The sequence below is a fragment of the Solea solea genome, chromosome 16, assembly GCF_958295425.1.
Source record: "Solea solea chromosome 16, fSolSol10.1, whole genome shotgun sequence".
In the NCBI taxonomy this organism is placed as follows: domain Eukaryota; kingdom Metazoa; phylum Chordata; class Actinopteri; order Pleuronectiformes; family Soleidae; genus Solea; species Solea solea.
This window is the reverse complement of record NC_081149.1, coordinates 19,428,359-19,572,537: the sequence shown is the minus strand read 5'-3', so window position 1 is coordinate 19,572,537 and position 144,179 is coordinate 19,428,359. Positions and strand designations below refer to the sequence as shown.

At 40.6% G+C, this 144,179-nt stretch overlaps 3 protein-coding genes across 5 annotated transcripts in view; all 3 read right to left on the bottom strand.

Annotated features, from left to right (window-relative positions):
- Nucleotides 1-7,687, bottom strand: part of rbbp6 (retinoblastoma binding protein 6) — a 16,997-nt gene extending 9,310 nt beyond the window's left edge. For both annotated transcript variants that reach the window (XM_058653940.1, XM_058653941.1), the window contains exons 1-7: nucleotides 7,121-7,687; nucleotides 3,804-3,909; nucleotides 3,168-3,216; nucleotides 1,171-1,212; nucleotides 955-1,037; nucleotides 644-740; nucleotides 372-511 (exon numbers count right to left, since the gene is read on the bottom strand). In XM_058653940.1, coding sequence (XP_058509923.1) covers nucleotides 372-511; nucleotides 644-740; nucleotides 955-1,037; nucleotides 1,171-1,212; nucleotides 3,168-3,216; nucleotides 3,804-3,909; nucleotides 7,121-7,286 — 683 coding nt within the window. In that variant the 5' untranslated portion in view covers nucleotides 7,287-7,687. The remainder of the gene's footprint in view (nucleotides 1-371; nucleotides 512-643; nucleotides 741-954; nucleotides 1,038-1,170; nucleotides 1,213-3,167; nucleotides 3,217-3,803; nucleotides 3,910-7,120) is intronic.
- Nucleotides 7,688-22,461: 14,774 nt separating this feature from the next.
- cacng3b (calcium channel, voltage-dependent, gamma subunit 3b) lies at nucleotides 22,462-49,299 on the bottom strand. Its single transcript, XM_058653611.1, has 5 exons — nucleotides 48,585-49,299; nucleotides 47,667-48,487; nucleotides 30,168-30,251; nucleotides 27,161-27,301; nucleotides 22,462-23,815 (listed from the first exon to the last, which is right to left on the bottom strand). Exons 2-5 carry the CDS (start codon nucleotides 47,881-47,883, stop codon nucleotides 23,304-23,306), a joined length of 954 nt encoding a protein of 317 aa, XP_058509594.1. The 5' UTR covers nucleotides 47,884-48,487; nucleotides 48,585-49,299; the 3' UTR covers nucleotides 22,462-23,303.
- Nucleotides 49,300-58,136: 8,837 nt separating this feature from the next.
- On the bottom strand, nucleotides 58,137-143,517 carry LOC131475045 (protein kinase C beta type-like). 2 transcript variants are annotated; one of them, XM_058652857.1, is made up of 17 exons: nucleotides 143,047-143,517; nucleotides 140,784-140,815; nucleotides 117,275-117,357; nucleotides 106,268-106,379; nucleotides 105,757-105,885; nucleotides 98,851-99,007; nucleotides 97,516-97,650; nucleotides 95,740-95,836; nucleotides 91,443-91,586; nucleotides 85,452-85,625; nucleotides 83,708-83,799; nucleotides 82,224-82,286; nucleotides 81,391-81,529; nucleotides 80,787-80,867; nucleotides 80,240-80,347; nucleotides 76,573-76,713; nucleotides 58,137-60,608 (listed from the first exon to the last, which is right to left on the bottom strand). In XM_058652857.1, exons 1-17 carry the CDS (start codon nucleotides 143,223-143,225, stop codon nucleotides 60,453-60,455), a joined length of 2,022 nt encoding a protein of 673 aa, XP_058508840.1. In that variant the 5' UTR covers nucleotides 143,226-143,517; the 3' UTR covers nucleotides 58,137-60,452. The 2 variants fall into 2 exon arrangements, with proteins under 2 accessions (XP_058508840.1, XP_058508839.1); XM_058652856.1 differs by lacking the exon at nucleotides 58,137-60,608 and adding an exon at nucleotides 71,308-72,910 and having other exon boundaries at nucleotides 143,047-143,516.
- Between the last annotated feature and the right edge of the window lie 662 nt (nucleotides 143,518-144,179).

Below are 144,179 nucleotides of genomic sequence, written 5' to 3'. Positions count from 1 at the left end.
GTATTAACCATAAAAAAGTATATGTATGTACAGTATATGTATATATATTATTATTATTATTTATTTATTTTTGTCAATGCAGGGAATTCAGTTCATTTACAGTCTGAGCAAAACATTATCATTTACCTTATACATAGCCAGCTAATGCCAAATCATAATAATAACCTAACCACAAATTAAATCATAACCCTAAACATAACCAGCTCCTCAGAAATTAGATCCTGCCTCATTACGACCAGGTTTTGGCCTCCATGAGGACTACTGGTCCTGACAGGGTCAGTTTTTATGCCAGAGAAGGTCCCAAAGAGGGAACAAATACAAGTCTACACACACACACACACACACAGACACAGACACTTGTGCCAACTCACGCGTCTATGGCAGGAATGGCATATCGTCCACAGTTGGTCAGCATGGCTCCTTTCGTGTTGGGATCGTCCACCTCAACCATGAAGGAACGAGGGATGCCTGTGCTCTTCTTTATTTTCAGTGGGGCGTCGAAATTTTTATCCTGCCGTCAAGCATGCACATGTCTACATTTAACACGGTGGCAGTCAACACACATTAAGGCACAAACACTTCTGGTTTAGCACTAATCCCACTGCCTCAATTATGAGGAGATACCCACAGGCTCTGCTCTTACCCCACTGCTGGGACAATTTCTGATGTGGTGCCCAGTATTCCCACAGCGGTAACAAGTGTAGTTTGCAGGAAGAGCAGACCCAAACTTCTTGTTGTAGCTGGAGATGGAAAGAGAATGAGAATGAATAGACAGATGATGACAGAAGAGACGGAAACACATACATTTTAAAAGAAGAAGGAAATGGAGAAAGGGATTAAGATGGAACAAAGTCATGAAATCCAACAGAAAGATGGTGACACATCAGAAAAAAGAGGAGAAACACAGTGGGATAAGGACGCTGAGAAGAGAGAAAGCATTAGGGAGTGACTCACTTCATGGAATCGTAGATGGACTGATTTAGCATAACTTTGATCTTATCCTCCTCTGACGCATCTGCATCAGCCAGATTAGCCATCTACATGTAAACATGTGAATGAGTAAAAGATGGCAGGTCAAACAGGGGGTCAAATGTTTCAAACTGCTTCACATGTTACAGGATGGAGAAGTATAATCAGAAAAAAGGCAGACAAGAGAGGGAGAGAGTATACCTTGGAAAAAAAGTGCAAGGTACTGGGAGTGTGATCATCCATCTGTTAGAATTAAAGAACAAAGAACACAGAACTCTTTAGAGCAAAGGAAGCACTTCTTCTGACATGACAAAGACACCAACACTTTTACCATGTACCACTTTGAGAAAGGGAAGCAATTACTTTATTTCAAATTCCCATTGCATCCTTTTAAACTGACAATTCGTATTTTCATTTTTATTGGACAATAAATCTCCTCATACTGTAGTCATCCCAGGATTTGTGCCTCAGCACCTCCAGCCAACCTTCTTTTTGAGTATTTAAATTTGCTACTGAAACTCAACAATAAAAATTCCTCAGAAGGTTTAACCTGTTGAGCATTCATTCGGTTAGACTTTACTGCAGGTGGACTAAGTTTTGTCTGTTTTTTTTTTACACTTTTGTTCCTTGACTAAAGTGGAATAAACATATGAACCAAGAACACAGGGCTTCACTCAGTCAGTGTGATACCGTCATGTCATGGCTTTATGAATGAGACAGGTCCATCTGACCGAATATTTGGAAGGCTAATGACATTCTCATGACATTGTACACGCTTTTTGAAAGAATTATAATATATATATATATATATATATATATATATATATATATAAATAAACTACATATATATATAAATTCTAAAGACACAAAAAAAACCATATCTATATTGTTAATGTGCATTTAAAGTTGCATTATGAAAAAAACATTTTTGAGCTTGACCCAGACAAGAATGTAAAAGGGTCTAAATGCAATTATATCTCTTAGCTTGTTTTCCGTGTGGGGGAGAAATGTGCAACCAAGTTTTTAATTAGCAATCATAAATGTGAAATGATGACTTAAATCTCAGGGCGTGTTAGCCGAGGTAAAATATAGACTCATAAGGCAGCTTCATACAAACAACTTTATTGGTTTAAAAACAAAATCACACACAGAAAAAAGGTTTGTGTTTTCTAACAGCCTCAGTGCGCTAAAAAAGAAAGGCAGACACTTCTACTGAGAAACTAGAGGAAAAAAAAAAAATCAGGTCAGTTAACACAAATTCAGACTACAGCAAGTAAAAGATGTGTTTGAGTTCCTTTACAGGTTCGGAAACAGGTTTTTTATACCATTTAAACAAGATTGGTTTCCTTTTAAATCTAATAAAGATAAACTGCTGTTAAACTGCTGCCAAACTCTGTTGGGCTGATGTTAGTGATCATTTTGTGAAATCTGGTACACGACAGACTGGGACTGCAGTCATATCTTGGGGCCGAAATGAGATCTAATACACTCAATTCAAAATATAAATTATAAAAACAGACTTCAATGTCACTTCAGGGTTTATTATTGAAACGAATGCTAAAGGCACCAAAATTAAAAGTGGATAGTGTTTCAGCAGTGGTCGTGATAAATTGAAAACAAGCGCTAAATACGCTTCCGTTGATCATGATTTACGATGTCAGTGAGTGAAGTGAGTGAGTGAAGACCAGCAGCAGAGACACCATCACAAAACTGTGGTTGGTTTTTTTATCAGCTGTGAATAAGTGATAATGTTTGACCCACCCAAGCAGCTTCCACCACCCACATACACACACTGTACTGAATGCTGATGACAGATAAGCTTGTGAAATTAACAGCTGAGAGCACTTTATTAAAGAAAACATAAAACCTATAGTTTTTTTTCCCTTGAAGTGTATTGCAGATAACTGCAATGTACGCAGTTATCTGCTACATTTAAATAACTTTTTAGTTAATTTAGTGTCCTTATATAAATCTGATTTACTGTAGCAGCAGAGTGCTGTACATCAAATACTGAGAAACACCAACTTCTCTTTTGCAAGAGGAACTTAAATTATAATATATATATATATAGTATTTTGGAGGCTCAGGATAAAGGTCTCATTTGTCTATATTTACACAAAGTCTTTCTGTTATGTTAACAATATGTGTACTGATTGTGCCAATAATGAAGTGTAGTGAGATTTGCTTTGGTTACGTACTGCTTTGGCGACGTCAAACGAATGGTGCGACTGGGAAACTGAACGCTCACTGAAACAAAAGAAGAAAAGAATCATGTGAATGAAATCAATACTGTGAAAAAGACCCTGCACCAAGTTTAATACTAAAAAAAGGCAGAAAATAAAATACAAATTTGATGTAAATCTGATGTGAATAATACACATTTTACAACATTTTTAGATATATACAAACTTCTTTTTGCTATGACTCAATCGCCATTAAATATGAAAGGCTTCTTAAGTGACTCAGATTTTTTCAACAAGTTTATTGTCAATATTTCTGGTTAGGCAGTCTGTACATATTTCTCTTTAGAGCCAACTGACCAGGATCCATTGTGAGCTCATGTTTCCATTTTTACAGCTGAGCAGAAACTGATACTAGCAGTATTGTCATGTCACAATATTTGGACCAGTTTTTACTCTTAAATTCAAACTAAAAGGATCTACCATCTTGTACAGACTGTAAACCGTCAACTGTCTGAGTCATTGCTTCTAGGTGGAGTCTTCTATGAGTGCCATTGCAACAAAGTCTAGACTTGCAAACGTACAGTAACAGCAACACTAATAGCAGTGCAGGAATCCAGAGTCAATATGGGCTAAATCCCAGAAAACACTCACATCTTGGTGGTTTTGCTGCTTGAGCTGGATTTGCCACCGCGGGTGGGGATCCTACGCACGATGACTGAGGAGCCTTTGGGGATCGGACCTTCATCTTCTGTGTATTCTGAGTGGGAGATTAAATCATATTAGTTGGTATTTGTGACACCCTGATAAAGAAATCATTTTGTTGGATCACAAGTCTTCAGGGGCCACACGGTTGTGTAGTGGTTAGCACTCTCGCCTTGCAGCGAGAAGACCCGGGTTCGAGCCCCGGTTGGAACAAAGGTCTTTCTGCATGGAGTTTGCATGTTCTCCCCGTGTGTGCGTGGGTTCTCTCCGGGTTCTCCGGCTTCCTCCCACAGTCCAAAACCATGCAATGTGGGGATTAGGTAAATTGGACACTCTAAATTGACCATAGGAGTGAGTGTGAGAGTGAATGGTTGTTTGTCTCTATCTGTGTGTGGCCCTGCGATGGACTGGCGAACTGTCCAGGGTGTATCCCGCCTATCCCCCGATGTAGCTGAGATTGGCACAGCACCCCCCGTGACCTTCTGGTGGAGGATAAAGCTGTGCAGGGCATCGCAGGGCCACACACATTGAGACAAACAACCATTCACTCTCACGGTCAATTTAGGGTGTCCAATTGACCTAATCCCCATATTGAATGTTTTTGGACTGTGGGAGGAAGCCAGAGAACCCAGAGAAAACCCATGCACACACGGGGAGAACATGCAAACTCCATGCAGAAAGGCCCTTGTTCCAACCGGGGCTCGAACCTGGGTCTTCTTGCTGCAAAGGCAAGAGCGCTAACCACTACACCAACTGTGCAGCCAACTACTTAATCATTTACTATAAATGTAAATTTAATTTTAAAAGGCCAATATAACTGGCATTTCGGCTGACAAAATCAAATTTTTTTTTTTTGCTGTAGATTCATTGATCTTAAAGTGTGCAAACTAAAGTGCACAATGTAAATATTCAAAATTTACTACATTAATTTTACTACTGTTTATTTTTAATGATGCAAAAAAGATTCAGAATGTAATGATGTATACATCTTTAAAAAACAATAACATAAAACTTTATTTTATACAGTCTGGTGAGATTTGTTAATGCTGATGCTCACTATGAGTCACCAACTACTCAACTGTGAACCAGACCATACTAGAGGAGATAATGACACGCTCTGGAACCTACAGTGTGGTCTAACAAAGGGGGGAAAAAGCCATCGGCAGCATGACACATCACCATTATCTGATGAAAAGAATGGAAGAAACCTAGAGAGTGCGATGTCCCGTTTCTAATCGTAGCACTCTTTAGTCTCATTTGGTTTGGCATTTGTCTGCCAACATGAATTCTGAGCATTTTACTGTAAGCTAATATAGCAGGACTTTTAGGTACATCTGTGTGAACTCATACACTGTGGCTGTGTTGTGCACATCACAAAGAATACGACAGGTTGCAGAGCTTATCCGCAGGATAGAGACACACTCCCAAGTTTATACTCATCATTACTGGTTGTTTATCACATTTAAATCACCTCTTAAATCTTCCCCTCTGTTCATTTTGTGTGTTTAGCTGCCGGAGCGCAAATGTGTCCTGCACTTGCACTCATTCATTACTGGCTGTCTTTTTTTGTATACTTTTTCCTTTTTTCATCATGTTTATATGGTGTGTAGCATATGGTTAAAAACTTAAATATGATTTGTGTAACCAATATATACTGTACATATTGTATTGTTAACAGGCAATATAGACTATAGAATATAGACACAAAAAGGGGGGTTTAAGGGAGCATAACCATGTTCAGTCTGATAATTTGTCAGTGTTTGAGCTTAAAAAATGTACATAAAAATATTGATAACAACAAAATCATTAGCAAAGATTCCTGCGACAATAAGGCTGTGACGCCCAGAGATGTGGAAGCTACCCCTGCTGATTTTATCAGGAAATCATGTATCAATTTAGACAATATGTAGTGCCCAGCCAATGTGCCTTTTACACTAATTAATATATATTTGCCTTTAAATGAGTGGTCTAATGTTGCTAAGCAGGCCCAAAAACTGTTAATAAAAACTGACACGACACATTAAGTTCAGCCATGTCAACCAGGCTCCTATTGGACGATACAAGCTGTCAATGACACAGTGTCCACTTACATGTGCTGTGCTTTTTCATGTATTTCCCTCTAAATGGGAAGATCATTTGCAAAACTAACATCACGTGCTACTGAAGAAATGAAACTAGTGAATAAGACCATCAACTCCTCAGGAAAATGTTAATTGATGTTATAAATCTCTCCAGAGACCTGCTACTTCTGTCCTACTTCCTCGACAACATTTTTAATACATAATCTATGGTTCGGCCTTTGCAAATTAGTACGTTTTCACTTGGTGAAACACACACTCTGGCTGTTTGGGCTGCTGTAGGAGCATGACGGTGCGAAATAGTGGCCTCCATTTAAAAAGGCTCTTGCTCTGAGTACATATAAATGGCCAATGGTGCTTTTCAACTATAAAGTCCCGGCCCGGCACAGCTCGACTCTACACGGTTTAGTTGGTTTTTCCATTGCTTTCATTTAAGTCTTTTTAACTGACCTACTGTTCAGCTCATAACTCTTCCAGTGCCGACACTCTCTGTAAACCAAGTAGAGTCGAACCGTGCTGGAACTGTGTAGCGGAAAAGTCCCATTATTTTAAAGGCTATGAAACCAAAACGTTTTTATTTTAAAGTGATTACACACTTGCACAAACATACTTGTGGGTTGTAAGATCAATATCTGAAGTGTTACACAGTGGATCTTTAATTTTGTCATAGTCCCCCACCACTTCATCCTGGTGCCTAGCATTTTATGAAAAAAGTTTTAAAAAATGATATCATGCGCTCAAAAAATGTTTGAATGAAATGCATGTTAAAGGAAATATGTCACAATTAAGTATTAATACGTGTGTGTGTGTGTACTTTCATCTTATGGTCATGGCTCTGGTCCCACTCTCTACCTTTGCTATTTTTATCCCACGTCTCTCTCTACTGTGGGACTTTTTTAACAAGCATGGCACAGACAGAGAGACAGGGCTAATCCGCCACCATTAGGCAGTTTAACTAACTCATTAAATGCACACGGGGCGTGAACGCAGCAGGAATGTGGTCCATTCACTTTAACCTCTTTTTGTCCTGGCTTGACTTTTCTGGACCAGCGCAAAAGAGGTGACGCAGTCACTTATAACAGCTGTCAGATGTGTTTTCCTCCAAAGTTCAAATTGTCAGATTGGCCTTTATCTGTCAGTACAAACACATTATTACACTGTGCATGTGTGTGTGTGTTTGATGGTTACCTTCCTTGGTCTGTGCGTTAGTGATCTGCAGGTCACAGTCCCCTGCTCTTAGCTTCTCTCTGCACATGATCTGCCGCTTCAGCTCCCCCAGCGTGATGTGCGGGCCGTCCAACACCACCGTGTCGTAGCCGAGTTTGGAGGAGAATTTGTAGTGAACATGAGTCATGCTGAGACTGAGCGGAAGAAGAACTAAACTACACCGTCAGGAAAGCAACAGCTGACAGTGTTTTTTTTTTTCGTGGCAGGTGCTGTGGGAGAAGAAAGTTAAGCTAAAGCTAGTTAGCAGCAGCAGCGTCACTGCTCTGTCGCCTCTCGTTGCGACTGAACAAAAACTGGCAGATAAAGTCTCGCAGACAGCGTGACATGCCCCTGCGTGTGCTGAGGCAGCAGCCCACACTCAAGTCAAGGCGCAGTCAGTCAGTTTCCAGTCTGACGGGAACTTTTTTTCCCTGATAATAACGATACTTTCAGTCCCCAAGCGTTGGCCGTTGCTGCTACTGCCGCTGCTGCTGCTGCTGTACCAGAAACGACCAGCTGTTTCCACCACAAGCTATGGTTCGTCAGCACAGTGAACGCACCATCTGATGCTGCGTTCACGTGACGCCCGTTTACTCCGCCCTCCGTCGGGTTGTTGGATTGCAGCGTTCACTGACTCCGTTTGATGATGATGGAAATCCTTTATTAGCTATCATATCACCACTTTTTCGAGGGGTTTTTCACACAACTGGACTGGTTGATCGGACATAGTAAAAAAAAAAACCTGATAAATTGTGAGCAGTTGTAAAAATAGTAAATACAATAATAATAAACACAATATGGCACATTATACACAGAGTAGATAGTTTCATCACATATCACATTAAATAAAATGACAGTACATATATAAATATTACACATAATGTTTTCATATTTCCATTCAACAATCATAGTTGATAATACTAAGGCAATTTGAGAGGGGCAGAAAATACAACTGTCAACCAATTAAGCATAAATAGACTGAATAGAAAATAGTGGTGTAATATTACAGCAAATGCCACGAGACAACCACAAGCATGACTTGACACACAGTGACCAAAAAGAAAGAGAAACAAAACTGTATCTGATTTTGTCTGTCCACCCGTTGTTAATTTCCCCGAGGGAACCTCCCAAAGGGATTAATAAAGTCGTCTGTCTGTCTGTCTGTCTAAAAGCATAATTATTTAATTATATTTTTTAATGAGAAAGCTAAAGTCCAATTATTTTGCCTTACACTTGAAGGCAACATCCTGCGAGCCCACCTGTTTGGTCTCTGGGGACTGAAAACTCCCTGCTCTGGCTCCAAAGAAACCAGATTTACAGTTACACCAGGTGCAGATTAAATTATCGTTTCTGTTTATCCACTTCCTTGCCTGGAGATGTGACATTTTGAATTTTATTTATTCAGCTTTGTCTTCCCAGTGAAGTTGCTCCAAAATGTTGGATGTCAGTGAGACACAGGACCACAGCAGAAACATAACATAGGCTTGCATTGATTTGAATCCAAAAAATCTTTTTTTAAGCAGAAGAATGCATGCAATTTACACATTTTTAAGAACTTAATATTTGACTGGAGCACTGTTAGTGCATAGCCTAATTTATCCACTAGAGAGAGACACAGCACCATTTATTATGCTGCAGTCAGCCTCAATAGAAGTATCTAACCTGGTTCTTTCATACAGAATACTGTTTTCAGAACAAATTAATTCATTTCAAACTTGCAGGTTTCCTAGAGAATACTCCTCAGTATCAGTGTTGGTCCGATACTGGTCAGAATCACTGGAAAATAGGAAAAACTTTAAAGAAATCCAGTACTACCACTTTAAAACCTCTTAAAAAACCTTACAGTTCATATAAATGCTTTAGCAAGGCTGTCAAAATGTAAATAAAATTCAGCAACAACACAGTTTTTGAAATGGCTGGTTATGGTTTCGTGGTAAATGCATCAGCCCAATAGATTAGCAGTTTAAAAGATGTAAAATGGCTGTATTGGACCAGTATCAGTAAATACTCAAGGTTGTGATATCGGTATCAGGATGAGTATGAACATCCCCATCAGGGCTAGAGATGGTGAGGGGAGGATGGAAGGAGACAAGGTGTGAGGACACAAGACTATAGAGCAAGAGTAGAGCTTAGGAAGCAGGGCTCTTCGCTGACATCATCACCTCAGGATGGCGGGGGCGAGATGGGGCACACACACACATACACACACAGGTTTGTGCACCTATTCATCTTAGGACACTGCATTTAATTCCATTCATTTTGACAGCCTAAACAAAGCATTATCCCTAACCTTAACCAGTTAAAGCCTACACACACACACACATACACATGCAGGCATGACATCACAGTGCAAGCTGATTGGTTGGATTCAGATAAACAGAATAGAGAGATGAGAGAGAAATGTTTGAGGGTGTGTTTAGCGCTCAGTCTTCTCCCTCATCAGGCTCCTGCTCTCTTTCTTCCTTTCCTGCCTGGCCTATCTTCACTGGCTTAGCACATCATTGTGAAAGCAGTGGGAGGATGGAGAGATGCAGGAGGAGAGAGCGGCAGAGAGGATGAAAGGGAAACAGCTGCTTTAAACTGATGTTGTCCTTATCAGTATACGATGCTGGACACGTTTAGTGACTCACCAATCAAAGCGTTGCTCGGAAACAATTATATTCTCAAACCCTGGCATGTGATGTATTTAAATCATGAATATGTTATGGCGTTAGTGCAGAGGAAATTAAAGGATGAGTTCCCTCCTACACTCCACAGACATGCAGTCGAGTGTATGAGTGTGAATGATTGTGATGTGGCCTCTTTTCCAGGGTCCCAAAGTCAGCCTGGGTTGTTTCAAGCCCTGTTAACAATGGGACTTATTGAGCTGAATTTGTGGCATGATGACTAACTGAAAGTGGAGATAAGTGTGGGCAATTTTGATTTATAATTGCCTGGTCAAACAAACTGGTATCCTGTCTTAAAGGTCCAGTGCATAAGAATTAGTGTCATTAAATGGTAATGCTGACAGTAAAAGGGAATTCAACTTCTTTTTTCTTTCTTGAAATACTGTTGTCCTATCCACAATTGAAAGTTTCTCACAAGAAAGTAACACATTAGTAAGTTGTTTATTTGGTGAGTGAGTGAGTATGTTTACATGCACAGTTTAATCGAGCTAAGGCCGTAGTCAGACTACTGTAAGACAGGCAATCTGACAACTTCCTCACTGATTGATTGGCCGTGTACGTCTGACTCCGCCTCTGTAGGTGGCGCTGTATCTCTCCATATACTAGTGCATATTGAGTCAGTTTCCTGTTGACCTTAACGTCGCAGAAGAACAAACAGCGAACGTGGAGATGGATCGTGTTGTGTTTCTATATGTTTCGTACCTGCTGCACATCTTAATTGTGAAAAGTCCAAAAGTGTGTCTTCTACGAAGCTTTTGCTCTCGCTGACATTGTGTCGTTTGTTCTTTTGCGACAACAACACTGCAGTTTAAACGTCGGAGGAAATGTTGCTGTATGTGCAGAACGCCAAGTCTGACTCCAGTCCGACTAAGTAATCGGCAGTAGTAATCGGACTATGAATCACATTATCCAGGTATGTTAGTCCGACTAAGACTAGCGCGATTTAGTCAGACTATTATGTTTACATGACATTAAGAAAACTGAATTATTGTCTTAGTCTGACTAAAATCAGAATTTTAACATGCATGTAAACGCATTTATAATATGAAATTGTTGCCTTCTGGACTCAACTGTCCAATGGTCCCAGCAGCCACACTGACAGATCACAGTAGGGAAATCACAGGTGTACGTAATCAAAGTTCCATTCAGCTTCCTCAGTTTCAGGATGCATGCTGGTTCACTGTCACCTAAATTACATGAACTGATCAGAGCCATTGTTAAACACATGTGGAAAATGGCTGCTGTGCAAAGGAGCTGTACTTCAAAAATCTTCTTATTTTTCCTGGCTCTTGGTCTATTCCCCTTCTTCTCCTCCTCCTCCTCCTCCCCTCTCTTATCCCCTTCCCTTCATCCACCCTGACTCACCTTACCTCGCCGTGCAGTTACACCTTGTTGTTAAACAACCCGTGAGACAACCTCAGTTGTTTTAGCAAATTCGTCCAATTACAGGTGGGGTTGGAAGGAGGACAAAGGGTTGTCAGGTGACAAAGCCTAACCCTAAACACAACAAGGATGATTAGTTGGGTGGATAGGACAACAAATCATGCACTTTAAAAGTCTGATATGTAACATTAAGGAGGGTTTACGTGCATAAATTGAATACACTACCCATAAGTCATTTGCACACATGTATAATCACTTATAGCCTTAGAATAAGCCTTTTAAATGTGCTTTAGGCAAGGGGCCTGCTTTATGAAGACAGCCATCTTGTGCCACCATGTTCCCACAGCAGCAGGAATCAAAACAAACCAGACAGAACTTGCATTTCACCTTTTCAAGCAGAAAATCTAAAACAGTTATATCTCTATTAACCTTTTTTTTTTCCTACACGCCCTTTTATAAAACAGAAAGATACACCACCATATATAATGTTATCTGCATACTGGAGTTTTCAGTGTGACGATGAGGGAATGCCAACTCATCAATGGATGACTGATTCACTTCACTTTCATTCTTCATCTCTCCTTCACCACCCTCTGCTGTTTCTGGCATCTTTGGCTTTTCTCTTCTTCTTTTTTTTATTTATTTATTTTTTAATTCTGATATTGCATTTCCATAATCATCCCCTATTTCCCCTCCTCTTCTTTTTCCCCCTCACTACATCGTTCACTCTCTCTTTTCTCCTTCTTGTCTCCCTGCTTGAGCAGCATTCACAGCTCCAAGGCTTTTTTTTCCACACTGCAGATGGTCATAGTGTTACACACACACACACTCACACACACATAGTGATGACACTCATAGACATAAAGCATTCCCTAGCCCCTTACCCTAACCTTAACTATCACAACTAAGTGCCTAACCCTAACCTAAACCCAATTCTAACCTTAAAAAGCCCTTTAGAGGGGTGACAGAATGTGAGGACCAGCTAAAATGCCCCACTTCCTTAAGTAAATATGTTTGTCCTCACAATCACAACGATAAAATAACACACACGCATGCACACGCACAGTGACAGGGGTTCAGAGTGTGTTTGCCCTTCTCATGGAACTGAAATATCTCTTGTCCTTAGAACTGTCAGCCATGTTGCCACTGATCTGATTCTCTGTGCCTTAAATGTGTCACTAAAATCATGTGATTTAGGAGAACTGAGTGTGACTTTAAGACATGCTTGCAGACTCTGAATGGATGTCCATGTTAGGGTTTCTGTCAAAGTTCTGCTCTATTTCTTAGAGCCCATTGATATTATTGTCTAGTGCAGCGCTACGGAATAATCTGATGTGGAATTCCTACAGAGAAAGACTCTTTGTCTTTCATGGGCTGTTAGCATAAAGGACACTTTTCTGTTATTGGGCCAATAGAGCTGTAGAAAGCAATTACTACAGTACCATACTGCTCGACAGGAGGCTGGGGTCTCCAAACTGGAAAATGTGGCAGAGGGGAAGCGGCTAAGAGGATCACGCAGATGAAGGAACATGATGGGAGGTGCCAATGTGAAGGAGGAAATTAAAAAAAAGGAAGGACAACGTGGACAGTAGTCAGTCACAATGTCCCTGTGCAGTGGAGGAGATGAACAGCAAAATGGCACATTTAGAAGCAGTTAAGAGGAATAAAATGAGAGTGGCAGCCAATCCCAGAGTGTTGCAGAGACTCTCCCATAATCCAGTCATCCACTCTAATCTCTGTGACGACGACATGAAGCACCACTGGTGACGTCAGAGTGATGAATATTCATCGGGTGATTCAGAGCTCTGCACTGAATCATTCCTTCTCCCATTACGCACTCTTCTGCTCAGCTGTTCAAATTATAATATCATGTATAATATTAGAGGATGTATGCAATATTTAAACATAACGGACATTTCATATTCATTCATTCATAGTGCTTTGTCCTCCACATGAGGGCCGTGGGGAGCTGGTGCCAATCTCAGCTGACACAGGGCGAAAGGTGGGCCACATCCTGGACAGGTCAGCGGTCCATCACAGGGTCAACATTCAATCGCACGTTCATTCACCAGAGTACCTGGAGAAAATCCCCACACACACGGTGAGAACATGCAAACTCCACACAGAAAGGCCCTCGGTCGGAGCAGGCCACGAACCTGGACCTTTTTGCTGTGAGGCAACAGTGCTATCCACCGTTTGATTTTATTTAATTCAGACAAACTGAATATCAAAACGAGATGATGAGACTGTTTTGAGGTATATTCAGATGGTCCATCCTTGCTTTGGCCTGCAATTCAATTACCTCTGTAGATGAATTAATGTTCTAAATGTAAAAAAAGCTGCAGATCCTTGAATAAAATAATAAAAAAAAGAAATTAAAACAACTACTGTGCTTTAAATGAGTGGAAAGGCACTGGCAACCTGGAGGGTGTACCCCCGCCTTCCGCCCTATGTCAGCTGGGATTGGCAGCAGCGTCCCCCGTGACCCTCATGTGAAGGATAAAGCGGTAGAAGATAGATGAATGGATGAGGGAGAAGCCACAAGATCAGAATAATCCGACCACTCTGATGAGGTGAAGAGATTCATTTGTAACTGTTACTTACTGGTTTGTGTACTTAGTAGTTTTAAGGTATAGGAACAAGCAGCTTCCTTCACTTCCCTGCAAACCTGTAGACCAGGTTTCAAAGAGGAGGAGAATTCTGAACTGACAGCAGAGGTCTGATCACAAATGAGGGACCTTGTTGTTGGGTGTTGCCGTTGTCGACCAGTTGCTCGATGACCTTGTGCCAAATTGAGAATCCTGTAGAAGCGAATCTAGTACAACTGTTTTTTAAGGACATGGACAGACCTTGGTACAGGAAATGTGTCCCTTGGGAGAAATAAATGTAGTTGTTTGGAAGAAAAACAAAGCAATATCTCCTTGTGACTCTTTAAAACAAAGTGCACGTAACATAGATTACGTGACAGTGTGAGCGGCGGCCGCTTAATGCTGAACGCTTGATTGTTCAGACTGATCAAATTTCGTGGAAAAAGTTTGAAATGAATTAATTTTTATTTCTACCTGAATGATTAGGTTTGAGTCTTCTTCTTATTACACTTTCCTGGGGATCCCAGATTAGGAAGCACAGCACTAATCCTCTAAACCATTTGATAATTGCATCCTAGCGTCCCTCTCTACAAACACTTGGAGACCGCCCGGTTTGACGTATAGATGGTACATCTAATGTGACACTAATGACGAGTGCATGGACTCCGGCACACACACACACACACACACCATTTACATGTTTCCTGACTGTCATTTTACCTCACGCTTGCTTACACTCTCTCTGCTGTTCAGCTGTGGAGATAAGCAGTGATGTTGTCTCTCAGGGGGCCGATTCAGAACAGCTGACGCAGCACAGCTGACATACATCTCGAGTGTCTTGTTTGTGTGCATTTCCTCATCAATATTGTCCAGGTTTTATATGTGTGTGTGTGTGTGTGTGTGTGTCAGTGTCATTAGCTTTCTGATGATTCTTTTTTGTGTGTCAATTTGTGTCCGAGAAAGCAGAATGTAAGAGTTGCACAGATATACAGTACATCATACACTCACATACACATTCATGGACAAAATGAACTCGCCAGGCACTTTGAAAAGTGACTCTTTATTTTTCTAATTATTATCCCGTATATAATATTCTTTCTCTCTAGATATAGGTAATCATATTTATATCATGTAAGTAAAAGTGTGCTTTTTATTCACAGCCTGTGTCCATGTCAGACCGCTGTTCGTTGGAGGTTTACATTATAAAGTATACAGTGAAACTGGCTGGCAGCTATATGTGTGTGTGTGTGTGTGTGTGTGTGTGTGTACACTGCATGTGTGGGAGTTATACAGTCAGTATGCCTGTGTAAAGGAAGTCAAATGTGAGTGCCAGCATGTTTCTGCATGCATGTGTGTGTGTGTTTGTAGAGGACTAAGTATCTCGTGATCAGGGCTCAGAGGAATGGAGCAGAATAAAAAAAAAGCTGCCCACAAAAGAAGAAATCATCTCCCACCTTTGAATAATCACCTATCAAAATGCTCTCAGGTGATTCACAGTTACACAGTTACTCTCATTTTGTGGGGGCCAGGGTTCATTAACGCTACTTCAGGTTCCAGCAGCTGCACATTTTGACTCGTGACTTTCGTTTCTCACTCGCAGCCTTTGCTGGAAAGTGACGCCGATCATCGCCAGTCATTGTCAACCCTCACCATCACAGAGACGTTGCTAATGATCTGCCTCATCTCCGTCTGAACAGCCTCAAAGCAAACTGCTACAATGCGTGCACGATACACAGAAGGAAACACACACTTTGCCGTTTGCCACACGTACATAAAACCCCCCATAAAATTCATTTTGTGAGAATTAGATGCTTAATTTTTTTTATCAATAAATAAAAGCAAACATGAACGGAAAAACCAGCTAAGACAGAGCTTTGTCTCATACGTGTCTTCTCCTGAGTTTGTGCTCTGGCATTTGTCTCCCCAACAGTCCTCAGGTCAGTTCAAAATCAAGTAATTTACCAGTTAAACCAGTTTTTTTTGTATTCTATCCTCTCATGTCTCTGTTAGTCTGCTTGACAGCATATAGAGCTACATGCAAACATCCATGGGTCCGATAATCAGGCTACTGTGTCTCAAATCAAACACACCCAACATGATTTGTTATATTACTGGAAATGATAAATGTAACATTTGATTGCTATTGTCATCATTTACAACTTCTGCTGGGTGCTTTGACTTGAAAATTTACTTTTTCCATTTGTTTTGTGTGACCTGAGCATGATGCTGCTCTGGTGAAGTCATGACGTATTTCAACGGCCATTTTCACAAATCACATACTGCTAGAAAGAGCCATAGAGTCATAATCCAGCAGAAGTGTATCATATCTGCAATGTAAATTTGCTTTGGGGAATATCGACGGAAACATTACCGTTTATTTTCTCTCTGAGTCCGACTCATGACTTTCACTTAAATCAGAGACAGCGCTTAAATGCACCCTGTTGAATGCTCGTAGGCAATTTATACAAGAGGGAGCTTCGTTACACCTGATGCAAAGTGAAACCTCTCAAAGCTGCGTAAAACACCCTGCAGTTTTTGGGGCCTTTCATCCTTGGTCAGTCAACCACGCCGGCCTCGGATATGTTCTGCATGTAAACAGGGTTGTCCTGGATGTGGGACTTGAGGCGAAATCATAAAAAGCTGATTTTAATCACTCTCTGTCAAAGTGATTCAAGACAGGTATGAAATGAACTTTTAGCTAAAGGGTTAACGTTTGGCACAAACTGCACAGAATAGTTAGAGAAGAGCAGATGGGTCTGGAAAAAAAGGCTTAATAGGCTTCATGGCTAGAATATGTCTTCGGGAGTCTGTCCGCTTTGTAGTCGTTTTAATTCTAACTGGCAGTACAAGTGGGATGACCATTCTTGTTTTGTTATTTTTGATCTATTTTATAGTTGTTTTTTTTGTGTGTGTGTGTGTGTGAGATTTAGTTCGGTTTGAGGACACGAGGAACACCAGGCTACAGCAGACTGCACTGATTCAAGACCAGCTGTCATTAGAGACACGATAGATTATTATCTATCTGCGAGGCCCCATCTGCTAATCCTAAATCAGCCTCACATACAAGGTCGGAAAACAAGTCAGATCTTAACAGCTAGTGTGTCGAAAAAACAAAAACAAAAAAGACTCTACCCAAACACTCAGAATCCAAAACAGTCCTTGTAGCGTGTATGGCTGCGTCTGCTGAGGAATGGTCAGGGCCTTTAGCTCTAAAACTGATCCCAGCTCAACCGTTAAAGGTGGAGGGAATGCAGAGGAGGTTACGCCAGAAGCCCCATGGCTGATCTGTATCTGAAGGCAGGACAGGCAGGCACTGGGTGCATGGGTGAGGAGAGACTAACTGCACACACACACGCAAACAAACACACACATGTGAATATAAACACACACACACACAAACATGACTCCACCCACAATCCCTCCTCACACAATAACCTTGTATGTGTTGTGTGTGTGTGTGTGTGTGTGTTTATGTTGGTAGCAAGTGCAGAGTGTAGAGTATTTATAGCATGTATTTGTCACACAACTATTCCATTAAATTCACATTTCTCAACCAGTTTCTCGTGGTCCTCTCCTGGTGTTGGATTAGCAGGCTCAGTGTGCTTGAAGTCAAACATCAGCAACAGGATCAGTTTGTCGGGGGGAGATTTTTTTCCACCAAAAAGAAACACAGATTTTTTTTTTTTCCAAAACATGACACAGTGGTTTTTCCTGGACTTCTCTCCATATCACACAGGGAAACACTGGAGCTGTGTGTGTGTGCGTGTGCGTGTGTGTGTTTGACCATATGTGAGTGTGTGTATGCATGTGTATTATGTTCTCATGTTTCTATACTTATGAGGACCAATATCAACCAATATACAATATCCTCTCAAGTAAAAGCTATTATTTTTTCTCATGGGTCTTTTTTTTTCTGATTTTGGGCTGATGCCATCACTGATATAAATGCACAAAATGTAAATTGTGCCTCTATAAAAGACATAGATTGATGACTTTGGGAAGCAGCTTGGGATCATGGGAATTGTTGTCTTGTTTGTCCTGATCTATTCATTACCCGGGGAAAAACTTTCCTTCCACCCCAAACTTAAAGAACACTGATTGGTGGATCACATTTTGCAGCTGTTCAAGCCAGTGAGGCTGTGACTCGCCATATACAAGACTTTTAAAAGAAGACGAAGAACTTTGGAGCAAAAGAAAAGGACGTACGACAGGTGGACGGACAACGAGGTCTTTGCTGAGGAGGAGGTTCAGCGGGACGAAGCGACCGAACGTCGTTTTCTGCAACTTTGAGGTGTGGTGGACACGCAAACCACACAGATTACTGGGAATTCTTTACTCCAGGTAAATAAGTTCCTGGAAATGTTGGTGGAAAAGGGTCTAAATACACAAAATAAAATGAAAAAAAAACCAAAAGACAACAGAGGCTAAGTAGCAGCGGCAAATATTTCCTTCCTCACTTTGATAGCAGGGATTTGTATAGCGGGGTTTGCCCTGGAAGTTAAAGCAAAGACGATAAAGTGGCGATAAAGTCCGTTACCAGGATTACAAATACAGAATTCTATAGATTTTGGCAAAATGTACTGTAAGTACAGGACTCAAAAAAATATATAACATTAACCACATACTTTTTTTTTTCATTTTAATACAGAAAAGTTACATAATATATCTTTAATTTGCAAATGTATAACCTGTATTTTAAAAGTATGGGCACGAGTATTGATGGGCACGAGTGTGGCAGATGAAAGTAAAAAGACAACACAATAAATTTTCGTATCTACAAAAACATAAATAGAGTATAAATGTCACATATACGCTCCGTTTAATATTTGATATTTTGTCTAGATTTCTAATGATTAGTTCATTTGATTTTTTTAAGGCTAATTCTACACTGTTGAATGGTTCAAGTGTCTTGTCACAGAGAACCTGCAGCAGCCATCAGCACCTTGTGTTGAAGTTATGGGTCGATGAATATGGTTCTCAGTAGTATAGTAACATTACGTTGATGGTGTGTATAATATTTGCGTGTATCGTGTGTCTCGGTGACACCAGTGAGGTGAGGTCAATGTCTGTAAGAGATCGCCCGAGCACTCCACTGTTCTCCTCTGTCCGTCCCATCAGTGGCTTCATATGTCATCAAAACAACACAGTCTCAAAAACCACATCGAAATAGAAAATTAAAACTAGAATAATATAATATTACAAAGATTACCATCCCTGTTTCCCAACTCTGCTCCCTTCAGTCACCCCCACCACCCCCACCCGCCCTAGTTAATACAGTAATTACTATAATATGTGACAGAGTTTATCATCCTCTGCACAGTGGCACCTTTAGAATAGAATAATTTTTTTTTTTACTAATAGTACAATTATTTGTTTTTGATATCAGATTATCAAAGCTGTACGTATGGTAGTAATAAGAGATGGATGGCGGTCTATAGTCTCAAAAAGCACCTTCTGCTCTATATGGGAGTAAACATCGTTGAACACACACAGGCTCACGCCACGGCCCACGCACTCTTTTGTAAGGCGACTTAAATGTAGCAGTCGAGTTCCCCATCGCAGTGTCGAGATTATCGGGTGCCGTTTGAGACTTGATTGGAGATACGGCGAATGAAAGCACTGCAGGCGGATGAATATGGCATGCATGATTTGAGAGGTCAATGCTGACATGGCTCATGGATGGCAGTTCTGAACTTTGACCCCTGACAGACCCTCGGGATCCTAGATGTGCTGAGGTACATAACATAACTACTGCTGAGTCAGTGAACCGCTGCAAATCCTACGCCCCCGAAAAAGAGTGTTCCGAGCAGCAAACCTATGATCTACAGCTAACCTGGAGGCCACAATAACACAGCACACATTTTCACAATATTTGGCATAAACCATGGTTAGTAATATTTTTACCGATATATATACGTTTGATCCTTGAGTTAAAAAAATAACCATTGATTAAAAATGGTATTGTTATTCCGCTTAAGGCAATAACAATCTCTAATTATTCTGAAAGTTAATCCATAGACTGTGTGTAAAAAAAAAAAAAGGACCCAGTCTTCCAATTTGAAAAAAAAAAGTAAAGCCCAGGAAGTAGGACGGAAGTAGCAGTTAGCCACCAGGGGGCGCCTCAGCTGGAAGAACTACACTTGAATGGAAGTCTGTGGGAAAAATGATCCTTTAAAACATCAGCAAACACTTTCCGGAAGGAGTTTATAGTCTCAATTGTTAGTAACGTGATGTCAGTTTTGTAAATGATGTTAAGTTCAGCACATATGAGCGGACACCAGTGTGATTGACAGCTGGTATCGTCCAATAGGTGCCTGTCGGAAGGCGACTAAATCACGAACGGGAGTTCATTGTGCAACCGATAGACTACGTCCATTTTTACACACAGTCCATGTTCTAACCTTGAGTGAGTTACAACAAATCAACGGAAAGAGGCTAAACTGTCGCTAACATGGCATAAAAAGCAGAGGAGTACAGTTGTCGCTTTATTTCTACCCAGCTTCCCTTATGCATGAAGCATGTTATATCGTTAGTTAACTATTCAGCTGTTTGAAAAACACTTGTTCCTGTGCAAATGTACTTTGCCAGTCCTTCCCACACTCGCACATAACACCCTTAAAATGTCATGTCTGCAGAGCTGAGCGTAAGCCCTTGTGTGTGTGTGTGTGCGCGCGCGTGCCTGTCCTTTAAAAATTAAAAGCCCTTGCTTGGAGAAAAGCTTTTTTTTTTTTTTCCCCTTTCACAGCCCATGACAACTGCTGATGCTGTAGTTAAGCCTGCAAAATTAATATTTACACGTGGAGGACAGCAAGTGCAGGTTTGTCCCTCTCTGCCTTTGCGGCATAAAAGACAGGAACTAAAACAGCAGCGTCATAAATTAAACAGCATGACCGAGGCTGAAAGCATCTTTTGTCATCAGTCTAATAACTGTCGAGGTTGTGGCGTGATGTGTTGTCTCATGTTTAATTTGTACAAAATACAGTGCAATGGAGGCTTAAGGAGGTAACAAAGGAAATATAAAAGCTTTCCCCCCCCTGCCCCTCTTTGAGCTGCAAACAGAGGTTAGAGAGAAACACTTAACATGAACACTAGGTGACTGTGCTCTCCTCCTGCAGCATGTTTTCCTTCTCTATACCATCTAATTTCTTGTTTTATGGCTATTTTGCCTCCTTCTTTCTTTCTTCGTCTGGGTGAACATGTGAGATCAGGCTTTCAAAGATGAATTTAATCACCTGTGGTAGACAATACTATACAATCAGACAGATCTGTTGTAGGGCTCTTTTGTCTGTGTGTTGTTTTTATATGTATTCGTCATTTTGGAGAGAGAGAGAGAGAGGTAGCGATCGATAACCAGTGAAGGAGTGACAAATAATAGTGCAAATGATACAATGCTACATATACAGTTTGTTGTATAAACACAACGGAATATAAAAAAAGTGTGTAGTTCGTTTTTGTGTCTATTTTACATAACGTTCGATTCACTTTTCTCGAACACAAAATCGCACGAGAACTCCAGTACGCGACCTCGCCGCCATTTACTAGCACTTTTTATTTTTTTATTTTTAAATACATTAGTACAAAAGCGAAGGTCTATTGAAGCGTTTGCCTCTCGTCTCTCCTTTAACCTCTCACTTTGTTTTATTCATTAAGTGAACACATGGGATTCATATAGACTCTTTGTCTTTCAAGCAGGATTTGGATCGATATCACATTTACGTATGCGTGCTAAAATATCAGTGTGTGTGTGTGTGTGTTGATATTTGATGCCTTTCATCCCATCCGTGCGGAATGTTTATGCTCCAGAGAGATAAATGGAGAATGTGTGGACGCGTCTCTAGGATCCGTTTCAGTAAAAAAAAAAAAAAAACTGCACAGACATTTGAAATGTGAAAATGTGATAGGGGCCACGACAGTGTGTTCGTGTCATATTTAGGCTTATGTGTGTGTCTTTTGTGCAGCATATGCATGTGCACGTGAGGAAGATAAAGGCGGAGAGCCTGTGAGTGACAGCTGAATGAATCGGCATCAAATCCTTTTCATAATGTGGTTCCATCTATCGTTCTGTAAGCTGAAGCGCCTCACAATTTCATTTTCTACCAATCTTCCACTGGAGAAAAGAGGCGTCGCGTTTTTGGATGTCGAGTGAGAATTTTCTCAGTGTTTTATTTCGGCAGTTGGAATTCTAACAATTGATCTGGCAATTAAAGACAAGTTTATATTGAATTAATCTGATAGATGTTCACTAAGAGGTAGCGGGCAAACAAAAAGTCCATCTCTTGTTTGATAAATGTCTCTTTTCTTTCTTTTTTTTTTGGCTCTGCCTTACAGCATATTCACAGCTCGACGGTCTCCTCTCCACAGTCCCCTCGATCAACAAGCTGGAGAAAACTAGTCTACGAGTCACACCGACGGAAGACAGGACCTAAATCTGGTGTCCTTCAGAGGGAAGAGAGGGTGAGAGGGTGGCAGTGAGGTGAATCATGGAGCTACGGTGAGAGGTGGTAAGTGAAGGCGGACGGACAGATGGACAAATATTGGATCGTTTCTTTAAGATTAAGGTGAGAAAAATAAATCGGGAGAAGACTTGTGTGTGGCTGAAAACAGGAGGAAAAGGAAGCACCAATGTTCTAACATCACCATGTGGGAGAGTCATTAGTTCCATTAGTCACATGTTTCTTTTCTGTCATCGAATATTTTGTTTTCCCTTTGATGAAAAAACAAATCAGAATGCAGGTTTAACAGCTGACCTGGGATCAGAGCGTGACGGCGTACGTGTGACCAGGAAGGAGCTCAATTCACTTTCAGTTCAGTTAGAAATAAATATGAAAAAAAAGGTATATTTACAATATGTATAGAAATCAAGACGTAGTGTCACAAATGTGCCGCAACAAAATGGACAAACTGAATCTTTGAATTTCAAATTCTTTGCTGAACTGAAAATGAATTCATCCCTCTCCCGAGGTGTTAAATTCCTCTTTGTTTTAATGGTGCCATAATCAGAGAGGCAGCTCAGTGCTTTAAGCCTGTTAAAAGGTTAGGAGGAAGGAGGTCAGAAAGCAGAAGATCACACATGGTCTCTCACCTCCTCCCTCTTATCTTTAATTCACATTATTTTCATTTTTAGGAGAAGTTGCTCTAGACTGCAAAACCCCTTACAATATACTCTTCAATCTTTAGTAAATTTCAGTCCCTTCTGAAAAAGCCAGAGAGTCCATTTATGAACATAAACTGAATGTGCCTTCACATGTAAGGAGTTACAGGTACAACTACAGTGATATGTGGTAAAGTGGAGTTGGGAACAACTTCTCCTTGAAAAAAATCCTCCTGCTACACTCACTGAATCTCTCACAGGGCTCAGAATTCACAGTTCAAAGGCTAAAAGTTCACAGTTCACAGTCGAAGTTTATCAAACCCCTTCCCCACCCCGTAAACCCTGCGTGGCCCCTGCTTATGCTTGCGACCCCCTTTATTTTTCCTCATCACCATCCTTTGATACTCTGACTGGGTGATATCTGCAGCCAGCACCTCTCAGACAGGTGTGGTCCTGCGGTTGGGGTCCTTGCTGTAGTCTTTAGTGAGCGTGCTACTCTGGAGGAACTCCCTCTCTGAGTTGAGCAGCCCGCCCATGCCGCTGCCGGGTTTGGTGCCGGCGTTTCCCGCCTCACGTGGGTTCAGCGTGTACATGGGCATCTCAGAGGCGGCCGGCCCCGTGTAGCCACCCTTCCCCAGGGGTGAGGTGTCGCGGCTGGGGGCCTCGGAGGAGCGCACGCTGGAGCGGCGCCGGAAGCGGTAGCGGTAGGAGGGGATCCGGCTGAATGCGGATTTCTTGATGAGCTCGGTGCGGGACTTGGCTCGTTGCTTGCGGTGTTTCTCGATGAACATGTGCACGGCCAGCACGCCCACCATCTCCGCCATGATGAAGGAGAGGGCGCCAAAGTAGAAAGACCAGCCGTAAGAGTACGACTTCTTGCTGTCGCTCTGGCCCGGGTCGCCCGAGTTAGCCGAGATGTAAACAATAATTCCAATGATGTTACTCAAGCCTGGAGGAAAAGAAAAGAAGCATAAAACAATAAGGAGATTGGCGAGAATTAAGTGTGAGAGTGACTTAGAAAGCTTTCCTCTCTGTGAATTTATTTTATTTAATGTTTTATTGTTGCTTTTATAATTAGGTGAAGCACTTTTTAAGAAGTGCACACAAATTCAAAAAGCTTATTAGTATTATATATGTGAAGCTTTTAGGCACACTGCTGCTCGGAGCTACATTTTAACATCCATCCATTATCTATAGCACTTATCCTCTGAGTCGCCAATCCCATTTGATATTCTGAGAGAGGCCCGGCTCTACGAGCTGCACAGTTTATCACGAGGCTGACATACGGAGACAAACAACAGTTCAATCAAATAATCAACATAACCAAGTGTCTGGGCCGAGGGAGGAAGTTGGAGAAAATGAATGGTCTGGTGTAAAAGAATTAGTGACATTAGTCTAATGGTGAGATTGTAACGGAGCAAACAAACTACGGTGGCCCTCACACACCAGAAAGGATCTCAGCGTCCTCATTTACTCGGCATAGTAAATTTCCATTTGACAATGTGAAACGCACGCTTTCACCGGACTGTTGGGGCTGCTTTAGAAACAGGGCAGCCAAGTAAAAATAAGGCTTATTCATCAATACATGTTGCTGTCACACTTCTGTGTGGCCAAGGTCAAACCTGATTTGTGACCATTTTCAACCACATTTACACATTAATTAATCAAATCTAAGTCTAGCACCAGTCACTTTTACATGTTTTGTCCTTAAACCGCTTGTTTAGTTTTGTAAAAACTGTGCTGCTTTACCCTATTTGTTGATATTTCTATATTTTATATTATGTTTACCTTGTTCCATCACCCTGCCTAGGAACAAACAGATGTAAAATGAACCAACAGTTCTAATCTGGCATATCTACATGTTGATTAATGTGCAACACCCTACTTAACCATTAAGTAATAAACTTATACCATTAAGCATTTTTTATTTTATAGCAGTTATACACTTGTGTGGTATACTCAATTTCGCCAATAAACCCTCCTGAACGTTACACCCTGGAGCTTTAAATCCTAATGTTAACAGCAGACACAATGTGTATGGAGCCTATGAGCATGTTAACATTTGCTCAGAGAAGTAAAAAAACATGAAATGATTCATTCATCAGATAGATATTACAAAGTGAGACACATAAGCTGTTTCCAAACACGACACTCAAAATGTAAGATGATCTAAGACGAATGCATCAGGAGACTAAACAAATACAGGATGGAAATATGATGATGTACAGACTCCCATTGGCACTCGTTTTGTTGTAGGAGCATAATTTAATATGGACATACTGTAGATTGTGGGATGTACTGAGAATTCATATAAAACAAAATAGTTTATAATACAAACATAAATAAGTAAAGGAGGATAGGCCTCGAAACGTGGTTTTTTGTTCTGCCTGCTTGTTTTTCAGATCACATGAATTTAAATGAAATGTTAAATGACATTTTGATTATGTGTGATATCTATTACAATTCCCTTTGTTTTTCTTTCCCTCTTTTTTGCATGTTTTCTTTTTGTCTTCTTTTTACTGACGGAGTGTGACGAGTTTACGACAGCAGAAGAATGTTTGGAAAGATCCAGATTTTTTAGTAAAGATTTATGCGTATAGGTTTGAAATAACTTGTATACAATAACATTTCAATGAATTTTATTAGAAATGATTCTTCCACAGATTCAAAATGACCACGACTAAATGTTGTGATTTGAGTCACAATAGTTTGCCATCTTTAAAAAAAGTGGGTCCCCCATGTAGAAATGTTGGGAAACACGATCTCACAGGGGCTCACTCAGACATTAAGAGGTAAAATACTTGAACATAGGAAGCCTGAGACAATTTCAGGAACATGTGGGTTTAGAAAGAGACTAAAGAGTGTCAGAGTAATGACAGCAAACGTGACTGAAACGCAGAGAAAGGTTATCAGAGGAGTGACGACAAGACCGATGAATGAAATAAAGAAAAACACAGAGAGAGGGGGGGAGAGAGGGAGGGGGGAACCATCAGAGAGTGGGAGTGGAGTTTGATGGAAACACTGGAGAGAGCCTCTGCACACAGCTGGGCTCTCTTATTCCATATCATTAGTCCACAATACAGTGTTCATGCAGTGTGGTGGAACGCACAGAATGGGGACAATTAGCCAGCTGTAATTAACCAGAATCAGCTCCACACTATTGTGGTAAATAATTACCAATTTGGCTTCATAAATTTACGACAAAATCCTAATGGGACCCTACACATCCCACTGAACAGCAATTAAAGCCTTTTGTGTATCAGGGGCTATAGAGCATAAGTGTGTGTGTGTATGAGAGACTGTAAGTGTCAGCGTCCATGTGATGCATTATGTGTGTGTGCGTGGTATGTATGTGTGTGTGTGTGTGTGTGTGTGTGTGTGTGTGTGTGTTTGTACGCGCCGACAGGGAATCGCAGTGCATCGCGTTACTCTCGCTGATTGATTCATCAGTTGCTGTGTTCAGTTTCCACACTGCGGCTCCTCTGTGCGTTTCTGATGCTCTACAGCGTCCTTTAGCAAATATTTGAGTGCAGCTTCAAACACACTCTCACACACACACACACACACACACACACACACACACACAAACTTACACACAGTACAGACCTTGTTGCTATTTCAAATGTATTCCTCTGTATCATATTACGCACTCTATTATTCTACTTTCTGTTTTTAAACCTAATCATATTCCTCTATTTAATTTATGAAATAACTGATTTCAACCATTCAAATTTTTTAATAATTTGTGATTGATTGTTATTTTTGAATCTGCCTTTATTTGCTCTATTATCAATCTATTAAACTCCGGAGGTAGGGCTAAAACAATTACTAAAATAATCGACTAATAGTCGAATACTAAATGAATTGTCAACTATTTATTGCTTTGAGGGTTTTTTCATTATTAAAACAAGATTTCTGATCGTGTTAGCTTCTTAAATGTGAATATTTTCTGGTTCCTTTGCTCTATATATACAAATAAATTCATCCTGAATCATTTTCATTTGTGGACAAAACAAGACATTTGAGAACATCATCATGATTTCCATGTTTGACAAACACTGATGAACATTTTTCGACATTTTCTGACCTTTTATGGACCAAACGATTACTCGATTAATCGTGCAAATACTCGATAGATGAATCGATTATGAATATAATCGTTAGCTGCAGCTCTACTCTGGAGGTCTCCTCTTATCTCCTGAGTCTCTCTGACTTGATTGGGTCAACAACTGCATTTCTTTGAAAGAGACCCACATTTTGACACGAGCAGACAAACACGACGAGACACACTAACCTGCGGAGACGAAGAAGATTCCCGCACTGAGGATGACGTTGTGTCGACTCCGGTAAAACTCACTGGCGGCCACGCAGAGCCCGCCCAGGAACAGCAGACCCACACTCATGATGGGGAAGATACTGGAGGCACGCACAGCACCTGTGCATGCACACAGCAGAAAAACACAAACAACTCAAAATGACACACTGTTTGTGTTGAGGTTTGATTTTGACAGGTTCTTTTTCACGACTGATTTATGTTTTGGGCAAAGATCTTAATATTCTGTGTGAAAAAGTACAATGTCACTTGTCAGGTGTTGTGATGGGTGTACATATTGCCTCTAGCTGTGCTCTACATTAGATATAATTAAAGTGAAATGAGGAAAACAATTAGGGCAGCAATGATTTGATGACTAATTGTCACGGTAACACTTTAGATAAGGGAACACATATTCACCATTAACTAGGTGCTTACTAACATTCTTATAAGTAGCATACCAGACCTTTATTAGTAATTATTAAGCACGTATTAACACCATAATCAGGAAAAATCTTAATTCATAAGGCTATGTAGAATAAGGTGTTAATATGTGCTTAATCATTACTAATAAAGGACTAGTGTGCTATTTATGCATGTTAGTGAGCACATAGTTAATCGTGAATATGTGTTCCCTAATCTAAAGTGTTACCATTGTCACCTATTTTGATAATCCATGAATCAGTTCTACTTTGAGAAGTGCAGACATATCAAAAGAAAAGACCAAGAGAAACAACCTGTGTGCAGCTTCATCAGGACGTGGCCTAAAATATTGACATTATGTACGAGTCATCTTGCCCAGCCCGACCTTTAAGCGTGACATAATGCAATGCAAAGTTAAATAATATTAAATGTTTCAATCAAGGAAGCATTTAAAGGAATACGTCACCGATTTGCATTTAGCTTTGTATTACAAGAATAGAAAAAAAGTGTGTTTCCCCTGAGTTGAGAAATATCAGAAACACAGCCCTCCCAAAAATCCTCAACAAATATAAACAGTGTCCGCCATCTTTACTAACAGTTACGCAGTGTTTCTCAACTCAGGGGAAACTGAGGTTGGGAAGCACAATTTTTCAAAAAATACTACCCCTATTCTAGAAATACAAAGCTAAATGCAAATTGGTGAAGTATTCCTTTAAATAAGAATGTTCAAATTGTCATAAAACACTCAAAATAGAGCTTAATGTCCTCGCCTTGGCAATTTGCAAATTAACTCTAACCCTCCAAGTAAATATAAATATGAATCAGTGTTACATGTTATATTTGTTACAGAGCTGGAGGACAGAGATAAAACTGTGAAAAATGTGTCACACAACTACACACACACACACACACATGAGCCAGTGTGCTGCTACATGCTTGACTGAGTCTGAATCCAGAACATGTTAAAGCATTCAGAGGCTTTGTGAAAGTAAGGGAGAGAGAGGGAGGGAGGGAGAGAGAGAGGGGGAGAGAGAGAGGGAGGGAGGGAGGGAGAGATGTAGAGCAAGAATATGGACAAATACCAGGACAGATGGAGAGCAGCACTGACACATATTGAGGCAAAATAATAAGTATAACAGCAACTCAGTGAGTCTGCAGTTGGAGTGAAAGCTTTGCCAGCACCACATATGTGTGTGTGTGTGTGTGTGTGTGTGTGTGCATGATGTCACAGCATAAGGATGTTTGCAAACAGCTCGTCATCAAGAACAGAGCTGCGTTGTTCACATACGTCCATAAATATAGATTATATATATATGTACACAACATATAATGAGCTTATATTGGCAACTCTTTGTCTCACTACACTCCAAATTAAATCCAATATGACTGACAGTTGCTGTGACCAGTGGCATGACTCCGCCCCTATGGCCCAAACCCCTGGGCTGTGTGTAATGCTGGTCACTAGGTTCCTGCTGCAATTGGCTGAGCAGCTCTGAGGTCGGAGATCTCATTGGCCGCCTGTGGCTGTGGGGATGTTGTTCTGTGTTCAGTGGAGCAATGAAAAAAAGAGGCACAAGCTAAACCCTTTTTGCTTTTACCGTTTTCGCATTCTGTCATTCTTTACTCTTTATTTACACAGGAAACTCGATTTTAACTTTTAACCCTTCTTACTTCTGTCCTATTATTTTTTTGATGTATCTAGATGTACAAAGGCAATCCCTCCGTCCTTTTTTGTCTGTGTGTGACCGTCTTTCTCAGTTAGTTTAGGATTGTAACATATTTATCTTTTATTTTCTTACTTTCTATATTTTGTAAATGTTTGCACCTGCATTTTTAATGTTGTTGTGCAATGTCTCGCTGTCACGATGACAATAAAGATTCTGATCGGATCTGAATACGGCCTATTGCAATATTCAAATGGAAGGAGGCGCAATATTTCTTAGAGCCAAAATGTGCGTCAAATTACCATTTTAGATGAATTATTGTCCTGATCTATACACATCATATTCTACAGACTGAAGAAAACATCCTTGTTTGGCACAGATCTGCACAAATATCACACAGTCATTGTTTTAAATATGTCATTCAAATGAAAATGACAATAATGATGTAAAAAATCGTATCACTATCGCAATTTCAGTCAAAAATAATCACAATTTGAAATATATTCAATATTTTTCAGCCCTAATTCATCCCATTATTGCACCGTTCTCTCGTTTTCCGACATTGGCAGAGGATACTCGTGGACATGTTTCTAATTTATTCTCCCCATTAGGCCAGAGTCACACTCTCTGCATCCACGTATGTGGCAAAATCTGTGCACGTCTCGGCGACCACTTCACACGCTCCCTGCAGCACAACACTTCCCAGGCCAGTTGGTGGCGTGCAATAACCATGGAAACCTGCCAGTACCCACACACACGTACAACTCAGCTGTCAACGAACACAAGTATGCTACAATGAAGCCAAATTCCTGATGAGAAAAAAAGTATAACTACTGGAATGTGACATGAAGTGTGCACGCGTGTGCGTGGAAGGCTCGACCGTGTCCGCATCAAAAACTTACGGAGCAGATATTCAGCAGCATCCGCTTCATAGTCCGCGTCCTCCGGGAAGTGGTCAATCTTCTTACACACGCCTCTGAATGTTCCTGCAGAGAATCAGAGAATCACAGTTCAGACTGTTATTATCACACAAGCAATTACAGTATATCAGGCATGACCATTTCCTGTGTTATCAAGTTGTGTCCTGAAACAGAGTTCTGAATTGAATGCGTTATTGTCGTGCATGATGTCGACAAATTAAGATGAGCACAAGATAAATGTGCTCACTGTGATTTGGAAGCATCTTCTCTTGTGATGAAAACAGCAGCAGCAGCAGCAGCAGTCACTTGTTGTGCTAGCTCGTTAGTAACGATAATAGTTTGGGTTTGATTAATTAGTCGGTTACGTCTTTAAATTTGACAATCAATCACTGGATTGTTGGACACGAGCGCTTTGACGATCACTGGGGTGAGTTTGTTGTGAAACTTCTTTGAGGATTACCGCATCGCATCACATTTGGAGAGAGGATGACATTCGGCGCAGACATGAATTTACATTAGAGGCAGAGAAAATGGCACAAACAGAAACCCACAGAGGGGGTGGGTGGGGGGGGGGTTGACAGATGATGCAGGGCTGTAGCCTTCGGGCTATGTGTGAGAAACACTAATGAAAAGCCTTATCACACCCAGCACATACACACACACACACACGCACACACGCACACGCTTGAATACAAAATCACACAGCTACTAAAATACAGACATCAACAAGTATACACCGAGCTCATTAAACTGATACATGGACACTATCAATCATGAATGTAAGTAAAAGCCTTCAGCCCCCTGTATCTATATTGTTTATATCAGAGGACGTCAGTCGCTTTGTGTGTGTGTTTGTGTGTATTTGTGTAGTATTGACTCGGATGCAGTCTCCTACGAGCGCGCAGTGTGTCAGGCGGAGTGACTCATCCTCCTTTGTATGAGAACTCTCCATGCATGTGTGTGTGTGTGTGTGTGTGTGTGTGTGTGTGCATGTAGCTTCATTCCCACTCATCATTCAGTCCCATTCGCACATGGTCAACATCACAGGGGAATAGAGGTGGGGGGGGGGTGGGTGTTGTTCTAGGGGGAAAGAGGAGGGATGAGGAAGAGGATGGAGGAGGAAGAAAAGAAGAAATGCCAGTTGAGAGAGGTTTAGAGGTAAAATGGCATGGGGCGGTGGGGGGTTGGGGGGGGGGGGGTTTAGAGAGAAATGGACGGATAGAGACCGGTGATGAACAAATGAACGACTCCACCTAATTGCTTATTTGCATATGAAGAGGTTCTTTCCAGTATCCACACTCAGAAAATCATTCATGCATTGATCCAGCCACGGCTCACGCAGTCGGGGCTTTTGGTAAAGTAACTTCTCTGACTGAGACGCAGATTGACAAAAGAGGCGCTCGTGCGGCACAGTCTTTGATATCTCGATTTAAGTTACAGTATGTGTGGACGTGGGGAAACACTTTAAGTCGACAAATACACACAAGTATAGGAGGAGGAGCGTCAACCCTGCAGCACACTCTCAAAGACCTAAAACCACATCATGGCTGTCTCTCTCTCTCTCTCGCTCTACATATATATATATATATATATATATATATATATATACTGTATATATATATATGTATATAAGAGAGAGAGAGAGAGAAACACATGCATACACAGTGTCCTTGAAGGATAACATTTGTCGCGGAGTCACCTAAAGTAACCGAGAGCTGTTCCTCTTGGATGCATAAAGATGTAAAGCATCAGCAGTCAGAGCTCTACCTTGTGTTTGCTGGCCGGGAAATTTATTATCCATCCTGCCTTTGAAATGGACGGATTTGTATCGAACCTATCTGATTTATAGTACACCAAACAGTCTCACGCAATGACACAGAGAATAGCGGCGGGGAGATATATGGTTGCTTTTATTCCTCTCTTGGTGGCCTCAATCACAACAGAATAAACACAGTTTAAAGTGGACACACACACACACACACACACACAGAGCCTGTAAGGGCTGGGTATTTCCTACAACCTCAACATATGATACATATGTGTATTGCAATACACAGTTTGTTTTTGTTATTTTTTGAATAATGACCTTTAACAGCAAGGGCATTCAAAGAGCTAAGCTCTGTCTGGAAAAGTGCAGTTGAGCTCGCCGGTGTGCATATTGCATAACGTTACACCAGTGTATGACACTGTAGGTCATCATTAATGTAATACAAGGCAACATTTTTACTTTAACCCTTTAACACAGAGCGTACTACTACCGCAACTACGCGACAATTTCGACAATCGGAAAAAGTCCAACGGTTTCTGAAAGCTGAGAAGTTGCATGTCAAAACCAACATGTGGTTATTACGATAATTTGACTCGCTCCCTTGCAGGAAGCCAGAGAATCAGCATCTTTGTCACCAGAGAGGAGAGAGTTATTTTTTCTTTTTTTTTTTGGACATTGAGAAAAAGACTCAAACAAATGTTATTTTAAATATGTTTTATACTGTTCAAATGTCAAATGTAACATGCAAAAGCTGGTGTTCATGTTTTTTTTTAAAAATAAAACTTAGTAAGTAAATTCCGTACATTCCGCTTTACGGTATGCAGCATGTAAACCAAGCCATGAGAGAGCCAACAAAGCCGAAGTGGATACTTTCAGAAGAAGCCAGGGAGTGAAAAAGAGCAAGAGACAACACAAGAGTTAACTTTTTGTTTAGGTTTTCAGTGGATGACGACGTGTGCTTCAAGATGGTCGCCGAGTTTGGCTTCTTCCTTCTGGGACAGTAAGTACATGCAGACTTTATTCGCCGGTGTTGCATCAGAGCTGACCATCAGAAGTCTGCCTGGTTGATACGGTGCGTTGTGTTGGTTTAGGTAAGACAATTGAACTTGGTAAACACTGGCAGAGAGGTGAAAGCACTGTATTGTACGCAAGCATAGAAGTCAAGGAGGTAGCAGCTTATTTAGTCTACTGTTGTTAGTCATTAGTCATATCTTTGCCGATATCAGATAATACATTTTAAAGCCAATATCTGCTGATAATATCGTGCATCTCCAACCTTAGGTGATGTTTACGTCTCAAGATAATCCTCACATCATTTGCTGCTGTATCTATTTATCTATAATTATTTTATAATGAATTATCGATTGATCACAACTGGTACGCACATCACATCACTACCGTCTTGAAAATAATCACACGCACGTTGACCCTTTATGCCGCGCGAGCGTGGATTCTAACCCCTGGGCCAAACGGCACAGCAGACACGTTTCCCCGGCAATGTCATCGACATGTGTGACCCTCAGTAAGTGAGAGCGAGCTGATGAGGAGATCGACACGAGGAGTTTATTTCTGTGCCTCACACTGCAGAGAGGGAAGGGGGGGGGGGGGGGGGGGACTGATCATTACCTTCACATAAACCTGCCTGGTACCTCCGAGTGCAGAGGTTTCGGCTCGCTCTACTGATCTCCGGATTTAATGACGGCTGTGGATGGTTTAACACAGAGAAGCTGGCAGTGGTAGTGGTGGTGATGGCATGCACAGATGCAGCGGCTCTAGGCTTTCACCGCTCCACAGACGCTCATGGTGCTTCACCAGAGGCAGAACAATAATAAAACACCCTTCCTATCCTGGCTGTGATTGTTTTTTTCCCCCCACTGTTCTTTTCAGAAGCATCACAACCTGTAAAAAATAACAACTTCTTCACCTTAGTGATCAGAACTCTTAACTCATACAGAAATTCACAAATATAACCATTCATTTTTTTTTACCCCCATCTGATAAACTATAACAGATTAATAATTATACACAACATTGCTTAAATTGAATAAATGAATAACAATGACAGTCTGACATTCTTCTGAATCTGCTCAAGTGAAGATCCACCAAAGACCCGTCACAAATGTCATTGTGTTGCACAAAGACAATGAAGATATTCTATTCTATTCTGTTCTAAACGGCATGAGAACATTTTGTTACCGAGGCTGATCCTTTAATGAATGCTTCTCACACGCGTGTGTTTGACAAGCGAGATGAATGATTGGACGGATCGCTTTTCAAAATTAACGCAATGTGTCACGCGGAGGAACAAGAACAAGGCCCTCGAGAGGCAGAGAAACACACTCGTGTTTTTAAAATGTTGGTATTTTTAAACAAAAGCACTGGCCGTCAGCTCGTCCTCTACAACAACAACAACGACCGCCCGACTTTGTCATTTGCCCTAGAGTGGTGACCGTGTGGAAATTGTGCTGAGTCACTGTCATGCAAAGTCCAAATCTCAGTATTCTAACTTTAAAAAAAAAACAAAAAACAGAATTAGTTGTTTTTCAACGTTCCTGTTAATCTGTCTGCCCATATAAGTCATCTATGTAAACCCACGTTCATGTGACTTTGATAGGAATGTATAAGCCACAGCTGGAATAAATAAATAAATCAATAAATAAATAAATGTTTTTGTAGCTGGTGAAAAAGAATTATAGAGGATTATTTTTTCAGTAGTTAGGATTTTCAAAAGATTATTTCATGTATAATATATATAATAGACATGATTGTCTTCAGACATGTGGACGGAAGTATATCCCAGCATGCACTGGTTGAGTTGCACTCAAACAACTATATACTATAGTTTTTCACAAGTGGTCCAGAGAGACCAGGTACAGATTAATGTCATGTATGCCAGTGTGTGTGTGTGTGTGTGGGTGATGTGGACATGTAACACAAATTGCTCAGGTCTCTCAGGTTTTATTCACTTGCCTCCAAATGCTGTATCAATGATTGGGTGAGTAAATGTCACACAGACTTTTGTCAAGTGTCAAACAACAGCAAAAAAAAACCCCAAAAACAAACAAGGCCAGTTTAAACTTTAGCTTTGACAACATCTCTCCATCTCATTTTAAATGATGGTGAACATTCCGGCGTGAATAATGTGGTGACGCAGCGATCACCATTTCAAAACCCTCAAGAGAGAGAAAAAGGAAGAAAGAGAAAGAGGAAAAACAGACACGTCAGTGGAGCATGTGGCACCGACATTAAAATCCAATAAAATGCACTCGCGTGAATGGTAAAATGAAAGCCTTCAAAGTGCTTTACGCGTGGGCTTAGAATACTACATCATTAAAATAATTACCTACACATCCCATGAAAGAGAATCTGTCTCATTCCTTAAGTAAACAGATCACTAACAAGACCACATGTTAACATCACTCAGGTTTACTACCTCCACCGGGAACACGACGCTTTCGGCCACGTTTTCCCCCGTTGCTCTGTCCGACTGTGACTCCGAAAATTAAAGGACACATTTTAATTACATTTTCCGTTGATGTAAATTAAGGCGGCGCGAGAATGAGGTTATTAGATTTTTAGTGGTAATCCAGACCTGGGTATGGATTTGGGATTAAAAGAAAATTAAATAAAAGATTGTTAACCTTGTGAGTTACGGGAGTGTGTTGACACTGTGGGAAGCTGAGTGGCTTTGGCAGAGATTTGCACTTTCTGAGTGCTTTTCCCCAGTTTCTCATATTCCATTGCTCTAATAATCAATGCATTTAGCAATTATTTGCCCAAATCTCTCCATTACTCACACAGTCTATTCGTTGATATCCCTCATTAAGATGCAACAGAAACAGTAGATGTTCAAAATAACCACTGGAAATCACTGTTGGATTGATTAGAGATTAGATCAGTTCAATGTTAAGAGCAAAATTATAATAAAATAATATAATGTGTTGGGAGGATATTATCCTTATTGTCCCAATATTCCCTTGCCTGATCAGATGGAGTTTAAAAAATAACAAAACTACTTGTTTGGTGTGCCGGAAAGGTTCAGAAGAGAAGAACAATTACTAATTGTATGATAGTATGTAATATGTAAAATTTCTGCATCAAAATGTCTAAAAACAACAAAACTAATGTTAGTAATTCTCTTGAGCAGTGCACCTACATGAGCCAAAATGTTACCAGGACTCTTTAAATCCTGAAATGAAAACCTGTATTTCTATTCAAGGTAACGAACCATTTTATTTCAGTCGCCTTTTAATGACGCAGTCTGCTATAAGGTGCTGGAGATTTCCCATAATCCCATGATTCCCATAATTGTTTTGAATGAGAGACATTCACAGCATAAATTACAGACCGTGTATTTAATCTGACAGCCACACGCTAATAGTAAAGAGTGACTATGTAATTTTCTTTCAGTCTTTGAGCGAGTGTGGTTTTTGACCATTCATGTGTGTGTGTGTGTACATGTAGCTGGGAGAACATGTTAAAGTCTTTATTTCAGTCTAATTTCCTTCTAAATAACGAAAACACACGATTTCAGAGAACATTGCATTGATTTACATTGATTTGCTGGAGATTTACTCTAACCTTAACCATAACTACTCCTGGCCTAATCCTAACCCTGACCATAACCTAATCCTAAACCTTAACCTTAACCTTAACCTTAACCTAACCTAACCTAAATCTAACTTTAAAACATGTTTTTGCCTTAAAATCTAGTCATTTACATTATTGTGACTTGATTTTTGTCCCCACAACACAAGGAATACCAGGCACACCCACACACACACACACAAGGAAGCAAAGCCATAGCAAATATTTGTGCACACACACAACATGACCGTCTATGAACACACATTTGACTAACAAAGGTCAGGGTGGCCCAAGGGTAGCTGCAACCACAGCTGCAGAAAGGCATTATGGGACACGGCCAGTGGTGATGGGAGTCTAGTGCGTCTGTACATGAATGTCTGTTTGTGTTTGTGTGTGTGTGTGTGTGTGTGTGTGTGTGTGTGTGTGTGTGTGTGTGTGTGTGGCTGTATGTTTTATCTCATGTGTCAGGGGGTTTATTTCTTATTTCTCCCGCTGAGCAGAGCATGTTGCTGCGACTGTCACTTATGTACAATCATGACACACACACACACAGATTAACATGTGCACATTGCTTACACTACAAAAACAACAAAAACCTGTTGTTGTAAGCTCAGAAAATAATACTTATAATAATGAAAATAATAATAATAATAACAACAACAATAAAACAGTCATAAACAGGACTGTCATGCTCAAATATGGAGAATGACATTACTTCTACTCACTGACCCTCCTCACAATATACATATACAACTTCATCAGTCTGGTTCATTTGTGTTTTAACTAGACAAAAACAGTGCCCAAATCAAGGTTATAAAGTAGGCAAACAAACATGTCCCCATTTATGCAGTGAGCTGGTCATCAGATACTGGCTGTTTTTCCCTTGAAGACACACACACACACACACTCACACTATCCACAGCAGAGTAAACATGGACACATATTTGGCAGACTGGGGATCAAGAGGTCACATAACATGTGTGGCTTTGCATGTTTACCAGAATAATTTAACCTTGTTCTAAATTCTGAATACAAACTATTACTAGGACACTACCAAACCAGAGACACAGAGTCCCGTGATGTAAAAGGACCAGACTAGACAGGTGGGTCAAATAAATATTATTGCTATCCTGGGGTACCCTGTGATTCCCACCCCTGCACTAAAGCACACTGTGCACCAGTCCATCCTATATTTATATCCTATATACTAATACAAGTTTAAGTTAAACGCTTACATAACTGATTCACTTTTGTTCAATTCGGAAGGACTTCATAAATATCACATCATATTATATTATATCATATCATATCATAGCCAGTTTTCAATCCTTTGCTTCCGAGAAACTACAAACATCATTTTTTTGGGGGACAATGAGCAGTCCTTGTCAACAGAACATAAAAACACAGAGGTAATTTCAGGCTTTGCAACAAACGACCACTGCTGCAGTGTTTGTGGTGAAGCCAGCAGCCTTGTTCCCAGGTGAGCCGGGCCCAATCAGATGTGTGTGTGTGTGTGTGTGTGTGTGTGTGTGTGTGTGTGTGGTCCAACAACTGCATGAGCGAGGTGCGTCTCCACACAAACACATGCACATGCACTCAGAATATAGAGGGTTTTGTCAACTAGAAAACAGAAGGGGGAGTGAGCATGGGATCGGAGAGGAAGTTGAAAAGCAGAGCAAATTGGACTGCTTGTTTCCTCAGAGCGCCTCTGACAGCTCAGCGAGGGTGACTGTGCCTCTACTCTCTCTCTCTTATTACCTCGTTCCAGGCGATGGAAAGAGAAGACGAAAGAGAGGGGGGAAAAGGGAGAAAGCGAGAAAGGGAGGGAGAGAGGCTGGTTTCCACGGTGATGGCTGATGAAAGAAAACGAGACAGGTTTTGCTTGGTTGAACAACTGTCCTCTTTCTCTCTCTCTCTCCCCTTTCTCAGTCTGTTCTTCCTTAAAAACCACCCATGTTTTATTCTTTCTCTCTTCCTCCAAAACATCTGTCTGTTCCTGTTTTAAATCCTCTCCTCTTCTATGCTATGCATAGTTGTCTACACGACATGGGCCAAAGTAGGCGGACAAAACCATGTCCACGTCAGCCTTTACACGTCTGGATACCAAATGCATTTGCACCGAATAAAGAAAATGAGGAAAACCATCCTGGAGTGTCCTGAAATGATCAAATAGATGGTTTTCTGTTGTTCAAATGTATTCAGATTTTCATTGACATTGCTTGTTGCGTTTTTCATGTTTTACTTCTGTATTTCAATTTCCTGTTTCATTTTGTGATTTATTCCATCTGGGTTTACTTCCTGTGTTTGTCCTGTTTTTCCACCTTTGATATTCCTCCTTATTATTATTATTATTATTATTATTAGATCCTCAATATTAATACAACAAAAGTTCAATATATTTTGATCAACTGGAAAAACACTCTGATTTCCCAAGCAACAGTTTGCCTATCTCTACTCAAATCCCTTCCCTCTAAAATCCGGTGAAACATTCTTTCCCTTTTGTTTTATCTGGTTACATTTCATCTTGCTATGTCTCCTACGCTGCTTCCATTCATTTTTCTTTTTTAACTTGGCTGAGTGCTCCTCAGTACACCCTCCCTGTTACTGAAGCCTGGATTTCAGATTCTGCTCCAACCTGTGCACACCTCCTCCTCTTTTATCACTGTCGTGTCGTCCCAACACAGGCCCAGTAAAACACGGTTCATCCTTCGCTAATGCTTATTCTTTCAGTCTTTTCCTGTTACCTCCTTCTAAAGTTTCCATTCATCCCTTGCACATTATCCTCCCTTGTCTGTGTCTCCTTGTTAGCAGGGAACCGCTCACACCCCACACATGGTTACTATAAAGGAGGATTTTTCCTTCTTCCTTCCTTCCTTCATTCCCCGTCTTCATCCATAACCTCCTACACAGAACTATCAGGACTCTTCCCGCTGTAGAACATGAAAACATTGTAGGAACTCTTCAGTATTTTGTGAAAAAAACAAAACCCTTCACTTAGCTGCGTTCCTCAGTTTTACCGGAGGATGTTCGCCAGGCTATTATGGTTCATATGTTGTTTTTACACTTTGGATTTTGAACAGATTAAACACACAAGACGACATGTCTTAATTATCAAGCACGGTGCTTGACGATGGATGAGACTAGAGTCAAGCTTGCTCTTTCCTACCAGTCTTTGTGCTAAGCTACGCCAGCTGGTCATTAATGCCTTGCTGAACACAGAAAAAAAACATGAAAGAAAAAAGCTCTACAATAGATTCAGTAGAAAAAAAGTTCCTTACATTTTTTTTTAGCAGAAAACTATTATAATTTATCCGACTTATCTTGTGTCATTAGTCAAACCTTCACATGTGCCAGTGCGCTAAAAGTCTGTTTTTAGTCAGACTAAGACAATAATTCAGTTTTCTTAATGTCATGTAAACACATTAGTCCGACTAAAATCAAGGTAGTCTTAGTCAGACTAACATACTGGATAATACAATTCATAGTCTGATTACTCCTGCATGTATACACTTAGTCAGACTGGAGGTGATGCACCACTCCACCAGAGACAATGTATAAGCTGCACTACTGTCGCTGGAAAAGAACAAACAACACGATAGCTACAATGAAGACCCATGTTTGTAATTCGCACGATCGCATGTGTAAAGCAGGTACGAAACATACAGAACCACAGCGCGATCCATCTCACTGTCCATCTCGCCATTCGCGGTTTGGTTTTTTTGTGACGTAAAGGACAGCAGGAAACGGACTCAATACGCACTCGCTTACAGAGAGATACAGCGCCCCCTACGGAGACGGAGTCAGCTTTAGCTTGATTAAACTGTGCATGTAAACGTACTGAGTGTGTTACTCCTCCTCTCTCTCTTGCTCTATCTTTACCTCAGTGCTGATCTGTCAGCAGATTGTTTTTTTTTTTTTTTATCCCTGACACGGTCAAACACCCCACATCTTTAATTAATGTCTATCTCTCTATGCAGTGACCTCATTTTTCAAGCTGTCCTTCATACCCTACCCCGAGCCGCCGGTTTATTCAGTCTTTCTTTCCCTCTGCAGCCACCTGGGGAACATTTTGGTCCCCATCTGTGTTTAAAATGCTCTTCTCTCTATTACCAGGTGATCATTTAGATCCCCGGCATGGTCCCTCACTCCCTAGAGATTCAGCCGAAACCGAGGACACACACAGCTCATCCATCACTTTCCACCCGCTGCCGTTCGCTCTCCACCGCGCTCCTCTACTGTTCCATTCATGCACCTTCTTTCTGGTCCCTCCTCATTCATGCTCCGTTTCCATCCTCTTGCCGACTCCCTCCCTTCCATGCTTCTCTCCTCATTTCCTGGATTTCTCGTGCTCATTTATCACAGAGGGGCACTTAACCCTCCAGTACACCTGCAGAGACACAAACACTCACTGCAGGCAACAAATTTCAACCTGACCACACACAGACTGTCAGTAAGCAGAGGCTCACACTAACACCATGGTAGAAAAAAAACCAAACCCCTGCTACACTACACACACAGACCATAATTACACATACACGAAATAACAGGTTATTTTGCATCTACATCCATCACCTTGATTTGATCGCAGCGATTAGTAATATGCTTTCTAACTAATGTCAATAGCATATTTTACAAAATATGCCATGTTGTTTACTGATGTTATAAATCAAGTGAAAATAAATCGAGTTCCATTCAAATTGAGTTCTTTTTGCAACCAGCAAAATTAATAAATACATTTTAGGGCTATTCTGTATATTCTTACTTCTGCATTGGCGTCCTTGAGAAGTGGAAGACTACGTTCACTTTTAATATACAGTCTGAGGAACTTTATTCTATTTGTTTCAGTCTATCCTCTGCACCTCTGCATGTGCACTTCACTCGACTCTCAGTCATTTACTGTTTATACTGGATAAGATGTCTCTGTTTACAGCCTCACAGCGACATCTATAGTACATATGATATAAGGTTTTCACCAATCAGACCACCGTGTATTTCAGTGTACTTCCTATGATGCAAGAAATACACACACAAAAAGTCTAAAAGAGTTGAAGACAATGAAGACAATAAAACATGTCTTCATTATTTTGATTTAATTCATTATTTTAATAACCTACAGATGTATTTCATCAATCACCTTTTTTCATAATCAGCAATCCTGCCTACTGCAGCTTTAGATGACTGTAAAATTGAGATGTTTCTACATTTGGGTAGCGTTGAGATCAGAGTGTGTGATTTCTTTTTGCAGCTGCAGGTATCTGGATTTATGAGCCATAGCAATGTTTAAAGATTTTCTGGAATAATAAAGTCACTTTGTTAATTATTCATTCAAAAAGAATATATTTGTGCTTAAATTCAGTATTCTGATGTGGAGTTCATCTACGGCAACAAAGACTTTAATCTTACATTTTCATATAAAAAGGAAAGACCCAGTAATTGTTGGCGAGTTATTGTTTTGCAATAAAGTTGCTGAAAGACTGCACTGGATCTTTATATACATTTTAGGTAGTAAGAGTTATCCTAGGTGCAGGGAAAAAACACTGCTGTATGAGCAGGGCTGCTAATCTGTGTTTTTTGGAACAAGTTAAGATACTGTATATGGTAGAGGGCGACGGGTGCATGTTCACCTTCTTTTTTCTTTTTTAATTGTATTGTGTGTGTCAAAATGTACCCATGAAATAGCTGAGAATTTTTACAGCAAGCGAAAACTTCCAACAACAAATGTTCTCAGTCATCCAGCTTTTACTGGCTAAAATAAAGCTGAAAATATTTCACCTGTGGGAGGTGAGAGGTGAAACATCGTCCACTTAACTCAAGCTCAGCCTACAGCTGACTCCTGGATATCAACTTCATTATGTTAAATAATGGAATAAAACTCTAGCGCGGAACCTCTATCGCCCCCTGCGGACCTCTGAGTAATTACCAAAACACTGCAGTCTCTGACCTAGTTTTTCTCTCACACACACACAAACACATAATAGAACAAATTGCTGTTGTATGACGTTGTCTTGCTTTACTCGCACTGTGTGCTTCTTCTGACTCTGGAGCTGAACTCATTCGACAATGGCTTTAAAGGAACAGACGATGGTTTATGTTTAAAAGTTACGTCCGTCCTCCAGCTTTAAGCAAAAAGCATCTTCGTAGGACGATTTCCACGGCTCTCCCCATATTTTCTTTCATTACATAAACTGCACCACTGGAGGATGCACTGCATGTTGTGCACGCAGCACAGTACAGTATGCATGACTGCGCTAAATCTACTGTACGAACACTGCATACATGATGTTTCTCTACCCCCCCCCACTTTTCTTCTCTCATTCCATCTCTCCTTCACTCCGTCTGTGATGTTGAACAGAGCACGAGTCACACGTGCACCAGTCGGAGACAACCATTTGCCGTCAGTTTATAAGGCGTTTATGAATTATAAAAGTGTGACAAGCAGGGACCGGGAATGAGTGAAGTGGGGATAACATGGGCGGAATGAGCAAAGACATAAATGGTAGCGTACTCCCTCTAGCTGAGTTGTTGTTGTGTGCGTGTGTGTGTGTGAGACAAAGTGAGGTTGTGTTTTTGTGTCAGCTACATATGAGCCTCTGTACTGTATGTGTGTGTCTGTGGGTGTCCATTGACATTGTGCTGACATTGTGTTAACGTGGTGTACGGCTCCCACAGCTGTTCTTATTTGGTGGCCTGGGAATATCCACAAATGTGTCAATTTATTCATTCAATTATACGTGTGTGTGTGTAATGTTTAAATGAGAGCGTGTGTGTTGAATGCAGCCTTCTGCACCATCTGCCCCTGTAATGGCCTCTTATGCCCTTCAGAGTGCGATGGTTAGGTCTGACTGCATCAGACACAAACATACATGTACACAAAAGACTCTCTGGTGTTTCTAATGGTGATTAAACAACAAGGTTGTCTTGCTCTCATAATGTGAAGACTTTCCAGTGAATCAAAGTCACATGGTTCACTGTGAATTACATGACATGAACACTAATGCCTCGTTTCCGCATTGGTCTGCATTTCCCAGTCTGACATGCTGTGAAAGGCCGTGTGTACTTTGAGTAGCAGGAAGTCTAGATTAAAGCTAACTCGCTAAGAGAAGCTTTATTCAGGCCTTGCTGAGGGTCAAACTGTGCTGAAACTTTATTTTGTAGGGCTGGAGCTAACGATTATTTTCATAATAGATTAATCTGTCGATTATTCTATTATCATGATTATACTTGCTTGGTCCGTAAAAGGTCAGAAAACGTGGAGACGACAGTGTTCTCAAATGTCTGGTTTTGTGCACAAACCAAAAATTATTCAGTTCTAATGATTTCTTTATTATATGGAGCAAAGAAACCAGAATATATACACATTTAAGAAGTGTGAAAAAAACTGATCAAACAGATCAATCCACAATCAAAATAGTTGACCATAAATGTAGAAATTAAGTACTCAAATAATCGTTGCAGCCCTATTGTTTTGTTAAAAAAAAAGTGAAATGTGGGACAGTTGAAGAGTAAATCAATCGATATATCCATAATAATACAACTGAATGTGATTAAACCTCAGTTTTATAAGAATATCAGGTGGCATTGGTATTTTATATAACCATGCAGCGAAATATTCTCCCATGGCAGCAGTGAATATACATCTGTGCTTCATTAGCATCTCTTTCATCTTTACAGAAATGCTTTTCCATACAACAGAGTCCATAATTTATGGAAAATTAACAAAACTTTGCAGAGTTATGCCTCTTTGTTGTTCTGTATGAGTGGACAGTCGTTGAAAGGACTGGTTACCAGTTTCCTACTGGTGTGCTCTGCAGTCTATATGGCCTCGTTTAGCACTGCTACCTCCAAATGTGTCTCATAAGATCAGTTAGCATGCGTGCCAGAAATACACCTGGGTTTGGAAGAGAGTGGCAGAACATTCAACAGGTGCTGCATGTGGTCACCGCGTGAGTCCAGCTGCTGCGGTCAGTAAATAGCTTGTTTTGAGCTCTCTAGCTGTGTGGCTTCACTGGCTGCAGCCAACAATTACGCACATATGTCAAGCAAACATTTTGCTCTAAAAGAAAACCCGACTGGGAATCTGCAGCTTTTTGCTCGATAGACAGATGGTAGTTCAGTGTTGCTGTAAACAGATTTCGGTTGTTTACAGTGTCAGCGGCTTCTAATATGGGATCCAGCTTCCGAGCGATTTGTAACACTTGCAGCGCAAAGAAAACCCAAATATCAACAAACTTCTGTGGGTTTCCCCTTTGTATTGAAACTCCCACTGGTATAAAAAGCCACATTTTAAAATAAGGTGCGATAAAAACAAGTCCCACAGAGACGGCAAAGAGAATTATTTATAATTAAACACACAAATAGCTGCCAAAAACTAGGGATAGCTCAATATTTTTGATACAATACTGATATCACAAGCTTTATCTACCAATACTGATCAGTTAATCTATCCAGGCTGATGCATTTACCAACTCGCTGTAGTATAACAGCCATTTGCAGACTCACTCGTGTCCTGGTCACATGACAGTGGTGGCAGGCGTCTCTCTTTTCAACATGTTACCTGTGTTTAGTGAAGCATTTACACCATGTTTAGGGTAATTCAGATCAGCTCATAGCTACTACAAACCACATGTACTAATCTATAGGACTGTACAATCTAATCTTGTTTTATCACAATACTGGCTGCTGCAATTTCACAATCGCAGGAGGTGCAATATTTCTAAAAGCCAAAATGTGTGAAAAATTACTATTTTATAGCCTATACACATCATATTCTACACCAAAGAAAACATATATCACAACTATCACACAGTAATCATTTTAAATATGTAATTCAAATGAAAATGAGAATAATTCTTAATTATTCTTAATTCATAATACAAGACACGAAGACTGTAACTGACCTCAAGAGGATCAGAGGTGATCTGATACTGAAGGTGGATTTAGACTAGACCTTACTTGGACTTGTATCATCTCTTTAATATGCTTGACTACAGGACTACGTTTGTGACTGATATTAACAGTCTGTTACCTGTTTCTATGGATTTAAAGAAAGCTGTAAACGCTTAGGCTAACGTAAGTACACTAATCAAAAAATGTTTCAACATTAGTCTTGATATTTGAATGCAGGTGCAGTATGTCATTTTTTTTCCCCAATTTTGTTGATATTATTCTGCCCCCATTTGGTCTGAGAAGTCAAAGAACAAAAGATGGGTGTGGGTGAAAACGTTGAGGAGTTGACGTTGGGTTTTTAGATATTCCCGCTACTTCCTGTCGTCTTCTGACACTTTTTCCTGTGTCCCACTAACTCTTTTTCATTGGCTGTTGGCAGCATATGTTTGCTGTTGGGTCAAAAAAAGATCAAACATGTTGGACTGACTGCAACTGAGGTCAGGTCTGTTACCCTCACACACAATTTGAGACCTTTCTGCTCCAGTGCTGACTTAAGCAGACTCTGCCTTGTAGCGTGTCCCCAGCTTCAGGGAGCATTTGTGTGTATACAGCGGCAGTGCAGAGGAGGGTGAGGGCAAGAAGCATTGATCATGTTGAGCCCAATGTTGCTGTTGTGTCTGTCCATCTCAACATACCCTAACCCTGTGTGCAGCATGACAATGTGAATGGGCAACACTGCTATTGAGCTAATGATCAGGCTTGTGTGAAATCAACTTGTTGTATTAGTTAAATGTTACAAACAAACTACAGTTTTAAATAAAAACACATATCAAACTTTCTTTCCAACGCATCCAACACACCATATTGTCAGTGGCAACTGTGCAGCAGTCACTTGCATAAATTGACAGTTCTCTTCACACGTCCCTGGTTGTCAAATGTGTGTCTTATCACAGCACCACCCAGGTTGCTTCACACTGGGTTGTCTTTACTGGCTCCCTAACAACGAGACGACAAGATGGCTTCAAAAAAAAAAAACCCAAACCCAAATTCCTAACAGTGCTTTCTGTGCCACATCCAGGTACTTGTTAGGGGTGCATCTGGCAGACTAATAACACTGCCAGCTGCCTGTGTTTGTGCCTGTTAGTGTTTTATTTGTACCTTCAGCCATGCGGCAATATCACAACGACCAAACGAGAGCAGGAAACTATTTGATTCTATTCTGGAGCAAAGGAAGAGTGAATTCAAGGACAGCTTCTTAAGAAACTGAGTTATGGGGATTATGGGACGCTGTCAAACACACACACACACACACACACACACAATCAGAGCCTACCAAGGCTCCTCTGGTCTTAGAAACAACCAACTAATTTCAATGCAAATCACAAAGGCTGTTATACTCTGTTATGCAGCACACCTGAGCCATGGTTTATACATTTTGGGTGGTTTAAGTTATGTGTATCTTTAAGTTGACATCCCTGTATTACAATATCAAGTTATTAATATTCAATTTTTGGTGTGTCATGTGGTAATGCATAATACAGTTGGTCTAGCATTCTTGCTTTTGCAGCAATGGCCTTCCAGAACAAGGGCCTTTCTGCATGGAGTTTGCATGATCTCCCTGTGTGTGTGTGTGTGTGTGTGCATGCGTTTCCTCCCACAGTCCAAAAACATGCAGATATGGGGATTAGGCGAATTGGACACTCTAAATTGACTGTAGGTGTGAGTGTGAGAGTGGATGGTTGTTTGTCTCTATGTGGCCCTGTGATGGACTGGCGACCTGTCCAGGGTGTACCCTACCTTTTGCCCTATGTCAGCTGGGATTTGCACCAGCGCCCCTGCAACCCTCATGTTGAGGATAAAGCAGTTCAAGATGGCTGGATGAATGGATGGATGGTCAGCCCCTAGTTAAGACTTGGTTTTAGGTAAGGGTTGGGCATGTGGGGTTAGGGGATGCATTATCACTTTAGATGTCATCAGAACTATAGAGAGACAAGTATGTGTGTGTTATAGAAAACACACACACATACACATGATATAGAGAAACCGGCAGCCAGCCACACACACACACACGCACTCACTGAGAAAGTCATGATGGTGCCCGCGTGCACACGCATACATGCATCTACACAGACAGACAGATGTTTTAAAGACACACACACACAGAGGGAGAGAGAGAGAGAGAGAGCGAGAGAGAGAGAGAGAGAGAGAGAGAGAGAGTGTCGGTCAGACTGATCACGTACCTTCCAGACAGCAGGTTCGCCAGAGGCCGGAGTGCGTCATCACCTCCTCGTTCTTGCGGCTCGTGTCGTTGTCGCCGCTGCTCTTCACGCGACAGACCCCGCGCGAGTACAGCCAGTAGTCGGTACCCACGGCGATGGTCATAAGGCTGAAGGCGGCGAACGCGCCCACCGTCGTTACGAGCATCTGGACGCCGCGGTCACACATCAGCATCTTCATAAAGGCGGCTCCTGTTTGTCAGTTTTTTCTTCCCCCTTTTTTTATTATTTTTTTTTTTACCTCCTTCTCTTTTTTAGATTCGGCCGTTAATTTCCTTTAAATCCCACGAGATTTGGAGAGTCAGGGTGAGCCCGTCTGATGAGCACTCCAAAAAACATGTAGGGTCTATTTAAAAAAAAAAAAATAAAAAATGAAATAGAAAAAACGTCAAAGACGGAGGGATTTATGAGCAGTCACAGATGAAGTACTTGGCTGCCTTGTTCGTTGAGTTGACAAGAGGCTCGTGGCAAAGGGCGGGAAGGTGGGGGGGCGGCGGCACGTCACTTTCTCGCGCATCAAAAACCGGTTTTCACCACCACCACCCTCGTGCACACACACACACACACGCTGGGATTTTTGAACGGGTGTCGTTTACCCGACACTGTCCTCAGTGAGTCAGAGTGGACACCACATTCCGTCTCTCCATCAGTATGTCCCCGGGTTACGCAGGGCCAGCTGCGTCCTTCCTTCCTTCCTTCCTTTCCTTCTCAACTTCTCCTCTTCCAAAACAGCCCTTTAACTAATGTGTTTACCATTAACAGCTGTCTGCGTGGAGGGACTCCATCTTTAAAACAACAACGACAACAAAGGGTTAAAAACCACACAGTGTCAAATGTTTCTAATAAAACATGATTTGTGAAGGAGACTCGCCTTTAACTCACCGCTGTGTTTGGAGCTGGTCCTCCCTCTGTCTCTTTATCTCTCTCTATCTCTCTCTCACTGTAGCAGCAGAAAACTGGATTGAAGCCTTTTTTTCCGCCGGTCGGTTCCTGTTGAATTACTGAATGACTAGTGGGATGAATGGATGAATGAATGAATAAAGACCATGCGTCGGCTATGAGGAGAGAGTGACCGCTGGTCTTGATCCGTCGTGTGTTAAAATCCAGTCCAGCTCTCGACTCACTGGCATGTTTTCTCCTCCTCCTCCTCCTCCTCCTCGAGGATGATGATGGTGGTGGTGATGTCCAGAGTGGGAGCAGAAACTCGTCCAAACAGACACGAATAATAATATTATTAATAATTAGAATAATCGGGTTGTTACCACGGATTATCTGCAGTGGAGCTACAAGGCTTTAAGGATGCGCGGAAAAATAAGGACGCGATTCATTACTGTTGTCATCCAAAGCATCCGTCTCTCTCTCTCGCTCTTCCCCCCTCTCTCTCTCTCTCTCTCTCTCTCTCTCCCTCACCGCCGAAGTTCAACCACAACCGGGACAAACCGTTCGATGAACCACCCGCTGACGGAGCCTGCAGGACTGTTACACCCGCCTGGGTTTGCTCCCGAGAAACGTGCTCGTTCCTGCGAATGAAAAAAAAAATGACAGCCGTCGTCGCCTCCTCCTCCTCCTCCTTCTCCTCCTCTTCCTCCTCCTCCGGGTCCAACCAACATAAACCAAAACGAACCGCGCGTCTCCTCAAACTCCGCCTGAGGTCGCACCGCTCGGCTCGGATTGGGCTCGCGCGCTGACCGAGTCGTTCGGGAGCTAATCACGCAGGGCGAGGAGCGCACGGTCCCGCCTTTCACCGCAGCGCCGTCGGTGTATAAAACAGCACGAGAGAATCCAGACTTTTTAGTTAAGACACAGACACGTTTTTTAACCACAAGAGCAACCCTATAATTGTGTTGTTTTATCTTGTTTTTAACAGATTAAAAGATTTGTTCATAACAACTCGCGTCTGATGCTGCTCCTCATCGGGAGCTGTCCATGGTGCTGAATGAGGCTGAGGCCCCTTTTTTGACTCAAAATCAATGATTGTATTAATACTGTATAGAAGTTAACAACTGTATTACTGTGTTATGTATTATATAATAATGGTGTATTAGTCTCTCCCCTCTTTCCTCGACTACAGTGGCCCCTGCACGCACTGATTAGTTAAGAGAGAGAGAGAGAAGGAAAGAGAAAGGAGGGGACGTGGGGTTATGAGAGAGAGAGAGAGAGAGAGAGAGAGAGAGAGAGATAGAGAGGGAGAGATTGGCAAGCGATGCATGAAGAATCGCGCCCGCGAGAGAAGCAGAGACGCCACTTAAAGAGCCACGGACCGTTTTTAATGATTCCACTCCAGCGAGGCTTCCACACAAGGCGGTCTGAGCTTCACAGTTCACTTAACACACCGGAGAACGAGCGCGCGCGCGCGCGTGTGTGTGTGTGTGTGTGGGGGCGTTTGTATGCGTTTAGGGTCTGTGCTCACCTGACTCTCTTGTGAGCAAATATGTGCACATATGAGCATGATGTGTGTGAGTGTGTGTGTGTGTGTGTGCCACAGGCAGCTGAAGTGAGAGCATTTTGTTTTTAATCCTGATTTCCTCAATGAGTCCAACACTCTTGATGAAAGGATGAACAAATGCACCAAACTCTATAATCTTTATCTATAATTATTGGAATGTTAATGTATAGGTTGCATGTGTGCACATGAAACATTTCTCTCCCTCCGTGTCTTTAATTCTGTGCATGTTTGTCAAGATGACAGACAGACATACGGACAAACAAATGACAGTGTTTAGTGTAATTGCGGTATTTCAGGATTATTGATCAGCATGCCTGATAATTAAATCGCTGACTGAGTGTGTGGCTGTTTAGTTTATGGAATGAGTGGCTGTTGCACTGACTGTGAAATAAACCGGTGGGAACGTAGGAATTAAAGCAACCAAAAGTCTCAGCAGAGAGCAGGTGACAGGCCCTATCATCCTTCTCACTTGCTCTGCCACGGTGTGTATGCATTTGTGTGTGTGTGTGTGCATGAGTTTCTGTCCGAGGCCCTTGGAAACTCATTAACATAGAAATGACTTCAGGAAGAGAAGTACAGCTTTTCACCTCTGGTGGGAGATGGGCGGGAGGGAGGGAAGCTGCATGGAGACAGGAGGGAGGAGGACTGACAGCCCAGGACGAAGGAATGAGTGAGTAAAGTCAGAGGGAGGAGGCAACAGATGAGGGAAGGACAGACAGAGGAAGAGTGAGGACGGTAGAGGGAGGAGAAAGCAGTGATCCATGTTGCCATGGATGTCAAGAAAAGTTTTACATAGCATATCATTTGTGTTGGCTAAAGTAAAGTCTCCTTGCACATTCAATTTGTGAACACATATAAATGAATAAAAACATCGATACTCAAGTCTCCATATACATTCATCCACCAACCCATCCATTCATTCATTCATTCATGCTTTTCTACTTCTGATTGTGCTCTTGATGGTTTCTCATAATTTACTGTGAATTCTGCTTTCATTCATTCATGCTTTGATTAAAATGTACTTTTCTACTGAATGAACATTAAGTCAGTAAGTTGTAAATAATGTTTTCTAAAAAAACATTTAGTAGTGTCTGAAGTAAACGTATAACGTGATCTGATTGGCTGACGCTGGGAAACTTGAACATTCTCCACTTCTACTGCATGTAGGTAACTTGAGGAAAATGGGAGAACTGGACCCATAATGTGGTTCAGTGACGTTTGACATCGCTCCATTCAAAGTGAATGAAAAGTGTTTTGGTTGATGACTCCATGTGAGCTTCACATCATTTATTTGTCCATTTCAGGAAGTACAAACTAACCCAAGTAACATTAGCTGAACTAAGTACGGAGGACTTGACATAACACCATTTTAAATGTCAGGCAATCTATAGGGTGGAGACATTTTGATTTACACATCGATACAGAGAGTGAAGACGTATCCGATGATACATGAGTATGTAAATTAAAGGCACAGTGGACAGGATCTTTGTGGCATTGTCACTCAATAATTCCATAATAATCTTTCATCCATCTTCTACCGCTTTATCCTCCACATGAGGGTCATTGGAGGTGCTGTGCCAATCTCAGCTGACATAGGGCGAAAGGCGGGGTACGGTCAATTTAGAGTGTCCAATTTATCTAATCCTCATATTGCATGTTTTTGGACTGTGGGAGGAAACCGAAGAACCTGGAGAGACCCCACACACACACGGAGAATAATAGTCTTTATAGTATATATAAAGTGGTTTGAGAGAGAACAACACTCCTGCATCTCCGCTTGGCTCCGTTTACAGCCTCACAACTAAATCTGTTGCACGACAGGAAGTTTTGACTATTTAAAGGCCAATGTGGAGAGAGACAGAGCAGGAGTTCTGCTACACCTACTCTGCACACAAGTACTCTCCAGTGCTGGAGTACAGACGGAAACTTTCTACGCCGAACCCCTGAAATCTCATAGAAAGGAAAGAGTCTGAAAGAGAGTTGGACAATAAGCCTAATGTCAACATCAGCAGATGAGAGTCATCAGAGTTCCCGACATGGATCGCCTTGGGTGGTCACTGCTCGCTTATGAAGCAAATGCATCTCTCCTGCCTCATCTCATGAGAGCAGCTCAGGACAGAGAGCCACCATCCTAAAACATGAGTATTTTTTAATAACTTGTGGATGAAACTCAAACAATCATCTATTTCTCCAGTGGTCCTGCAACTGCAGCTGTAACTGAGTCAGGCTCAGGTTAAACACAACACCCAGAGTTGCTGTCGTTTTGTTTGCTCTCTGGCTTGGTCTCAGAAAAATCCAGTTCAAGCTGCGCTGGAGAGCGAGCCGAGTGACGTCACCCACTAGTTCTGGAACTACTGTTTTGCCGATATGTATAAATAGAGAAATTCTACCACTTACTTGCAAAACAAAACCCCTGATATGAAGCTTTCGAGATTTGCATTTTGACTGGTGTCATGTCAGTTTTTGAAACCAGAAATGCACAGATGCAGGACATATAGGCACCTGTTGGACAAAACAATACGTATGTGCTGTGCTTTACTGCCCATTTCTTATAAATGGGAACACGATAAACAAAATTGACATCATATTCCATTGAAGAAAACCTGAAACTAGTGACTATTATCTCCTCAGGAAAATGTTTACTGCTATTATAAAGTGACAAGTAGGCTAGATTTCCTTTTGCAATGGCCACTTCAGCCATACTTCAGTTTAAAATGCAAGACTATGCCCATTTTTATATGATTTCGGAGCACCATGTTGAAGAAGAGACCATAATTGGATGAGCAGGTGGAGCTGGGAAAGAAAGAGTTGAGGGCTGGAACTCACTGAGTGAAATATTCACCTTTCCTCTAACTGGACCATCATTTACAAAATGGACATCACGCTCTATTAGAGAAGAACTGAGGCCGTACACTCTCATACACGTCTTCCTCTCCTCTCTTACTTCTCTCATACTTGGGCAGTGCAAAACGAGGATGAGGAGAAGAAAGTGTGGGGGTTGTACTTGAAGTGAGGAGGAGGAAGACTGCAGGGTTTCTGCTCAGTGAGCTGGAACCCTCTCATGCCTCTGGCCAGTGCTCAGAGACTGGAGAGGAGGAGGAGGAGGAGGAGGGAAGACAAGGAGGAAGAAGTTAAAGGAAACCAAAAAAAAAAGACACACTGAAATTGTTGTGAAAATTAAAAACGTTTGGAGGACAGATGAGGAGGGGGAGGTGCAAGTTGAGTGACAGCAGCATGTTTATTTAATGATAACCATGTGTGTCTATGTATGTGTTAACTTACACGTTCATGACTAAGTGTTTGTGTTTGTTATTGGCTTTTTTAAGCTTTTTGAGAGCGTCAACAGTGTCTTCAGATGTAAATCTATGCCTGTGCACATTATGGGCATGTGTATACGAATGTGTTTGTGTAAATTTCTGTTTGTTTGTGTGTGTTTCACCAGATGGGAGTGACTCCAGGGCAGAGAGAGGACATATGGTGATGTGGCATGATTCTGGCGAGATGCTAATATGTCAAAACTGTGATTTATTACTCAGACTGCACCCACAGACACTGTCGTAGAGCACAGTCTATGAGGATATGTGTGTGTGTGTGTGTGTGTGTGTGCACAGACACCAGATCACTTCTGAGCCAGGATTCATTTCCCAAATTGAGAATTTGATTGGAATCTGTTTGGCATGCGCCATATTGACTTTTCAAAAAAAGAAATGTCACCTGCACCGCGGCACCAATTGGACAATACCAACTGTCAATTAAAACTGCAAGCTGTGTTGTGCGGGCCCTCGCAGCCGCCGCAGCCACCCCGTCAGCAGGCCAGGTAAGCCTCTTATCTCATATGTGAGGTTTTGTAGATTGTTTGCAGATCGGTCCATGAAATTTGAAGTTACAGTGCACTTCCTGTTTCGGTTGGCCGACTTCAGGTCTCACATATAAAGTTTTGATCAGTTCGGTGAATGTATTGCAAAGTAACGGCCTAATTTCAGTAATTTCCTGGATGTCTTCAGGAGGAAAACCGGAAGCCTATGTCCAATTTTATTTGTATGTTCTCTATGGGGGTTTATCTTTTACTCATGCTAGTTACCCTGGTCTTAATTTCGTGTTTAATCCAAACCATGTGATCGTGACAGACCATCTGTCTGTGCCGTAAAAACAGAAGCCAAGTATCATGCATGTTTGTGTAGGGCTGTAATGTGTGTTACGAGAACACACGCGGGAGACATGGAGTCGGTGATCGCGCGAAATTGTCTCTAATGTGCACACACGGTGGAAATGTATGTGTGCACGTGTTCGACGACAAATGAGCGACAGAGAGTCTGATTGAGGAGGTATAGGGTGAGTGAAGGGGACACACGCGGTCGTATCTTAATTGTGAAGGCACACGTGTGACGGTGTGTGACGATGTGTCTGATATGCTTGTCGAATGAAAACGTACGCGCGTGCGTGCGTGCGTGCGTGCTGGACAACAGTTGACTGACAGAGAGATTGATTGATGGTGAGAGAGAGAGAGATGATGTACAGGGTGAGTGAGGGGACACACACACACAGATGTATCTTAATTGTGAAGCCACATGGTGTCAAAGTGTGTCTGATATGCTTGTCTAATGAAAATGTGTATAGGGCAGCATGAAAGAGTGAGGTGAGAGAGAAAAATATAGTGTGAAATAAAGCCAATAAGCTCCTCAGTCATGCTCCTCTCGAGTCTTTTTTTTTTAAAGATCTGCTGAATGAAATAAATAAGGAGATTCTTTTCGCTTTTGTCATCTTTTCTGACTCATCTCTCTGTCTCTCTCCAGTGTGTTGCAATGCCCCTCCGTCCTCCAGCTCAGCCTCATCTTTCCTTCATCCAAATCAGTGTTATGCCCCCCCATCAACATGGCAACTGATTCTGATAAGACATAAGAACTAACTGATAACTAACTGTCTGCCAAAGCCCACCCCTGGACAGCACACATCCATTTATAGCTTAGCAACTGTAACTAGGCACATCAGGCCCATAAAGCTTTGGATTGCTCCACACGCTGACACACTGAGCTGTAGTAAGTGGAGTTACTGTTTGCTCGGCCACAACCAAAAAGAACAAGACATGGTGGCTCACTCTCGCTGAACACCTGGCTGCCAGCAGGGACACAAGGAAAAACAAGGCTCACCTAATAAAATCCATGCAAGCCTTAGTATATTCAATCTAAAGAATACATTTGCTTACTGTGACGTTTGTGCCACATTTGCACTGCGCGTGCCGCACACAGGACTTATTGATCCACTGCTGCCCCCACCAGTAGGATTTAATGTGTTATTTTAATGTTTGAAATTCAGATTTACTCCGATTTTCTCAATCGGAATTGTTTGTTCTGCATTCAGAGAGTGAAGTCTTGGCTTTAAAGGTTAGAATCTGTGTGCATTTTCTTTTTCCTTTTTGCTCCCTCTTTCCCTCCAGCTGACTGCATGAGCTCTGTGAAATTGATGGTGTCATTATGAGAAGCCTGGTTATTATTATTATTTTCATCACAGAGGCACATGAAGCCAAGCATGGCCGTACAGGCTGTGCACATAGAAGGCTTGTGTGTGTGTGTGTGTGTGTGTGAATAGAAAAAATAATAGCGTCAGAATAGCCTGTCAAGGTGTGCATAATAATAGAGATTCAGTCTGCACTGACTGTCAAGTTTGTCCAATATTGAACACATCATCTACAGGAGCCTCATTAATCTCTGTTTCTGTGATTGTCTTTTAAACAGACTACACCTACTAAGGCCCATGGTGGAAAACTGGCTTCCAGGAGTCAAAATGATGGTTTGCTTTGTCATTTTTTAGCACTGGAACAATTTAGGCTAAGTGTTTCTGTGGAAAATGGTCTGAGATTAAATAGTCAAACAGGACCTGGTTAACTTGGCACTGCTTTAACATAACAATGAATCAAAATGAGTCATTTCACACACACACACACACACACACACTCAGCTGGAGGTTAAATCCAGTGTACATTTAATGTAAATCACTGGCATGAGTTTAACAGTTTTCCTGTGCATATTTACAGAGTACTTCAGCTTAAGTTTCTGATTACCTTGCCATGTTTCCACCACTTCCTGTGGTCTTCCTCAGAAGGGTCATGTGATGTTACATGGGACATGTCTTTCTTCCTGTTTTACACAGGTTTGTCAGGCAGCAGGGGATGACCACGCCCCCTGCTGTCCCAGGTGTGTGATAGGATGCATCGGCATCACACACACCTGGGAAACCATGTTTCCAGATCTCTGTGACCTCCATGATCCAGCGGTGGGGTTTGTTCCTTTCAGAGCGGATGACTTTGACCTGATTTCAAGTTTTCCTGTTCTGCATGTGCTCTTTCCGTCTCTCCGATGTACATTTTATTGTATGATAGGCGGGGTATTTCGTAGATGCCTACGCTTTTTCTTTTCTGTGGCTATTTTGTCTTTTGAATGGACCAGTAGCTGTCTCAGGGATACATCCTGATACATCCCATCACACACCTGGATGTCAGTCAGTCCCCTGCATGTCACATGTAATATCACGTGTCAAGGTAAACAACAAAACAAAACTTAAGCTTAAAGCTTAAAATTACAGTGTCCATACTTTCACACAAGGTAACTGCATCATTTTACAGTAAATTACTGTAAATTGACAGCTGTTTAACTTCAAAGTTATGCCATATTGCTGTGACTTTATACTGTAACCTCATTGTAATTATGTCATACTGTGATTCAACTGTTTTCCTGTAGAAATACTGTTTTTACTGTAACAGTTATGCATTCCCTAGCTCCTCACCCTAACCATCACAACTAAATGCCCAACCCTAACCCTAATTCTAACCCTACCCTGAAACCAAATCTTACAAAGATACCCATACACACACACACACACAGCACTGATATCGACACATTCAATAGTTCAAAAGCACATTTCCTTGATTTATTATTCTACAGTCGAAAAACATCACAATACACATTTTCTTGTTCGTATACTAATCTGACAAATCACATCCTAACTCCTCTTTGTAGCATCTTCACTGGCGTGTGCACATCAAAACACTCATCTAGTCATCTACTTGTATCAAACCTAAGCCCGGCCGTAATTAAAGCAGGGATCAACTCAAGGCAGTCAACTGTACCACGGCAACAGCTCGTCACATTTCAGTGTCAAGGACCACTGATTTCAATAAAGAAAAAAAATTGCTTAGGGTAAAACAGTCAGAAGGGACGCCTGTTGAGATGGGGTAAAGCTATAGATGAAGGAAAGAGGAGACAAGAAACAAGGTGGGAAAGAAACAGAGGGGGAAAAAAGAGTTGGTCCATTCTGAGGAGCCAGAACAACTGTAGAAATGTGGGACGTTCTCTGATGTCAGCATAATTCAGTCATTACACACTTTTCTAATGTTACTCATCTATTTACATACATGTTTTACCCATAAACACACTGTGTACTCTCTGTACTAAAAAGCAACAATGAAAATGGAAGACTTTTACTTCTATGGACTTGAACAATATTTACATTTGTACACCTGACAGACGAACACGGTCCTCGTTTTGCATCGAACGAATAAGTGACAGTGACAGGAGACGCACGTTTATCATAAACCCTATTAACGTCATTAACCGAGTAAATATCACACACCAGTCCGTCAATCGACATTTAAAATAGAATCAAATCCATATCATATAAGGAACAAAAATAAGACAGAAAAGAGAGCAATCATCACTTGCATGCATAGTATATTTCCTCTTTAAATCCTGACCTGAAGTTTTCAAAGCAAAACAAATAGTGAGTGACGATTTTATCAGCGTCCGTGTGAGCGTTAATGTCCATGTGTGTCAGGTGAATCTATGTTTCTATGTACAGGCTGTTAACTTTTGTCCTTACCAGAAAAGACTGATTTTCTTTTTACGACTTGTACTAACTTAAACAATAATTAACATATCTGAATGACTGTACATGCATGTAACGTCACACGCTTATTCATTCACTGCCCTCAAACACACACACACACAGGGGGACACAGTTGTAGAGTGCTTGTAGATGCTTCAGGGTTAAGAGTAGGCGTGATTAACTTTAGGACGTACTGTATTTACACCCTTGACCTGAATGATATACAACTATAGTCGTTTATAAATATGTACAATATATATATGTATATATGCGTACGTGTACTGCCGCGTATAGTATGCAGGAGAGAATACTGTGTGAGTCGACTAAAGAGAAAATCTAGGCCTGTGTAATGGACCTACAGTATATGTCTTGTGTGCCTCCAGGAGCAAACATTTCACAGTCATTGTCCGCCTTGTTACGCTTCACCTAATAATTCCAACCCTCAGTCATGGATTAGACAATATTGCTGAGTGCATGTGTGTGTGTGTGGTACACTGAGCTCGTTGGCATTATAGGCAATATAATGTGGTTTGAAAGTGGAAGGGCAGATTTGCAGAATTTAAGCAGAATTTTAAATCATTTCTCTTGCTCTCTCCCACACACACACACACACACACGCACACACACCTTCTAACATATAGATATTGTCAGCTGATACATCCATCCATACATGCATACACACCTATGCACATGTTTCCTTCCAAGGACACACACACACAACCACACACACAGATTTGGGTAAGGATTTGCAAAGAAAAATAATTGAGAAAAGCAGAGTTGCAGTTTGTGAGGTTGCTCCGTCGTGGGCTGTCAGAGCAGGTCCCTCATTCACAGAGCGTGTGCATCTGCACAGCGCGTGTGCATGCTCCACTGGCCACTGCTGCATTGCCAACCCTGTGACACGGCGTCATACCGGGCTCCCAGTGTGGCCTTGTCAGAAGTACAGAAAAATAAAAGACAACAGCGGGACAGAGAGGGAGAAAGAGGAAGGCAAGAACCAAAAGAAAGCTTTGACAGGCTGTGACGTTTGCCTATTAGTCCTATTCCTCTTTGATGGCCCAGTGTGAGACGCTCACTCTGTGACAGTATACAGACTTGGTTGTTACAGGCAACAATGGTCAAGACACACACATGTAACTGGTAAACAAAACTCCTCACGGTGCATGTTAAAGGTACAGTGTGTCGGATTTGGCAGGTCGCGTGTTGCAGCTGAATATTTATCACCTCACCCCTCTCTTCCAAGCATAATATGAACCTGCTTTGGTGTAAATATAAAGGGCAAATCCTGTGGTAATGAAGACAACAAAACATTAGTATCATTATTTTATATTCTACTTCTTCCAAATGGAAAATCATTTCACCTAAATCTCACTCACTGGACCTTTAAGGTAACTATTTACTGCACTTAAGAGGAATAAAAGCCTGTTTACTACACTTAAGACACTTATGTTGTACAGTAGATGCAGTTTGTTAGCTTTCAGGAAATGCATTTTTATTTACTTTTATGCAAGTCTTGGCATCATGATATGTCAGTGAATGTCAGCTTTTTCAGATTATCCTGCACATGATCAAAATCAAAGACATTCTCAAACGGCAGGATCTCCCACGTTTGTTCGTCGTTTTCGTCACCCCAGTGTTTTATTGCATTCGGCACAAGATAATATTAAGAGGCTAGTCATAAAAAAATGAAATTAAACTACACAACAGCAGAGAAGTGATCCTGTTTCCTAGAAATAATGTTTCTTTTATACACATCTGACCTGCAACAGCAAAGTAGTTTCAATGGAAATTTTAATTCCCCCCCCCCATTACTGTTCTGTTAATGCAGGAAGGACATGTTGTTAATTTGGCAAGTTGCAAATATCCAGATAAATAGTTTCATGGTTACGTTGCGGCACCGGCTGCACTTGCTTCAGGTTACAGTACAGTGGTTTACGGTCGATTCAATCTCGTATTAGCTCTGCTGCTTTTGACAGTGAATCTACTTAAGTCCGTGGTTAAATTGCCTACAGAATGTATTTACGACACATAATAATAATAATAATATACTGTATGTGTGACAATGTAATACAGAGCATCCTGTAAAAATACTGACAGTAGTTGTTTGCCGGATTCCAGCGGGACAAGATAACAAACAGAGCACCAAACTAAGAAAACTATTTTGTAAAACGATAAGCCTTTTCCCCTCCAAACAATGTTTCAAACAATACTTCAAAATCTTTGGTATCCCATGTTGTCAAGTTATAGTGCAGTGATACCTTTCCTTGTGATGAAGTATTGGACTCAGACTCCGATGTGGCCTAAAAAGTAACGTTGACATTTAGCGAACACACACACACACAAACAGAAATGTGTTATTTTAGTGCTAGTTTTTCAGAAACATCTAACGCCTTCATCCAGAGTCCAGCAGTGTGACGCGGTGTGCGTTAATTCGCAGGAGCCTCGTACTCCGGGTTGGTGTAGGAGAAGCCGAGGAAATCGTCCTGGTCCAGGTTCATGATGACGAGCTTGTCTGTTGGCGTCAGGTCCACCGGCATCTTGGTGAACTCCTTGTCAAAGTTACAGGTGTCCCGGCGGTTCCTCTGCAGGCGGAGGAAAGAGATGACGAAGGAGAGAGAGACAGAGAGAGAGAGAAAAGAAGGAGAAAAGACAGACAGACAAATGGTTAGAGAGAGATTAGAGGGAAAACGGGATTGATTTGAAAGGAGGAGAAGAGAAAATGTTAATGTTAGATAGAAGAAGATCATCTGCAAAGAAGCGTTGTAATTTGGTTCTGATAATGCCGAATTATGCATTAAAAATTGTACCTTTTCGAAAGTTGAGAAACATTTCAAGTTTCAACCATGCTAATACCAGTAGTCCTGGTAATACCAAATAATGATGGCAAACATAATCATGCATGTGAGATAAGAAAAGAAGGAAGACAAAGGAGACGAAAGGATACATGTACCAGAAAAGTGGGATAATGAGTAAAAGTCAGAGCAGAAGTGACGTTCTGTGACTCAAGAGAGGAAAGAGAGAGACGCAAGAGATCAGGGCCCGTGTGTGTGTGTGTGTGTGTGTGGTAGAGGAGGGTTTCTCTAGGCTAAAGCATGACATTGTTAATGCACTGTTTGGTATGGACAGAGAAAAGAAAAGAACAAGTGGGGTGTTGAAGATGGACGAAAGTATGTTGGTGAGTGGGGGAGGGTGCAAATTAGATGTGGTAAAAGGGAGCGGCGGCTACTTGATTCACACACACACACACACATGCACAGCTTATTTACTTGAATTGAACATGAATTAAGACAGTGACACATATGGTCGCTCAATTTTGTGAGCCTGCAATTTCACCTGCTCTGCCCAACTACATGGTTTCTAATTTGTGTGAAATACCACTCACTGTGTTACATGCAACACACGTCAGTAGTGCATACACTTAGGGATGCATTACATGGGTCAATTTCTATATTTATAATTTGCACACTTGAATAAATTGGTGGTGGAGGATAAACACAGTGTGTGATCACACTTTTCTCCCCCGTTATTATTTCAAACAGAAAAACAGATAAATGTAAAACACAGATTTTTGCCAAACACCGAGGTGAAAATAAGATCTAACTCTGGCTACAAGCAGCGCTGAACAGGCCCTCGCACCCACCACGCATGACGGGGAGTGGAGCAACCACAGTGGCCGCTGCGTGGCCCTAGAGAGAGGCCACTAACTATTTGTTTTGTCAAAGTACAGCAAATGTAAACCACATCCTGAAATGACTGGCTTTGTGGGTCATCATGAACCCACTGGCCCCCAAAAAAGAAGATGAAAAAGAATAGAACCGGGGTGGAAGCCTGCTGTGTGCTATTCCTGCAAACATACTTTTGGTATCATCACGGTTGCTGCGGCAACCCACAAACAAATCAAAGGAAGGTAAGGGTGGCATCTGTTTGGGCAGAAGCCTGCTGTGTAGCTAGTGGGAACACAAAATGTGTCACTATAATTCCTGCAAAATTCATCAGACTCAAACTGGGTCAGATCGGGGTTTTTTTTTTTTTTCAAAGTTCCTGGTGTGAACATCAAAATTGGTGAATTTTCATGCACGACAAGGCCTTGAAAAGTGTGCTCAAAGAGTATGTGAAAGAAAAAGATAATGATAAAGATGACAGACAGACAGACAGACAGACAGACAGAATATCAGGAAGGAAGCAGCAGCCACAGGAAAATCCACACATAGGTTAATCTCAGAAAAATCAACAACCATAAATATTTTATATTAACAAGACAGCATGGGAAGCCGGAGATTTGCCAAACACATTCACAAAGTCAAGAGTCAGAGCATTTGAACACCATGAACATCTGGAAACTCACAGCACGCAGCGGTGGCACAGAGGTAAAGAAGAGAGGGATATAACAAAGAACATCATGTTGCTCCGATACTTCTCTTAGCAGAGAGCTGATTTCGAGCGTGTACATCACAAGAATTCTTATTCATGAGCAAGCAGCAGGCGGAGGGGACAGAAACACCTACGAGAGAGACAGCGAGGGACAGGAGAGCTTTGAAGATCACAGAAACAAAAAAAAAATGTCGCATCTCCTACCTTCTGCCAACTCTCCCAGGAGCTCTCTGCATCCACAGGTACACACATGCCACAGCTGGCCCAGATCCACCTCATGTTCTGGGCATGTTTATCCACTGGAGTGCTTCACTCCCGGCTGCTACTCCCACTCTCGTGTGAAAGTAATGTAATTCTCTTTAAATATTACATGTAGTTTGATCAACATTTTCATTTAGACCCTTCCTTCTACAGCCACTATCGACTCCTGCGGTGCAACCAGTGCTTCATAAGTCACTCGGCTCACTCCTCACTCCACGTTCTCTAGCATTTCAAGGAACTATGTTGATGTTTTTACACACCAGAGAGGATGTTCTGGCTGATTTGTCCATTCAAACTGCTGGAGAAACATGGCTGAGCAACATGGCCGTCTCTGCTACTCAGAGGTTATTGTAAAGCTAAATAAAAACCCAAATATGAATGTAGGGACCAAACACATGAAATCAAATTCATTAACCTTGGCCTCGTCCATGCAAAACGTCTAATTGCTATGTACTGGATATAAAATATATCATGTCTGGGATTAGAAAAGCTGACTTCTAGTCTTGAACAAAGGCTTTTGGAACCTCTTTGGACTGTTTATTGTACCTGCACATACTGTCTTCATGATATCATGACATTATTATCCATGACGATTTTATCCAAAGCGACTTACGACACCCAAGTTTCCTGCAGCGATAGGGAGGCGATGACAATGCAATATCGATGACTCATAAATATTCTACAAAGTTCTATATGTGCAATTGACATACTGTCAAACTAAACGTGATTAAAGCAAATAAATAAGTGAACCCACTGACAAAGGACTTAATGCACTTAATGAGCAAAGATGCACATTTAAGGGTCCGACACACATGTGGACACACAGCTGCCAGCCATGCAGACTGGCTCCTAATGTGTTCCATCTCAGCACGCTTCAATTGCAGTTAATGCTGCGAGGCAGAGAAATGGAGATATGGGGGGGGGGGGAGAAGAAGAAGAAGAGAGGCAGTAAAGGACACAGAGAGTGAGATAAATATCAGTGGCCCTCGGTATAAACCAGAAGCTCTGAATTTACAGTAGCATCAGGGCAAACACACAATTATTTTTCACATCACTGTGTTCCAGAGGCAGTGGTTTTAATAGAGAAACATGACTCTGAGTCTTTAATTTAGTCCCCCCCCCCCCTCCTCTCTCGCCCCATCTCTTTTTTCAGTAACGAGAGGATTAGCGGGAGACGAGCCGATGTGAGCCGAGGATGCGGAGAGAGTGGGAGGCACAGAGGAAAGGGGAGGTGATGAGGAGAGGAGGGTGAATGAAAGGCGGTATCAAACGCTGACCTGTTTTGGACTGATAAGCTCGGGCTGCTTTGTGCTGAAGCCACTGGCTTTAATTTGAGGGCCGCAACATTTGGAATTAATTATCACACACTCCAGCGCTGCTGCGGCTTACTGTGTACACTGGCTATTACATCAACTCCAGTACAAACTTTGTACAGCTTATGTGCGGGAACTTGCTGTGACACAGGAGTTGCTGAATTGCCGTTGAAATAAAAAGTTGCAAAAAAAAAAATACAGCTGCACTACAATGTCAGGGTGGGGTTTAGAGGGAAGTGTTGTATGTCTTTAAAGCTGCAGCCGTGACAAAAGGGAAATATCAAGGAGCTACAGGTTGGAGTTGAAGGCAGAGGTCAGCAACTTTAGTGAATGTTTAAAAGGTCAGGACGAGACTCTTGAGCCGTTTGCTTCTTTTCTATCCTATAAAGTATCGAGTCTTTCAGTCTGGCTGCTAATCTGCCAATAATTACTGTGAAGTGCATCAACACTGCACATTTAGGGTCTGAAAAGTAGTCGGAATTGGAATGACCGCGTGCTGTATCCAAAAAAATCGAAAGACCCTGCAATTAAAATTAAGTTTCTGATAAAAACCACATTACAGAGTGCAACGGAAATTCACTGGCCCAAAAATCTTACTCATCAAAAATCAGATCATGCTGTAGATGCTGTAGAGAAATATGTGAAATGCCACAAAAACCCTCAAAAGAGAAAAGAAAAACTCCAGTGTAATGCTGTAATAAACATGACCAATCATTTGGTCCGGACCACACGGAGTGATTGGCTGTTGTACGTGTCCGTCACTGTCTATCCTCCCAAACGTGCACATGTTCTATTGTCAGAAGAGAGCGAGCCTGTCATGGAAAACATGGCAGAAGAAAGTGCAGCCAAAGTTCTCTGTTCTGATACATGGAATACAAAGACTTCGCTTTGAGGGCAGAGCTTTGATGAGAGGGGATGCATCAGATGCAGTTTGTCACAGTGCATCCTCTTCTTGTTAGTTTTTTCTTCCTTTTTTCCAAGATCTACAGACTCCAGCGTTAACTGCGAAGTTATCTTCTAAATAAAAAGAAACACAGAAAAACAAGCCTGGAATATTTGAACCAATTATTTTACGGAGACAGAAACACAGCTCGTGCATTTCTGCTTCGTGTGGGGGAGCTTTAGCTTTCAGGTGGATTGTTTTCTCTTCTTTTGCACAGAGCTGCAGCTCATGGATCGATAACACTATTAGTAAATTCATTCATTCATTCATCGTCTACTGCTTTGTCCTCCACATGAGGGTCGCGGGGGGTTGCTGGTGCCAATCCTAGCTGACATAGGGCGAATGGTGGGGGTACGCCAACCCATCGCAAGGAGATTTACTCACAAACTCACATATATGAGCAATTTAGAGTGTTCAATTAACCTCTGTATGCTTTAGGACTTAAGAACCTGGAGAAAACACACACACACACACACACACACACACACACACACACACACACACACACACACACACACACACACACACACACACACACACACACACACACACACACACACACACACACACACACACACACACACACACACACACACACACACACACACACACACACACACACACACGCACACACGCACACACACACACATACAGGGAGAACATGCAAAGGCCTGAACCAGGACTTATCTCCATTTTCTCGTTAATTATCTGGAACAAAGTCCTGAATACTAATAAAGATATATGTGTGAATCTTTTAAGTGCAGCATCTAGATATAAAAAATAAGATGACACTGTTATAAAAAAATTAAGCAATAGATTATAGACAATGGTCTTCAGTGCCGGTGCCAGTGCCAGTTTAATCATAAATGCACTTTTGAATCACATTAAGGAGAGTTTATAGACAGATGATGAATATACTACCCATAAGTATGTTTGTAAAGTTGCTTTGAAATAAAATAAAACCAGTTATTATAGACCTATAACAGTAAAAGTCAAGGGCCTTGCTTTAGGAAGGCTGACAAGTTATATTTCTACAGCAGTTAAAAACAGATAAACCAGGCAAAACATGCATTTCGTGTTTTGCAGCGAACAACGACATTGTGTTCCTTATTCTCAGGCCACCGCAGTTTCCTGACACACTGGCGACAGAGTCCTGCATTTGTTCCCATGAGAAAGGACAGACTCTTGCACACTGGACAGCTTTGTGCAAACACAAACTCCTCAAATGCATTCTTGTAAACGGTTTCTGGGAGCGGAAGATTTTTCTCGACGATGGCTAATCCTTTCCCGCTAAAAACTCACACTCACTGGGTAATTACAGGATTATCACTGCACGACTGGGGAGATGAGGTTTGTGACGTGACAAAAATATAAGTGGTGGACGGTCACAGTATATCGTCATAATCTTGGAGCCTCTATTTTTTTTTCGAAGCAAACCGTAGAAAACCATTAAAACCAGATGATAGGTGAGCATTTCTCCTCAAACTCTACTCTAGATTCTACTCCGATGTACAAAACTTTGTATCATGTTGGAGTGACTCCATCAAGGCACCATAGTTTAGCTCTAGTAACACGTATGGACCACATGATATTGTGCCACAGCTCAGACATCATTTAGAACCAGTGCACACAGTTTATGTCCATATTTGCAAACATTACATTGCATATCAGGAGTATTGAACGGTGCAAAATGCAGGAAACCCTCGTTAAAAGTGAACATACAGGTAGACGTCGGCTCAGCTACAGTTGATTGTGAGCAGCTTTCGAGGCGGCGTGAAGCAGCCGAGTGGCTCAGCAGGGCTGTGTGTATGTAGGCCGTGTTCTGCATGTTATTTCCTTGAAGTCTTCAGACCTACGCTCCCCCATCAGGGAAAGGCTCTTATGATAAGTGGCAGCCATGAAATATGCACAGCCTGTCGTAGCCGCCTGCCTTGCTTCACAGAGCCTCTCGCCTCGCTTCCTCGTTCCCTCCCGCCTTCCCCCCTCTCGGCATTGTTGGACTGCTTTCCTTTTCTCTTTCATCCGTTCTCCTTCCTCTCTCCCATTTGATCAGACATCTACCTGACTGTCACTCTCCATCGCTCAAACCTCCCTCTTCTCCCTCCTCAGCACCTTCTCTTCACCATCCCTTCCTTATTCTCTTTCACCTTTACAATCGGTTTACACTTCATGGAAACACAGCAACAGTGTGCAAGCATGTTGCTTGTGTGAAGAGAGGAAATCAATGGAAATAAAAATAAAGAGTAGGAGAAAACAACCTTCAGCTACTTTAGACATTTCCTAAATCACATCAGAACATACAAAAACAATCATCCAATAAACATCTTTGTAAATCAAGGCCCGTTTTTTTCCTTGTAAAACAAAAATAAAATAAAAATGATGGCATATCTTATTTTTTCCTCCATTACATATATTTTATTTTAACACATAGTGCAGAAGCGTAGCTCACACTTTTAAAGCTGACACAGAGAGCATGTATCACCCTAATATGTTTATAATAAGTGTATCATTGTAATCAATTTGAATTAATAAAAACATTTCTCATGCAGATTTTCTTTTTTTTGCATCTCCTTCGGCACGAAGGAATCATCGAAGCAAAAGCACAAATCCTGGAGTAAGACTTCTATTCCTCTTGTCCTTTACAATACTGATGGTGTACAATAATTGTATAATATAGCAACATTTCACACACACTTCATAGGTTCATTGGATACATGTATGTGTATATTATTATCGTTATCATACAGGGACGTTGTAATAAATACAGACAACACATCTGCAACACAAATAATGGATAAGGAATGAGCTTCACGTCAGTTACGTTTATGGAATGTGGGGAAAAAAGCTGCTAATTGATGCTGAACGGTTTACAGTTTAAGACTAGAGATCACAGACAGGACCAACCTTCTCCAGATGTTGGTTTAGGACTCGTTCCATCATTTATCTCTGGGTGAAAATATTTAGAACAGCTGTGAGGCCACAGCAGAAATCGACAGTTCTATTTCTAGCTCTTTCTCGAGGTGACGCTTTTCACCACGCGCTGGGAAAACACGGACGAATGTTTTCCCAGCTGTGGCTATCGGACATTTAAACGTGAGTCTAGTTATCTTCTGTAATAAAGCTGGATGGATTTTCAGAACGAAAGAAAAGAAATAATCTTAACCCGAGTAACCCAGTAAAATAAATGAAAAAAAGTTTCAGCCAACGCGCTCTCTCTCTCATACACATTGTTGGATATTTTACATATATAATGACGTACAGCCCTTACAGCCCTGACGTACAGTTGTCTCCTCTTGTGATAATTTTCATTTCATTTTGATAAGAGCAGATAAACGCCCACCTTTAATGTCCCGACTATTGCCGACACATGAGAATTACACGCTCTTACCACTTATTCTTCTTATTATATTCTACTTTCACTGAGCAGATTTCTTACAATGATAATGAGCAACACTGATTTTTTTATTATTAAAATTTTTGTGCCATGTCAAATACTCACACTCCGTACGGAAAGCAAGCTATAAAAAATATTGTACATTATTATATTCTACTAATATTGAACTGATTTTTCTCACTTACATTTGACATAATGATTGATTTTTAAAGACTTTAAACCTTTGAATGCCAGGTTTTTGTCATGTTTTTTTCAATATACTACGTGCAAAGTAGATTTTTGTGTTGTGAATGATTAGAGCCTGGGATATGTCAATAATTAGCAGCAACACTGATTTTCAGATTTTTCACAGATTTTCTTTGCATTTTTTTGCAGTGTCAAATACTCACACTCGTACTGTTAAGCACAAAAATGTGCTAAAAAAAAAATTACACATTATTATATTCCACTTTCACTGATTTTCTTTTCACCTACATCCAATCTAATTATTGATATCAAATACTAATCCTTTAAATGCCAGAAAACATGAATTATTTACTATATACAAAGTACATTTTTGTGTGTTGAATTATTACAGCCTGCGATATGTCAATGAGAGGGAGGGGGGGATCGTGACAGTGCCATCAAGTAGAAATAGTTTTTTCTCAATATGCCGAATATGGCCAAAAACGACACCGAGCGAGGTCAAGATTTTTTGAATGGGTTTCAATGGGACATTTTTTGCGCTTAACGGCACGAGTGTATTGTTGTTTGTACACAGTGCATTTTAGCCTGACTGGAAATAACAAGATCAAATAAGAACACACAAAATTCATGCCACATGCATGAACACAGCTGAAATTATCAAAAAGACATAAAGCAAAAAAATAAAAATGTGCACCACAGTCCCTTTATAAAAATGAAACAGATGGTGGGACAATTATGTTTGCTAACGCTGGGTTTAAGTGCAGCTCCTTCTGTGGTTCAGAGACTTTGGCAACCACAATCTAAAATGTTTTGAATTGAGATTGTAGAAGCCATTTCAAATGCTAAAGGTACGCCGCTATACATATTTTACATATATCCACTTTAAAACATCAGTTATATTGGCTATTTTTGTGATGTCTTAAGCCCAAAATGATGGACCTGATGAGAAACATCAATGATGAACCTATTATCCCAACAAGATTAGATCAACTGAACGATCGAATCTCAGAAAGAACTCGGCAATCTGATCTGAAAAGGACCGAGCACAGTCAGACCTGAGGATAATTGGACCTGACCAAAAAACATCCAGAAGGTTGTTTGCCGAAACAGAGAGAACAGCTACGCTGAATGCAGCTTAGTGTGCCATCAGTAATGAGAAGGCAAACAGAGCAGTGGCAACATAATAATAATAACAAACGTTTTTTTCATATGATAAGAACTTAATGCATACTTTTATTCAATTAAAACAAAAAAAACTATCTGAACTGATTGGAATGTTTTGGGTCCCATGCAGACCTTTAAATTCTATACCAAAGTTGACTCATTCAGCTTCAGATCCACCTGCAGAAAACACTACGACTGATCAGTCAACTGGAAAGTGGATGTGTTGTCCCCTGTTGTGATAAAGAGGAATGTGATATGATTAAGTGTATTTAGTACTTCAATACTATTTATTTCAGCTGCACTCTCTGGCTGAGATGATTATGCCTAATAAGCTTTAAAACCTCATAGACGTTTTAAATGTCAACCAATTACAGATCTAACCTGAGTCCTAACCTTCCTAAAGTTGGTCCTGTACCAATACTTCCACTCCGTCTGTAAGATTATTGCTGAGGAAACAAAAAGACAACACACACATCTCCAGTCAGCAGAAGCCCAGTGTCCACCTGTGTCCATATTTACTGCTGCTGCTGTACGCGGGGTGGGGAATTCTTATTGCGCATGCTGAAGGCTACTGAAAAGAAACCATCACAGTGAGATGGGCCTCCACTCTTGCCTCATGATGAAAAAAAAATAGTTTAGAGCTTTAGAGTTAGTGGCATTTTGATTGAACCACAGGCCTGAAGTCTTTGAGATGCTCAAATGTCAAAATTGCATGTTGAAAGCAAAAAGCCATGAGTCTTGAATCTTAGTCTGATTCAAACACAGAAGATTAGATGTTACTCGGGGGCAGTGTTGTAATATAACAAATACTGCATTATTGTACTTAAAAATTCCTAGATCTGTACTTTACTTTATTTCTAGCTACTTTTACTTCACTACATTTCCTCCAACTATCTTTGTTACTCATTATGACCAAATAAAATCAGAAGAAGAAGAGTTGATAATGATTTGTGTTTATATAGAGTTTTTCTAGTCCCGATGAGCTGCTTTACACTACCGTTTTCACCCATTCACAGGCTTCGACATGGGGTTAAGTGTCTTTGCTCAAGGACACGTAAAGACTAGCAGAGCCAGGAATTGAACCCACAGCCTTCAAGTTGAAAGACAACTAGCCCTACCACTGGGCCACCATCGCTCAATCCTAACTCCTCACTTTTCTTTTTTAAATACATTTACTTCTAAAACTTAAGTACATTTTATATCAGAAAATAACTTTTGATACTTAAGTACAGTAAATGTCATATACTTTAAGACTTTTACTCTCTGGTAGGATACTTGTACTTTTACTCAAGTATCACTTGTAAGTACTTTATACAAGAGTGCTGGGGGAGGGGTAAGAAAATATCGACATACTAATATTTTGCGATATTTCATGACATGGTATTGTGGTTTTGTGATGTTGGCAGCAGGCCTACAGCCATTTGGCTCTTATCTCCTTGTCTCACATCAATAAAAACAACCTGTATATTGTTTTATACAATAAATCACTAAGTTTAGCATGAGAACTTTTCTTTAAACATTATTCTTAAGTATATTGCCTTGTTTAAAGCATCCCTTATCTTGATATAGTGTACCATCACCCTTTGATCAGGGCATGTATTGCATTGTCTAATTTTTGCCCTTAACATTGACATTTACGCTTCCAACCGTTTCAATTTCAACCCAACACTTTTATTTTCTCTTGTGCGTCTGCTTTTCTCTGCTTTTCTTACTTCCACTACTTATGGAGCAGCAAGGTGAGAGTAAAGTGGATCATAGCAACACTGCTGGATACAACGTGGGGTGCTGCTGACATTCATCACACAAACACACGTGAACATAAACGTGGAACATCAAGTATGGACACACACGCACACGCACGCACACACACACACACACACACAAGACAGAGTAAACAAATGTCCAGGTGTTGGAATCATGGTTCTGTAAAACACAAAGAAACTAACGGCTAGTCTCTCTCATTGCTTAAATACTAGATAGAGAATATCAGAGTAAGAAGAACTATTTTCTAACTATGTAACTGACTCAAAGCCGATATAAAGACTGCATTTCCCAACGGCATTTTACCATTTTGACACAAATACACACACGAAACATCTCATACTCGTGTTTGCATTGGACTTAGGCGGCACAAATCGGACTCGTCCCGTCGGATAAAACAATACTCGGGTGTTTCATTGAAATACTCATTCCAAAAACAACAGGAAAAAGAGCGTCAAGAGCGGTGCTCCGATATGATGCTAAAATGTGGTTGGGAGACAAAGTCTTACTGATATACTGATATAGAAACTCATGCACAGTCTGCCAAGCATTCCAGTTTTAGCTAAGAGAAGGATAAACATACAGACATGATCATTATTATCATTATTACTGTTATTATTACACCAAAAATAACAGGCTTAGCTCAAAAACAGCCGAGAAATGAGAAAGAAACTCTTTCACATGTGGAGTTCTGCATGTGTGTATCGTGCGTGTGTGCTAGAGGAGTTAAGTAATGGAGTTGCTGTGTTTTTAACATGTTTTAGGACTCAAAGTGTTCTTTTTAGCCAAACCTTTTGTTCTTTTAATATGACATTTTACGAGCTATTCAATTGTGTTAGTTACACCTCACAAACATTTGTTCACACTGTAAACAACACAGGTTGAAGGCTTAAGCTCCTCGTTCACCTTCAAATGTTATACATTGGCTTTGTATAAAATGGTTTTTGGCAGGACAGGAGCCTCATGGTTAGTCAAAGACACGGAGGAGTGGTATCAAGGTGAAAAATCCTATCTTCCGAAATGTAAACTTCATAAGTGACCTAATCTCAAATTCTATAAAAGTCTAGATTAGGTTTCATAGCTGCAAAACCTCCCGTTGTGCCATTTCAGACACTCATTTTGTGTAAAATGGCTGTCAGAGTAGAACCTAGGCTGCAACAGTGTGAGCAACAAATGTATGTGTTTGTGTTTCTGAGGGAATGTAATTAACTTCTGGGCCATTTTAAGAATATTTATTTGTGTGTGTGTGTGTGTGTGTGTGTATACTCAGGAAAAACTCTGTATGCTTGTGTCTATGTGTCGATGCAGGAGCTGATATCAAGCCTGCTCGGCTGCAGTGGGGGCAGGAGTTCCCGGGAACTCCTGGTTGATAAAGGAGAATCCCTGGAATTCATCCTGGTCCAGGTTCTGAATCACTTCCTCATCGGGAGGCGTCAGCACCGGCGGGTGGCGAGTGAAAAAGCGGTCAAAGTTCTCGGCGTCCCGTCCACACTGTTAAGGAGGGTGGGGAGAGATGGAGTGAAGGGGGGAGGAAGGGAGGGAAGGAAGGAAGGAAGGAAGGGGAGAGTGTGGGGTGGAGAGGAATGGATGGATTGGGGGTGGAGTGGGAGGAAAACAAAAGAAGGGGAATGGTGGGGTGAGATGACATAACTTGAACATGGTTTCAAATATCAGTGCCGGTACTTGAGGTGTGCACGATTCAGATCTCCACGTTGGAGATGATAAATCAAGCACTCTTTTCAAATATTTGAAACATATTCAACTCCATCTTTAAAAAGAACAAGACTACTGAGGTCTCAAATGTCCTGTGGCCGTGCACTACAGCAGATGACTTCATGTTCATCGACCCATTTACTCTTCGATGGCGACGTGGCTGTCAGTACAGAGGTAGAAGTTGCCTCTCATCGGCATTTCCTCTTAGTATTTTTGGTGCTTTTCTAAATAGTTTCAAAAGAAAAGGCTCAGAGCCACGGGATGATGATAGCGGCGTAATTGTGGGTTAATTATATGCTGCAGCTGAGGAGACTCGCTGCGATGTCATTAGAACCATTCACACAATCCGTGCCCAAACTGAGAAGTGGGAACAATTCAAAAAGCCTTTTAAATATCATTATTATTATTATTATTATTATTATTATTATTGTTATTATTATTAATAATAAGGTATTTGGTATAGGGCTGAACAGTTAATTGTTTTTAAATCAAAATGTGAACAAATTAATTGTTATCTAAATTAATTTGAGGACATCGTTAGTTTAAAGTTTAACAAACACAGATGAAATCTGGTGAATAATTATTAAATGTTGGAAAACAATACTAGCAATAGAGCATTATGTAGCTTAATTTTGTTTTAAGTGAAGTTCAACTTCAAAAACCTAAATCACAAACTAAAATAAATGTGATGTTTTATCCAAATCATTTAGCCCTAATAGTGTAGCTACTAATTAACATACTTAAACTATTTCTTCTATTTACAATACTCATGTAACAGTAATACAAGATCAAAGCCACTATTGATTAAAACTGTAAAAAACGTGACTACTTTACTATTAACTTTAGGCATAATTTGTTACCACAAGAAGCAATTTAGGAAATAAAAGCCATCACTCATTTCTGTCCGCTTTCTGACCACTGGGACGCCAGAAAGTGCTTGTATCCCCCAGAGACATGTGTCCATCTAATTTATTAACTTAAAAAACCACTCAGCCTCTTTGGAACTTTAAACCATCCGATTCCTCTTTTCCCCTCCTCGTCTACATCACTGTGCTGAGCTTTAATTAACACAACAAGGATTCAATGTCCTATGACAACATCCCCCCCAGAGGAAAACTATACAAACTCATTAAATCTCTGGAACTTCAAGCCGACTGTTTAGAGTTTGGGGGGATAATATGTGAAATGTGAAATACGGCATTTGTTTTCACATGTTCGGGGAGCAGATGGGTAAATTGTACTAAACAGGGGAATTAGATGAGTGACACCAAGTTTAAAAGCATCATTTCAGGATTCACCCATTTGGCCAAGAGTGATCATAGAGAAATCTAAATGTTAATCTATGCACTTAAGCAAAGGTGAAAATGCTTCTGTTTAATTGTTGTTTTTGATTGTTCTGTGCCAAAATTACTACTTGCACTAATGACTATTATTGCATTTCAGTATAACTTTATCATTTTGTTGGTATCTCATTTGGTCATACATCCATCTTGATTTAACCCAAAGCGCACTTTGCATCACCGTAGTTACGCGACGGTTCGTGCTGTCGGAGAAATCCCAACGGTTTCAGAAAGCTGAGAAGAAGTTGCCCGTCAAATCAGACATGTGGTTATTAGGGTCATTTCCCTCATGCTGTTTCAGGAAGCTGGAGAATCAGCGTTGTTGTTGCCAGAGAGGAGAGAGTGGGAAAAACACCTGTACAAAGTTCCAACTTTGGCCTGTTTTTGCACATTGTGTTATTGTAAATATGCTTTATACTGTTCAATTTTCAAATTTTAACACACAAAATCTGTTGTTCATTTACAACTGCGGTGTTTTTCTAAATAAACTCTTCATTTTAAATTGTTGAAACGGTATTTTAACATGCAGGACGTTGCAAATAACTGCCACATATTGGAAGTTATTCTGGAAAAATGGGCAAAAGCACTTAATCACACACTCTCCGGTCTTTTTATTGTTAAATTAAACAAAGTCCAGGTGGACATTTAGAGGGTTAGGTGTAAGGGGGTTTAAAATATATATCACAGTTAATACTGAACTGAAGATTGACCCAAAAATGACACTGCAAATCAAAACGCATGATAATTGCAATTAGAGATATTTAGCCGAGAATCATTGGGGTGATAACTTTCAGTGCTGTTTGCTGTTGTGCACTCCAGTCAGGTTTCATTTGAGACGGCATGCGAATCAACATGAACGAACAGGAGAACACCGTGGACACAGAGAGGACATATAGAAACTTGTGGATGGACGGACGGATGTGAACAGATAGACTGATCGATCGTGGAATGAACGGAAGACGGCGAATAGACGGACAAGAGACTGCTGAGAGAAGCAAGCAGGTGAAGACTCTGAAAACTCATAAACATGTGAATGTATGAATAAAACAGCCAGTCTGTCAGCGTGTTAGTTGGTCAGTCAGTCAAGCACACGGTCAACATCTCATCGAGGGCTTTCACAGCATTAGAAAGCACAAACGGATCAGAATTACACACAATTTGGAGACTAACTTCTGATAAAAGTGAGGCCGTCACTCCAACCGCTCAAGCATTCTTCATAAAGTATTACCCGAACAAAACACACCACCACAAGTTTTTAGAAATAGAACATCACACACGATTGCTCAAATAAGTCTGAAGTCATCGCACCCAAAAAAAAGATCAAAGAGCAACCTTCAAACCCCCAAAACTTTCATGCAGGGTTAAAGAAAACAATGGTGGAGCTTCCCAAAAAGTATCTAACTGGTTACTCCTCTTCCCCCTCAAAGGGAGGAAAGACAGCACGAGTGAGAGAATAATCGCAAGTGACAGGGCAGAGAGGTGGAAGACAGAAGATGAGATCAAACAGATACAGAAGGTGAGAAGATAACAAGAGATCAGACGACATGTGTTAGTAGTCAGAGCGGACTCTGCAGGAAAGAAAAACACAAAACACTCGCAGTTGAAACTCAGCCAGGTCCTTAACGTGACCTCAAACACACACACACACACACACACACACAAACCCTCCAGACTAAGACTGAAGCATGAAACAGCTTACAAACTCTTAAAAGCAGCAGTTTGGCCTAAGGCTCTGTGACTGTGCATATTTACGGCCTTAAATTATGATTAAATTCCCTTTGACAGCAAAATAAAAAAAAACACACAAATGTGTTAAAGCCACTCCTGCTTCGTCCACCACTCATTCATCACCGCTGTCACGTCCTGACTTACCTGCGTGCACTGACGGAGGGGACAGAGGCGTCACATGGAAAGTGGAGGGATGACGACGGTAACAGAGACAGGAGCCAAAGTAAAACGGTTACGAGTCAAAGAAAAGAGTGAAACCGGTTCTGCGGCCGCAAGGAAACGTCGCCCCTGAGCGAGATCTTCCCCAGACATTTACCCACAGAGAGAAATCTGTTTTTAGGGTCAGGTCAGGTCAGGTGTGGTCAAACTTACAGCTCTGGGTTTGAACGGTGGCTGAACCTCCTTGTTCTCCAGTTTCTCCCAGTCCATGTAGCGGAAGAAGCTGTGCTCTCTGATGTCTCTCTCGCCCTCTGGACCACAGCCCAGACGCTTCGCTGGATGTTTCGTCATCAGCTGGACAAGCACAGGACACAAGATCAGAGTTATTTCCTTCCTCCGTTTTCTTTTCTTTCCCTTTTTCTTCCCTTTCACCAGAAAGCCTATGAGTATATTGTTAGGATGCACTGTATGTTCACCTGTGAGCTCCACTGCACCACAATTTCATAGGGCTGGGAATCGGTATCGGTCAGAATCAGTATCTAAATCTAAATCTAATCTCGGACAATCTGATACATTCCAAAACTCCTATATATCGCATGCTTGTCTTTGAAATGACTCAGCACAAAATGTGTAGTTAACAGCTTCATAGTTCATAAATGGTCTAAAATGACCGTATCGGACTAATATCGGTAGATACTCCAGTTTGTGATATCAGTATCTGACAAAAAGTGGCATCGTTCCATCCCTACATTTACACACAAAACAATGACAAACAAGGTGAAAATATAGCTTTTCTCATTGACAGCAGACAAAATGCCTTTAATTATTACATCAGACAGGACAGTCTGCATCTGAGTTACACCCCGTCGTGCTGCTGCTGCTGCTGCAACATCTGTAAGTAACTTTTGTTAATTTCCTGTTTTATTTTGGTAACCGATATTCTCCCTCGTTTCAGATCACTTCCTGTGTTTTCCCCCTTGATTACATGCCCCTCCCTCCCTTACATGCTCTTTCTTGTTTGGGACAGTTTGTCTCGTCTGTTTGTCAGCAGTTGACTTCGCTGTATGACCTGCCTCGTCTTGCACCTGGAGACTTTGATACCTTTGCTGTATATGTTTGACTGCATGTGCACGAACCAACTCTTTTTTTTTGGACTGATTAAAGATGTTTGCCTAATGTGTGCACAGGAGCCATCAGTCAGCTGTTACAGCTGCTGCTGCTGCTGCTGCAATGGCCCAACTCACCCCTCTGGAATCATTAAATTTTCATCTCATTCATTCCTGTCTCTTTCCCCTCAGCGTTCCCACCCATGGTTCTGCCTTTCATTTACCTCAGTTTATAAATACACATCGTCACTGCTGTTATTACTTCTTCACCTCCAACATTTTTATTCCCTTCCTTCCTTCTACCCATCCATCCATCCATCCATCCATCCATCCTACTATCTATGACGTGAGATGACTCTCCCTCAAGGCCAAACATGAGCCACCGAGTCACCGCCTGCAGACAAATGAATAACTGTTTTCTTCTTTAAAAGATAACAGTTTTTTTTCCACAGGCATAATTAAGGTCCGCTTATGATTTCTGTCCACACACAGAGCAGCATCAAGGCTGGTGACATCAGTGTGAGTGTGTAGGTGCGGTGTTCCTCCCCCAGGAGCAGCAGTCAGAACTCATTACATTATAACTATAATAACATTCTCCATGGGTCAAACACACACACACACACACACACACACACACACTGGATGCTCAAACAGGAGCGTGTAATCAGGCACTGGGGCTGAGACGATATGCTTTTATCACGATACTTTGGGCCCTGATTGAATTTGTATTGTGGTTCTGATTTATTGTGTTTCAAGAGTATCCATACTTGGGATTTTCTTCTCCTCACTCACTCATCTTCTACTACTTTATCCTCCAAACTGACCTATGCATATTCTTTTCCTCAGGGTTTTCAATACAAATACACCACGAGTTTGTGTAATTCAGTTTCACTGTCTTTTCAATATATTGTTTTGCAACCATTTGGCAAACGTTTGTGTCTTAATGACGTCACAATTTTAGTTTTATGGTTTATGATTTGTTCATTACGATCAGCGGCCTCAGTAAACATGAAACACTAAAGACCCACTCATTTTAACAGGCCTTTTTAGAGGGGGGGTTATATTGTGTATTTTCTGTGTCTATGTTTGTCTTTTTAATTTTACGATCAATGTCGTAATATGCCATTTATTTTTTTGTTGTTGTTTTTACCGCCTTGTTTTTTCCTCCCTTCAAGTTCCATTGTTGTGAAGCAGGTCGTGAATTTTATTTCTGTGAAAGGTGCTATACTAAATAAATGTATTAATAATTATTAGTTATTATTATTAATCATAATAATTAACAGTTAATTAATGAAAACTTAAGTCATTTCAAAGTCAAAACACGGGGCATGGGAGCCTAAGTAGAATATTTTATGGTTAAAGGTGAAGTTAACATGGAAGAAGTGCTGTGACATTTTACTTTTATTACTTTAATTAAAACTGTTTCACCTCCTTGAGCTCAGATTTGAATCCTTAAAGATAAAGATACAGAACAGGTCATTTTGGAAAAGCATGCAGAGAGACTCTCGTTTCTGTTTCTATTACAGATCAAAATAGGCCTCTGAATGAAGATCTGAATTTAGTTTTAGAAAAACATGATAACCACTCTTGCTAAATAAACCCAAACTTTCATGAAAGCAGACACCATCTTTTTTTTAATTTATTGCTAGACAGCAGACAATATAGGCCTGAGTTCAATACCACGACAGAGACTGACATGTCTTCCTTGTAGCGAACTGAAAAATGGAAATCTCTTGTAGCATTTAAAAGGAAGGCTTCATTTAATCCACACGTGCACGCACAAACAAACACACACACACACACACACACACACACACACACACACACACACGCACGCATGCGCCACATTAACTCGGGCAGCGCTGGCAGGTCACAGTGGGAGCGCAGAGGGAGTTCAATTTTCATGCTCCGCTGACGATTCACCGTCGTACTGAAGCATTACAACCCGGTAATCATCACTAAGACGTTACACAGCATGTGCATGTGTGTGTGTGTATGACTGACATACAATATTCATCACTTTGCAGTTTTTACAGTCAGACTACGCTCATCCACTGAAAATATGAGTCTGAATTCAGGATTCCAATGTATGTCGATGACAATATGTTGTTTATAAGATTTCGTAGAGCTCAAAAAGCAGAACTTTTTTTCCCCTTTCATTTAGTCCGTGTTATGCCACTGACTTTTTAGAACTCCTTCCTGACAATAATAATAAAAAAAAAAAACTCTGGCCACAGCCGTCTCACTGGACACACCATATAAATTAGCAAAACTATTTGCTTTTATTTTTCACAGATCAACTGTGTCATGTGTGATGAACGTCAAGGAGAGGACTGCTACTCAAGTATGGTCTGAATGCCAATGTTTACTATGGATAGAATATATAGAGTCAGAGAGAGGAAATGTGCTGTGTATAAATAGACTCAGCGTCTATGTTAACATTCCATGCACTGGCCAATGTGTTTATCCGTGTGTGTGTGTGTGTGTGTTTAGTTTATTATGGCCAGTGAAGTGTAGCGTTAGGAGATGAGACAAAAAGGTGGTGTTTTGATAGAGAGGACCTGCTCGGTTTATAGCAGTTCAGTACACACACACACACACACACACACACACGCGTTACACAGCTCTAATAGCCCCAGTGTGTGCTGTCTGTGTAGATTCTCATTCATCCTGGTCGTCGTTATCCAAAAATAAGCCTGGAAAATCTTCCAGTCGCTTCTGACTCTGTGTGTTTGTCCGACATGTCTTAACTGTGTGTTTTTGTTTACACTCACCCCTTTACAGATTGCGACAGCCTCCTTGGACATCGACTTTGGGTAGGAGACGTGATGCTCCATGATTGACTGAAATAACTCATCCTCGTCTTCACCGTCAAATGGAGGCTGGAGAGGAGAGGAGAGGAGAGGAGAGGAGAGGAGAGGAGAGGAGGAATATTTCAGCTGAATCACTGCTTTCTTTTGTGTGTGAACTCATTTGAACAAAAAGAAATAAGCGCTGGCCTGTTGTACTCACAAAAGCACAGCGTCCACTCCGACCAAGATAACCCGGGGAATTTGAAAATGTCACATCCACATTTAACAATTACTAATGTCACGAGAGGATCAAACTCATTAAGGGATATAATTTATAACCTCTCATAACACAAACGTCAAATTGTCAAGGCGATCATCACGCGTTAGTTTTTTTTTTTATATTCACTTTTAAACTCGACTCAAACATTCACTCACAATAGAGCATTGTTTCTCTGTGGGTTATTAATAAACACACATACAATAACACTGTCACACAGAGAGAGAGAGAGAGAGAGAGAGAGAGACCAACCTGGCCAGCGAGCATCTCATACAACAGAACTCCAAAGGCCCACCAGTCCACAGATTTACCGTAAGGTTGGTACGCTATGATCTGAAATCCAGCATAAAACACAGAACATGTCATGAAGAACAAAAGAATAGTCTTACCAACCATAGTCTATGTTGGCATTAGAACATCGTTGACCCTTTATTATATTGCACTTAATATAATCCCTTAAATCAGGGGTGTCTAACGTACGGCATGTGGGCCTGAACTGGCCCACCGGAGGGTCCAATCCGGCCCGCGGGATGAATTTGTGAAAATGTCACATTATGATTAGAATCTAATACTACATGTTTCAGTTCCAACACGTCTGTGACTAAATGTTTTGTCCCGTTATAGATCCACTGTCATCTGTAAGTTGTAATGCACATGTGTAACTGGTACATTTAGGCATAGTATTGTTGAAATTGCACTTAGTTTTCCTCCAGAAATGTTGGGTTGTTGATAATACAGGGTGTCCATAAAGTCTCTTTACTTCAATGAATGTAAAGCAAAGGGGAAAGTTACCAAACATTGTGCTGCATGTGGCCCCTGAACTAAAATGAGTTTGACACAGACAGACACACTTCACCTCAGGAGCTATGTAGTCTGGTGTCCCACAGAAAGTCTTGGTGGTGACTCCGTCATTTATGTTTTCTTTACACATGCCAAAGTCTGCGATCTTAATGTGGCCCTCACAGTCCAGCATCACATTGTCCAGCTTCAGGTCTCTACGGGAGAGAAAAAAAACGCATTTAATGTGATGGATCATTATCTGGTGTAAGTTCACTATTTCCTAAAATATTGAACTCAATTTCTTTCTTTTCATGTTATACTGACCCAGGAAAAACAGAAATACCATAATTTGAGAACACCATTTAAACATACAGGACAGTACTTTAGTGCCATTTTTTCAAACTTGACATAAAAAAGGGAATTAAATATGTCAACATAACAGTATTCAATAATATGAACATTACATTATCATTACAAGATTTAAAGATTCTCCAAAGTAAAATGTAGTTATTTCATAATGTGAATTAACCTTCTGTTATTATTGTGCATCTACTGCAACAATATAAATAACTTTTTTTTGTTTATAAATTTATACTAAGGCTAAATGTATCATTTATATTCCTGTGCTTCCTTTTCATAATAAAGAAATCGGGTATTTATGGACACGGGTGGATTTACTTCACATGGACCACGGAAAAATACATAGACTTTATGCACTTTGGTCTCTATGTTGTGAATAGCGAGAGTTTTATGTATCGCTATATGACTGTCTTGCAATATAGTGATTATCAAAGAATTGTTGTATGGCAATATTATTGGTGTTGTGGACCATGTGTCGTCTATCGTATCGCGAGGTACCCTGTAGTTTGATGTACATGATGTTCATTCAGTGAGGTTTGGTAAGTTTACCTGTAGATGATTCCCTTTAGATGAAGGAAGAACAGACCAATAGCTATCTCTGCAGCGTAGAACCTACACACACACACACACAACAGCATTAAAGACAGAGGGATAATTTGTGCGTGTGTGTGTGTGTGTGTGTCAGCATAAAGGTCAATGCTGTCTCTTCAAGAGTCTAATCAGAGAGCAGCTGATAAGATCAACAGGAGTCTGGATACATTGACCACACAGTTAGCTATGTTTGTGTGTGTGTGTGTGTGTGTGTGTGTGTGGGTTTTTTAAAGTTCACAGACAAGATGTGGAGAGGCGTCGAGAAGCTGTGGTGCAGAATATACAGAGGTTTCTTCAAAGTGAGCTGGAGGTTTAATCTGCGACCACGACGATGACCAGAGGAGCGTCACTGGGGCAGGAAAATCACTCCAGATGTTTTACACATGTGTCAGGTTTGACATGTTGTGCATTAAGCCTAGGCAATTTGGTAAAAAAAACCATCTAATTGTGATTTTTCTGGCGGATGTTTCAGAGTTTGATTTGCGATATCATTTTAGAAAAGTCAAACTATGGCTCAATACTTGCATTTTAGACTCAAAACGTAATGGGAGATCAAAATATTAACATTTCGACTCTAATGCAAGGATGAGAACTTAAATCTATGAAGTGTGTCCAATAGTATGCACTGCATATCATATTTGTTAACTGGAATAGAACATAGAAGAATTAAATTGCGGCTTGAGAGAACAAAAGTTCCCTTGTTGAATCTAACGCTCAGTTTGAACTTGAGCAGGTCATCTCGACCACGCCTTCATGTCTGAACGCATCGAGTCGCTGTGACGTGATGCTGATTTGATATTTGCGTGAACAAGCAGAAGAAGTGACTGGAGAGTAAGCCATTTGTTCAATGCATCATCATCATCATCATCATCATCTTCACCATTCATACAGCACAATATTATTTCACTTCATTAAAATGAACACCCCGAGCAAACTTTGCTAAAAGTCTTGCTCACCCTGTTTCACTTGCCCTTTAGCAGTCTAAACCTTCTGCCAGATGGAAGAAAATCTAATTCCCTGTAAAGCAGATGAAGGGCAAAGTCCTCCACGGCTCTCACTTCCCTGACAGCCTGCGTGTCAAACATGTCAGCCCAGTGGTTTGTCTTGATGCCAGTGATCTCAACAACCAGCCTCACATTATATTGGTGCATTACGGAGGTATTCTACCACAGACACTCGGGAGCTGCCGGGGATCACGCTCACGCGCACTGAGGCGAGCAACATGTGCCGTATTTCATCCCCCGGCTCTGATTGCATCGCTCGTTCATCACCTGAGCCAGTCAAATTGCTGATGGCTTGCTCAATATGATTAAGCGAGATTTACTGAACTGTAAAACATGTAAAAGCAGTGGATTAAAGATTTGAAGTTATGATGGCGTTACAAAGAAAGAAAAAGAAAAGAAAGAGAGGGTATTTTTGCGTGCGTGAGTGCGTGTACTCACACAGCGTGCGGCTCTTTGAACTTGCCGACCTGCTGAATCTGATACATGAGATCTCCGCCGTTTATGTACTCCATGACAAAATACAAACGGTCCTACAGAGAGGGAGAGAGAGAGAGAGAGAGGGGGAGAGAGAGGGAGAGCGGTAAGTGAGAGAAACCTCAAACAAAGCACACATTCATAAAAGGGGGCGAGAGGTCAGAGAGAGTTGTGATACACTACTGTCGGGCGATTGGGAGTGATGAGTCACACGAGGGAAGATTAAAGCACAAATGATGAGAAGAGGGTCAAAGTGACATCGGAAATAAAAATGCGGGGGGGTTTAAAAGATAATAGAGGGAGAGGACAGTGAGAAAGAGGTGACTGGGTCGTCGTCAGTGCATCCAATCACTCTTCAACTGAGGGAACACAGCACCATCAATTTAAGAGCCAATTCTTCTCCATTATGTACAGAAGATTGCCAATAAGGTGCAGTATGTGAGAGAGCGAGGGGTTTGGTTTGGAACCCTGTGTGTGTGTGTGTGTGTCAGCATGCTTGCCTGCATACCAGCAGCTGTTTGTGTACGTTTTGCGCTCCATGTGTTTTGTATGTGTGAATAAAATACAGTATATATTATAATATCCCATAAATACAAAAGCCTTGCTCTGGTCAGACATTGTCCAACTGATGCACCCAAATAAATGAAAACATTAAAGCGTGCGAGCGTGTGTTTTATGTAACACGTGGACGTGCCGTGAAGTCACTGCATGAAACCAGTGAGCTACACGGTATTCACTCCTCGGCTTGTATGGATTATTGTGTCAGAGGACGAGCACGGATCAGCCCGTGTCTCCTGGCTGTGAGCTGGTGACGGCAGGCAGGCAGGCAGGCAGAGGGCGGCTGCTGTTACGACCGCAGCGCTCCACAACAGTGTCACTGAGGCCTTCAGCAGGAGACTGTGGTCCACGTCTGATCAAAGGTAACCTGCGTGTGTGAGTGTGAGGAGCTGATGACGGGTGTCACTGTAATACAGCAAGCAAAAAGCACTGATGCAGCTCAGTTAGACAGGCAACCATTCAACCATTCACTCTCACACCTACAGTCAATTTAGAGTGTCCAATTTTACTTAATCCCCATTGTGCATGTTTTTGGACTGTGGGAGGAGAACCCACCGAAAACCCACACACACACACACACACACACACACACACACACACACACGGAGAGAACATGCAAACTCTTGTTCCAACCAGGGCTTGAACCCCGGGTCTTCTTGCTGCAAAGACAAGAGCGCGAACCACTAAACCAACCGTGTGGCCCCTAATTATGAAATTGTTGTGAAACTTTTTCTTGACACTTAAATACATTATGACACTATATGTGCAGATTTAATATTAATAAGCAGACAATGGATAAAATGTGTAAAACAGAAAGCCTGAAACACTCTAATGGGCTCATGCTTAGGTAATAAACAATAAACCTTCTTCCAACTGCGGTATTTTTTTGAAGAGGAGATTGGTATCTAATTATTTTGTTTGGACAATTTCTCACATATCCACATCTCTGTTTATCAACGTCAAAAAGACACATTAAACCCGCCATGATTAAGGTGGACATGAGAACCAGGCATGTGGATCAAAACCTCACCTTGGCATAAATAGGTTTACGTGAGCTTAATACAAAACATACTTGATATACTCTGACTTCAAAGAAGGAATGATGCAATTACAGTATATTACAATATGAAGGTTGTTTTGTCAGGCTTACCATGGTCTGGAAGGTGGACTGCAGCTGCGTTAAGAACGGGGGCTTTCCAGACAACGCTAACACTCTCTTCTCCACCATGGTGCACTCCACGTCATCGTCCTGGATCACCACGTCCTTCTTTAGGATCTTTATTGCGTACAGCTCCTCTGTGCCTTTACGTTCAGCCAGCATCACCTGGAGAGAGACAGACAGACAGACAGACAGACAGAGAGGAGGGGTCAGAGGGCGATACGAGGAAGATAAATGAATGGATATTCAAACATCTTATATCTTCAGCACACTGGAGCAACGAGAGAAGACAAAGATGTGTTTTTTTGATACAAATTTTAATCATTAAAACATTTTTATTATTCAATTAGATTTTCTCAAATAAGTAACTCATTCTTGAGCAAAAGCCAAAAATGTTAATTCTTAGAATTAAAGCCAAATATTCCCCTACATTTACACATAAAACCCAAGTGTTAGCGGGTTTTCCCCCAGTATGAAAGGAACTAAAAGTGACGAAAAATAAAGAATAATAGAAGGGGAGTGGACATATTTTTTATAGTTCGGCATGTTTTTGTCCTTCACCAACACCGGGGAGAAATAAAAGTCAGAATGAAAAGAGCAAAAGGGATTTAAGGGGTTTGCTTCCAGGATCTTACTCACCGTTTTGGATCGGATGAATATCAAAGAAGGAGGATTGATGAAGGGAGAGGGATTTGAAAAAAGGGAGGGGGGGAGGACAAGGTTTGTGGGAATGCAGGACAAGAGAAGGACTAAGAAAAAGAGAGTGGCAGCAGTTCACACATCCAGAGTCCTATTTGGTTTTACTGTGAAGTCTTGGAACACAACTGCTTGTAATCACACCTGCACACACACACACACACAAAGAAAGCAAGCCCACATGCACCTTTCATTACTTTGGTCTCCTATTGATTCCTTCATTTCCCCCCTTTTTTATTATCTATTTCTCCTCTCCTCTTCTTTCTGCAGGTATAGAAACAGCTCACCAAATGTGGGTTAAGTCTCAGCTCATAGGCCATCTCATGAAAGTAAAAGCAGGCAAAGTGATGACCAGGGCACAGCGGTTCTTCCTCCTCTCCACAATGAAATATGTATGGAGAGATGATTTGAGCGACTGTCACTTGAAGGTGCCAGTGATGTGTGTAAATGTAACCTCAGAAGCAAAAGTTCCACATTTGGAGAGTGGAAATAGAACTGCGCTTCTTGTCGAGCGTGAACGTGTGTGAAAATAGAAATCAACACCACCTCAAAAAACTCACGAGTCACATGTTTCAAGTACCATTAAAGATACAGTATGTGATGACACAGTGAGGAGATTTCCCTGGATGTTGTCAAACCTAAAAGTAGTTTTCAGTTTCAGTTATTAAGCGATTAATAATTGATTAATCATTGTAGCCCGAGATATTTGAATGCAGAAATGTTGCAATCTATATCTTTAGGCGTCTTCAGTGGGTAACACTAACAGCCAACACTTCTCTATAAGGTTTCCTAGCGACAGGAAACTCATTTCCAGTTTCCCTCTGTGAATAATCAGCACAGATATATAAAGTGGACTGACAGCATTTCTTCATCCCATCACTCTAAAACTAAATAAAAGCACTTTTAACTTTTTATCTTTAAAAAAAAAAAAAAAAAAAAAAAGGAGAATGTGGGAGGAAAGAACAGCTGAGCTTTCCATTGTATGGCTAACATGGTGTGTTTGTAGAATCGGCGAGGCTAATTAAGTTCTGGGACCTCAACAAAGGAACTTTTCATCCAATTGTATTTCATGTTTAAGCCTTTAATGACATTCCCTTTGTTAATTTCCATAAAACACAGGGAAGTGAAACGAGCGAGTGGGAAAATGTGCGGCCGCTCAAGTGCTACAGTTGAGTTTTAATGATTATGGATGTATTATAAATATATCATTCCTCAGGCACGGCAAAATAGATCACTGTTGAACCAGAACTGCCGTGGGCTTCATTTCCAGCTGATAGATTGTACTGTATTTCTGAAGAACAGCAACATGTGCTGTCAAATTTCTGTGAGCAATGAGCAAGAGCTAATAGCCTACATCCTCTTACTTGTTCCGATGCAGCGATTGCAGCTCACTTTTAGCTGAGCATCAGAGTTGTGGAGAAAGAGGACGTTGAACGTGGCTTTTTTCAAAAACTGACGATCTACTGCCAGAACTCAGAGGAGAGCGAAACGACAGAGTGGTTAGAAATGATTTTGATTTCCAGAGACCACACCTCAGACCACACCTGGTGTCACTGCTGCCACTTTATTAGGTCTCCTCTTCTTCTGATGAATTGGCCGTCGAGGGTCTTGTGCTTTAATGATGTAAATGGAAAACGTCAAATTCATTATTCGCCGTGTGACCTTATATCCACCGCCTTCCTCATGAGATCGGAAACTTAGCAGCTTTGCTGTTTATGTCTTTATAAATATTCAGGTATGTTAATATGGGGTGGGGATTCTTCAGGGAGAGCAGCACAGATGGACAAAAAAAAATAAATTATAATTTTATATATAATTATATGTGTGTGACTGTGTAAAAGTGTGTTTGAATGGAGGGCAGTCACAGATCAAGCATGTGAACTGTAATACTTTAAGCATTACAATTTTAATAGATACTGTTTATGCTGATGGGTATAAGTTGAGAAGGTAAGAAAGAGAGAGAAAGAGAGTGCGTGTGTGTGTGTGTGTGACCCTCATCCCATATGGTGGCAGTGTGACTCTATGTAAATACAATATCTATAAATTAAAAACAGAAAAGGAAGGACACCATCTGGCCCGAAGCTCAATTTATGCAACGACAAAGACAAGAACACTGAAGAGTGTGAAGGCATCAAACTGCCAGTTTTCATTAAAAAAAAAAAACAACATCAAAACTTTTGCCTGATTTTAGGCAGGGTCAGTGTCACCCACCAGAAGCCAGTATGGTCAGAACATTATTCAAACACTGGCTACAGTTGTGGTTTGTGTCACTGTTGAAACAAATGTCGTCAGTTGTAAATGATCAGAGTGGGACGGCTTTTTGCCGCATGTATCAGTTTAACACCGTTTCACATGAACGGCAACATTTTGTGCGTAAAAATGATATCGATTTCATTCTGTAATTCATAGACTGGCTGCAATTGCAATGGACACAGTGTCTTTCATTGACAGGTGTGTTGCAGGCTGTTGGATTACAAAAAGCCATCGAACTAAATGGGGGCTTTTATTCTGAAAATAACACTTTTAATGGCCCGCTCATGATCTGGCGCCAAAAATAGAACACAGACATTTAGTCCCTGGGTCAAACATGCAGCACGAGTAAAAATGTATACAATATACAATCATATATAGCTATTTTCAGATAAATTCAAAATCTCATGTTTAAAAGTCACTTTTCTTGAAGTGCAATAAATTTAATTTGTTTCAAGTTCAAGTCAATGAGTCATCATTTGAAATAAACACGATTTCAAGTAAACGTGATGATCATTTTTCTCCATAATCGAGCAGCCTTAATTTGGAGAATGTATCATAGGTGTAACACTGATGTACGTAAATGTAAATGTTTGTTTTTTATTTTAAGAACAAAAAAAAAACACACCTAGTCCAAAACTACATTCACTTAATTGTAATTAAAGAGCTGTATTAAATAGGTAGGTTAATTGCCAATTATCGTGTACAATAACACTGTCTACTGCACTGTTGATATCAATACTATTGCAAACGCGTATCTAATCCACTCTGTGTTACTATCCGAGTACGTTCTTTTTTTTGACAACCACATGACACTGTAGTCCAAATGATCCAAACGTGACAAGCTAATAAATAATCTACTGTTTGTTTTAATCTGGGACAAACTACCTGGAAATGATCTTCAGCCTCAATAGTTTACACTAAAATGCCTTCATGTTAAGGACTTCAGTGTTTGCCAGCGTTGCTTTGACCAAACCATGTGCGTTCCTGTGTGTGTGTCCGTAAAACAAATGCATGTGTGTGTGTGTGTGTGTGTGTGTGTGTTATGATCAAACAGTGGGAACATCCACAGTGAAACACGTGCCGCGATGCAGCCGTCCTCAGACACTGAAGAGGAGAGCGGCGCTCTGAAGGTACCTGCCTCCCACGCTAACTCAGGAACCATTAAAATGATGCACACATGACGTGAGCAGCTGTTTAAGCACGTGTGTTTGTCTCTGACGCAAACAATACTGTGTGTGTGTGTACGTGTGTGTGTATTAAGGGCCTACGCAAAGTATGTGTGTAGTTGTGTAAGGATCAGTGTGTGGCTGCACATACATTCTGTCTAAACTACAGAAGGTGTGTATTCATGCATATATCGGAGCATGTTGACGATAGAGCTGCAGCTCCGGTCTCTCCACATTGACGCATCAGTGTAGCTTTAAATGCCCGTTACCATGGAAACAAGCGTCCGGCATACAGGTCTAGTACACAGACAATGGTCTCCCCCTCTTTTTCTCTCTGTCATTCTGGGTCACTTGTGCTTTCCATCTCTCCGCGCCGCTGCTCGACCCATTCTTTACCCAATTTTCTCACTCGCTCTCTCCTTGTGTCCTCCCTTTCTTCCTGTTTCTTGCCTTGATTTTCATTCATTCGCGTCAGTCTTCCCTCCCCGAAAGCCCCCCCGCCCCTCTCTCCCGCTTTCATCCAGCCTGATGTTTTTGCATCTCTTTCTCGATTCATTCATGTCAACCTTGCCACCATCCCCTCACATCTCTGTCTCGCTCGCCTTTCATCACTCTTTCCACTTGTCACGTCACCCGCCTCGCCCCCTTCCCCCTTCATCCATCTCTGTCGACCTGCGCTTCATCTCCTGTAATGCTGTCGATCGGTATTCGGGACTTTCTCACGAGGTTGTGTGTTCTGACACTTCAGTTAGGTATTTCTCATGAGCAATTAGAGCAATGACATTAAACTATGTGCTCACGTGTGCACTGATGCTACTATATTCTGCAGTTATTTAGAATTCAATCTGTACATGTTAGGAGTTAAACAAGTGAAGTCAGGAAGAGAGACTGCTGCTGATTCTGCAGAGACACGTATTCTTCTGTACTTTGCATATAAAAACATCCTGTATTCACATACAAAACATCTGCCACTACTCAGATTAAGTCAAATTACATGTAGGGCGGGACATTGATCAATCATTTTTGCTATCAGTATTGATATCTGGACCGATTATCTGTTTTGGCGTCATAATTAATAATTAACCCGGGAGCAGCCGGGTGGAAGGGGTTAACACTTAAAGGTGACATTGAATGCTTGTATCGCACATATATGTTAGTTATGGAGTCTACTTACATATAGCTACGGTGGTCAGAGGAGTGGTGAGGTTTGCTGATGACATCATCAGCAAACGGAAGAGCCCAGGAAAACAATAAAACCCTATTTTCTCAGCAGCAGCTGAACTGTTTGTTCTGAAACTTAAGGGTTTCATAAATGAGGTAATGACGCAGATACACACACAAACGCAGCGTTAATTGGAGCTTCCAGTCTATGTCGCCGTTAAGATCTTCTCGACATACCTACCAAGTGCCAGGCTCTCAAAACACATCACAAACCCACTCAAACACACATGTAAAGCCCTTTGGGAACCGAGTCTCGGTCTCTGGTTGCAACTTCCTGCACACCTCAAGATAACCAATCATCAGCACGGTTAGAGCTCAAGTCAAACAGCAAGAACTGATGAGATCCACTCTGCAAGTACTAATATTTTTGATTTGATATCGAATGGCAAAGGAAGTTTAATACCCTGTTCATACCACATTTCATTGACAGTATCGACATGGTTTAGTCGAGTCACAATGTAGATCACATGTTTAAATTAATTAGTAGATATTCTACTGTCAGTCCAAATGGATTCATCCATCATTAGCTGCCACCTGGATATCGTGCACATGTTAATCCATTCCAGTAGAATCTCAGCTTGTGTTCACATACATACGTGTTGGGACAGAGAAAAGACAGACACACGCGTCGACACCATGGCCTCACCTTGCCGAAGCTGCCCTTTCCCAGCACCATCAGGAAGTTGAAGTCAGACAGCTTCATCCGATCTTGGTTGCCATTGGAGTCGAAGCGGGATGCCGCATTGGCCGACTTGCCCTCCGCGTTCTTGCCCGGACCAATCTTAGCTCTCTAAAACGAGGACAGGAGACGACAAAGGACGAGGTTAGACAAAACCTCAACCACTCAAAGTAACCACAGGCTGATAAGTGCACTAACACAGTAGATGATTGAAGGTTTGAAATGTTTTTGTTACAGAGCTACAACTTTTTAGCCCTTTCTTCCATTTTCTTTTTATTCCTTACATACTCTGCAAAGGCACTTTACTCCCCACTTCACTCTTTCCATAATAAATACAGTCTCTTCCCGGTGAGTGGCAGACTCATCTGGAGACCACTGTTCAGTCATAGCTGTCACCATTTCTCTTGTTTCTGTCCTTCATCTGCTCTCATACAAAAATGTGTCCCGTCTCTCTCTCTCTAAAATAATCCCTTCCCATTTCATCTTTATACATTTTGCCCGTGTCACCGACTCTCCATTTATTCACGTCTGTCTCTCTCAATTTATCCGCCTCTGCCTCGACCTTGTCCCGTCTCTGACATAGGGAAACTTCTATTATAATCTTATTTTCCACTTTGTTAAGCCATGCTACAATTTAAAAAAAAGGGATCTTAAAACATTAATAGAGTGTCTGCACACTCAGAAACAGACTCACAGGGTGAATACATCTTATCCCAGCTCGCCTTAAACTGCTGATCCACACAGAGTCTCTCTGTGCACATCTGTCCTGTGCAGTGGCAGTAATTTCTCCACTGTCTTGTCTTGAAAGTTGACAGAGTGAGGCTTTAAATGACTCAGTCACTCCCTGTACTGTTTGTTGTGAGCGGAGTGTATTTGATGCAACCCATACGGCTTTGAGATGTGACACACACACACACACACACACACACAGTTATGTTCGCATTTGTCAACAGCAAATAAAGGTATGAAAAGGGACGGACGAATACATCAAAAACATGAGGAGGAAAGATGAAAAATGATGGGGAAGAAAACACTATCAATCCTAATCCTAATGGGAGAAATCAGATTTATGTTTGTATTAGAAGTAACATTCAATATGATGTGAAATTTATTTTTTTCATAAAAGGAGCACGGGCCACGCGGCGGCGTAGTGGCTAGCACTGTTGCCGTGCGGTAAAAAGACCAGGGTTTGTGACGCTGTGAGTGTGTGTGCGTGCTTTCGCACAACATGTCAGCTGGGATTGGCTCCAGCGGCTCCGGCGGCTCCGGCGGCCCCCGCGACCCTCATGTGGAGGATAAAGCAGTAGACAATGACAATGGGAGCACTTTTCTCTCAAGAGAAGGCACTTTTATTTATTTTTGAAGTGAGTTTGGAGTTCGTCCTCTGCCACAGTCGGGGAAGTGAACATTTTCTGAGGGAAACAAGGTTCTTTTTAAGATAGAACACTGTGTCCTGTTTACAATGGCAGGGCCTGTCATTTTGTATACAAGGATTCTCGGTATGTGTTTGGTTGCACTTTAACCCCAAGGAGAAATTCATGTTGACAATGTTATAGTAAATCTAAACTTGTTTTGAATATTTCTTTCTTTTAAAAAAGACAAAATTATAGTTGTTTTTAGGTCATACACGCTAAGGCTTATGCAAAGAGATGTTATTTCTTACAAAATATATTTGAAGGATATTTCGACTGATACACATTGAGTTAGTGAAGCTGCCGATCAGCGATCACGGTTACTTGAAAATTAATGAAAACGCAGTGCAAGTATAAAGTAGCATACTCTGTATTCTGGACCGTACAAGTACTTGCTATGTGTGTAGTTACAATTCACCACTGTCTACGTCTCCAAACATGAATAACCACTTTAGGGGCATTAGCTTTCTGCTCCTTAACTTCCCCCTGAATAACATTGTGAGCGTCAATGCCATTGTGCATGTGTGTGTGTGTGTGTGTGTGTGTGTTTGACATGCATAATTTATGACAGAGACAGTTGTGTGTGTGTGTGTGTGTGTGTGTGTGTTTGAGAGGGAGAGTGATTCCAAATAGGATGAATCGGAGGCATGCAGGTCATGTTACCACAATAAAATCTTTCTCTGTCTGTCCTTGTGTCTTCTTTTTCCCTGAGCTTCACCCGAGAGGTTCCCAATAGGCTTGTGTGTGTGTGTGTGTGTGTGTGTGTGTGTATTTGACAGATACCCCACCCCATGAGAAAGTGTCTCAGTGAACGTCTGAGGACCGTGACCTTGGGAAGACAGAGGGGAAGAGAAACAGATAAAGAGAGATAAAACACACAAGAGGGCACTGAAGGTGACAGAGGACAACATTGATAATTGAAGGAGAAAAGCGAAGCAAAATGAGGAAAGAGCGGGGGAACTGAAGACCATATCACCTCCTCATAAAGCCAACATCTCTTAAACAAACAGTGTGTTAAGTGAAATGCCTGAAAGTGACAAGAAAATGATCACACACTGTAGCACTTATCGAAGAATCACAGAATACGGAGGACGGTGTGGGAATGTGAAACTATTCTGAAATGGGAAAATTCCATCTCCACCTGAGCCTGCAGCAGAGGAAACAATTTCCTCCGCTTTACTGAGGCATCGCAGTTGGCTACATGTCACATATTATGGTCACAGGGTAAAAACCATTGTTCAAAGCCTCACAGACGGAGCGTGCTGCGGGTGTCTCGGCTGCCGAGGCGCTGCAAAGTGGAAATGATTTAGGAAAATCTCGCTCCCACTTGCGTCAACAAAGATGCAGGAGTGGAGCTGTAAATGATGGTGGTGAATCACTGAGCTCAAGCTCCTAAATCAGGCGGCACCATAGTCGAAGTGTCTGGTCAGCTTTTCTCTTCAACATAGGCTGTAAACAAATCAACAAGTTTGAGACGGTAAATACAGCTGGTTTAAGGAGTCGGTGCAGCTTCTTTTGGTAAGCAGTAGTTTCTTTGTGGATCGTTTAAACATTAACGGTTAAAGTTGACCTCTTAGACTGAAAACAGGGGGAGCGGTTAGTCTGGTTGTTAACATGTCATTTTTTTATTAGTCAATTAGAAACAACAACTGCACTCTGCAGCCACTTTACTAAGCAGCTTGTTAACACAGATATCTAATTGGTAGGGCCGTCAAAGTGCACGCGTTAACCGCTACACGACTAATACAGCCGAGATTTACGCGATCAAATAATTTAGCGCAGTTAACGCAAGTTCGTTTACTCCTGGTGTGGGCCGAGAGATAGTAGCGGAAGATGGGAGAGAGGTGAGGGCTTTTAAGAAGCTGAGCGACAGAACCATCGATAAAACAAAAGTTTATTGCAATATAACAACTACCTGAGTGTCACGGCACAATTTATTTATTGACGATGACGGGAAGCTGCGATCCTTTGCCTCACATAGGTCTATGTGTAGTTCTGTGTTTAAGAAATGAACCAATGGTGTCTGAAATGTATGAAGTATGAAGATCATTTCAAAACTTGCAGCAGATCAGGGGCCACTCGTGATACTTTATTAGGTGTCCTGTGTACCTAATAAAGCGGTTGTTGAGCGTATTTCTTAGTCCAGACGGTTGCAAGCCTATGATGTGAAGGGTTTATCAAACAAGATGGTGTTAAACTATGCTAGTGGGCACCCGGTGGTTACAAAGCCTGAGATTTTTCTCCCCATTTCCTCGTCTTAATATAAAGCTAAGCTAGCGCTCTATATTTCCTCTGGAGACATCAATCTTTTCCTCCTAGTATCTGCAAGAAAACTGTTTAGGTTTTCATTCTGAAAGCTGCCCTTAAACACCAGCCGAAGCTAAATAGGATGGATGAGGAAACAAAAACGCACCTGCACCTAAAGACTTTAACTTTGTTAACAACACTTGGGAAAAAAAAAAGAGAGAAAATTGTTTGAGTTTGAGATATTCTTTGGCTTCATGTTGGCAAAGACGGAAGGAGAAGAAGAGGAGGGGGGCGGGGGGGGGGGGGGGGGGGAGGAGAAGAAAGAAAATCACAGAGCAGGGTTATCCTCTCCTTTGCCAAATGTGTTAATGAGTGGGCCTAGTGGTCAAGCCCACACACACACACACACACACACACACACACACACACGTCTGGACCTGCAGTGTGCCAAACCGGATGGTACTATAAGTGTGTCTGCCAACTGCTAACAGCTCTCCCAGAGAGGCTCTCACTCAGACACACAAAGATGCACTGTGCACACACACATTCACAAACACACTCATTCACTAACACGACAAAAAAAAAAAAAAAAGAGAAGCACACACCTCAAATTTCTGCCGCAGCTCCTCGTTGCCCTCCTCCCCCTCTGGAGCGACGGGAACATTGAAATACTCGCCTTCTTCCTGGGAGAGCAACTTAAACCTGGGGAGGGGGGAGAATATTATTCCATTCAAATCAAATCACAATTCATTTATACAGTTGTTATTTCATTTAAGTGCCGCCATTAGCTGTGGCGACTGAGAGGTTGGCGCAATCTAATTTAAAGTCTGGGAATCATCGGCTCTCCTTCATGGTGAACTAGCAGAGAGACTTCCATGCTTGTCGTTTCACACAATCAACAAACTGATTTTCCACACCGGGCCACATCGCAACGAGCACCGCGACGTCTACACGTTCACAGCAAATAGCAAATTTAACAAACGTCAACAGGTTTCTCAGAAAATGTTTGGTGCAGGTTCAGGTTTTAAAACAGATTTTATAAACCTGAAGAAGTGAGACTTAAGCATTTTATAAACACCATCGGGCAGTCATTCCCAGATGTGAGGATGTTGCAGCGATTTTAAATTCTGGAAAACCCTCTAAGGCACACCGGAAAAGCTCAACTCAGGTCAACACAAGAGACTATATGAGCAAGTATTTCCACACATATTACAGTTAAAAAAGGGAGTGCTTGATAAATTATCCATAAAATGCGAATAATAATCAGTGCACCTGAATGCATCATCAATATTTTACAATTATTTGAAGCATGCAACAGGAAAAACAAGTCCTTTATAATTCTTTATTTTTATAACTTAACTTAACTTTCCTTGGAGAAATCTGCAGCTTAAATATGAGTACAGCACCTCAAATACACTGCCTTCTCCAGTAAGTAGACACGTGATCCACTGTTTATGTGAAGATATCGGCGATGACCACGTCAATTATGACAGTTTCCAACGACTCGAAAGCATTTACACAATGGGAACATGAAAAGAAAGTCAGGTTTTAGCACGTCTCACAGTATGCGACTGGCCGTTGAGGTGAATGTACAGAATTTTGGCTCAATATCACTTTTTTATATCCAATACCGATATCACGACCTCAAGTATCTCCCAATAATGACATCAAGTCTTCACACCTTTCATAATACAAAGCTGTTAACAACACATTTTTCCCTTTCTGATATCAGATCCAGTGATTTTGACAAGGACCAAGTATCTTATCGGCTCATCCCGTTTTCGTTCAGCGAGATAGCAAAAGACAATGGTAAATTGTTCTGTAACTTCCTTCCACAGACACCAAAAAACCTAAAGAAACCCACAGAGTGTGAGCCTGTAAAGCTCAGCTGTTGTGTTTATGTTGATGATGTGACTCCTTGTGCCAGCAGGTGTGCACATATGTAGATCGTATAGAGGAAAAAAAGCATTTTACACAGATTTTCTCTGCTCTGAATATCAGGTTTTTTTTTTTTTTTTAAATGGCATCTCTCCACCTCCACCATTTCACCTCAAATGCTAGCACCTCATTAAAATCCCTGACAGAGCAGCGTCAGCAGAAAGAGAGTGAGATAGAGAGATAAAGAAACTGAATTAGATAGAGAGCATGAGGGAGGGTAGTGGAGAGATAAAGAAGCCGAGATAAAGAGATGGGAGAGAGATGCTTTGGCACCGAGTACCACCGGAATGAGAAGAGGAGGGAGCTCCGAGAAAAGTATTTCTCCAACAGTGCAGTAATGAACAAGGTCACCTTCACTGTCCCTCCTCCTCCTCTACCTGCGCTCCTCATGTCGGTCCACCCGCCCTCCTCCATTCATCCCTCCATCACTGCTTTATTCTCACCATCCGTCCACTCCTAGCTTCTGGAGCTCTGAGATGCCGAACGACAGCGATCCCATGAAGTCGTTGCGGCTGGTCAGATCCCAGTCCCACACTTCCACTGACAGACGGCGGTCCTTATCGTACTCCTTCAGGTGGCTGCGAGTGGAAAACAAGGACAGTTAGCAACTGGATGTTGGCCATTTCATATGTATCTTGACCTTTTCTGTTTTAAATTTAAAACCACAGGATTTCTTCACAATCCTTTGGTATTTTACTGCATTTAACCCACTGTTATGGGTTATGTTATTATTACATATTGTATCATGGCTTTGGTACCTTGCTCAGGGGCTCCGACTTGTCCCACTCCAATCCAAACTTTATTTATAAAGCACATTTAAAAAAAACAGAGCTGTACAGTCTAAAATCTGTATGTACATAGTATGTGCATAAAACAGACATAACAACCTACAATAAAACAACACAAACATGAGAAACACCCACAACATTAGGAAACCAACACATATAAAAGTTCAACTCGTTTGAAAACAAAAGAGATTTAAAAACAGGAAGAGAAGAAGCCTGCCTAACAGTTAAAGACAACTTATTCCAGAGATTTGAACCCAGTATCCTTCAATTTGGCCACAGGCTACTAATTTGATAATTGTTTAATAAATGAAGCTACATAAAATACAGCTCTGATGTTTCAGCTTCTTAAAAGGTGACTATTTCCTGGTTTCTTTGCTCCATAAAACAAAACAAATCATTAAAACAGAAAATTTAAGACATTTGAGAAGATTATATTTGGAAATTTGGGAAACACCAATCAACATTTTCTTTCTGAGATTGATCAATTATAAAAATAATATTTATTTGCAGCCCTAGAAATAAGATACAATTTATTTTCCTAAAACAGTAAATATACAGTAGCAGGATCTTATACATCTGCTTCCTACGGTCACACCACTCACACAGTGATCATTTCAGTTTACTTGATAGGTGCAAAAAAAACGTTTTCCAAACCAAGCATCTGCATTCACGTGCCTGAAAATGCAAATCTGTCCTCTTCCATGCAAACTGTGAAGTAGCGTATTAAAAAATAATTGGAGCCAACTGCGGGCACCAACCCCAAAAGCAAGGTTTTATGAATATAAGGAGCCAGATGTTTTAATCTGAGCGCCAGCAGCAGTCAAACATGGTTGGTAAGATGAGCATAATGTGATGCTCACACTGACTCACTGAGTGCGAGAGATAAAAGAGAAGAGCGAGATAAAGTCGAAAAAGACTGGAGGAAGGAGAAGAAAGGGGAAAAAGGGAAAGTGTGAAAATAAATGAAATGAAAAATGATTGGAGCCTTACAATTTAAAGGTCTCGTTCCAGGTCGGGTTGAGGCAGCACTTTATGGTCTTGGTCTTCTGTTTGCTCTCGCTGCGAGGGTCTGGAATCAGTTTGAGCTTCACATACGGGTCTGAGAGACCGTTGGGATCCATGGGAACCAGATTCCTACCCTCTTTGACTGGAGAGAACAGAGGGAAGAGGTAGGAAAAGAGAGGGAGAAGCATAATTAAGAGCATGTTGTTGGCATTTTCTGTAAAAATGTAAACTGTGAGGGTCAATTTCAAGAGATGTTGTGATGAGTTGTGTCATCAGAATTTGAAAAGTACTGCAAATCTAATGTCTTTGTCTCTCAGTGAAGCTGCAGCGACTTCAGATATCTCTGCAGCTCCCAGGTTTTGGTTACTTAGTGATGACAGGCATGAAAAAAGCACAACCGCCTTCAATTCAATTCACTTAAATTTGTCCTCAGTGGATAATTCAAACTCACGTCGAGCAGTTTCCAACAGAACAAGTCAACAAAGTTCTGAAGAAGCCGTTTATTACTGGGTATAACATGGTTATTGAATTCACCTCTGGTTTCTTCCATGTGTTTCTCAAGCGTCTTTAGATGCTGTGTGAGAAAAGCCCCTTAAGCTTCATTTATCCCTTAGAACACAGAGGATTTAGGCTGCTTTTTCTTTTGTTTTGTTTTTTTACATTACTATGTTGAAACGTATACATAGAGGCTATAAGAATATATGTGCAATATAGAGTGTCTTAAATCAACCTACAGGCTATCTGATAACATTTAGATTTTTCATTTTCACAAACTATATAAACCACCTGATTAAAAAGGTACTCAAACTTTTTAAAATGGGATTGAATTATTAACAATGATTGCTACTCCTGTAGCTTTTGAGATTTTGTAAGGCCTGAAGATGTGACCTATAAACACACCCCACGGTGTCCATATAATAAATATACAATAACATAATATAACATAACATAACATAACATTGCCATATTCCCATGGCAATTAACCTAGGGTGCGCCTGCAATAAGGGTGAAATAGACACAATTAGAAAGCTAAAGGTTAATAGACAGACAGTATTTATCTTATATAGCACGTCAAATTCACAGACAACACTTCCATACGTCACACATCCAATTCACACACTGTCAGCACGGGGCAATTCAAGGTTTCAGTCTTTTGCCCAGACTGTCACCCCCTCTACCTCCTGAGCCACAGTGTTCCCACCAGGGTTGCCAGAATTGTCTGTAATGACCATGTAGACAGATGAAGGTTGCCACTTCTAACACCAATCCTTATTTTGTGGGTCTGTTATTGGACTGTAATTGTATCCCAGACTGTAAAATCTCTTGCAATTGATTTTTTAGAGTGTATTAATGTGTGTGTGTGTGTGTGTGTATAACCGTGTGAGACTGCAATTACTGTTGCTGGTCAACTTTCGAGGTCACATCCAATTACCAGAAACAAGGCTGGTGTTTGTGTATCACGCACTCTCAAACACACACGCGCGTGTGCAGAGACACACATAATTACATTCTGCACTTTAATACAGCAAATTAATGACTTCTACTGCTGATTTGGTGCGGCTGTGGTCGAGTTGTTGCCTTTCAACCAGAGGGTTGGAGGTTTGATCTCCAGCTCGTCTAATCTACATGCCAACGCAGACAAGAGACACTCAACCCCAAAACTCTCCTGGAAGCTGTGCTGGCAGCGTGTGAATTGGTATGACAGATGTGTGATAAGATATATGGAGATGCAGTGCATATAAATGTGGTACAGAAGTATGTGTGTGCAGAGGGGACAATGGCAGTGTAATGTAAAGTGCTTTGAGTGATTAATAAGGCTGTGGAAATACAGACCATTTACTGCTTCGGTACAAATACGGTGTCCAAATTATATTCAAGCGGCAGCATTGATCTAAAGGTGCATAGTAGTATTATATTAATATTAATGGTACTAGTAGGGTTTTGACACTAGGTGGAGAAGTTAGCTTAGGATTGAAAGGACAGTGTTGACGTGTTCCACAGCTATTGGTTGATACAGAAAGGTTTATTGGTTTTATATACAGTTGCAAAAAAAACCCTCCCATTTTGAAGCCTTGAATTTCGCAATATGACCAAATATGTCATTTTTGAAACGGGGAAATTCACAGCGCTTTTGGACACGTGCCATGCTTTCAAATCTACTTTCCTCTAAATGGGAACAAAGTCTACTAAATTAACATCATTATCTTTTGAAGAAACACCTGAAGCCATTGATTAACTTATTAACTTATTATAAATCAAGTGTGAAGCAGGGTCATTTTCCCATAGACTTCCATATTTATTGATTTAGTGAATTGTGACGCTGCCATTTCTTGTTAGTTGGGCCTTTTTTTTGGTGGTAATACATTTGTTAATTTGGGGTTTGAGCAGGTTTTCCGTGGGTTCACTGCTGAACATCTGTGCTCATCTCATTGCATCATTAGCACGACACAGACATGAGATAGGGTGTTCAAAAATAAACTGAACTTTGCTCACTGGCAGTAAATTATGCTGCAGTTTACTGCACTTAGACCAAACAATAGGGCTTTAGTTTTAGTCGAGACGGCAACTGGACTTAATTTCACACTTAACAAAGGACTGCTAGAAAAAAAGAAGAAGGAGGGAGTTCTGTACTGGAAAATTATGGGCTGCCACTATTCAGACACAAATTATGGAGACTAAAAATGTCACACTGAAGTGTGAAATAACACTGAAGCTGCCTCATCTTGTATTGTCAGCACATTGCACCTGAGTTCGCCTGAAAGTGGAATAAAACTTTTCAAGCCGTCTCTGCCTACAATGTTTTGTCAAGTTTTTTTGTTTTTAAGAAAAAAAAAAGATGAAGTTACACAGCTCTTATCAGCTCTGACTGATGTGTGGAGCATGTAACACCATTTGAAAACAGCACTGAAATGAGAGTTTCCTAGTGAGATAGCAGTGTGAAAACACAGAGGAATGAGGTTCTCATGCTGTAAAGATGTACAAGGGTTTTTATGGAGTTTTTCCTCACTTGATGTGAGGGTCTAAGGACAGACGGTGTCACTTGCTGTACGGAGTGTTAAGCCTTTTGAGGGCAAATCGTGTGTGCGATGTTGGGCTATATAAATAAAATTGACTTGACGCCAAGCTCCAGGACGTTAACCACAGCACAGACCCAATGGCCAACTTTGAGCTCTCAGTGGTGAAAGTCAATAAATATTAAATGATGCCTGTTAAAGTGACCATCAAATGTTTGTTGATGGAAGCTCTGAGGAGGGTAGCTCTCTAGCTAGCGCATACATATCTTATCGGCCCGTTACGCTATGATTTGTGGCCGAAACGCAAAATTGAGTGTAAAGGTTGACTGTATTTACTTGTGTAATAATGCCAGTAACCTTGTAACATTTTTGTTCTGCCCTAAAATCACTTGATTTCAATCATGAGGCTAATATTTGACAGATTATACCTCACTCGTTCCTTTTTATTTGTTTGAATACATTTAAATTTCCAGTACAACCCATAAAATGCTCATTTGCACTTGAAATAAAGTGATTGCAGCTCCTAACTTGTGATGTAAAGTTTTTATTTCGCCTCAAAATCACTTGATTTCATTCAAGAGGCTAATATTTGACGGATTATACCTCACCCGGTCCTGTGTACTTGTTGGAATACACTTAAAGGGCCAGTACAACTCATAAATGTACATTCCCACTTGCCAAAAAGTGATTGCAGCTCTTACCTTGTAACCTAAACTAAACCTAAATTTCAATCATGAGGCTAATATTTGGCAGATTATACCTCACCTATTCCTTTTCATTTGTTTGAATAACTTTAAATATGTCAGTACAACCCATAAAATGCTAATTTGCACTTGTCATAAAGTAATGTAGCTCCTACCTAATAACGTTAAGTTTTTATTTTGCCTCAAAATCACTTGATTTCATTCAGCACCAACCCCCCCGCTTGTTCGCTGCGCTCGCCATTACCGTCCATCCATCCATCTTATTTTTTATTTATTTATTTAACCTTTATTTAACCAGGAAAAGACTCATTCTACCGCTTTATCCTTCACATGAGGGTCGCAGGGGGAGCTGTGCCAATCTAAGCTGACACAGGGCGATAAGCCCTCGCCATTACGCTAAAATAAAATCCTGGCTAGAACCCTGGAGGGTAGCATGTCAAATGGTCTCATAGGACAATTACAGTAAATACAAAAGAGAGAGTGTGTTTAAGTGAATGAATGCATTTGGCATTTGCAAGCAAAGGTGTGTTTGATGCATGTGGGCAATTCTAGCTTGCATTCTGTATGCACTAATTGCAAAGAACTTGTATGTGTGTGTGTGTGTGTGTGTATGTAGATGTGTGTGAGAGAGGGAGAGATGATACGTGTGCTTGTGTCTACAGGGAGAGCAAATGGAGATAAGAGTGCAGTAACAGCAGAATACTGGAAGTGCTCAGCGGCGTGGGTGTTGGCTTTGAAGCAGCGTCATCGGAGTCAATGTGGCATTCTTAAAGTCCAACGTCCACATGCTTGTATACTGTATGCAAGTCTCATTAGATGGTAAAATTCAACTCTTTGGGTTGTTTAGATTATAAAAAGTAATTGGTCTGGTTACAGCTGTCATAAAATCTGCAACATTATAGATATTTTGAGCAAATAAGATGTAAATAAGAAGACCTGGAATTGGCATCCTGTGGGTGGCGGAAGTGGGTGGACATGAGACGCACAGCGCTTCCAATACGCAGCGCATCTGTTCTGCAACCAGTATATCTTGGGGGTAAGCAGAGGAGGCCTTTGTTTCTAATAATCTGTATTAATTGTCACTAATTCTTACGCACTTGACCTTTGGTCGAGTACAGGGTAATATAATAACCCACCACTAAAAAGTTAGTATAGCAGTGATATCAGTGATGCCATGCAGAAGACAAGCCTCAAAAGTGGACCCCATGTTTATGACGCCAGTGCATCTAGAGAAACCCTGACTCGTCGGGGAGATTTCCCACGTCATAATCGCAAATGTCATTTGAGACACGAGTGACAAGTGCAGCATGGGTGTAGTAACACAGGAGAGTGAGTGGGTGTGGAGGGAACAGTCACTGCTGCTGGAGTGTCCTTGAGATAGATGCTGATCCTCCATCACCACTGAGCTCTGAGCACCTTGTGTATGTGTGTGTGTGTGGGGGGGGGGCATACGGGCGATCAATACAGCGTCTCATTGATTAAGTCCACAACTTCATTTCAAAGCACATGCACATGTTTCAGTGTTGCCATCATTTCCAGCAGCTCCTGCCACATTAAGCTGTAAAAATCAGCCATTGTGCTTCTACAATTTGCTCCCTGTGGTGGTGCTTTTTCCTTTCGTTTGTCTTTTTTTTTTTTTCTACTGCTCTGCAATGAGGTAGCAGGCTGCTGGTGGCTGCACACTGCCCCCTGTGGACACAAATCAGTATTGCGGCAACCTGCGCCTCTCAATGAAGACAATCTTCAACCTCAAGGAAAATCAGAGGATGTTAAGTGGACGAAGAGGAATGCAACACATTATCAGCAAAATCATCTGCACAACACGTCTGGCTGCGAATGCAACGTTAATTCAGGGAGATAAGAATAAGGGAAATGGGGTTGCTGACAGCGACAATTTAGCTTACTTCTAACATATTTGTTGTATTTTGTTCTGTAGTGCCCTTATTTCTTCACTAATGACCAGTCTACGAGTGTGGAAACCAGAAAGAGAAAGTGGAGAGTAGATGAGTGAGATTGAGAAAGGTATATCATACATTATATTCTTTGTGACTTCATTTATATTTTCTTATAGTCTTTTTATGCATTATGTATCTTATGTATTTATGTTTCTTAGTGTTTTAGCTTGCTGAGATCTATAATAGTTTCCTCACTTCCTCATTTCTTCAGGGTGTTTTTCTGCTACATTTGGTTTGCCCTGTGGTTGATAGTTTCAGGGTGTGGTGGGGGCAGTAATCGTTGTTTTGTTTTTATCCTATGAAGCACTTTGAGTTGCACTGTTTTGTATGAAAGGAGCGTCTGGCTTTGTGTAACTTACATTGGAAATGTTAGAGTAGCTGCAACTGAGTTAAGCTTTAAAATAATTATCTGCTGCCACCTGGGGGTACCACAGAACACGACAAGGGGCGCAACACTGTGGATTAATGAGATAAAAAACAATGTCCATATTTAACATATCTCTTTGGAAATGTACCTGTACAGGTGGTTTAATGGAGATTATTTTTCAAATATTGTAAAATATTGTTTGCATCAAATGTGGTGATGCAAAAGAAAATCATATTTTGATAATTGATTATTTGGATTGATTGTTTTCTAAAGAATTACAACCAGTTTATGTGATTTTTCAGCTTTTTTTCTTTGCTCCATATGACTAAGAAATCATGAAAACAATCATTTTGGTTTGTGGACAAAACAAGACATTTGAGGACATCGTCATTTCCAGGTTTGACAAACATTGATCAATATTTTTCAATTCAATTTTCTGACATTTTATGGCCCAAGCGATTGTCGATTTAATCGAGTAGATTAATCGATTATGGAAATAATCGTTACTTGCAGCCCTAATAGACTTTTCTTTCTCAGTGGGATCGACTTCAAGGATCCTGGTCAGACTGTCTGCATGTGAGCTGCATCTTCTGTGTATACAGATCTATGTTGCAATGAATTCATATATTCAATAAGGACAGCTGAGGCTGAGGAGTTCATTATTTGTTGCTGTGCCATTGTGAATCTTTTCCAGCCATGTAGAAGACAGTTTTTCTTCATTTACTAACAGCCTAGAAATGGCATCGACACCACCTGTGTAGGTCTACCAGCAGGGGGAGTCAGATGACTGTTATTCGGGTTTGTAGCAATGACTGCAAGTGTGTGTGTGTGTGTGTGTGTGTTGTACTTACTGGTAACAGTGAGTACATTAGTCTTGACTTCAGCAGTGATCTGGAGGCGACCTCTCCTCTCAGTGTGGTCTGTTCCACACAGGCTCGGCACGTTGGCCACACAGCGCTTATGGATGTTCATCATGCAATCTAGAAAAAACACACACATGTGCATTTATGGACTACATTTTCTAAGTACTGAGGAGAAAGGAGGAGAAAATAACAAAAAATAAAACCATTGCGACTTAATTCAGAATACAGTTATCAAGACAAGACCATACTTGCACATAATATAATATTCCCAATGATTTCTACTGCAATTCCAGTTACACCTAATCATTTTAAATAGGTAAACCATTGTGGATGTTTCCGAGCACTAAAAGAAGATCTCACATTACTTAAACAGTGTGTGTGTGTGTGTTTGTTTTTTGTTTTATCACCAATATATTCTTTTCATTTGCTGGGACTGTTATACATTTTCTGTACAATAAAGACTATAAGAGTTTTTTTGTGTGTGTTTGTTGAAACATACGTTCACATCTCATGCCCTGATGTATGAGGCCATAGAGCAGAGAGCCACAGTGATCACAGAACGTCGGGCTGGAGTAGGTGTGGATCTTAAACTTGTGCTTTGCTCTCGGGTCCTGGAAGGAAGGAAGGAAGGAAGACAGATGAGAAATTGGTTTAAATCCCCATTAAACTCACAGAGGAACACATGACATTAATTCATTGTTAATTGATGACTAAATTAACCCACTATTTTGATAATCGACTAATCTGTTTTAGAGGGTTTTTTTTTGTTTTTTAACAATACAAGCTTTCTGATTTTCAGCTTCTTAAATGTGAATATTGTCTGGTTTCTTTGCTCCATTTGACAGAAATAATCATTAAAACTGCAAAGACATTTGAGAACTGACTGATCGTACTGAAAATAATCGTTAGTTGCAGCCCTAACGTGAACATAAAGTGGCTCAGCAATTAATAAATGCTTTCTTTTTAATCTGACAAACACCCGCGCGCGCACACACACACACACGATTATTTTTTCATTTAGATATAGCGTGAGTTCCTCTTTCATGAACATTTGCATGGGCTATGTGTGTGTGTGTGTGTGAGTGTGTGAGTGAGAGAGAGTGAGGGAGACCTGCAAACATGGGCCAGTGGGCAAATACTACTATACTTACGCAGTGGGGTTTCAGTGGTTGACACAGACGGACAGTCAATTACACATACATTTGAGACATGTAACCGTTGCATACTTAGAGACTGAACACACACACACACACAGCAGCATGAACGAATGGAAGGTGAGAACCTTCATTACACTTGAATGTGATCCAGGTCGCGCGGCGAAGCGGGGGGGGAAATGTGGGAGTACAAATACTTGTGTGCAGAAGATCCATCCAAGTTATTATGTTGACGTTTTTACTGGATTATGAATTTTCCTCCCGCTCTCGTCCAAAGCATCTCCTCACATCCGAGATGCTTTGGATGAAATCAAATAAACAAGTGTTCACTGTCAAAGAACACATTTTTCATATGAACCAATTGAGTCAGGTGTGAGTGTAAACAGAAAACGTGTGTGTGTGTGTGTGTGTGTGTGTTGCTGAAGCTCCACCTCATGAGCTAAAAAAAAAAAAAAAGGTTGATTGGTTTCCTTCATTTCCACCACACCTGTCCTTTTTTTATTTTGCCTGAATTATAATCAGCCTTTCTGAAGTATGTGTGTGCTTGTTCAGTCTGAAAGATTATGCAGGTGCTTGTGACTGCTTGCGTGTAGACATGTGGGTTTCTTTGCACAGCTGTGTGTGTGTTTGCAGTTATGTGTTTGTTTGTTTCTCTGCCGCAGCTCGTCGTTCTCAAGGACAAGACCACTTCCTGCTTGTTCCGTTCCTCTGAAAAACAAGAGGGCACGATGCCACCGAGACGACAGCGATGAGCAACGGCGGCGCGATTACGACACGAGGGCTGACGGGAAAATAAGAGGGTCCCAGCTTTTATACAAACACCCGTGATTAAATAAGTCAAATGCAAACACTCAAAGATAGAAAAAAAATCAAAGAGGAAGAACGAAGATAAAACATTATCCTTCAGTTTCCTCCTCCTTTTAGAAATCACAATTTATTGTCAAACAAAATATATTTCAATGGTTTATATCTGATGGTGCTTAGAGCCATGGTTCTCAAACAGTGGTACATGTACCACTAGTGCTCCGTGAGTTTTCTCTAGTGGTACTTCAGAAATCCTGTATCAGAAATCCTGTATTTACCAGGGTATGTGATCAGAGTGGAGCTGAGGATGGAGAAATTAAACTAATAATAATAATAATAATAATAATAATAATACTACATTTATAATTAAATCATTTATAATAATTAAAGTCACCTCATTTCTCACTCCATCTTAATTTAATTTCACTATACCAGTGTGTGAAGTATATGTGAGGAAGGGGATAGAGCTGAAACTATAGCTCGATTAATCAACTATTAGTCACTATTCTGATCATCGATTAAGCAGTTTGAGAGATTTTTTGATTATTCAAACAAGATTTCTGATTGTTGTAGCTTCTGGTTTCTTTGCTCCACGTAACAAAGAAATCATTCAAACTTAACCAAGACATTTGAGAATATCAGGATTTCCAGGTTTCACAAACTGATCGACATTTTTATGACATTTTATGGACCAAACGATTACTCGATGAATCGAAAAAATAATCAACAGAATAAAAGATTATGAAAATAATTGTTATTTGCAGCTCTAGAAGGATTAGGATTACGAGAGAGCAGATTATGTCACTGGGACTAAATCTGCCTTCTGTGAAAAGTCTGTAGCTGACTTCACTGGGCTGATAACGGCGCTACTTCGAGAGTTCAATATCTTCTCAGGTGGTGCTCGGAATAAAAAGGTTTAAGGAAACGCTGCTTTAGAGGAAAATTCCCGGCATCAGAAAAGTCTGGAACATCATTTTCCTGACAATACATCTAATCTGGATTCCAGCAGTGGATCATCTCTGACGTTTGTCTTTAAGAACAGCTAATATTACTAATTGCTGGGGATGGCAGAATACCACAGTCTACTGCTTACTGAGTGTGTACTGTTACCTGTGATTGAAGTTGGAAAAGCCCTGACAAGCCATTTCACACGCATAATGCTTCCGCTGTCATAATATTCCGCTCCCATAAAGAAGAAATAATAAACAGCTTAAGGTTTTAAATAGAACCAGATTTAATCTCATATTGGATCAGACACAAAAGGTCTCTGATAAGTGATCAGTATACTGATAAAAATTATTTCAGACTGTCGTTTTGATTCATTTCTCTGAGTGGAATCCCACTTATTTGATAGGAACAGTGGACAGAGAGGGGGTAAGAGTGCACGAGTGGATCCAAGTGTAGGGCAGAGGGTAAAAGGTAAGTGTGAGGACAGAAGATGCTCTTGGAAGAGCTGGGTCGCTGCCGCGTTTTGGACCAGATTTAAAATGTTATTATCAGATATCAGCAAACATGCCAAGATCCGCTGGTTTAACTAATGACTACAACATTAACCTGCAACCTCCTTGACTTAACTATTATTATTTATTATATTTATTTTACTCAATGAAGAAAATGCATACATCTGCTGCTACATGAGAATGAAAAATAGGTTTATTTCACCAAAGAAGAGACGAATTCTCCAATATCGTCCGTCCCTGTTTAAAACCTATGCTTTAGTGTGGTGCCCACTGGTATAAATCCTTACTTGCTGAGAGTCCTAACCCAGGGTTGGTCCTACTGTAAGACACAGCAGCACCAGAACAACGAGTGCCCATGAGTCAGTGCAAAGACGAGCTGTTTTGACCGTTGTCTTGTCACTGTGCTTTGTCTCACTCGCTGCTTCTCTTTTGTGGTGGTTAAACACCCGGTGGTCCATTATTTTCCCCGTCAACATCATCAATCAAATCCCCGCATCTCGTCTTTTCATGTCATTCATGATGCCATGTGACAGACAGACTGCATTCTTCTGCTCATTTATTCACTGAGCCCCTACATACATGAAGTGCAGTGCGTTTCAACTTTTTTCTTTTGCCTGTTTACTTTAGAGCAAAATAGAAAAAAAAAACAACAAGAAAAATAACAGAGGTAATTTCAGTTATTGGGACGTACAACTCACAAATCTATTTAAACATCCAAACATTACATGTACAACTCAATGATCGTTTTCAAATCTTTGAAACATCATCATTGGCCAATCACAAAGGCTGCACTTGATTATTCTACTATGTTTGTCAAATGTAATAAAAGTTAGAATGAATGTATTACAATTCATTTCTTGAAGTTTCCAACAATATTGCAAACGTATCTACCAGGACTGCACGATACATCGTTAAAAAAAATAAACGATTCTACAAAACGCTGCCTTCTCTCTCGACATATGAGGCGTCTTTACATCACGTGAGTCAGTGGAGGCAGTTGAGAGTTTACAAGCAAGTGATTGTGGCACAGAATACACCAGACTCCTCTGTTCAATGATGAGATTTCAGGCATTTCCTTTGCTAAATGCTGGAGATTTACCCACGTTTTCAGGATTGTTAAGTCTTTTTAACTGATCTACAGTTTGGGCTAGTGGAAACACGCCATATGTCACTTAAACCACTTTAATAATAGATGTATAAATAATAAATAATGATGTTCAGGGTCTAAAGAAATCACACTTTACTTGAATGCCTAATTGAATGTGTGTAATCTTTTGTTCATGAGTGCAATAAACATTTTGATTTGTGAAAAAAAAAAAACGTGCCAGAGAATCTTAATTCTAAGCAAAAAGAAATTATCGTGATTCACATTTGTTCCAGAATCGCGCAGCACTACCATCTACTAATATTAGTCTTTTTAGACTGTTTATGAACGTATGAAGCTGTTCAACTCAAAGACATGGTTCTCCAACTGTGTAACAAATATTGTTCTCCCAAAAAGAACATTTTAACATTTTTACAGTCCGTGTATAGGGAAGCCTGCGATATACAGGATATTTGGATTGTATGGGATTTCATATTTTTATAAGTCTGATATCCGATCCAGTATCTGACCGATACAGATACTGACCGATAAATAAAGATTGTACTGACGCTTTGCTTGAAAAGTTATATCACAAATCTAATTCCAATCACAACATATATATCAGAAAAATCACAATTAGATAGTTTACCTTGACCAAACAACTTGGTTTTGTATATTGTATATTTATTTCCTACTATGTGATGAAACGAAACAAAACCTGAAGGCGAGCTGTACGTTTACTGAAGGAAGCACGTCAGGCTAAATAAATAATGGATGCTACAAAGTCCCATCATGAAAAAAGTCAGTGTGCAAACATTATTTTCACATTACAGTTCAACATTTCTCCATTTTGAGAAGAGGTAATTTAACTTTAGATTGTAGCAGGTGCGTTTTCTGCTCTCATCAATAAAACAAATGCAAGTGCCATTATGTTTGTCCCCCTCGGGCTTACAATACAATACTTACTCTGGGACTGTTGAAGTGTTTGTGTGAGACACTATTCAAAGGGACATTGTGTTGATTAAAGACGCAGCACAAAGCAACACTTTTTTTTTTTGGAAAAAGGAGAGGAGTTATTGGAACCACAAGAGCAGAAAATAAAAGGGAAAAACCAACTTCATCCTCACACCCTGAGAGAATCCCTCTCCTCCTTCCCTCTCTCCTCATGGCTTCGTCAGTCCTCCTCCTCTCTCAGAGGTTACCGTATGGTTTCGGCGCAGTTCTTTTCAACCATCTGATCTCACATACTCACTAAAAATATCATGGTATCAGGATCTGACTGTGCTCATACTGTATTTATGTTTGGGTGCTACCTCCATCTGTCTACTGAGCTCTTCACCTTCACTAGTTCCACCTGTTTCCTTCAGGGATAGCGTGCATTGGTTAAAGGGACAGTTTCGGTTTTCTCAAAGTGCTATGTATGCAAAAAGCTTGTCAACCTCTCACTCTCTGCACCAAAGTCAATTAAGAGAATCACGTCGATACACAATCGCGATAAAGTCCAGGTCGATTACGACGATCAGCTTTGGGCATATCTACTCGATCACACACGGCAGACATGTGTGCGTCACCAGCCGAGCAGCAGTCTACTTTTACCCTGCACTGCTCCGGGTTTGTGAGTTCCCAAGGTTAAGAAAGAAAAGAGCTGAGCTGTCTCATAAATACCTGTGCACAAACAGTAGACAATAAAAGAAAGCCACACTCAAATACATTCAACAACAGCCCTATTTCACACGTCTGAACACAATTGAGGAAGTTGGATTCGAGTACTTAATGAAAGTGCTGATGTGATTTTGCTTTATGTGTTTATATACATTACAACTTTTACATTTCACTGCATATACAAATTGAAGGAAGTGCATGTGTGTGTGTTCTTCTTGCTTTGTATGTGAGTATAATGTTGAACTAATCAATAGTTTATTCAGATTTCAGTACAGATGCTCAAAAAATGGCAGTTTAAAAAAGATACTGAGATATACACGAGAAATATTGGCCAGCCTTTATACTATATATCATAACATAGACTCTGTAAGAAACCTCTGTACAACGCCCTCACAACGTTCTCTTTTAGTTGTAAAAAAATATATATAACCGCAATACAACCAAGCGGGAACGTTGTGAGGAAACCACGGTGCAACCACAGGAGAACATTGCAGTATTTGGTTCCCTCAACGTTTAGGGAACATCTGCCTAACCCTGAGGGAATGTTCTCTAAACGTTATGTGTTAGTAGGGTTAAGAAGGTGCAGATTTTATTAAGTGACTCTTTTGTTTTGTGGCTGAAATCCATTTTTTTTAGTGAGAGCAACTAAAGATCCCCAACTGGTTGGATGGTAGCGTTGTCTGAGGTCGAGGCACACAAACTATCCCTTTAACGGGCTGTTGTAAGCTCATACGTTACAATAATGAATAATAATGAAGAACATTTAGGAGCGTGATTGTTATAAAAGGGTTATATTCAAAAGCAAAAAAAAAACACATCGTACATGGAGACAAACTTGATTCTATACCATTGTGGGCCTGAAATGTAGGTTTCATTAGAGGATCTCATCCCTCGACCTCTCCCACAGGGAACCCATTCTATTAACCCAGATCTATAATTGACTTCTCCTTTTAAACATACATAGCTGACAGAGACACGGGGAGAGATGGGAGTGATGAGCCGATTTGTGCAGACAGTGAGACAGCAGGATAAAAATCACTTTCAGCACGCTCCTTGCTTCATGTTGTGCCAAACCTTTTTAAAAAAGATAATTAATTGAGTCATTTCTGTTAATTATTTCAGAGCAACTCTGACATTACTGGCTCCGCGAGCCGTATCTATAAATATTTAGCCACATTTTTTTTCAATCTTTTGTTAGGAAAAGCAATAAGTCGGTTACAATTTGGATGATTTTCTCCTCGAAACAAAAACTCACCATATTAGGCAAACAAACACAAATCTTTGCTTTTGCAGCTTTTTTTTTTGGGTTTTTTTTCTTACCAAGCTAAAACTCACAGTGTGACCCTGCTGCTCCATCATAAGCTGTTGTGCCAAACTGAATATGTATGATGAAGCTTAAAATAAAGTGAACCCACAGCTGACAAATCCTGGAAATGTACAGCTCTCAGGGTTTTTCACGTGGAAAAAGCCACTTATGTGCAGGTGTGTGTGGGTGAAAACAATGTGCCAAGCAGCACAAATCGGACAGCGTTCGAGAAATATTCATCCAGGTGTTGCATAATGTTCCATGACACAGTCTGACCACATTTATGATTAAATAATACAAGTTGCTCTTGATCTAGTGCTCTTAGAAATGAAGCAAATATACAGTAAAGAAATAAATAAATAACTAAACAGTGGATCAGTCTAAAAGATGACAAACATGCATGAGAATAAAGGAATTACATGGATCCCTGGCTTCAGATGTCGCACGGTGAACCTCCTTCTATTCTTCCTCTCTTCTATAATCATAACACAAAGCTACCTGCCTTCACGTCTCCTATATTTAAATGTGCAGCTAGTTTGGAGCGGAGCTACCCCACATTCCTACTGTGCAGGAACCAAGGTGGCAAGGCCATGAACTCATTAAGGAAATGACATGGTGCGGGTGGTGAGGCCCCATAATTAAGAGCAGCGCCCCCCCAGGGTGCAGTGGCCTTTAAATAGAGGATGCACAGAATAAAGATAGATATGCAGGGATGGCGGAGAGAGAGATTCAGGGAGGCGCTGATTTAATGAATGCCAAAGATAGAAATATAGACAAAAGTCAGATTTCGAGGAAACGAGGACTTAAGTTTGCTGGCTTCAAACTCAAAAGGAAAAATATAATAAATATAATAATAAAACTCGGTATCAAAGCAGAAGTACAATTTCTGACACTAACCACAAATGGGGCAGTAATCTGGACAGGGCTTTGAAACTGAACAATGTTGTACATCATGACAACAAAATGTAATATTTGGCATTTTCACCACTCTTATTCACCGTGCATATAGTATGTGCAAACATACAGGTTTAGGGAGAGGTTTATCACTATAGAGCTGTTGTGAGAGTATATTGCAGTATTTAATTACGCAGATACTTTGCAATTCTTTTCGTCTTCTTATGTGTTGTTGAGTCAAAGTTGTGATTAATTTTGTGATAATAATATTGTGCAGAAGTCACAAAATAGACGTTTTGTGGAGGATAAAGTGGTAGAAGATGGATGCTAAACTAAAACTAAACAAACGTAACTGTGACGTAGTTCCAAATTTCATGAATTCAATCCAATCTGAAACATTTCATATGTGTTTATATAGTTGGTAAAAATTATTATTATTTTTTATTTAAACACATTTTAACATAGTAATGGGAAAAAAGCAGCCTAAATGCTCTGTGTTCTAAGGGTTAAATATCGTAATAATATTGTATCATGGTGTCTCTGGGGAATCCCACCCCTAATTGCTATAGTCCTGGCATTTAGTTACAGCGAAGTATTTACAGTATAAAAAGTAGATTTTTATTATTCTCAAAAGCAAAACAGACACAACAACAGAGCTGCACCAGACGCAGCCATCCCCGATACACACATCCATTGTGGACCTGACGTATGAAGCTTGTGCAGCTAATATTTCACAGCTTTGCTTAAAAACAATGAATAGAGTCAGGGAATCAAAATGCTACAAATGCTTTTATTCTTAAATCTGGTTCAGAAGGGGTTGTGCGTGTGACATATTTAACAAATTTAGACATGAAAAGGGAGGGGAAAGATCATTCTCACTGCCCATTCTGCTGTGAACCGTGCGTGGCTTGTACTGAAAATAGGAGAGAGCTCTATTCTCAAGATGAGCAGTGTGACTACTCTAATGTGATAACGTGTTCCTGGATAAAGAGCAAGATGTTCTGCAATGCAGACGCTCGCGGAAGTAAAAAAAAAGAAAAAGGAAAAGGAAAAGGCATCAGCTTATAATATCTGCACTGCACACGTGAATGAATATGATTGGATGTTATGGACGAATAAACCAATAAGAGGGAGGCAAACGGTTGAAAATAAGCTAAAATGAACACAACTTCATTGTTCTGCCTAAACTAACGGTATAATCTGAGGTCAAAACAAAAGTAATACTTTTATTTTTTGACATGATTTGATGCCGACTTTGACACATGAACTTAATATGAACTCTGCATGGCCTAAAAAAAACCAATTCATTCATTGTTGCCTTACAGCAAGAAGGTCACAGTTCAGATCCCACTTTGAGAGCCTCTGTGTGGAGATGTTTTCCGTGTGTGTGTGTGTGTGTGTGTGTGTGTGTGTGGTTCTCTCCAGTTACTCCGGCTTCATCCCATGTTCCCCCCATGTTAATTGGACTCCTCTAAATGTACCATCGGTGTGACTGTGAGTGTGAATAACTTCCCATGTAATACTTACTAAAACTGGTCAACTAACGACCATGGTTTAAAACCAAAACTGTCAAAGTAAAAGGTAAGTGTAAGGAAGTAGGAAGGAAGCTGCCAGGTCGACGACAGGAAGACAAAAAAAAAGTTGCTTTTTGCTCAACAGATAAACTTGCATTATAATGAGTTGAGTTGACACTTAAACGGAATAAAACAGCAGCGGACAAACGACAAACAATCGAGGATCCTCTGGAGGCAGCTCACTAAGTGTACTTGTCAGAATGAAAGGGCACTCCAGAGGTACGTAATGACTTAGAGACCGCAGAGTTTTTATAAGAAAGAAAGGTGGCATCTCAGGAGTGCTCTTAGGGACAGCGTAGACAATAGACCTCTATTTAAAAGGACAGATAAAAATAGTATCAAAGTACCATTTAGTGTCTCTTCCTAAAGAGAAGATTAAAGAGTAAAATAAGACCAGGTACATCTTTTTTAACTTAAACAAAGATGTGTAATTTAGTGCACAATGGATGGCTGTTATTAGTATTGTTTGATTTGATGCCAACGGACCACAAATATCGAACATTTAAGACATTTGAAGCTGCAGTGTGCAACTTTTTTTATTGTTAGCGATTAAATCTGCCTCCATTTGGTCTTCCTGAACAGAAACGATGTAATGCAATGTAACATTATATGTATACTACGTCCTTCATCTGAAAACAGGCTCCGTCAAGCAATACTATCAGACCTGACTGAGTATGTGTGTGTACAGGGGAAAAAAATAAGCATTCATCTCATGTGAATACCACGTGTTGATACCAGGTCTGAAATATTATTCGTCATTTAAAACTTTCAATGCAAATGTTTTACATGCAATACGTGATTTTTGGTGAGGTGAGGGCAGAAAATACAGAACTAAACAAAACTTCCAAATGATTCCAAAAACAAAGCGATTATTACAATACTTTTATTCTGAAAATAACCCTTTTAATGTCATAACGGTGTCTGACTTCCTGGTCCGAGTAAAGATATATACAATATACAATAATTTATAGTTATTTTAAGCTAAGTCCAAAAGGTTCATTTAAAATGTTTTACCCAAATAATATTATTTTTTCCCTAGCCCTGTATCACGTGAGACTTTCCTGTGACAGCTGTGAAATAAACTAGCAGTGATGTGATCCACTTTTAAAATGAAATTAATGATCATATTCAGTTTTATTTTTCACCTTTACTGCTCTGTGTTTCTCTCTTTGCCATTTTAATTATTTTCTAGAGTCTGCGCGAGTGATTTGAAATATTACATTTCATATTTAAAATTTGAAATAAATGGATTACATGTTCAGAGATTACTGCAGTTACTGCATTTGTCTTAAGAATAATTAAAGACACAAACTCTTCATACAGTCATGTTTAAGAAGCTGAACTGAAGATTCTGCCTATCAGACAAAAATTCTTGTGTTCTGCGTATGATTAGTCATTTTCGAAAGAAAGAAAAAGGGAAGAGAGAACAAGATGGAGACTGCTGGACCAGAACACCGTTGGTGACAGGTGAGCTGGAAATATCTCAGTGGTTTGATCCGTCTTTCACTTCATACATACACTCACTCATTCTCAGAGTTAAAAAACCATTTATTCAAAACTGTACTCACATCTGATGCAGGTCCTGCATCGGCTCCTGGACACGAGAAAGTGACAAACTCATGGCAACGTTTGTGAACCACAAAACAACACACTGCGGAGAGAAAACAGAGGCAGAGAATGTGTCAATCAACAATTGCCTTAGTAAAAATGTAAAAATGTTGCTACGTTCACTTGAACTAAATTTATAATCCTGACAATATGTCCTCTCTATTTGTGTGTGTTAACATCTGGTAGAGTATGTTGTTTACCACACTGAGAGGTCTTTATAAAATGGACTTCATTGTAAGTTACAGACAATTGTATAAGACATAAGACACAGCACTAACTTAACCTATGAAAAGATTTAGTCATGGTAAATTTACATCGGGATGCAGTGCTTTCTGAACACCCACACGCTCATATTGTCACTCCTGCAGCGTTGACTCATTGTGAATAAGAGCACTTTCTAAATGCCGTCAACATCGTGTACAATGTAACCTCAGAGTTCTGTGCGTGCAAAGTTTGTCGTCAAGAGAAATAACGGAGAGGGGGAAAAAAACAAACAGGAAACAAACTGCTTTCACACCACCGCCAAGTTGTCAGAGATTTGTCGAAAGAATAACAAATATACACACACCGTCGCGTAAGACGGACAAATAAGAAGATAATCTAAACGAGATGAAAGGAAAGGAACGCATCTCCACTTTTCTTTAGGTTGGCAACAATCAGCGGTGCAGAAACATGTGAAAAGCCTTGATGTGCAGTGAGGCTGTCATCTCCACCCTGATCAATGTCGGCTCCACTGACAGGCAAGATGAACAGAGGAGGCTAAAAATATCTCACTATCTCTCGCTCTCTCACACACACACACACACACACGTACATAGATTGTACCCCCGAGTATATTTACATGGTGTGTGTGCAGATGAGCTGTAAATGCACCAAGCAACAGAGATTTTGATGATAGCTGCAGCAACAATAAATGAAGAGGGAAAAAAATAAATAAAATACTGCAGAAGAGGAAGAAGAGATGAGCTCAAATTCATGACTGATTAATCAGTTTCGCAACTTCACAGAGAGAAAAAGTGTTTAAGTAATCATTTACATGTTTGTGTTTGTTGCGTGTGTGTGTGTGAACATCTTTGGTTTTTAGACTTCTTTGTTGAATAAAACAAGCAGTTTGAAGATCTTTTCCAGATGACTGATTCATAAGGCCCTTCTTGGCTTGGTTCCGTCTTATTTATGCTCTCTGCTACAAAAGAACCAATAGCTGTCTATGCATTATGTTCTTGTGGCATTCATCACTTGATTGTTCCCAGAGTTCGGACTGAATTGGGGAAACGAGCGTTCAGGTTTGTCGCACTCTTTGCTTGGAATACTGGAGCTAAAAATATCTGAACTCATCTCACCCGAAGCTTCTCGTTCCATCTTAAACGTGAGACAATGAGAATCCATTGAACTGAGCCTGCGTTTTTAATATTTTTGGCTGTGTTGAATGAATATAGCTCAAATTTTCCAGAAGGTATTCATTTTTGGTAAACTTTAGAACTGTCATCTGAGTTTCTTAAATTAGCCTAAAATTGCTAAGCTACAGAAGAACTGACTAATTTGTTCCTAGCGGCATAAAACGCCTCCTTCACAGAAACAGCTGTAAAAACTTTATATATTAATATTTTTTATATTAATATATAATGTTTATTAATATAGTAACAAATTCGTATTTTTTATTAAAAGGAACTCTTAAGGGTTAAATAAAGGTTAAATAAAAATAAACGAGTCGGTGAAAAAATAACCACAAGTTGAGGCCCTGGAGGGGCACACACACACACACACACATATATACACACACACACACACATTCATATATATATACACACACATATACATATATATATATATATACACACATATACATATACATATATATATATACATACATATATACACATACATATATACATATAAACACATATATACATATATACACACATATCTTTATATCTATATATACACACACACACACACATATATATATATATATATATATATATATATATATATATATATATATATATATATATATATATATATATATATATATACACATATACACACATATATATATACACACACATCTCATTAGCCTCACAATAAGCTAAAACACAAATCCATTAGGAATGATAATGCAATAATATCCATCATTATCTTTTCTGCTTATCCTTTGGGGGCTGCAATGCAATGATGCTGCAGCCAATCAGAGCTGACAGCAGGTCAGAGGTTGGATACATCGTGCACGTCCTCATTACACAAAGACAAAGTACCATTCACACTCATACTCACACCTACAGACAGTTTGAAGTCTCCAATTAACCCATCCTCAAAAGTTGAACTGCATGTTTTTGGACCGTGTGCCCAAAGAAAAAACAGACTTTTTTAAATATCTTTACACTCTTATCTTTTAGGAATAGTCAGAATGTAGGAATAAAAGTGAAAAATGTTTGATCAATGATTGCACTGAAATACAAAAAAATACTTTCTATTCCAATGACAACCTAATTTGTGGTGCATCTATTATTACAAGGTGGCAGCAGCTGCAGCAGGAAGCATTTAATTAGTATGTTTGCAGAAGTGATTACATTTTACGAGGGTCATTGAATGTATCTCATCGTAGCTCAACCCACTGTGAACCCTACATTACTTTATGACTAGCTCTCATGCACTGGAGTAAAGAATATTCAAATGTATAATCCTGGGCATTTTTGCTTAAAATTCCCCTTCCTCGTCATCATTATTTCAAAGTGGTATCAGTACAAAGGCAGGCTCTGTATATTTAAACATATCGGTTAAATATCGGTTGCATCCAGGCATAAATATAAACATTTACCACCACAATTATCCTGACCAAAATTATTGCGATTAACGATATTATTGCGATGACGGAAACTTAAACAGGGCTGAAACAATTACTTGAATTTTAATCAATTACTAAATTATTCATTTTTCAAATATTCAATATTCAAATGTGAATATTTTATGGTTTCCTTGCTCCATATATAAAACTGAATAACATTTGAGAGCATCAACATTTCCAGGTTTGAGAAACACTGATCAACATTTTCTGACAATTTTATGGACCAAACAATTACTCGCAAAAAATAATCCACAGATTAATCTATTAGGAAAATAACCGTTAGTTGCAGCCCTAGTCATTTTTTTGGTGCAAAATAATTAATTAAAATAGATCACATTAAGCTACAAGGTAAGATGCAGCTGCCCGCTGTGGCACATTAAAAAAAATCTAATCACGATAATAGACATTGGACTTATTGTGAGTGCTTTTTTATCACAATGAGCAATAATTTTATATACTGTCCCATAGTTGCATGTATTGATGAAATACATAAATAACTTAACTCATGGTTAAGGGATTAAGGTCACTTTGCACGATGGAATTTCATAATCACAGTTTAGAATAAGCAAAAACAGATTCTTTCGTCATCTGATTATTGCAGAAATAACACCAGACTTTATATCAGTGACCATAAGAGAATCATCAACATCAAAACCTTATATGTAAGAACATACAAAAAAAATTCCATCATGATATTTTCATATCATCCTGTATTCTATTTTATTCTATTTCGTCATCAACCCTACACACACACACACACACACACACACACACACAAATCATGTGCACCTCAATGGTACTTCACTCCCACGCAATATCCTCTCTTTGGTCACACCACCCACTCACTGTGATGATACCACACACACACACACATGCACACACACACACAAAAAAAACACAAAGAGCACCCACTCATTCCAATGATATTACAGATTGAATCCAGAGGATGGAGGGATAGAGGTAGAGATAGAAATGGTGAGAGGATGTGTGCACAATATTGCTTCAAGGCAACTGCTCTTTTGGAGTTCTGCTACTGCCAATCTCTCTCTCACACACACACACATACACACAGATCAGTGTTTAAACTACAAACTACAGTTTCCAACTCCATGACCGTTGCACCAAAACAAACATCCTCTCGCCAGATATGAAGTGTGTCCGCCTGTTTTGCTCTTTAACCAAAACCCCAACAACCTTGGCCCTCGCTGACCGACGACCACAGTTACTTCCACTGTGTCCATCGACCACATCGTTTGAGCTGACACCACACAACCGCAGACAATGGTGGGATTTGTTATTACAACTAGCGGTCAGAAGAATGTAGAGGAGCAGAACATGTACTTTCCTCTCATGTGCAAGGAGTAGCAGTGTTTAACAAGATAAAACAAATGCTTAAATGAAGAACAGGTATCCAAAAAGTATACTTGGAGATACAATAAATGACATTTCAAGCATGTTTAAATTGTAATCTTCTGCACTTTACATTATTTTAATAGCTTTACATTAACTTATTGTTTTATGCTCCATTTTACTCTTACACTTTTTGTTTTCTTTTCCTCTTTTTATTACTGTTTTTATATATACATGTGTATATATATATATATATATATATATATATACACATACATATACATATATACATACATGTATGTATGTATGTATGTGTATATATATATATATATATATACACATACATACATATACATATATACATACATGTATGTATGTATGTATATATATATATATATATATATATATATATGATAGATAGATAGATAGATAGATAGATATAGATATATATAGATAGATATAGATATGTATGTAAGCACATTGAGTTGCCCTCGTGCATTAAATGTGCTGTACACATAAAAGCTGCCTTGCCTAGCAGTCCACTTACATTAGCCAAAACAATTTTAAATGCAAGGTAAAAGGACCATTCAAATGTGGTTGCCATTTATTGATGTCAACGCCAAAGCAGGGAAGGACATATTCAGTATTACTTGTTACCAAGAGTGTTGTTTTTTGTTTGTTCATTTTATTTTGTGTATTTGTCGCTCATGATAAGTATCAATAATTGCCGTTTGCTGCGTGTTGGGCCACAGAAGCTCTCCCTATAAGGTGCAAACACGCAGTGGAACCAAACGAGCCAACAACAATTCCCATGATCCTGTGCTGCTCCGTGACATCAGCAACCTGCATACTTTGTGTTGTTGTTTTGATCGAGACCCTCAGCAGAAGAAATTACAAACTGTGCCTGTAAATCCATTCAATAAATGCATTATGCAACATTTTAATCACATGAGAAACAGTTTGGTTTTTCAAAGAGAATAAATGATACTGCATGAAATATTAAGATCATGTAATGATAACTCTCTTCACAACCTAAAGCTTTTGTCTTTGTGTTCTCCTAAATATCTGATACCCTACCTCCACATCCTATAAATTAAAAAATCATTTGTCGGGAGATAAAAAGCAGGATCTCAAGACATCTCAAACACATGTCTATAAAAAGCTTTCTCATTTTCTGTGCCACACACTTGCTCCTTCCCTCCCTATGTCTCTTTCTCCCTCTTTCATCTCTCACTGAAATCCCTCTTGGTGCCCTCTGTGTACTGCTCTCAATCTGACTATAATGTAGCTGGCCCCTGGCCCGTGTGCCTCCATTATTTCACGTATACATTAAATATCCATAGATGACACATGGACTTATTTATATACTGTTCCACATCTTTCTTTCTTTGACATTTGTTAGTCCACCTCTCTCTCGTCGTCTGTGTCATCACCGTGATTCAGGTTTATACCCGTTATACTGGCTATGAATTACATTACATTACATTACATTACATTACATTACATTACATTACAGGCACCTGTGTTACTTCTTTGCAGGCAATAACATGTCTGCGTAATGTGTCCCAAAAGACTGTTTTTTTTCCCCAGGCGTGAACATGCCTCTGCATGCACACGTCACTGCAGTGATCCACATTAATCCCGGCTTCACATTACAGGTCCCAATCGGCACCAAAACGCTGAAACTAAAAGGCTGCAATCACGTTTACACTGCAACAAACTGGTAGTTAGTAAAAGCCTGCAAATGCCACTTTATGCTTCATAACATAAAGCATTGCCTTCTCTATCAGTCTCTCTCTCTCTCTACGTATATACTGTAGTGTTTAGTACTGGTTTAAATAGTTAGTGTGACACTTGAATAATAGCACAACCCTGGATCTCTTAAACCTGGAGTGGGAACCTTATTAATGTTCCTGGTAAACCCAGTCAACAATTTATCTGCTGTGAAAAAGGTCTCTTATGTCAGGTTTGTTCAAAACATGCTTGAGCATCACATACCCACGCTGCACGAGTTAAACTCAGTGACAGCTTGCTAAAACATAAGACCAACTTACAGATATTATACCCGTGTTTTCCCTCCTCTCCTTTCCTCTTCTCTCGTATAATTTCCGTTTATGCAACATTGGCACAACACTGACGTTGTACACAGCCTCTTCCTCTAATGAGCTGCCAATGAGTGTGTGTGTGTGTGTGTGCGCGCTTCTGTCTATGAGATGCAGTGACACGCTGTACACTGATGCCCCATATTCAGCGGACATGCTCAGTGCGACAGCACATGGCACTGTGGCTAGTTAAAAGTGTTCATCTGCAGCTGTGGTTGCACATCACATCACATCACCTTTAGTATCTCATACATACTGTATTTCGAGATAAAAAAAACAAAAAAAACACGGTGCTACATAATCCACTACTTTAGCTAATCACAGAACCGAGATGAAAACATTTCATTTTCATGTTGCATTATGATCCTGAAATAACACATTAAACATTTAATGCTGCGTTAATTTGAGGAACACCGCGAGAATCGTTTCCTCATCGCTTTACATAGACATCAGGGGAAGTTTTACGTTGCATAATTCATATGCGCCATTTCACTTTTCATCTGCATAAAAACATTTGTATACAAAAAAAAAATCCAGGTGATTCTACTGGGCTTTTTAATGTGCGAGAGTAAAAACGTGCTTAAAAACCGTGTCCACGCACCTCTTCTGAGTCTGATTACCTTGCCTAGACAGATGGGGCCACACACATCTTCCATCGAGGAAGATGGAGTTGCTCTGGGCAGCTTTGTACGGTACATTTCATGCAAAAGTCAGGTTACTTGCCGTTATTCTCATGCTAACCGAGGCAGTATTTCATAATTATGTTCTCTAACTGACTGCTTTCACATCCCGGCTGATGGGTTCATGGACTCGACTACAAATCCTTTTTTTGTCTACAACTCCTTGTGACTACAGCAGACCTGGCACAGTGTTTAAACACAATGGAAGGAAAGGTCTGGGAGAGTCAGACGACTGATGTTGCTTCTGTCTCTTGCTCCTTCTAATGCCTGAATGAAAGGGAAACGTCCTGATGAGCCGGGAGGGAGACACAAAGAAGATGCTGATGAAACAGGAGCAACACAGGAGGGAAAAAAGGAGCAAGATGATAAAGATGGAAAGCAAGCGGAAGAAAGTCAATAATCTGGACAAAACACGCCTTTCACCTTGGGCACTTCCCCGTGTGTGTGTGTGTGTGTGAGTGTGAGTGAGTGTATGCAAGGGCTTACATAAGGGGGCTGAACAGCCTACGCCAAAGTATAAATATCCACAATGCCACCAGTGAAGCAGGGAGAAGGGTCAGAGTGAGTCAGCACACCCATATCACTCCCTCTCTTTCTCTCGTTTTCTTCCATCAATCCATCTTCTCTAATTTTGAGATCTCCACTGTTTTTATACCTATCATTTTCCATCTTGTTGTTTGTCAGTTTTTGGAAAAAACAAACCATTTTACTTGGCAGGCAAACAAACTGTGACCTTGAGTTGGTAATGACTGAATCTGTGTAAACAAACCAAAAGAATCAATTACATATTCACAAAAGCTCTTTTTAGCACTTTGATGCCAAGGTTCCTTAAAGATTGGCAAAGCTGTTATCAAAAACACGTCACACGTCAACTTTGGTTTTTGTTCCGTTTCATTCACATTGGGTTTTTTTTAAACTTTTTTGGGGAAATTTTTTTGTTTTTGTATTTCTTTGTCACTCAGACCACAAAGCTTGTGGTTCATTTAATTACATTTTTCACAGAACAAACTGGAAAGAACACCTAATATACGAAATATAATCTAATATCCATTGCAAATGAGTTATCTTCACTTGCATGACTGGTCGTTTTGCTATTTTGCACATTGCTATTTAAATGGCAAACACAGGAATGGACGATTCTCTGCTGAGCCGGACCTGCTCGTGTGCCTGCTGGGGTCGGGCTGCTGGGGCAGCAAGTAATGCGGGCAGATGTGAGTGAAAAACAGGAGAGACAGGATGGAGAATAAAAAAAAAGACATGCAGTATAAAAGCAAAGCAGCTCAAGGAACTTAAAAGAAATGTGCCAAAGTCAGATTTAAAGTTAAAAACAAGTGGCAGAAGTCGATGGTGATGAAACAGGAGCACAGTCTCACATGATGTGTTACGAATAATTGCTGTCTTACATTCAAGATGATACGTGGCGGCGGTGGCACTCGTGCGAGACACTTTGCTCATTATTTGGATTTGCTGCTGAAGCAGCAGTAGAACTAATGGAGGGGAAGAAGAGACAAAACCGCAGCAACAGATACGAGTCCTGTAATCTTCCCAGTGAGATCTAAAGAAAGCACCTTTGTGTCCGTGTCCCTTTAGCGCCTCCTCCCTGCGTTAACGGGTGTGCGGTTGTTGGAAGGTGGACCCTCTGCCTCCACCGTCTAATCATCAACTGTCCTATCAGCGACTCCATTAGACCGCACGGGCTAAGTAATTGCACAACATTCAACTGGCATTTAACTGATGAGGAAGAGGAGGAGCGCTGAAGCGCATCCCTGTGCGCCACAAGCAGAGTGTATGTGCATTGTTGTGAATCTGCTTATGTCAGCGCATCCAATGTGCTGTTTAAATAAGCATGAAAATACTGCGCCTTTATTGATTTTAGACCAGGTTTTTGTTGGTCAATGGTGCCGCAAGATAACAATGCGCCAGACCACACATCATTTTAAACACACCCTGGGGTGCACTTATTACCTTAGAGGTTCAACATGAACGGACTGAACGGAGTGTCTGTGAACGATGCACATAATTGCTATTCAAAGCTGGAGTGCATATTATTTAAATGCAAATTGATGTCTGTTATGAGTTCATACACGGGCCACACGGTTGGTGTAGTGGTTAGCGACGGACTTTTGAACTGTCCAGGGCGTACCCGATGTCAGCTAAGATAGGCACAGCTCCATGTGGAGGATGGACGGGCGGATGAGTTCCTACAATGCTGATTAGCTCCAGGGGACTCACTTTCCTTGTGGGCTACTATAAAAACATTAAGACGATCCACAATGGCGACGTCTGTAGTGTTGACCCACCTCCTGATATATATATAATATATAAAAACAACATTTAGCACATTCCTGGGTAAAATCAATAAATCATATAATCATTTTTTTTTTTTAATCTTCAATTTCTGCCAAATAAAAGTTTTTTTAACTGGAATAAAATATGGAACAATCATGAACAGCAGCCTTTGTGCTTTGCCAGTTGTTTGTGTTGTATGAAAATGTTTATGAGGGAAACTGCAGTTCCCTCTCATGACAGGGACTTAACTGTTAAATATGTCCAGCAAACACAAATGCATACACACATGCAGCTTCTCTCTCTCTGTATCAACTCCCCTGTGAACAATCGCTACTGTTTTAGGCTACAAGAAAAAATAATCAAGGTTAGTGAAGTATAAGTGAACAAAATATGACGTCTATGATGTCGGTGTTTTACAATACTGTACTATATTTGTTGAAGAAGATAGTCACCGTGCTCAAAGCGCTGTACACTTTTACCTAATCCACCAATTTACTCATTAATTCAGAGAGAGGAGGCATGAAGAGGGTAAGGTAGAGGGAGTGGGAGAGAGGACACAGAGGTGAGAGACGAGGACTGCAGTTAAGAAGAGACAACGAGACCGTCATGTTTCAGTCATGAGCTAAATACAGGGTGTAAAAGATTGAACATGTTATGCAAGGCATAATAAAAATGAACGTCGCCTCCAGATACGCCTGCAACACGTAGATAAATACAATTCAAGTGTGATGAGGCTTTTATGGCTTAATTTTGGTTTCCCGTTTTATTGTTTCTTTTCACTCCATGCATGTCATTTCTCTTCTCAAAATATGGCTCTCACTTAACAAAGGGTGACCCAGACGGATGTCTTTACAACCGCCAAAAATCATTCACCGACTACAATAATATTGTAAACTCCTGCCACTGAGCATACAGGTTTATTTTTAGCAGCGGAATCCACGTCTGAAGCTTTTTTTTAAAAAAAAGGGTTTTTCTTGGTGTTTTCACCCACAATGCTGCTTTAAAAAGCTGCATCACTTCTTTTTTTTTTTCCACACTGTATGCTTCTTACACCCTGCCTGCTCAGTTGTGATGTAAAAGTAGTCACTCTGTGTGCAACGCGGGAATATCGACAAAGGTGCAAAAACGGCAATCCTGAGAAAGAGATCGTGTGGAGCTGAAATGCTTAATCAGTATTGATGTGAACTTGCTTGAAAATGGTTTAAATGTAACACTTACTTACTTAATGTCATCATACTCAATATAGGACGATACGTAATTTGTTCCAATAAATCCTAACACCCCTAATACTCCACAAACAGTTAGTTATTAAAAATTGTAATAATTGTTACTTTATTTACAATAATACTAGCATTAGAGTGTACATACTCAGTACACTAGGATGGAATAAACACTCCCTGAATGGGAACTCACTGACAACAGCAGGAAATTCTGACAGCTTTTCACTAAATTACAGTAAAGTAAAATAGGTTCTGTGTACTGTGCACCAGATTTGTTTTATTGTATGTCCATCAAATTCTGTGATCATTGGAATTTGGATTGGAATGATGTGACTGAACGTTGGTCATAAAAATAATCAAAAAGAATCCATGAACAAAGCAAATCTAACAGCCCAGGTTCATTTCTAATATTATTCTCTAGTCTGTCAACCTGATCGGGATCGAGCTCTCGCTTTATATTACCAACAAATGAGAACACGCACACAGAGTGCACAGACACTTGTGAGCCTGGATGGTTGTGGTTACTTTTTGCCAAATCAGTGGCTTGCTATCTTCAGAGAGAGCACAGTCTCCCTCATGTAGGCCTGCATCTCCAAGGTGCTGTCGCTGCTGCGGTTGCGTCTGCCAAAGTCACTCTCTTTGTACAGGTCCCACTTGTGCACAGTCACCGTCATGTGATATGTTAGGAAACCTTACAAGCACCCTTTGCTGGCTCATATGGTCAAATGGTCTTTGAGACGGCAGCGTGAAATTCAAACGCGCCATTACAGCTTTAGCATGAACTTTACACATTTCTAATAAATAGGCACAAGTCTTGCAAACTAAGATAAAAGAAAAGGGAGGTGTGTGTGTGTCACACACAGGAGTAAGCAGAAACAGGAAGTGCGAGCCATGTCTAGGAGGAACAAATAAATCAAATATAGAAAGTCAAGAAGATGGAAAGTCAAAAGAGGCCTAGGATGACTATACCCTCCCTGTTGCTAGGTTACCAATGATAGGGTTAAAGGATCTCAGGAGCAAAACTGACATAGTTAGATGGTCTCGATCAAACATCTCACAGGGGGAGCGAGAGAGAAATGGACAGAAATGGGGCAACTTTGAAACATATACTACATTAATGTTAGATTAACTTACTTGTATTTTTAGACAGACACGCACATCCTACAGATAAACATCCCACAAACGTACTGTATGTCTAAAGTTGGATTGAGCCTTCTTTGCTGTGTATTTAAGAGACGCATCTATATTTTGCGCGTTCACAATTTTATTATTTTCATTTGGGGATCTACTACATCTACATATGCATCGTTTGTCTCGTACTGTTCACTGCTGCAGTGACTCTTTTTCACTCGCTATGCGTGGCCCGTCTACCCAGTGTGCTCTGATTGACCAGCTGCGAGCCACCTAGAGCATGTCGGACATGTGGTTTACCCACGGGCTTTGACAGACTGCCTTGCAAAACAACAACAAGCCCAAGTGCATGTAACGCATTGGTGTAGGAGTTGTCATGTTACCAAACATGGTCTATTGATTTAAAGGGTACCCTCCATACCATATCACAACATGCCTACTGATACCTGTGAACGCTCCTGGGTGAGAAAGTAAAGAGCACAGAGGAAAAAGACGAGAGACTAGAGCAAGAGTTACTGTAGGTGATAGGGTAAGGTAAATAAGACATCAGTTACAAATGTGGTGAACTTTTCAAAAGTTAATGGAAACAATGATTGATGCCTTTTTTGGCGATAGAAAATGCAAAGATGAACAGGGAAATGTTTCCAACCAGACGAGAAAGAGCTCACATCTAATGTTGGCACAGCTGTAGTCAGTGACGTTGAATCCACCACGGACAATGAATACATCAAGAGCGGCATCAGCATATTTATTATTATCTACAGGTCTAGGTAAACATTTACTTTATTAGAAATTGCCAAGACTTATTTTAGTCAGACTGCAGACCTAACACGCTATATACAATAATTAATAGGGGATTTTTTTAGTATGTCTGAAATGTTAGCATGAAGCCAATGCACACAATTAACAAGGAAATATTACAGTGTTCATTTGTTATGCTTGGATATGCATTTGGAAAGCAAACTCATTATTGTACATTTTCAGCCTTTTTAAAAGAACACTTTCAAACCCACGGCGGCAGCAGCAGCAGCAGCAGCAGCGCAGCAACATATCTGCCCCAGCAGTTAGTAATGCAGGTGAGCCATCGTACCACCTACACAATATGATTCACATTTTAGACAGTTAGTTCATCTCATCGTCAACAACTACTTCCCCTGAAAGCACCAGATCAGGTTCAATTTGCAAATCACCTTCATTAAAATAACAAAACAGAGCAGTTAAAAAGTCGTGCGACACCGACCACCAGAGTGCTGCTAAAGAGAGTAATTAAATGATAAATCAGCCGAGGGGGCATATGAATATGACTTTACTGAGACTAGGTTTATACAAACAGAGCAGCCCATGACTGAGAGGAAAGGAATTAGGTTTGTAACTGGAGGGTTGCTGGTTGAATCCCAGGATGGGTCAAGGGCTGGGGTGCCCCTGAACAAGGCACCCAATCCCCCATTGCTTCCATATAAATGCTGCTCACTGCTCCTGCGCCCGTGCTTGTGTGTCTGTGTGTGTTCACTACTGGTGTGTAATAAGTATGGTTTAAATGCAGAAGACAAAAGTCACTATCACTCATTGCTGTGTTTTGCAAAAATAACTTATTCTAATTCTGAGGCCTTAACTGCATAATTTAATCCTCTTTGCCCAACTTTTTTTGCATGGCGCCCCTTTAGCACATAAAAAAAAAAAAAAAGGAAAACTGGGCGGTTTTTATCTGGACAGCGGGTTGCCAATGAGCCCACTACCAACATAGCACCAAATGGGATTCTGATGGTATGATAAGCTTAAAGTGTATGTAAAGCAAATTATAGTGACTCATATATTATGCAAGAAAATAGTGTCAGGAAAAGGGAGTAAAGCATTGTGTAGTCAAGATTGAAAATAGTTTCTCTACAGTTCTGAGGATTTTTTTAGGCGTGTCTAAATATGGCTTGATGACACACTGGAGCCACAATTTGCATAACTCCTCCCAAAACGCTATCACTATATAAGCACTTAATCATTCACTAGCTGGTTTGCTGGCTCGTTCTGACTCAGCATTTTGTTTTTACAATTAAATGATAAAATACCTTCACTATATTAAGATAATCATTAGCTGTACTAATCTTTTGTTACCTCATTGTCTGCTTAGGTAATATAGTGTACAAGACATATAGTTGTTATAATACTGCATCTCTCCTTCAAACAGACATGATATTTGACAGTTTGCTTATTTTGAGGGGAAGAAAGAATCTAAATTTAGTTACTGGTAGCTGGTTCCCAGTTTCTGTTGTTTCTGCCTGTGTTTGGGCCATAATGTCAAACAAGCTTGACCCACATCGGCCATTTGATCCATCCTGAGATGTCTCCGAAGTGTCACCAAGGCAACTGGTGCCAGAAATGGCAGTAGCAAGGACAACGAGGCCCTGAGGGATACAGTCTTTAAGTCTGTTACTGAAAGTGGAGTACACACACACACACACACACACACACGCACACAGAAAACAAACAAACACTCACTGACCGCAGTCTTCAGTGTGTAAGTGGGTCAGGGTCATTGAGCATATCCTCACTCACAAGTAAAATTAGATTTTATCAGACCCACACCCATTCCACATTAAACTGCGAAGAAAAGAGTAGTTGAGGGTAGAAAAGATACCATGTGTTACTGTGACTATAAACAAAGTCATGATGACAGAGTTACATGTTTGCTGAAAGTTGAAAAGCAAACAAAAACTGAACAACAACTGGTTCTTGTATCATAGTTCCTTATAACCCTGACTACTCTGGATGGGGGAAAAATATTGTATAGATACAAAGACACCTGTATTTGTATTTTATTAATTCAACTGCAAAATGAGAATTCTATTTTGCACAATTTTGTTTTGTTGCATCGTTCAAAATACCTCTAGCAGTACAGACCGTACTGACAGTTGGTCAGGTGCAACATTTCTTAATGACTGTGTCGGTCTGCGTGTCTTCTTCAATTCAAGTTACCCAAATAAGTTATAACTAAAATGTTAACAAACGTATGCTTTGGTACTATATTTTGCACTCATAAAAAAGTAAAAAGATGCAATGTAATGCAAAGTTGCACAATACTGTTAATGTCACAATCATTTTGTAATGTAATAATATTATATCATGAAACCCCCCCAACCAACAATTGTATTCTAAGTGGATTATTTTGTTTAACAGTTTCTACTTGCATTTATTTTAACTGTGTTTCTTAATGCTGGTTAATGATTTAAAAAAAACGACAACAAAAACAACTTGCATCCCAGATTCATTACGCTTTTTCTCCTATAGTCATAATCACAGTGAGCCTTCCCACCTTAAACATGTGATTCATATTGTATTATGCCGTTCTGTGCCATGTTTGTTGTGTCTGATACGAAAGGCAGAAATCAATGCACTATAATGCTGAAATATTTTTGGCTCCATCAATACGCCGACTGACGCTCACTATCATTGTTCTACACACCATAGTAGTGGCAAGTATGAAAGAGTGGTGTTGTATAACATGAACTCTTGAAAAAGCTGAGAATAAAGTCTTAGACAAGCTGTTGGGATCAAGTCACTTTCATTACTGATGATAATCAGATGACTAAGACGATTTCCATAGAGCATTATGCGTTTCTGCTACAGTAAGTGAGTAAGGCTTTATCTATTTAGCACTTTTTAAAACACAACCAAAATTGTTCAGTTTTAATGATTTAAACTCGAAAATATTCCCTTTTAAGAAGCTGAAAAATCGGAAGAAAATATTTACAGAGGCCACAATTAACATAAAAAAACACTTGGAATTTGTGCTAGTAAGTTAGGAAGGCTAAGCTCTAAAAATGTGCTTTCAGAACTTTTTGAATGGATGAACAGATTCTGCATTTCTGTCAGTTGGGAGAGGCTTTTCCGTAATGCAAAGTTGTATCCCCTTGAGGCGTAAGGTGGAGGATGTCAGTGGTCTGGAAGTGGTACCTACCTTTAACGTCTCGTGTTTATATGTATTGTATACTCTATTATTGCTATGTTTAAGTGCTCTCCAGAGTAGGATGAGGGAAGGTTTATCAGAATGTTGAAGATGTGAAAATACTGTAGGTGTCGGATAATGTCTGCTCCGGCTGTTTCCTTACTCGTGAAATCTCTTTGGACTTGAAGTGCACAGTGAACCTACAAAGAGCCTTTTCCTGCCACTAGGGTGGTGGAAACATATAGAGTCGCGCAAAGTTCAGAGCGCTTTAGTCCATAATGGGGTGGGAATAAAAAGACAAAAACTGCACTTCCAACTTGGACCACATGGAGCACGTATCACATATCATAATGTATCATGAGGTACCCTGCGTGTCCCACCCCTAGTCCATAATAGCACCTCGTCATGTCCTGATAGCCACAGGTGACTCAAACAAGGTGTAGTCTGTTTCAACAAAGCTGTAATCACAGCGCTCACTCTTCGACTCAGCTTAAGGCAGTGTGTGCTCTGTGTGTTCTGAAGGCAAAGCTTTGACAACAAAGCAGACGAGAGAGGCTGGGCTGTATCAGTGTCTTCGCTTGCAGAGTAGCATGCTATTGCAACCTTTTTACAGATTCCTACGACACCAGATATTTTTATTTTATTTTTCCCCAGACAACATTATTTATTGATGGGTATATCTGACGATGATAGCCGTTTGATACACGAACCAGAAACGCGTTACTGATTAATGTTTACCCTGGAAATAGTGGTCATTGCCTACTGTAATGGCTAATGGGGATCCTAATTAGCTAAACCTAATTAACTAAACCTCACCCAAGCTCAAGTTCCATAGTCCAACCCCCAAGTCATCATTGACAGTACACTATTCTGTCTGTCATCCAGTGACCCCATTCAGATCTAGTATTAGCATCCATCCTCAGTGATCTAATTGCATGTGGATAGAGTTAAGTGGCATCAAAAGTGCGTCTTAAACGCATCTCTTCTGACCACTTACGAGCTAGTGTCACCATGCTTTCTTCAAACGCACACGGCACCATGACTGTTTGCAAGAGGAAAATGCCGTGTTTAGCAATACACCTAACGACATCATTACTTGATTAACATCCTTGTCACCTCCCACATCGATTACTGCGACACCGTCTTTGTTGATCTTCCATTCAATATTCTCTGCAAATCAGGCCAGAATGCACCTGCCAGAATGTCGAGCAGAACCTCAGCCATAGGGACAGTGGCTCCTTATTAAACACCTCATTGATTATAGAAATTCTCCTTGCCACCATCAAGGCTCCCCACAACCTTGCATCACCATACATCTATCGCGCTCTCCCACCCTAGCTCCTCACCTCCGCTTACGCAATTCAACCTCAAGTCCGACTCTCTCACCACCTTCAAATCAAATACCCCCAAAACTCTACTTACTTTTGTGATCATGAAATGATAATTTCCTACTCATTTTAAATATGACTTTTCCATCTATACTGTTTTATTTGTTACGTTTTTTTGTTGATGACCCTGAGTGTTGTGAAAGGTGGCTAATAAATAAAACGTAACAATTATACAAGTATACGTTCACAGTAAAGCCACATTTATTACTGATATTTACCTTGGATTTTAGAAAGTATGAGCTTTACAGTTTCCCATCCTTATTCTCTTATCAGTCACTACATTTACATGCAAACTTTAATCTAACTAAGGCTGTAGTCCGACTAAGACAGGCAACCGGACAACTTACAGAGTCCGAGTAAACATGCAGAGGAGAAAATCGATTATTGGCGTTGTACATCTGACTCCGCCTCCACAGGTGGTGCTGTATAAGCTAGCAAGTATTGAATCAGTTTCCTGTTGACATTTATGTGATCAATTAGATCTAGCATGGCTCTTGTGGTTTCTGTGTTGTCCCAATACGATGCTGGGAATTTACACGCAGTCCATTTCTACTACTACCAAGTCCGACTCCAGTCCGACTATGCGTATACATGCAGGAGTAATCAGACTATGAATCAAAGTAGTTAGTCCGACTGGCTAAATTTTAGTTGGACTAACATGTTTTCATGAAATTAAAAAACAACAACAGTGCTGTCTGTTATCTCTATAAAGACCTCTGTCACTTTTTAATCCTTGCTTCTTTTTTTTTCCTGGTACTATCCATGTTCTCCCTTCACACCTACACACTCAGCACTCTCTCCTCTTACATGCCCCTCCCCACTCCCCCATCCATCCATCCATCTACCATCCATCCATCCTATTTAGTGGCAATCTCAGAGGAACACTTACGCTATTTATAAAAACATCAAAGCCCATAGTTTCCAACTCACAGACACTAGAGAAAAAGGAGGATGAGACGAAGGAAGAGAGATATAGGGAGAAATGGGGAGCTGGAGGATTGATTGAAGGAGAGGGGGAACCAAGGGAGAAAAGAATTTGAGAAAAATAGTGACGATAGAAATGATGCTGAAGGCTATGGATGGCTATGATGGAAGGATATAGAGAAACCAAAGCTGGGGAGATGGGGGAATTGGCAGAAAGAGAAAAACTGAAAAAAGAGCGTAGGATAAAAAGGAGCGAGTGATGGGTCTAAAGCAATTAGGGAAACAAAGAACGGTGCAGGTGGAAACACAAAAGACTGGATGACAGAATCAGATATTAAAACCCTTTTTCTTTGCTTCAGGATCTCAATGATACACCTCAACACTGGTGTGTGTGCTCATGCATTTGTGTGTGTGTGTGTGTGTGTGTGTGTGTGTGGGAGGCAGGTTTTGGATCTGGAGACCTTCCACCCACTCGGGTTGGAGTTGCAGAAGCACCTGAGCAGCGTTCAGCTCTGCCAACTGACACCAGTGTTTGCAAATATTCACTCCCTCATTTATATATGAAGAGCAAAGAAAACACAACATGAATCCAGATGAACTACAGCATGGGCACTGTGCCCAAATACAGCGTGATGGCTGCAGGTGAAAGGGGAGAGACGCTCGATTAAACCCAAACACAAAAGATGCCATCAGTCAAAGAGAAGACTGAATAGTGCTGTTTATAAATACATACATTTCCCCTCTGGTAGAGTGCTAAATGCTGCAACATATTTATCGCCCGTTTTAAGTGCAATCAACACTCCATGCCCACACCATTTTATCTCTCCTCTTTTCTACCTCTTCTTCCCTCTGTCCATTATCTCCTCTGCCTGGCAGAAAAATCTCACCCACCACCTCTTTGCTGGAGTGTCATTTCTGCATACTTCCCTTAGCCCTTTTTTCTCTCATTTTTTTTTTTTTTTTTTTTAACAATTTCTCTGTTTGATTGCAATTTATTTATTTACTAGATTTGTGTGCATTCCTCTTAATCCAGTACAAATTATTCAGAAGGCAAAACAAGTGCCACAATTTAGGTTGAAGCCATTCCAAAAAACACTTAACATGCTGCATGTTACAGTGTGCACAAGATACTGGTCAGAATCCCTGCATCGGATATCGGACAGATAAAGATGTAGAATACGATGCAATCCAAAGATCCTACATACACCACGTTTCACTAAGCACGGACTGTAAAAATGTAAATACAAATCAGCAAAAGCATTTTAGCTGAGTCATGTTTGGGCCGTTTACTTCTTCTTTTTGGGAGAACAATATTTGTTACACGGCATCAGTATCGAATCGGACACAAAAAAGTGATATCGTCCCATCCCTATTTAGCATTAAAAACAGAATGGTGGTCAGAATACATTGAATGTTGCCATGTAGCATGTCTTTTATCCTTGTTTTTTTTTCCATGAGATACTTTGATTAGAACTTTCGGGGAAATCCTATAATCCTCCTATCTTTCCTTGTGCTTCCCACTCACTTTCCCCCTTTTATCTCTCCATTTCTCCTAAATGAATTCCACTCCAACTTTTCTATCCTCTTCCCCTTCTTACTGCCCTATTTATTTACACCGTTTCTTGCACTTCCCATCACTGCCCATTACTTTGGAGTTCTAAATGGACAATTTGCCCATTAAGGCTGCAAGCAGAAAGAAGAGGACACTAAATAGCCTGTTACACGCTGAAACCCAGCTCATACTAACAAACTCATTTAGGAACACATGCATTAACACAAACACAAAACCAATCAAATGGAGGCAGCAGTTCTGCACAAACAGCCTTTAAGGAAATGAGCACTCACTCGGTCATTAACTACAACATGGATCACATAGCACACACACACACACACACACACAGAGAGTCATAACTTCCAACATAAAGACACAGGAGATCTTATGTTCACAACTAACACACTTGACACATTACATAACACATGCTGCTGCTGCTGCTGCTGCTGCACAACATTCTTTCCTGTGTATGGAAACCTGAAAAGTAGAACGCTACCAAGTCATTCCAGTCCATTGTTTACAGCCACAACAACAACAACGAGGCAATGCTCTGCTTGGACCAGCAGTACTGTACACAGAGTTACACAACACGCAACACCAAGCCAACCTTACAGACTGCACATTTGCCAGCAGCGTGTTAAATTAACCGATTGTTAATTGATTACTAAATTAATCACCAACTATTTGGATGATCAACTCATCAGTTCTAGCGACTTTCTTTAACTCGCATTTAAGGAACTTCAGCACACAAGTTCTGTGATTTAAGTTCCTGAAATGGGAATATATTCAGCCCCCCACACACACACACACACACACACACCCCAATGACAGTAAACTGGATATATTTGGTTTGTGCACAAAACAAGACATTTGAGGATGAACAAAAAAACAAATCAATTAACAAAGGACAATTGTCACAGACTTTTTACATTTGCACGTTTCTCTTCACATCCTTCAAAAGCAAAACAAACACCACAGTGATAACACAAGAGCCATATCTGTTCTTACTAATGACAAGGCACGAGAAACCCCACAACGCACAAATGTGTCACATGTTGCTAATGAAGCTTAGCTTCTACACCCACTGAGTGGATTCGTTGAGATGGCACAATAATAATAGTAATAATAGTAATAATATGTGAGCTGCACTTTTGACAAGGTGCAATCATCGACCTCTTCTGGATCAGTAACAATTGAAGCCACCAAAAAAAAAAAAAAGTTATTCACAAATCACTTTCTCACATTTGCATTTTATCTACAGTGTATGCCATTAATATCTTTATCTTTTTTGTTGTTGTTTTGTGTTTCCATTGCACAAATCAAAACGATGCATCAATAATAATAATAATAATAATAATAATAATAATCATCATCAGCTGATAAAAAATGACAAATATTGGCCTAAATGGTCTATAAAGCAAACAGACCAAACAACCTCCAATCAAAAGTGGAGGATGACGACAACAATGACGAATATAGTGACAGTGAATGCCAGACTATGAAAGAGGTGGGATTAGGACATCATCGTTTTCCACAAGTGGTATAATGGTCTACGTGAAATCGTAGGTGGCATTTTGAGATTTTCCCACTCTGGGAAACGTTAAAAAAACAACAACTTCATATTTGATTCATTTTCATTCACTCATTACCCCATAGGAGAAAAAATCAAGCTGCACACACTATACATTTATGAGAGAACAATGCAACTATCAAATAACCAGGATGTGTTCCTTCGTGTGGCTATCCTGGCATTGGAGTTAGAAGTGAAATTTTAGATGAAAACACTTTTTGTCCTCACTGTCCTCTAACTCTCCCAGCCCTGGCATCAGAATAACCCCCCGCCAACAAACACACACCTGTGCCTCACTCTCACTCTGCTCCAGAGGCATGTAGATCCCCACAGGGCAGCGGATGTATCCCGTTAAAGGACACTATTGACATATTACATACGCAAGATGGCTAATTACCCGCTAACCTACAGCTGTATTGAACACAGCTCCTCTTCCTTCCTACAGCATATAGACAGTTGCATCCGAATGTTTCACTGTTGCTAGGAGACGTGAAAATCCTTGGACACATCCAGTTGGCTATTAATACAAGTGAAAAAACACAGACTTCAAGCAAATTGAAAGAAAAGTACAAAACCTCCACATTCTTGTCAGCTCGATGTGTTCCTCTGATTGCTTATGTCATTTCCTGTGGCAATGCAGACGCTTAATCTGTCAAATGGTGACAGTTGTTTTTCTCAGACTCTGTCGTCGCTGAATGGAAATGATGCGGGTAAACACACAGTTTAATTTTCGTTTACTTACACTGCCATCTCAACCTAGAGTCTATTACTTAAAAGTAATACTATAGAGTTTATGTTGTCAGAGGAAAATGAAGTTTCAAGGACAAATAGTGTGTTAAAAGGTGCTTAATATTCAATCCATTCCATTTTTCGATGATATAACCAGCAGGGCTTCTATTTTACTGAGCCACAATTAACACAGCTGCACTCATATCTCTTATATACACTTTTTAATAAAACTGTCAGGGACACATTTCAGTCACTAAAGTATACCCATTTCCTAAGTTAAAGATTAACATATCATTGATTATAAGAATTTATAAATCAATTTACAGCCAACATTTGTGTCATTTCCCTGGACATTACATATTGAGTACTTACGGTTTATACCAAGAGTGGGTGCACATCAACCAAAGCACTAATGCAATTAACATAAGGAAAAAAAAGGCAAATGAAGGTCGACGAAGCGTCCTCTCAGACGCACCTTCACCGGGACATACTGTAGCACAGTGCAATTACAGCCATGACGCTGTTTTCAAATGCATTAAAAGCACAAGTCAAGTCGAGCCAATTTTAAAAAACAACCAAGGTGGAACAAAGTGCTTTACAGATTTAAAAGGCACAGCAACATAAAAGGTGTAACACATAAAATCTATCTATCTATCTATCTATCTATCTCTCCTCTGTTTATGAACCACATTGACTAGCGGAAACCAAACGCACAAAGTTTCCCCAGCGTCATCAGAAAGATCATTTATCTGCAGCCTGAATTAACATTTCATCAGTCTAACACAACCTATGTGCCAACAATTGGAGACAATGTACAAGGTTTAAAATTTAAAACTAAGAAAAAGACATTACTAGCAAAATAATAAATAGCAACTATTTACCAAGACAAAATATGAAAAAAATCCCTCTGGTATTAACGTTTTGATTGTTAAAAGTAGATTTTCCTGGAACAGCTGGTGTGTTACACACTCAGTCAATGAACGGAGTATGTAGGCACAACAAATGGGAGAGTTATTTCCTGAGCCTCGGTCACCTTCCTACTATTTCTAAGTAAATCTAGATACAGTTTGCCTTGCTTTGAGAATCAGAAGCCAAAATCCTGCCTCCACGTTCAGACGTGCCTACATGTGCTGCTCTACAATCTTCCCCACTGATCTTCAAAGAAAACTAAAACATGGTGTTAGGTTGACTGTATATGAAAGACTCACTAAATCTATAACTGTCTTCACCCAACTCTCTTCATCTGGCCATTACCTGAGTATTTGTTCTCAACAAATCCCAAATACAAAAGGATAGCATTAACACTGGCTGTCAAAATAGTGATATTATGAGTCAATAATTCACATTAAAACCTCAATTCATTTCAATTCAGAATAAAACTGTGTTTGGTGCCATATCTTTTTGAATTGTGGTCTTCTGAATCACACACCTCAAAACCTCAGTGTTCACTTAAGCCCTTTAAACACATGGATAAAGAGATGTGATGAAAGGTAGAAAGATAAAAAATGAAGCAGGTAGTGGAAGCGACAAAAGAGTGCAGGGAGAGGAGAGGAGACAAAATAAGGGGAAGGATTAACGCTAATCTGAACCTGGAAACCAGATAGAAAATGACAGCAATCAAAAGAGAGAAAGAAAAAAAACAACAAGAAACAGTGACAGAAACACAGGGCGACAAAGTTAATATTGCTCGTTCAATGGAGCACCACCTGTTGGTGTGTTTGTGTGTGTGTATTTGTGTCACTTTAATCCACCTACCCTGACACTGGAATCCCTGTTTGCCAAAACCCCTGTGGGAAGAGAACAAACACAAAAAAGAAGAATATTGAACATTGTACGGGCACAGGTGTGTGTGTGTGTGTGTGTGTGTGTATACTGTACACATACAAACACATGAACAAAGCTTTAAAAAGAGAAAAACCTTTGCCACAAGATATTTGCATGGAGTCAGATACTGGCTGTCACTTGTATAAAATACAGCACTAATCACTTCATGAATGTATGAACAGTGCTGGTCATGAACTGAGGACAACTCGGAGACACAAATCCTCACTCGCACACGCCTGATGTCACACCAGGCGAGGCTGCAGCTGCCCAAGGCAAAAAGGTCAACCACACCTAGTCAGAGGTATGGAGAATGCTGGGATGCCTGCAGGTGTACACGCACACACACACACATTTGCCAACACACCTGCATACATTCACCAACACACCCAAACCTGCTCATGTTCATATTGTGGCTACAAATAGATAATCTCTTGGACAGTAAAAATCACTCGGCGCTCTCGTCGTCCTTTTTCATCACGCTTATTGAGCTCTCTAGACAGATAGACGGAGAGATGGATAGAATAACAATCCCATCATATTCCCATGAACACACATATGCAATCTTTTGGGTCAAACCATTTAGCCATTCACAAATTAAAAAGCCTGTCGCAGGACTTAAATTATGGTTGTATTGGGAATAGTGCAGAGCGCTATAAACGGCACAAATTAGGCCAACCTTGAGCCGGGAACTCATTTAATAACGCCAGCACAGAGAGCTAGTATCACTGTCTAGTAAACCCCAGCAGGCCGCAGGATAATATGTCTGCACAGGTGATTGAGAGGAGAAATGAAGGAGCAGGATGGGGACCGATGGAATTATAGCAGAGGTCGTGTCAGGGTTCAACCATGTCAAGAGCAGGTGAGTGATCCTGACCCGACGCCACAACTTTGGGAAAACCCGCATTTCATTTTCCTCAGCTTCTCTCTCACTTCCTCTGCCTACATAACACGTATCAAACAGTAGTCTGCAGCCAGTGATTCCTGCCCACAGATCTCCATGTCTTTCCTTCCACATATAGCATCAACAACAAGAATAAGGCTCCAGTCAATGTTTGAGAAAACTCCCTCTCCCTCTGCTTCTGCTTCCCTCCTCCAACTTACTGACATAATACTACATCATATTCTTTCCCCACCACCAACACTTGACGACTGTCAGTGTTTGTAGACATCAGCCAGCATTTGTGTTCAAGACTTTTACATAAAACAACACCTTTGTATGTTTACCATTGACATAAAAAAATAATACTCTCTTGTGAGACATATCAAGTGCTCTTCGGGGGCCCATTTATCGCCACAGGGTCCCTAAGCTGCAGCTTAGTTCACTTATACGTTGGACCAGCTGTGCGAGCGCTCTTTTCAAGAGAGAGCTGCAGAATTCCAGAGTAAATGGCCCCAGAAATTGAGGATGAACAACCCGAGGCTCATTCCACAACAGGAAAAGTGCCGGCAGGAGGAGAACCAGAGCTGTTGGCACATTTCTACACGCTCATGTCACCAAAACCTGAGCTGTAACACGCTTAAAAAAAAAACAACAACAACAACTCGTCAGATAAAGAAGTATGTGTGTGTGTGTGAAAAGAGGAAGTCGAAATGATAATGTTTGGACAAAGTGTCATCAATGCCATCCAAGTAAATGCTATGACTGTAATTTGTTTACGATATGTACAAATCCTGTTAAATGCAAAGTAGACCCAAACTCGCCTGGCCACATACGTGTGGTGTTTTTAACAATCATGATAAAACAGGAGATAGTGGAAGCAAAATGGAAATTTAAAATTGAATGGGCTTTTCACAGAGAAGCACTCGACGTTCTCAAAGCATGTTTGCACAGCACACGATGAAATAATGATATAATGCCGAGAGCATTTATCAAAAAAAAACGTTGTTTATGGTGTTAAAATGAAGATCTAATAATAAGTCACCAGCTTGAAAACAAACACTGCCAGTTCCTGCTGAACATTTCACAGACGACAACAGTCAAGCACTAGTGGAGATAAATCATGTCCTGCTTTGGGGCCCCATAAAGGCTTGGACCGGCTCTGGTTAAATGGGAAATATGTAATGCCATAAACAGAGAAAACAATGATTTGTTGTTGTTGTTTTTTTGTATTTGTAGTAGTAATATTATAATTGACAAACAAAAGACAGCGAGTGACACAGTAGCAGGTTATGAAACCCCTCCCTCCCTCCTCACCAGATGAAGTCGGTGCAGTGGCTGCAGAAAGTGGGCTGCTTGAAGAAGCGCGCGATAAATTTGTGGTCCTTCACCTCGTGCACGTTCTTCTGACGGAGGGCTCCCTGACGAGCGAAGCCCCGCATGGGCGGACGGGGTCCGTCCTCCCCGTCACTGTTGGCCGCCGCCGAGTCTGCCATTCTCCCGACTGACTCACTGAGAAACTGACTGACCGCCTGATTACCTGTGCCGCGGGTTTAATCTTTACTTTCACTTAACAACGTTAAGTTGCTGTTCTTGTTTTTTTGTTGTTGTCGGTTCCTTAAAAAAAAAAGGGATGGCACGTGCCGTGTACCGACTGCAGTTCAAGCCGTGGTCCTGGAAGTGGCTGCTGGTTCGGTTTTGTTGGTGAGTTTGAGGGTTGATTGTCCTTCTGCTGCCGAGAGCACGAGCTGCCGCTGCACCGCACACACTCACACTCTCGGTCTGCGCTTCCTCCTTTTCTCTCGAGCGCTCCCAGCTGAGAGAGAGAGAGAGAGGGAGGGACAGAGAGAGAGAGAGAGAGAGAGAGGGAGAGAAAACTATAAACGTTCATTCTGAGCCTGTTATCAAATGCATTCACAGAGCTGATGGTGCTTTTAAACCATTTTTAATAAACAGGATGTGAATAATAAATGTTTTCACCAGTGTTTTCATATTAAAGCTGCAGTACGTATTTTTTTGTGATTTTCTTTTTGGAGGCCTTTGTCAACAAAAACTCTTTTTAACATGATTTGTGTCCATCTGAAAACAAGCTCTGACAAGCAGATAGCACCAGACCTGTGTGGGGTGGGCGGGGTCAAGAAACATGCCGTCAATCTGTTGTTTTACAGGTTTGTATTCTGAGCACTATACTGTAAATCACTCCTGACACTATTCCCTCTGGTACAGTTTCAGTCACCAGACCAAATGTTCAACGAAATCAATGCATCCATCCATTCATCCATATTCTACCGCTATATCCTCCACATGAGGGTCACGGGGGCGGGGTCACACCCTGGACAGTCCACCAATCCATCACAGGACTACATAGAGACAAATAACCGTCCAATCTCACACTCGCACCTCAATTAAAAGTTTCCAATTGACCTAATCCCCATATTGCATGTTTTGGA

Coding starts and splice junctions, on each gene's coding strand:
- cacng3b (XM_058653611.1), bottom strand. CDS start 47,883: ATGAAGATGCTGATGTGTGACCGCGGCGTCCAGATGCTCGTAACGACG. Junction 30,252..47,666: donor GCGAACCTGCTGTCTGGAAG/GTACGTGATCAG, acceptor GATTCTCTGCAG/GAACATTCAGAGGCGTGTGT. Junction 23,816..27,160: donor AATCTTCTTCGTCTCCGCAG/GTTAGTGTGTCT, acceptor CTTTTCCTCCAG/GCTTGAGTAACATCATTGGA.
- LOC131475045 (XM_058652856.1), bottom strand. CDS start 143,225: ATGGCAGACTCGGCGGCGGCCAACAGTGACGGGGAGGACGGACCCCGT. Junction 140,816..143,046: donor CACTGCACCGACTTCATCTG/GTGAGGAGGGAG, acceptor CTCTTCCCACAG/GGGTTTTGGCAAACAGGGAT. Junction 91,587..95,739: donor AGCTGCGGCAGAAATTTGAG/GTGTGTGCTTCT, acceptor TCCTCGTTTTAG/AGAGCTAAGATTGGTCCGGG.